Here is a 144,179-nt window from a genome sequence, read left to right on the forward strand (position 1 = left end):
GTTAACAATGAAATTACTATTTCCCCTTTCATGAATACAGCTGCAGTGATAACAGTGTAATGTAACCCAGTTGATGTCCAGGAAAAACAGTCTGGAAGAGAAATGAGATTTTCACTGGTCTCTCTCCCACTTCTCTGCTTGATTTTCAGTTGGTCTGCATGCTGATATAGCTTGCTGTGGTGTGGAAAATGAAGCAGAGGCCTTTTATTGAAGAGACGAAACAGGTTTGGTACTTACTGGTCTGGTACCTGAGAGCTTCTCTTCCTGCTTCACCCAAATGCCATTTTGTGTAGGTGTTGCAAGGCCAATGGCTGAATGGCAGTTGTGAGACTGGCTGAATTCTCCCCAGCCACCGACAGCCTGGTTTAGCGGGGCTGAATCGTGTCTTGGCTTGGATTCGTGCTGATGTCAGGACCACATCATCCACCTTCTGCTCAGCCCAGGTATCCTATGTGGAAGCAGGGAGAACGATACTGCAGTAACTCCGGGGGTGACAGGAAAACTGATTGCTTGTACAACTGTTCAGTGACAGCAAGGTGCTGCAAAGTGCAGTCTAGAGCACAAGGAGGATGATATGGCTGGGAGTCTCATCATCTGCATGAATCATGATAGTGATAATGATGATGAACAAGAGTCCCAGCAGTCTCCCAGGAGGCCATTTTCTCATTCAAGTTGTTGCTGTGTATATGAAATCCATACGGATGTCAGTCAGGCTTGTCAATTTTATCTATTAGGGATGACAACAAAAGGATAAACGGAGGAATACACTCAAATATAGCTGCCTGAACAGTGAGCTCCCCAGGCAAAGGAGAAGAGGTTTTGCAATATGGGTGGATAGAGAAGTCCTGCTTTTCTTTTTGTGGGGTACTGAGTCTAAAGTCTCAGAATCTCTCTTTTACGATTGTTCTTTTCCTGAAGGTATCACCTAGAGTACATCAGTGGGTTTGTACACTGGATAAGAACTTTTGGGCCTTTATGGTGATTCTTTCCAATGACACAAAAGATCTATTTCAATTATCCCTTATAAATAGTGTTATGGTACTCTAGGAGCAACTATGCCATGCCTATTTTCATAGAAGAGCTAGTCCTGACCCAGATTATTTCTAATCCAAATATAAAGGAGAATAATAGGTAGGAGAATGTATTATTCCTCTTTACCTAGCGTGAAGCAGAGTAACACAGAAATTCAGTGACTCAAGAACAAACAAGCCTGGAGGCCAAGTACAGTTTGAAGCAAGATGTCTCAAACGCCATTCCAGAGAGCTCACAACAACATCAGCCTTCTTCCATTCTTTTAAGGAAAGGAATCTGTATTAAGGAGGGTCAGCAAAAATCTGATGGGAGAGAAGTGCCCTCATTTATAATTGCTGTTTGGGCAAAGTGGTAGTGGCATTTTCAAATGATCTTTATAGCACATATCTGTCCTGCAGGAACCAGAGTTGTCATTATTGTATGAATATCCAGCATACTTCAGTTTAATGGAGACATAGTTCAAATATGACTAAGATGCGAGCAAGCTCATCTAGCATTATACAAACTCAGTTTGGTTTTATTTCTGAGTGCGATACGTGAAACCAATAGCACTTGACAGCATATCCCACAATGCCTCTTGTATACTCTAGTCCATCTGGAATAGGGAGGGAAATGTTGAGAACACAGAAGAAGAAAACTCGAGCTTATCAGCCTAAGTCAAGGTCCTTGGTGTTGCTTCGTACCTTCCCAGAACCCCTGGTCAATTGGCATCCACTTTGCATTAGTCTTTTCCTGTGCCAAGGCTTGCAACGTACCTGGAGGGTTCTTAAACCTATTTCTGACAATATTGATGGAATCATTCCGACATTAGTCAGATTATTCTTACAAGACAAGCAAAGATGTTAGCCACAGCGTGTCTTCTTTTCTCAGCATCATTCCCCCATGCACTGTCATGTGAGTAGCAAGTGTCTGTTTAGCCTGGAGAGAAGTTTGTTGGAAGCAGATACTGTAAAGTTAGAGCCATTCTAGAAGATGCGTGCACCGCTAGGGAAAACGATCCATCCACCGAAGCAGAAATGAGTCTTTCTGTGCAATCACAATGAAATAAAAGTCCCATGCCAGCTTTCTCTCTCTTTCTTGAATGATTGTGCTGTGCATAGGTCTGCTAGACTGCATCAATACCTTCTTGCAGCCAATAATTCGTTGCCATGCTTTTGGCTCAGTCCTGCTGCTCAGATATGCAGCTACATGCTTTTGCCCATTTGAAAAATCAGCTATTGCATATGCACACACCAGCACAGTAGTAGACTTTACAAGATATGTGAAATCTGCGTGCCAGCATATTTGTGGGCACTGAGCCCTTAAGCTTCAGAATATTTTTAGCGAATACAAAATACTGATAAAAATACAACAGTATGTTTATGTCGTGGTTCTAAGAAACATTTCTGACTATGTGCAAACAGTCTCATTGGGCTGGACTGCTTTTTTTTTTGCTGTTCTTAGCACATAGCACAAAGGGGACTGGGGCTGTCAGCATGCTGAGCTGCTCCTACGGTACTAATAATTGCAATTAAACAACAGTGCGAGGGAAGGATTTTGCAATCTCGGAAAGATGTAATAGAAGTATATTAATTTCTGCTGAATTGTTGGGAGAGAGAATACATCCCTTCGTATGTTCTAGAGAAGCCCCAAATGTTTCCCATCTCAGTATAATAGCTCTTTCCTTGCTGTCAGTCAGTTCCAAAGTGAGCAGAGCTGACAGATGTTGATTCTTTCATATTTTCCCTTTCGTAAGGTCCTTGGCAGCTTCATCTGCAGGAATAACAAAACTATTCCTTTTTTTTTTTTTTTTTTTCCTTACCTGTTTACTCCCACCGTAGCTGTCCTCTCTCTCACAAGGAGATGTAGATTCGGTTCGTATCATGCAACATCAATACTTTACTCTCACTTTGCTGAAAAGGATCCAAGGTACAATGCAATGTGCTACCTGTCCTTCTTTGTCTGCCATATGCTACGGTAACCGTCTTCCATGCTTCCATTTCAGAAGCAGTTAGGTATGACAGAAGAACTGTAGGATAGATACAGATATGTAACGATGTGCCACTCTAAAAGAATATCGTTAGGCAACTGCTACACATCTACAACACCTGCGATATTTGTATATCAGCAAAATAAAACAAAAACAAATGTTAAGAAAGGTTTTGCCATTTCAGTGGTAAATAGTTCAAATTGAAGGATCTGTGCCTGCATTCTTGTCGCTATGGCATTCGTTTAGAACAGAACAATAGTTGTATATCACGCTGTGTATGGACACAGTTAGTAATATGCAGCTTTTTGAAGTTGGATTGCACGTTCGGTCTGAATATAGGGAAAATATGGTATGTCTGGATAGTTCCAAAGGGTATGTGATTGGGAGCCAAATAGTTAAACCTCTTTGGTAATTTGATTTCGTACAGTGTATCTCCCATAAAATAACATTGAGTTGACTGTTACCTGCAGTCACTGAGGGCTAGTAATTCACTGCCATTCCCTTTCTACGTTCTGATTTCTGTGTGTGGGTAAGAATGCTATGGGTAAGCCTGTTTCTGTGTGACTGGTTTATGTATTTTAGTTTTGAATTGTGTGGCCCTAAAATCTGATCAGGACAAGCAAAGCCTATTAATTTTTTTCAGGAAAGTTCATTAGCCAAAAAGCTTCACTAGCTTAAACCTTGCCCTGGTTCTCAGAAGAACTCTTTATTTTTTTTAGTGCAGATAGATTGATAGATTTTAGCCCAAATGTGTGATAAACAGTTAGGAGCAGAGCTCTTCCTGTAAAAGACAGTCCTAAGGAAAACGTGGTTTAGTTTGCAGCCTATGATAATCTTAATGAGATAATTCATGGAGGGCCTGTCAGGAAAATCAGCTTACCATCTCTATGCCATTTTTAAACAACATGTATTGTCTATCTTTTTTTCCTTCTCTTTTGACAGAAACATGAAGCTTTCTCTACCCTTTCTAAAGGACGGCAAAAGAAATGGGGGAAAAAAAAGCAGTTTTCTTTTCAAACACAAACATTTTAAACGACTTGGGGAAAGTGATTGTTGCTGGGAAACTGATCCACCTCTCTGCAGCTCTCCTGGTGCTGATCTCCACCCAGCTGGGTGCTTTGCAACCTCCCTTGCACCCGTGCTGTGTGGCATCGCCGGCTTTTCCAGCTCGTGGAGCATCAGAAGAGCCCTGCACACAAAACATGGTGAATCAGGTACCTGCCCCTCTGGGGGGAGCACACAGTCCAATAGTGCCATCCAGTAACATAGTCTTCCTGGCTCATTTTCAGCAGTTAACCAAAAAGTCCATTGCAAACCCATCTATGTTAAAAAAAATCAAGAAAGTCAGGATTGGGAAGAGAACTGTTCACGATGAAAGGAAAAGGCTGCATTTGTTGGTTAGCGCTTTCACCAGCTGAACTGTCTGATTCCACCTGCTCTCACCACCGTTGTGCCTTTCCATGTCTATTTTCAAGCTCTCATTTTTTTAATATAGAATAAATGTTCTGTCTACCATTACATTTAAATTATTCTATGTGACTGTAACATTCTGCTTTTCTGTGTGAGCAGGCTCTGTTCCGTCTGAATGCCAAAATGGATAGAGGATCGCAATAGTTAGAGAAGGAAAAGCCGTATTAGACTGGAGTCCATCATGCTGTAGGGGTATGACATAATGCTGTGACAGAGGCCATATCAGATATTAAATGGATATCAGAGTTTTACACTATCTGAAATTATAAGGAGAGAGAGCAGCCCAGAAGTGGATTTCTTGTTGGTGCAATAGCTGGGTTACCCTAGGAGCAAGAGGTAATGCCCAGAATATTACAAGGAACAGACCACCGGGTTAGTTCATGCAGTTAAGCCCTCTCCAGCATCATCCCTGTGCGTTTGGGATTGCAAGGTTCCGAGCAACCCGCTCCTGCATCACCGGCAGCATGCTGTGATCCCATCGGCTCTCACTAGCCAAATGGGAAGGGGCTGATGCAGTCCTTAGCTCTTGAAACAAAATCTTTCAAAGCCGAGGGGAGTTTTGCCTGTGATTTCGGAGCAAACTGATGCCAGGGCTCTGCACAGCCCTGGAGGGAAGGACAGGGCTTGGTGCCGCGGTAGGTGGCACTCTGTCCCCAGTCAGCCTGGCCTCCGTCCCCGCACCCTTGCAGGAGGCACTGGGCAGCTGGAGGTGGTGTATTTTTGCTTAGCATCTAAAGGCAACTCTGAAGTCTTTCTGGGAGGATGAAAAATCCCATGGTATGTTTGCAGAGGGAGGAATATAAACCTTTTTGTATCCTGGCTGGACCCAAAATTAAATGGATCTGTTCTATCTAATTTCTCCTGCATTTTAATTGATGCAGCTGTAACTGATGCCTTGCTTCTCCCAAACTGAAGCAAGCTTTGAAACAGCCCTTTGAATATATATTCCCTTACTCCTCCCCCCAGATGTCAGGTAAAACAGCATTTAACGGTGCTTGTTAAATTTGTACTGCACAGTAACACAGTTGTAGAAACTGGCACTGTAGAAATATCCTCTTTCATAACTATTTTCTGTAGATTTTTTCATAAGACTATGAAACCATGGAATAGAAATGCTTTTACACTCTTCTGCTGCTGGAGATGTAATTGTGAGACAAGGAATGTCTTCAGTGCAGTGCTTTAAACTCTCACAACATTTTTTTCTCTCAAAATAACTTGTAACAAAAATACATTGCACCAGGTGCCCTGGTTTCATTTCTGCATGCTCTCTTCTCAAAGGTTTCACAGAGCTCAGAAATGGAAAGTCAAGCTACACAGCACGCATTTGCTGCTGATGGGCATATACACAGGGGTAGACTAATAAAAATACCACATTTCTTCTCAATAGTGTACATTTCCAGTGCTGAGTAAATACTAAACACAATGGCTGAAAGATCCTGTTACTAAGGCAACCAACTCCAATGTTATTGTTAAATATATATACGTACTCCCTATGCTACTCGAAATAAAAAGTTCTTTTTGAGATTTGATGAACTGAATTCTTGATGAGATCTGCCTTATAAAAGGCTAAATGTTGTGGGTGCCTCAGGCTGGAGTTTTGGATTGACAATAAAAGTAAGAAGAGAAGCTGATAGAAAGGCTAATGTTTTTCAAGTTGCAGAGTATTGTCCAACTTGTACAAAATAGGTGTTAGGACAAAACTGTTCTAAGGCCTATGTATGCCTTAAGTGCCTTCACAGAATTCATGTATGTAAATATTTCATAGCACCTCTTTCTGAGACAGCTCTTTTTGCTTGCCGTGTTAGGCGGACCAATATATTTCTCTAGTATGGTAATTCTTGTTACTAATGAGCCTAAGCAGAGGCATGGAGTATGATGGGTAGTCTCTACATCTTGCTGTTAGTATTTATTTCCATATACATATTTTCAATATTAGAACACGTCATATACTGTAGCAAGAAAGTGTGCATAACTCAGTGCTGCTCCAAAAGAGTGAAGAGTGTAGTTGAGGCACTACTTACACAGTAAGTTCCCATGCAGCTATCTCAGCCACAACTGACTGGGTTTTGCCATAAATGTGTATTTTGAGGACCAGTCAGCTATAATTCATACCCAATGAAGAAAGAAGAGTTCCCTCAGTGGGGATTTAGCGCTTGTGCTGATGCAGTGTCAGTTTAATTCGGGATTGAAAATTAACTTAGCAATGACACCCCAGCAGGGAGGGTGTCTGAAAGCCCAGAACTTCATGAGCTGACCTAAACCATCCTTGGAGGCATCTTTGGTCTCATGGCATGTGGCCTGGGGCGCACATATACTTGACTGGATCTTGGACTGGACAAGTTTGCAGCTTCTTGCAACTCACTGCGCTTTCCGCGCAGTACTACAGGTAACAGTAAGGTCTGTATTCAAGTTTTTAGGAGTTACTTTTTTAAAAAAAAGAATATTTAAATGACTCCAGCTTAGTGGCCTATGCCAGCAGCCTGGGACACTGAATGAAGTTACCTCTGAAGGTAGCCTCAGCCCCACACATTCAATGTTGGTGAGTGTCTCTGAAGAGCCCATTATCGGCACGTATAAAAGGGGTCACAGAATAAGCTTGAGAAACAGTGAAATGGTATTAGTTGAGACTTCCTCCTCCAAGTGAAGTCTCAACCCCGGTCCTTCTCTTACAGCCGTAAGTACTGAGGCAATTCGCAAATACTCTTTCCGTCTTCTCTGTTATGCCTAAAAATTTGTTGTCTGGAATTGGGGAAATTCGTGTGTGGGGCACAAAGATCTATAACTGCTTGCCTTTGTTTTTTTTTTTTTTTTAACCCTGAGAGAATTGTCTGTCACTTCTCTCGGCTCATGTAATAAGGCCAGGAGGTCCTTATCCATGTCCCTCAGTTAGGTTGCTCTCTCTCCATGGCTTGAGTCCAAGTACTTTCACCTCTTTTCGTCATCTCAGAAGTGACACCATCCTGTTCCCATTTTTAGAAAATACCAGTGATACACTGAGGCTGAGAAAAATCCTTGCTCCTAAATAAGATGTTCTGGAAGAAATTTTTTTTGTCTCATTTCTTTCCCAGTCTTTTCAGAGGTTTCCCTCGTGTGGTCGTAAAGGCGGTGCTTGTAATTAGGGAAGCTCTTCATTCCAAGCACAATTGATACAGTCCTTTTGCCAATTGTCCCCCAACAGGGATAATAGTATTTTATGATCCTTAAATCCAAAGGTTAAATGCGTTTTAACCAAAGTGCCCAAACCCAATGCTTAACTGCAATGTAAATGAGGTCTGTCCCATACAGTCGTTTTCCTGGCTCACCAGCAGATGCTTAAGGAACGCACCCTCCCCTTGGAGGCCTCCATCCATCTGGAGTTCACAAGCCCCCCTTAGGCTGCGCTTTTCCCTTTTCATCAACAATAAGCTCCTTGCTCTCAAAACCTTCAGGGAATGTGGATTACACACGCATGGAAATGGGATTTTTAGTAACAAGCGGCCAAATGTTCAGACGTCTCCTCTAAAGACATTTGTGCTTCTAGTGAAAAAAAAGAGTCTGATCCCAATAAGGAATCTATTTCTAAATTAATAATAATTTTAAAAACCCCTCCAGTCTGAGATACATTAAAATACAAGGTGACATTTGAATATGTACTGTGGGTCAGACTCTGATGCTGTAAGGCACTTTGAGTACTGTTTTACTTGCAAGTAGTTCCATTAATTTCAGTGACCCAGTTATGGAGTAAGACACCACTCAGCAAGCTGAAAGATGTTAAAAATCTGCGCACAGTATTTGATGATAATTTGACTTCTGTACTGCCTCCCAGACCCAGTCACCCCATTCTGCTTTCACCATGGTGCAGCATCTCTTTCATAGATGCTGACATCTCTAGACGGCTGTCAGCCTTTGTGATGAAGAATATTAGAATAACATTGTATCTGTGTCAATAAAACAGATATGCGTCCATTCATGAGGAGGGCATTTTTTCAGTGATTCTTGTAAAATTCCTTGGATTTTTTTCTTTTAAGTTTGATATTCAGGTTTCTGTGACTATGGTAACTTCTGTGCATTTGCATATTGTAGGCTGTGCAGCCACAAAACTGCGTTGGAGATAATTGATTTTCTCCCAGAAGTAATTTGGTGCTCTTCACTTCAGAGATCATCCTTTGGATTATCGATTCATTATTAGTCATTTGCAAAATTATTGCTATGGCTATGAGGTTCACAGCCCTGTCAGACTTTTGGCTTCTTTTCCTCAGGGTTTGCTTCCTGACCAGGAAGGTTTTAATCCACCTGTACTTGTGAAAGAAGAAAGAAAAAAAAAAAAAAACAACACACAAAAAAGCCAGCTAGCTCGGCTGGCACCTTCTCCCATAAGGCTGACATTTCAAATCAGTTCTGTATCAACACATGCTTCTTGCTTGCCTTTACGATAGCCTCAAAAATGTTACAAAGGGCTTGGTCAGCGATGATAACCTCTGCAGAGCACTGTCCTACAGCGAGGAGAGGAGTGTTTCCAGATGACTACAGTGTATTAGCAAATAAGTAGTTTGTGCTTGCACTGTCACCCTTTTCAGTGTTTCACAGTTGGACTAAAGCTTTGTTCATGATAGCTCCACCCCATTATTTTTTTCTGATTCAAATGAATTTATAACTTCAGCATAACCACCTCTCTGTAAGCTAAACGGTACATAAACTGTCTGCCTGCAATTAATTGTATTATTTAGTCCAAAACTTTCAATATTATCTGAATAGCCTTTGAAGATTCATAGTGGACTGAGTGTGTGCACCTTTTTGATTTGGGTTGGATGTTCTTTTAATGACAAAAGGTGAGATTCGTGTTTTAGAAAAATTTCACCAAATGTATTAAATCACCAAAGCTATTAAACTTCTAAAGCACGGTGGTTGCTTATGCTGATTTTCAAAGCATTTAGAACTTCACAGAAGTGGTAGTGATAATATAAATACAAGGAAATGTTTGAGTTTCAGATACTGCTGTTTCTCTGTTTGCGCTCTATTTTCATAGCAAGAAAGTAGCATTTATTAGGCTCTATAGTGCTCAAACACTGCAGATAGTAGTAGGAGTGGCTCGGTGCTTTCATTAGCATCTGTGGTTCCCTGCTTGCATCTTTGATGATTTCTGGCTTGCAGTTAAGGTAATCATTGAGTAGGAAGGACCTGTTTTTAGATGTGCAGTTGTATCTGAACTAGGCGTAGGGGTGAAAATGATGGAGCTGTCGCAGTAGTGTCCATGGCAGTAGTACATTAGCTTTACATTGTGTGTTCTTTTGGTTGTAAATCAAGCTTCGTGAGCTTCCTGACGAGTTCATCGTCCTGTGGGAAAAAGCATGCAGAATTGGGACCCAAAAATATATATACAGTTTTACTGATGTCCCAGTCATGGTTTCAGTCGTGCTGGAGAAAGACTGATGCAGAGGCGTGGCATTTTGGGACAAAACGTAGGCTAACAATAAAGGCTGTGACTACTGATAACACTTCTTTTGTTGTATAGCGTTAATTTCAGCAGTATTCACGTACATGCACGTGCATGCGCGTGTACACAAACCTCTCATTTTCCTCTGAACTGATAGCTTTCTGCTTATTAAGAGCCCTTGTCGTCTGCCCATGAGAGGCTTGGGACAACCCCCGTGCACTGGAGGAGGATTCTGAGTTTCATTAGTCTTAGTCTAGACCTGACAGACGAGTCTCTGATCTCAGCCACATATTTCTCTGGTAAGGCCACTTCCGCAGTCTTCTCTGTAAACTTGTTCCATTGCCTAACATTTCCAATAGTTATAACATTTGCCTAATATTAAACCTAAATTCCCCCTTGCTGCATCTTAAACCCATTACTTCTTGTTCTGTCCTTGTTCTCTAATGAGAATAATTGGTCTACATCCTCTCCATAACAGCCCTTTGCATATTTGTAGACAGTAATGCTTCCCCTCAGTCCTCTTTCCTCCAGACCGAGCAGGCCCTGCTCTCGTAACCTTTTCTCAGAGGTCTTATTTACTAACTCTTTAATCATTTTTGTTGCTCTCATCTGAACTCTCTCCAATTTCTCTGTCTGTTTTAAAATGCGGTGCCCCAAAATGAATGCCGTTCTCTGAACGAGGCCTTGCCGATGCTAAGTAGAGCAGAATAATTATCTTGCTTGTTTAACATGAGGTATTCCTCAGTGTGGCTCTCGCCTTTTCTGCCAGAGCTTGGTCCTCTGGCCTCTCCATCCATTTGTTATCCTTTATAACCCCGCAGAAAACAGAAGCTTTCTAATGCAACATTTTTAGGGCAAAGACAAATAAATTAAGTCCCAATGTCTTAATTATCCCCCTTTCCAAAGGAGAGACACTCCCCTGCCCATCTACTTACAGCATGGAAGAGCACCCAGCAGCTGAGCCGTCAGCTCTTGGGGAAGTCCAGGAGGCCCTGAGGTCTCTCACCCCACCCCACCCCACAGCTGCTCCTTGCCACACACCACCCACAGGGCTGGAGCAGCTCTGCTATGAGGACAGGCTGAGAGAGTCGGGGTTGTTCAGACCAGAGAAGAGAAGGCTCCAGGGAGACCTTATAGTGGCCTTTCAATACCTAAAGAAGCCTACAGGAAAGATGGGGAGGGACTCTTTATCAGGGAGTGGAGTGATAGGACAAGGGGTAATGGTTTTAAACTGAAGGAAGGTAGATTTAGATTAGATATCAGAAAGAAATTTTTCACTATGAGGGTGGTGAGACACTGCAACAGGTTGCCCCATGAAGTTGTAAGTGCCCCATCCCTGGAAGTGTTCAAGGCCAGGTTGGATGGGGCTTTGAGCAGCCTGGTCTAGTGGGAGGTGTCCCTGCCCATGGCAGGGGGATTGGAACTAGATGATCTCTAAGGTTCCTTCCAACCCAAACCATTCTATGATTCTGTGATCCCTTTCCCCACGCCTTCCCAGGGGCTGTCGCCGCCTGTGCCATCCCCTTGCCCGTGCCCCACGTGCTGCTCATGGCAGCTCCTATCACTGGGACACTTTCCCCGTGTGCGGTTAACAGAGACCAGGGCTGCCATGACCTGGAGTTATCAGAGCCCCCAGGAGTTTTGCTTGGTGAGGAGGTTTCAGCTTGGCTGTCCTTCTCATGCAGGCATGAGGCTGGCAGTTTCCCCACTGTCTCCCCACATCACCACACAGTTCGATGTTACTTCTCGGGCAAGGCCAAGCGCCAAGCCTAGGATGGCTGCTGCAAGCCCATGTCGCAGACCGGTCCCTGGGCAGCCCTGCCGACAGCCCACCTTCAGGTGAGATGCACCCCACCATTTTTAGTGAGGATTCACCACCGCCCTTTTGGCCTCTTGACTTGGCCATTGGGTTTCCCCAGTCTGCTGCAGCTCTGGAGACCTGCACAGAGAGCCTCACACGGGTGGGAAGGATGGGTCTGGGGAGGGTGGGATGGCTGCCACCGTCAGGCTGGTGACAGAAATAGCAGGGTCAGAGGAGGAAGAGGACATTAATTTTTTCAGTCATGCCCAGTGAGTGGAGGATGTATTTATCTTAACTCAGAAACAGTTATCAAGGCAAGGGGTTTTATTTTGTTTTCGTGCCCATACCGTGAATGGTTTGCTTGACCAGCATTCCCGATGCTTGTTTGGGCACTTGGTGCCGAAGATTTGAGGGGTGAGGCCGCTTCCCAAGGGCTGCCCCGGAGCACGGGAGCTGCTGGGTGGCCCCACAGCTGGTGTCTTGCTGCCCATGGCAGGCAGGCAGGCACTGTTTTGAAGCTCCCTTGCAGACGGCAGCTAAGAGGTTATTTCCAAGTTCTGTGCCAGCTCACACCAGCGAGAGCTGAGGTCTTCTACCCTTAGAGGTTCACTGCTCCGTGGAGAGCTTAGAGAAACACAGGATATCAGTCGTAATAGCAGCCACCACCATTATGCATAGGAGCCTTTAACAAAACTTGGGTCTCTTTATGTTACAATTTATGTCCATGATACAGGGACAGCAATATTTTCCAAGGAATGCCATGTGACATACTTAAAATGTCTGACAGGCTTTGGAGCTGAATCCAGAGCCCTCTCTTTCAAACATCCCCTTTGACTTTGCAGAGTTTGGAATCGGCCCTGGAGACCCTCTGATTGGAAGTGCTGCTGCAGATGATTACTTCTTTCAGAGAGCAAGACAATACCTGCTGACACACTGTTTTGCCTGCAAAAGAATTAAAAACTCAGCGAATGAATTCTGCATAAATGTTCCAGCCTCAGACTTCAAGGGAGAATGCAAGTGGTAAAAATACACCCGCAGCCCAGGCTCCATGTTCAGCAAAGGCGCTGGGCCAGGGCTTCAGCTTTGCTGAGTCCACGTTTGTTGAAGCAGAGTGAGGAACTGGTTATGGCTTCCTAACTCCTTGCCTGGCTGCCAGCCCACAGCCAGGCTGGGGCAGCTGGGGAGCTGCTCTGACATGTAGCATCTAGCAGCATCTCCAAGGCCTTAGTCACAATGAATACGGATGGACAGTGGTATAACCTGGGTGCATCCCTTGCGCCCTCCTTTCTCTTTCTCGTTGCTGCCTCCCCTGCTGACATGCCCCTTGGAGCAAAGGTGGCAAAGAAGCAGCTGCATGCTCTGAGGGAAGGTTTCGGTGCTGGCAATCAGTCATGCGTGCAGGTAGCACAGCTTCTCTCTTTTACCTCAGCACCTCTTAAGCGATGCAGAGAACGTGCCCACAATTTACGAGGCTCGTGCTGAATGCAGCCACCGTCATTGACTGCTACATTTTTCCAGATCGGCGCACCAGTATGCTGCTTAATAGACCTCTGGCATAATGTGCAACGGTACCGAGCTCTATACCTTAGAGCTAAAAATGAGGAGACAGGAAGAGATGAACAGCACAGTTGTTTTTCATGCTGTGCAAAGTGAAATTACACAGGAAGTAAGTCACCTCCTGAAGAGACTAGACACAGGAGGAGTTATCTTTCTCACTTAAATTAAAAAGAATGATTAAATGCCAGGTAGTTAGAACACATGTGGTGCATACTACACAAGCACTTTTCTTGCTAAGAAAGTGACCACGTAAGTTACCAACTGACTTTAAAACGACTGAGAAAATGCAGTTGTAAAAATCGCTACTGCTAATTTACCTTCTGGCAGGAGTGGGAGAAACCAGCTTTGTCTGCGTGTATTACTTCATACATTATTAAAATACTGTGGCTTGTAAAGAGCGCCTGAACATGTGAGGACATGGTGTCTGGGTTGCTCCGTGCTTGACTGATGAACTTGCATGGTCCTCGCAAAAGCTTCACATATTGAGCAAAGAACTGTGAAGCCCAAACCCAGCTGACTGCGTAGTCTGCTGTCTCTTTTGGCTTTGCAAAGGTATGGGACACTGGATTCAGATCAGCTGACTGAAGGTGGGGGACAGTGGAGCAAGGTCTCCTCAAGCTTCTTCTCAAATCCAGCATCTCTTTGGCATTTCTTGTTAGCCAGGGTCAATACGCTTGCCAGAGAAAATCCTTTTCCCGGTGAATTTCTCTTGCTGAACCAACACTAACCCCTTCTGCCTCAATCACAGTGGGTAAGCTAGACCAGAATGGTCCCTCCAAAGTGTTAGAGGATGTTCAGCACAGCCTACATAGCAAGTATCTCTAAATCAGATCTTGTACCCAAGGAAAGATTATTTTTTTGTTGACCTTTCTGATTTTATCCCTTTCACTTCTCACCAGCTAACACATTACTTGTATTTAAAGGAAAAGTACAATTCATTTTAAAGACCCTCCCACTATGTATCAAAACCTTTTCATTCATCTCAGCAAATATTGGTAAGTTGTAAACCTCACTGCTAAGGGACAGTCCTACAGGGAGAGGGACTCATCCCATCTCTAAGCTCTCTGATTCTGGAGTTTAGCAATTTTATCTTTGTGAATATTTGCCTCCTCCAAGAAATATGTGCATGAGTATTGTAATTGTTTGGGGAGCAACTGGAACCAACCTCCTGTACAAAACCTTCCCCCACAATCTGAGTTTCTTCATAAAGAGGAAAGAATTGCTGTATTACAGCAGAATAAAATGGTCTGCACAGAAACCGGGCACAATATTACTGCCCCACATGGACTATTTCATGCAATCAAGCCTTAAGTTAGGACCTAACATCTATGAGCCTTTCAGCTTCCCAGTCAGTGGGAAGTTTGGGGGAATTTCTTCGTAGGCTCTTTCAAACTCCCAAACAAATTCTCTGACTCAGTGGAATAGTAGTTAAAAATAGAGGACTGGGGTGTGAACTCATCTCTCTGGTGTCCTAGGCTGGAGAGAGAAGCAGAAAAACTTTGTTACTCAGATCAGCAGCATATAAACTCAGTTCTTCCCTGCTTTTCTTTGGTTACTTCTCCGATCGCTGTCTGAGGACAATAGGGAAAGGAGGACATCACAGCCTAACATTTTCAGTTCATATCAAAAGCTAACCAAGCCAATTTAGCTTCTTTCTCCCCCACCCTTATAAATGATAGTGATAAATTTTATAGGATAGGATAGGAAGGGATCAAACAGCTATTATTATACCTTGCTCCTTTGAAACATATACTTCCAGTTGCCCATATCTACTTTGCTACTCAGCTCCTAACAACATGATAGACTGTCTATAACCTTTTTTAAAAATAATCTTTAAAGTATGAGTGGGACAGGAACCCCCTATGTCTTTTAGAGACCAACCCTAAAAGCAGATTCCTTCTAAATCCAGCTATTCCAGTTAATAGGACTTGGCACAACCACTATGTCTACTATCCCAGACCTTAAAAGATAATTTATAACACAACTTTGAATGTTTCCTGGCTCAATGCATTTTTTAATATACTGGATCATTTGCATCAGTGTCTCTGTTCACCTTATATTTCATGAGTAAGTAAATTGTGGAAGGTTAACCTTTTCTATAAAAAAATAGGACTTTATGTGGAAGTCAATATTGGCACAGTCTGCAGAAGAACTGTGTCTCAGCTGTCTGGGTGAATGTTCTGTCTGGCCTTTGTTGCAATTCTTTTGGTTTTACTCTGTCTTTCTCTCTTTCTCTCCTTTCTTTCCTTCCTTCCTTCCTTCCTTCCTTCCTTGCTTCTCTCTTTCCCTCTTTCCCTCTTTCTCTCTCTCTCTCTTTTTTTTTTTCTTTCTTCCTAAAGCTAAAAAAGGAAATTTCATAAACCAACATTAGTATCTAATTCTTTAAATTGTCAAGTCATGCTCTGGCTAGCTTTTGCCCCTACGTAGTGCTTTGCACCATGGTGAACATTTATGCTTACGGCACATCCCTTCTTGAGTAATGTATAGCATTTAAAAGCTTAGATGATCTTGTGGGCTTCTTGGTTCCTTGGTGCTTAAGTGGACTCTTGGCTCTGTAGCAGCGATTCCAGATCTAGCAGGCAGCAGCATGTCACCACAGCGCTTGATTGCTACCATACTCATCCAAGGACATAACTAGCAGTATGAAAGATTTCTCCAAAGACTGATGCACGCAATTAACTGAATTACTTCAACAGGGTGTAGATAGGATAGATTTAAAGTGGAACCTGTTACTGTGCCAGTGGCTGGATGAGGATCCTGCTGTGCCAGTCGAGGGGGAAGAAAATCCTTCTCTGCCAGTTCTCTATGAAGAAGTTCTTGCTGTGACAGCAGATCTAGCTCGCATGCTTGATTTAATGCCCTCAATTACCATATCTTTGTAATTATCGTCCATGTCTGATAAGTCTTGTGGAAACTATCAGGTCTTGAGTAGAGGATCTAGGAGTCTTGTAAGAATATAATGTCTTAAATTGATCTTTCTCTTTAATGTTTCATCACTCTGCTACCGATTGATCATTCTTTGAATAAAATGATAGCATAGCTGTATGCCAACACTTGTGATTCATTTTCACTTAGCTAATCAAAATGTTGTTTCACAAGACCCTGATGATGTTCAGGATGCCTTTTAGGAGGTATTATCTTACTCCAAGCTGGCTGACTCAGATGGTCTATTTCTTATAACGTTACCAGACCAAACTCCACAATTTATGAGGCACGCTTTCCTCTAGCAAATAGTTCTTACAGGGTTACAGAACTGTTTCATTGCAAAGTTTGTCAACTGGTGAGAAATCATAGTAAATTATTTTTTTTTCAGTTGAAAGAACTGCAGCATCTCAGCGTATCCTGGATCAATAGCTGCACATTTTCTTTTTTTGCATGAAACTGAGGGATTAGCAGAAGATTTCTAGCCTGGTCTGTATAGATCAACCATTCACTGTTAGCTAGCCAAGCCTAGCATCCGTTTTCACTCTATTTCATACTGAAACCATAATGCTAAGATTCAGACACTGACTTGTTTTTAGGAGGCCTTCTTTTAACAATGGGAGCAAATTAAAAGAAAATTTTGCACTTCTTCTGTGGTTGGGAACAATGTTCAAGTTTGCAGCTGAATTTTGAAAGCACATACCCATCAGCAAGGGATGTGACTCTTACTTTTTTTTATGAATAGTAGTTGCTCTTTTTACTTGATGTAATCCTAATAAGTTAAAGAGTGTAATGGAGTTTGATGTTTGCTATAGCAATGAAGTGTTAAGTAAAGATCGCCATTAGGAAGACGTGAGCACTGAAGTAGGATGAAGCAGTGAGTCAGGATACTCTGATGTAGTTAAGAGACCGTAGTTCTCAGACTGCAATAGTAGGCAAGTGTTTCAAAGGTCTTAGGGACACAGGTGAATTTTACCCAGAAAACTAGGCATTGTCCTACAGTTTTATGTCTGGTGTAATTACGGTCTCAAGTTTTAGCTTTTTTTTTTTATATATTCCACGAGCCTCAGCAGCAGTAGCATTGGGAAAATTGCGCTGTAGCACTGAACACTGCCTGCCTACAGCAAAGATGAAGTTCATAAAGGACACAGAAAGCACAGAGCCCCTGTTAACCTTCTGTGAATGAAGGTTTGTTAGTACACTCCAAGAAAGCAATCTTTTTCCTCCTCGGTCTTTGTAGTCTTGTATGTTTTCTTTTCTAAAGAGAGAAGACACCACTATAGTAATTTTATAACTCTTGTCCGCTTCAAAAAGACTGTAGAAGCATCTGGTAGGGCCAGAATTGTGATTCATGTTGTCACCCACCACCTTTCCTGTTATTTTTTAAGTAGTGAGTTAAACAGCCTCTCAAACACCGACAGGTTGGCTATAAGCCTGACTCATTGGTTAGTGTGGTCAGTGGCTGGAATGGCCACTGGATGATGCCCTGCAAAGTGGTCAATAATCCATATTGGGGTTTGTTTTTTGTGTTTGGGGTTTTGTTGTTTGTTTTTAATTAGCACTGTAATATTTAACATCTGAGAAAACAAGCATTTCGCAAAGTCCAGTGATTCACCTGTATTTTCCTGATCATGATTATAAATATTCTTATTTAAAGTGTCATGCATATGCCTCTTTCACAGGCCAATATGTCAGACTTCTAACCACTTGCCGTTGCTTTCTACAACATTGATGGTCCTTTGAGTTAGTGATGCTTGTGCAATTCCAGATGAGAGCTCCCGGTGCTCACGTGGTACCATTTCTTCCTGATTAAGCAGAACAAGTGAGCACCTGATTGACTTTTACCATAAATGCTGACATTCTGCAGCCAAAGGGGAGAGGGGAAAAAAATCTTTGATAGTGTTTAAAGCACGCAGGCCATTTTCAGGAAGGATTTCCATTTCAAGAGATTTGTTAGTGTAGTCTTGGATTAGTGTATGCATCGAAAGCTTTACTTGGGAGGATTTTCATCCTTTGAGGCACACGCATACCAAAGCTCTTTGTTGCTCTGAACCCATGCTTATATGCTGAATAATGAATATTTTTAAAAGCCTTATGCAGCCACACTGTGGCACCTCACCAGCTTCAGCCAATCCCACTCTTTTTTTTTTTCTTTCTTCTTTTTTTTTTTTTGACATTTTGTAACATAAAACTTTGAGCAAAGACTTCTAGCAATTTAGAAGTTCTTCAGCGCCAGGCAACTGAATTGCTGAGATGCTGATTTAAAAAAAAAAAAAAAAGGTATTTTATGCTGATTTTGTTTTAGAACAAGCTGACTAACTGCAATTGAGGTTAATTGACCTTTATAATGGATACACAGGACAGTACTAAAGCTGTATACATAAACTGCAAGTTTATTTGAAAGCAAATTGTGTTAATTGACATTCATTGTGCATCTTTCTGTTGTTTATTGCTAGCTGCTCATGTGAATAGTTTGTTGATATTATAGATAGGACAAACATTTGTTTCAGATAAATAGGATTTTCAGTTGAATAGGTTTTAATTAAATGATCCCCTGTACTCAATTTTGAAACTGTGAAGTACTGTACAGTATGTAGCTAATCCTGTTATCTAGGATCTTATATTGTTGAATCGTGTCTCACACAAATTTGTTTATTTTGGGCAAATAACGTCTAAATTCTCTGCCAGTTGTGCATTTAGGTCTTTTTCCAGAGTAAAACATGAAATTATGGTGCTGCAGAGACTGAGTTTATGCAAGAATTATAGGTGCTTGGTCTGCCTCACAGGACAAACCAGTGTTATAGCAAACACACATTTACTGCCATGTTAAAAGTGTAAGTCAGAATAAATACAGCTTCTCTCATACACAGGTCCTGTTCTGCTGGACACTCAGCCATCGTCTTTCCTTTCGTAGACCTCACTAACCACCTGTAGGGCCTGTCCTATATAGTCGTATTCTTCCTGCTTTCCACAGCGTACAATATTTTTGATCCCTTAACTAAGTTTTACAGAAGTCCATAAATTCGGTCCAAATGAGTAAATTTTCCTATTTTTTTTTCTCTATTGAAGGGAAGCTATAGCTGACTGGTCACACAACCACTGGTTGTCACTGGTCACAGTCGCTGGTCACACAACCACTTCCACTAACAGTGGCTTTCCCTTCACTCTGAAAGCAAAATTAAAAAGCAACCCCTCCAAAGCCCCAAATGGAAGCCTTTCCTAGGTTACAAAGCACATTTTGCTTAACAAAGTTAAAAGGAGCAAAGATCGCAAATACACTTTTTCTAAAAATAAAGCAGAACTAAGAAGACAGGTAGATGTCCTGTAGGCATGTTCATAGCATTAATTGAGTAGTGCAGAGCTATCAGTTACGCTAATAATCTTTTAGCTCCTTCTGATACTTCATCACTGTCTTTAAATAGCCATGTAACTAGACGGAGAGGCAAGGAAGTTAAATAAGTATTTACTGTATATTTTTACCAGAAAAGGTATTTAAAAAGAAATAACTGTTCTTCCAGTAAGTTACATTTTATTTTAATATGCTGGTGTAAAGAATGGTGCTAGTCATTCACCTCTTATGTTAGAGATGAGAGCAAACTTAGCAGGCAAAGTTGTTAGGTAATATACAGAGAGATTTCTTTGAAATCATGCAAGTTCCTCAGTTTTGCTGTATTCATTTTTCTCTAAAGCGTATTTTCCCCACATGAGTGGCTTTCTCTTTCCATTCCTTTTTTATTTGCACTCTGTGAAGTGTAAGGTTATTGCCGATAATGTTTTAAGAAGTTCTTTCCCTGGAGGTTGTTTTTTTGATAGCCAGAACGGGACTGCTCTCAAATGTGATGGTGAACATTTTAGAGAGATTCGTGATACAATGTGTGTCACACGTACAACTCACAAGTGCCTTGGGTTTTTTTTCACAGAAAAGTGGCCAAACGGCTGGGGCCCGATTTTCAGCTCTGGCTGAGCTAACCAGCTCCAGGAGCAGTTGCTGAGACCTGCGCTGAGCACTGGGAGTCCAAGCAAAGCAGGTCAGTAGTGTCCAGATGAGGGTGCTTTGAAAACTGAGACAGTAGAAGCAGCAGAGTCTGTCTGTCGTGATGGCAGAGTATATACTACTGTATCCAAACTCGATTCCAAGTCACTGAGTAACTCATAACACTTGTATGTTAGTTTGCACTCGGGGTAGCTATGATTCACACAGCTTGTCTCCATCTGCAGGAGAGCTAAGGCTTGGGAATGATTCAGGTTGAAGTCCTCCCATGTCCTCCCTCAGCCATATGGACATGACTGGTAGCGAGAGTCAACCAGCTTGTCCACAGTCTGTCAAAACTACCTGATGGCCCTATATACTCTTTACCGGTCTCCGTGTCCCAGTGCTGAGTTGCACAACGTGTCTACACCTTTGATGCTCCACCCTAAAAACCCATGTATGGCACACAACAAGAGAGCCCTTCCATATGCGGAGAACACCTCTAGAAACCATGACTTTGGAGGGGAGACAGGTATTCTGGAAATCCTGGGTTGCACAGCTTCTATAATGGGAAAGTAATGGGACGGTAGTAAGGGTGCATCTAATCCTCACTCACTGTGAGCACAGAGGAGCCATGGAGAATCAAACTTCAAAATCTGACATCCCCGAACATGGATCATTTGGGAAAGCCTGGGGTTTGCCACAGCCCAATGTCAGAGCACCAGTGAGTAGGGGGGCGTTAATGTAGTTAGTTGACATGGGAATGGGCCTTAGGAGGTGAGGATATGTGGGCTGGGCTGAGGGAACACACACATTGTAGGACACTGGCCAGGTTTAAATTAAGCAGCCAAGGTATGCGAACTGCTAAGGAACACCACTTGCCCTCCAAACCCTCTTGTCCCGCATTTGTGCATGACTTCCTGGCACGGGCAGATTTTCTGTGCTCTTGCTGTCAGCAGACAGATCTCATGCCCAGCAGAGATTGCTAGGCATGTCAGACCAAATTCTGCCTAGTCACAAAAAATGAAATGACCATCTCAGATCTCCCTAGCCTATCAGGGACCTCCTCCCACCTGTTTCCTCCTTCTAGAGAATATGTATTTCCCAAGAAATTCAGGTTCGTTGCAGTGACTGCTGTTTATTATGCATACGTGATGTGTCTGTAGATTTGACAGCTGTGTTTCCCTGAATGCATTGCTATCCCCCAATCCCTTTTGCCATGTGCTTGTAGTGGCATTTCTTGGCCTTTCCTAGACAGGAGCAAATGGAAGATTTGACACTTCTTTTGCTGGTCTTCCAGTGAACAGATAAGCCCTTCTTCTAGGGCTAGGTAAAATATGGGGCTTGACAGAATCACTGGCTGGTTATCAGTCTGCAGCAAGGATGCTGGCTAGTGCCAGCCCTCTGGCCAGCCCTCAGGACTTCAGAGGCAGATAAGGAGCTGCAGGCTGATGGGCTCCTCAGGTAAGACAGAAACTATCTCATACAAACTGAATGCTCTACACAGCCATATTATAGCCTCTTCCACATTCCCCCCTGAGTTGTAGAGGAAAATCTGCTCATCAGCTACCAGGAACCAAATATCAGTGACGCAAGTGAACACCTCATGCAGGAACTCTTAGATCAAAAGAAGCTGTTTATACTATCCTATATAACATATTCTTGGAACTGACCAAAGAGCGTCATTGCACAAAGCAGCAGTACAACATACACAGCCAGCACACATCAGAGAGTGATGAAAATACCATCTTCAGTGGCTAATGTAACCCTAAACCTCATCTTTGAGCTGTGAAAAAGAGGCAGAGGGTTTGCCATGCTGTTACTAGACATGATGGAACTACTTGCCTCTGACATGAAAGAAGCCACCCATGATGACATGTGTCTCAGTTGCAAAACTGCCATCAAGGCTGCCTTAAGACAGACACCAAGCTGCTAATGTGACTCTGGGCACTGAAAGAGTCTATGGCATGTCTTCCTTTAACTGCTGACACCACAGATTTGGGTGTGTATGTGTACGTGTATCTGTGGCAGAGAAAAATGTACTGGCCTTGACTTGCTGGAACAGCTGATTTCCACGGAAGGGGCAGATTGTACTTAGCGCGTGTGAACCTAGTGACATCTAGAAACTGCCCTCTCTGGTTTGCAGTACCTGAGGTATCCTTTTTATTCTTTCAATATTGCCTTGTGCTCTCTGCACCAGCCTTTTTTTCCAATGGCTACACCAGTGTGATGCAGATCCTCTGACAATGACAGAAATTATTTTAATTAGAATCATAGAATCGTCTAGGTTGGAAGGGACTTTTAAGATCGTCGATCCAACCATCAACCTACCACTGCCAAAACCATCACTAAACCATATCCCTAAGCACCGCAGCTACCCTTCTTTTAAATACCTCCATGGATGGTGATTCCACTACTTCCCTGGGCAGCCTGTAACCCCTTTTGTATCATAGCTAGTGAGCTGTGGGTTTCCTCACGTCACAGGAGAGACTGGTCACTCAGTGGTAGGGTTGGTGAAGTATGAGATGGCTAACTGGGCGGTAAGGTGGATGGAAAATTGGCTGGACTGCTGGGCTCAGAGGGTTGTGTGAGCACTGCAAAGTCCAGCTGGCAGCCAGTAATTAGTTGAGTCCCTTGGAGGTCGGTGTCCTCCAGAATTTCCACAGATATGTGCACATTCTGCCTTATGCTTCATGTGCTCATTCGCACCTCAGCAAAATGAATGCAAAACCCTCCTTGCTGCTAGCCTCTATGCTGATCGCTGGACCAGGTTGCCCTGGGAAGTTGTGAATGCCCCATCCCTGGAGGTGTTCAAGGCCAGGCTGGATGAGGCTTTGAGCAGCCTGGTCTAGTGGGAGGTGTCCCTGCCCATGGCAGGTGGGGTTGGAACTAGATGATCTTAAAGGTCCCTTCCAACCTGAACAATTTTGTGATTCTTTGACTTTCAGAAGTTTTGTTGCAAACCCTGGAGAGCAGGATGCTGACTCCTGGGATCTGCAGGCTGGTTGGTGTGGATCACAGTGTTGTGGTCTGGCGCTCTGCTACCCTCTTTGACGTGGCAGAGCAGCCCTCCTTTAACGCGATGCCAGCTGTGAACGGCAGTCAAACGGGGCTGGGTGTGCGGAAACACTGCTAAAAGCAGCATTAACTTTGACCAGATGCGGTTCTTCACTGCGGATGAGTGTGCCCTCTGCCACCTGAATTTTTCTGTGGGTCCCCTAAGTCTTTCTGGGTTACCAGCTTTCTGCTGCGGGCCGGTGGCAGCACACATGCCAGCAGCCAGCCCAGTGCCGGCAGAGCCGGGGGGAAAGACGGCTGCACCTGCACCACGGCCCTCTGCGACAGGGGAAATCCCCACCGGCTAAAGGCTAGTGGGGCTAGACTCGTTAGCTTCGCGTCTATTGTTGCTGGCTGGTTTTGCATCTTTTTGTACGCTTTGTAACTGCAGGGAGCAGTGGACTCTCAGTTATCTCCAAATAAGAGATTTACAAACCTTGCAGTCCTCCTTAACTGTGGAGGAAGGTTAATAAAAAGGGACGTGACACCATTGAGCAAGTGACAGAGAGGAACAAAACCTCTGCTGCTTGCTTCTCTGCCCTGTCTCTGGGACATTTTAAAGATCCCTCAAAAGTAGCTCGGTTTTCCACCAGACATTCTCCAGCAGTTGCTGGAATTATCTTTTTTTCAGATTATCCAGCACTAAAGCCGGTCAGAGCACTGTTTGTTTGTGCTATTACAAACAGTTTAATCCATGATCAGCACGATTAATGAGACCACTGAGAGATGAAAGAAGGTTGGGTATGCTTCTTGTAGGAAACAAGCCATTTTTTTCTTTGTGGTACGAAATTTCCTCTTTCTTTTTCTCAGAATAGTTCGAGAGAACAGAAGTTTCTCAGTTTGAGATCTAATCTGCTCTGCCTTCGCAGGAAGTTACAAATGTCTTGAACAGCTTTCAGTTGACACATTTTTCTGAACAAGAAGCCCTTTGGACAAAGCCTTTCTAATTAGAGACAGGAATGGTTAACCACCGCTCAGGCCCATAGCTACCATCTAGTTAACCTTACCCCTTTATCCTCGTGCCATCAGCCCAAATTACGGAGGGTTTGATTCCTGTAAAATAACAGCAGCTGTTGGGTTTTGCTCTGTTGAAAACCTTCTCTGCCTCACTGTGACTAGTTAGGGAGGCCTTAAGGCCTCATTTCTCAGAGTACTTGTATCACGGTACATCTCTGGTCTCTGTGGTTGTTAGTCCTTGACCCAGCTAACTGAGCTGTTTCTTGACAGTCATAATCACATTTAAACTCACCTCAACATATTTTCACACATTCAGCAATTTCACAGATGTCTAGATAGAAGCAACCTGAAGACTAAGCGCCTCTGCCACAAAACTCAAAACATAAGCCCCTCTTAGAGGAATTCAAGCTGACTTTAGTCCTTCTACGAGGAGTTGATAGGAGCCAGTCGAACTACATTATTTCAGAAAAAGTTATTAAAGTCGTATTAAGTAAAGTCAGTACTGCTTGTCATGACACACTACTGGTTAGAAAAGCATTAAAGACCAAATAAAGCTGCTTGATAGAAGCTCTCACATGCTTCATCCCTTCAAGGGATTCTGCATGCCCACCATGCCTGGCAATACAGGATCATTGCTGCTGAATGATGGCAATTGTTGCCAGCGTAAAAAGTAAGTTAAAACCAGAAACAAATCTTAGTATCTCTCATTTTTGTTTATTTTTCTAAGCAGACTTTTTTTATTCCAAATCTTTGAAATCTAATTAATGTGATTTTCTAAAATTGGCCTATTTATACTATCACCTTTAAAGCAGGTCTGTGTATTAGGAGTCTGACAGCAGTCGCCACCTGAGCGATCATGAAAACTACAGAAAGCATTTCCATTGGAAAAAAAAAAAAAAAAAAGAAAGGGAAAAAAGCTTTCCATGTGTTTATAGCTTCTTCAGAAATACTCTTTTTGGGGTGGAACTTTCCGTGTTTCATCTCTTCTGAAGGTGATTTTCTTTTAAACTGTCAGCAATACGTGGAAACTTTTAAACATAAATGCAAAATGCCTTAAATTATGAAAATTGTGTGACTAATTGGTGAGCAAAAAGTTTCTCTATTGATTTGATACACAGATTATTATGCATGATAAAAATGCTCAGTGGAGTTGCCATTTACTGTGTTAGTCTTACAACAGAGCAGTCTTTGAAATGTAACGACCACATTAAAAATCAATTAGTTTTTAAAGGGCTCAAACACATGATTCCGTTTATTTTTGAAGGAATTACTCTAAAAGAAGACAGGCAGTTAAAATGTGTATTCCAGTGCAAAATATACTGGGAAATGACAGTAAAATCTCCTATGAAAGACAATAGTGCACAATAACCATATTATCTTCCGAGTTTCATATACAAACAAATACTCTATTAACAAACTTCACACCACGCACAAAAGGCAAGAGCTTCACAAAAAAAAAAGATCATAAAAGCATAGCACTGATACTGATTTTTTTTTGCTCCAAGCGTGAATTCTCTGTATAATGCTTGGGAAGGATGAGAACAGGTGTGAAAATAACAATAAAGAAATTGCCAGTGCAAAAGCCATTCAGATGGCTATGTTCTCTAAAAGATAATGAACACAAAGAGCTTGACTCAGGTTCACACTGCAGTTCTTTCGTACCTCCAGGATAAAGCGCAGGAGATGATAGCCTACTTGAGAGCCCGTTTTGAAGAAGAATGGTATGAAGGAGCTTTAATATTGATGAGAATTAGCTTGATACTTTTCAAAGTAGGATGGGAATGTATCCACCTTTTTATTGTGATGATATATCAGTGAAAATACATTCTATACAATTATCAGCAAAACACATCTGAAAATAGAGACAATGTCATTCATCCGTATCTTTTTAAAATAAATATGTACAATATTTACAGTTTGGACAATTCCAGAAATGATTATGATTATGTACCACTACCTAAAACAATTCTCCATTATTATAGAAAATGCATTTACTGTACAAATATTTATAAATAGAAATGTATAAACTTTTTCAGTGAAAGGTCTGTGGTTTCATTGAAAAGAAAAGCATGAGATACCTTATTATCAGCTAACATTTAGCTATCAAGAGTCCACATATTAAACAGTCTAGAGCATGGTGCATCAGACAGAAGTAGATTTTCGGTGTTGAGGATACTTTGTGTTCTGCTTCTGTGCAGTCATACTGGCAAATCTGATTGTCTTTTCTGAAAATCTGCAGAAAAGCAGCAGGACTGAATCAGTTTGACTCAGTGATTGTTACTGACTGCACCATGTCAGACAGACTTTCTGGGTCTACTTCTTCTTTACCATTATCTGAATTTTCTGATGAGATGTAACAGCCAGAATCTCTTGGGCAGTCATTTAACTGTGATTTGTCGAAACCGAGGTGAGGGCTTAAGCTCCGCGTCTCCTGACCAACCTCACTTTTCTGCTGTTGTTCAACTAGAAAGAACAGAAAAAGAAAGAAAACAATTGTCAAAATAAGTATCCTGGGAAAGAGTTTGAGATAGAAACATGACTGATCTTGAAGAACTGTAGAAACAGAGTTAGTATATACACATGACTAGATCGGTATCTTTTGCCTATCAGAAACAGAAACCTCAGCATCAAAGAACTAAAAATACGATTACATAAGTATAGCAACACCTCAGTTGATGTTGAGGTTGGCTTTGATCCTGCAGTATGTTGCTCAGAGATGAATGCTGGAGACTTCGGCCTCATCTTTTAGACTGAGGTCGTTTAGGCTGTCCACAGTTGCAACAGTCACCACGCGTGGTCACCATGCCCACAGTAAATGCAGCAGCTTTTCCCCTCCCACACTCGGGTATTTCAGAGCCTGCTCATGCAATTGATCATGTAGACTACTGTGCCGTGTTTGTAACACATTGCATTATAGATTTTCTGTCTTTTGAGTGTAACCCCCACCATTTTACCTACTCTGTGCACCGTGTGGTGAGATATAACGCAATGGTCTTCAGAAGTGCTCAGCAGACAGATGTGGTAATCAGGTTTTCTAAAGCACTGGACTTTTCAGTGGGAGTGGGTGGCTGATGGAAACTTCCTAAACTTAGCTTAATAGCCAAAAGGTTGTTTTCCAAAACACAAAGGCCTCAGAGAAAGCTAAGGTGCCTAACTCCTGCTGTATGGTTTTGGACACCGTTACAAAACTAAATAGAAGCAAATTATCTTGGAAATAGCTTTTCCTTGTTTAGCTGATGTACAACTAATCTATTCAAACTCAAAAATCTGCAACTCAGAGAGAGTATTGACAGACCTCTCAAAAAAAGCTCGGCAAGCTGGTACCATGCAGACAGGATATACCTGTATATCATGAATCTAATATATCTTGTGGTTAAAGTTCGTGTTTGTGTTTTCTGGCTGTGAAATACATGATGCTTACACAGAGTAAATTTCTTCTGAAAATAAGCTATAAAACATAAAATCTTCCCCTTTCATACTTTTCTTTTTCCTTATTGCCCTCCTGTAACTGTATTTTTAATTCAAACTGCGGCTTGACTTCAAACCAAAATATAAATTTCACAGGAAACAGATCGGTTTACCCCAGAATTAGCCCTTCAGAAAAATATTACCTTTTTTGCTTTTGCAAAGAAAGTTCCCTTATTTCACTTGACTTGATACTCAATGGTTAAATAGTTAGCTTTGAATCTTTAGTCAGATTTAAGCTGTCTCAATTCAAGTACAGGCAGACTTGAAGTCCTGGTTCATGAAGGATTTTATCCCTCGTCAAAATCTTAATCTAGTTTAGCTCCAGGGTAGAATCCCAGAATTATAAAATTTTGACAAGGAAAAATAATACTAATATTTGTTTCAGTTGTTGTTAATGATAAGCTTTGGCAACAAGGGAAAGATTTACAATTTGGATTATTTTTTAAATCTTGGGTTATACTGTGACAAAAAGAATAAGTCAGGAATTAAAAATTGAAATGTTTCACTCTGAAAATATTGAAATGAAACAGCAAGGGAGTCAAGACCTGTCTTCATTGGGTAAGATTGCAATGAGTAATTCATGAAGCATTTTGATATATTGAGAAATATTTCTAGGTCCTGGTGGAAGTCTTGTAGATTGTTTGGACTGGTCAATTTTGTCTAATATTTTTTAACTTTCAGTTGCCTAATTAAGTTAATAAACTAATCTGAATTTGAAGAAAAGAATCCAGCATCTCAACTAAGTGATTTTTGCATGAATAGGTTATAGGCATAAACCTATGTAAAAAAAAGAGACTTCTGATTAATTTAAATGCTCTCCAAGGTATAGAAGTCCCACCTTGTTCCCAAATAAATTTAATGGTTAATCTCACTTGCATGAAAGATTACATCATTCATCAGATTTAATTGATAGCTGTTACTGTTTGATCTCCTCCTCATCTTACAGAACACAGTTTGTCATGTCAAATCTTATCTCTCTTTGCAGGGAAAATATTTGATCATGTAGGGTCCAATTGATTTCTGAATTAAGTCAGGAAGGAACTGCAAAAGGCATTACACCAGTGAAGGTATTACTGCTGCTATTAGTAGCAACAGAAGTAGTTTAGCACAAATAACAGCAGATGCCCCAGTAAAGCCTTGTTTAAACTGTGTCATTAGCTCCTCGCACCCATCCCACCGGCGCCAGGACGACCCAGGTTGCGGTGGCTGTGGGCTGACAGGGCTCAGCCTGTGGCTGGGTGAAGTCCTCCTGGGCGGCTGCGGGCAGGGGCTCCCCTGCCCTCCCCTGTAATCCCCTCATCAGCCTAATGCTGCTTGCTGGTACCTTTATCAGCTTCTCTAGCATCATCTGTTGCCCTGGCAAGCAGTGACCTAGAAAGTGTTAATCCTGTTTACATTTTCAAGGTCAAAGAGGAACCTCCATCCACTTTGTTTGTTTTACAATGGAAAGAAGACCAAGGAACTAGTGGATTAAAAACGAAATACAGTTTCAGTCAGTATATTAGTGCCCTGTAACTAGTTGTAATAATCTGAGTAGTTCCTATGTGAAAAACAGATCCCAAATTCTTTTGGAGTGATGTCTTTCCCTTGTATGTTTCAGGGAAAAAGACACAGACAAGCCTGGAACTGAGTTTTTTTTTAAATCTAAATTTAGATCAGTTAGGAGAATAAGAAATTTCTATTTAGAAAACATAGAGAAATGTAAAACTCATGTCTCCTCCTATAACAGTAGAAGAATTTTTTTACATGAAAAACTAAAAAAACAGGTTTAATTGCTTGAGACAGTAAAAATATTATATTTCTGAGAAGAAAAAGTTGAAGAAAACTCCCCCATATTTAAGAAGAAAAGACTGAAAGCAAACTTTGGCACTTTTATTTTTTTCTCTTTAAAGCAGCCTTATATATTATGCAGTAAATACTAAACCACTTGCACAGGATACTGAGTATTATAAATATATGTAGCATACAATTTTAGAAGTTGCTTTGTGAGAAAAGAAACTATGCTTTTTTATTTTTTTTTTTAGCTTTTGACTCTTACATTCAGTTCTACTTAATTCCTTCCGCTAATACATACATGTTCAAGGTTCGCATTAGTAAAGGTTAAGTTTACTCTCATAATCTTTTAGACATCAGAAGAAAGATACAATGCACAAGAAACAGGAACTGATAAAATTAAACTGCCGTTAGATGTTGCAGAATCATCAGAAATAATTATCTTATCAACAAATGGAAGTCCTATCATTTTTCTACAGTAAAGCAGTTTCGTATAAGATAAATAGCTTTCAGTCACTGCTGTCTATGATATGGCCAGAAGAGTCCAAGATATACATCATTTTGACACATATATTCTAATACTACTTTAGACAGTAGGATTATATTCAGACTTCTGAAAAAAAAAAAAGTGAGGCCTTGACCCTCGGTAATAGATGTGCGATGCATACTTATCTTCCTTGCTATTTAGATTTTTGAAATTAATATTTGCTGTTCAATGACATAGGTGCGCATGACACACGCAGGGATAGATGTCTTTTTTTCCTTTACCAGCTTTTCCCCCCTTTTTTTAATGAGTTTAAAATCCTGATTAGGAAGGCACTTTAAGCTTAGGTTTAAGGCAATTCAGCTCAAGACTGTACTGAGGTCACACCGACTCCCGTGTGGTTATGTCAGTTTAAACCAGATGAGAGGCAGAAGGCTTGGATTTTGTCTTGGAAAAAAAAGGAAGGTCACCCAGCAGCAAGCCATACTTCATGAGCGTGCCATCTGAGAGTTTGCCTTCATGGGTTTTGCCCAGAAGGAGAACTGGGCTGGGAGCACGGTGCTTTAGGCTGAGTCACTTGTGTGCCTTCCTGGAAGCTGCAGCAGTGACAAACTGAGCAGCCCCATACAATAACTAAATAGAACAAAGTGTGTCTTTAAGGCTGGTGTTAGACCTCCTAGGTACATATGAAGGCCGTGTAGCAACCTGTAGTGCCTGTACCAGTTAGACCACCTAACTGTTAAAATGAAATGAAAACTCATCAAACTCACGAGAGGATCATTTTGAGCAGTAAATGGCAATTCTTCTTGAAAAAGAAGCAGAGAAACCTGAAATGGGTCTGCATACACATGCAATACTTTGGGGACTCAAAGGAATAAACCTTTTGGAGATATTTACGCACTGAAGTCAGCGGCATAGCTTTTCGGGGAGGGATACTGAACTGATGTGAGAGGAGAGTCTATAGTGAAAACAGAAATGAGAAGCTTCCTTGGTCTCTAAAATCTGGAAGCAAACAGATGTGCCTGAAAAAAGGTGAAAAATACTAATACGCATGCAAAGAGGAGCTTCCTTGGGAAATCTGGAAATACTATGTCCAGGTCAATGAGTTGTACCACAGCACAGAAGGGGAGATTGTCTTTGAGCATTATTTTACCTTGACATGATATTGTGTAATCCCATGTACTTAAAGGGACTGCCCAGCGGGTACTCTTGATGCTAGGTCCTCAGGTAAGGAATGCAACTGAGAACTGAAAGTCATGTCCTCAGCAGTCTACTATCTTGCTCAACAAGTTAAATAAAGAAGGAACAAACCTTATCTGGCACTGGCAGTGAGATTTTGAGTATGATCTGGTGCTTAAATGTGAAAAGTAAACTAAGGAAGAGTGTGTGGGGAGATGAGCGTAAAATATTATCCCCCAAATTGCATATATGCACCTTTCTTTTTTTTCCTATAAAATTAACTGTATGCACCTATCCAGTGAAGTCTAATTCTTCTTTAAGCCAGGATAGCTTCAGACTAACGTAACCCACTGGACCTCAGAAGTGAACCTCTTGACTTACATCATCTCAGTGAGAAGAGAATCAACGCTATTTTGCACACACAAAAATGTTTGTCCTGGGAAGCAGTCAAGAAAAAAGTTCCAAAATTCTTTTATTACTTTATTCATTAACCATCCAGCAACTGCTTCACTTTAAAAATAGCATCCTACAAACACACAGACATCCATCTCCTGTCTAGAAGCCATCTGGGAGAAGAATGGAAAGCTATTAAGAAATACTTGATGAAAAAGAGCTTTTTTTTCCTTCTCAGCCATGAATTCATGGAAACCAATCATTTTGTCCCAAATATATAGGTCTGGTCAACTTATAGAAAATCTAAAAAGAGATCTGGGGGGTGGGGAAGGTCATGAGCAGCTTACAAGACCTTGTAGTTCTAGGATAGCCTTGCTACCTGAAATACTTGAAGATGGTGAATTTGGGCCTGGACTTCCAGGAAAGGTAGAAAGAAGATAGTGCAGGACCAGGAAGCAAAATCTGCTTAAAATCCGCTGTGTGGGAGCATTTGCTAAATAAAACTTGCTTTTTAATTCCTGGTATGAGATGGCTGAAGATTTTATTTTCAAATTCATTCACGTCTGAATCAGATGTAAGATGAAAATATTCTCACTGCCAGAAATCCTACATTTTGGACACCTTTAAGGAGCATATAATGTGGAAACTATTGTTGCGGGTCTTTTGGTTAGAAAACTCAATAACTGTTTATTCTGCAACATGAATTATATAGTCACAAGTATGTGGCATGAAGAAATCACTTAGTATAACATACAATAAATGTCAAGAAAAAGCCAAGGAAAGGAAAAGAAATTAAGAGCCCTGTAAAAACATCTGGACGTTTCACAATATCAGGTATCACATTACAGAAATATTAAATCTTGTTTTATTACATTTGTAGTAGAATCTAGTAAAATGGGGCTGTGTTCCAGCATGCATGGCTGTTCTGAATCGTAGCAGAGTCACAAAACTCAGAAACCCTTGCATTTCAACTCTGGACCATACCTGAGACTCCATCCATTAATCAAACACATGCTTCATGGAAGCACAGATGTAATGCAAAGACATGGAAATCTTCCAAGCTCTATGAGAAAGATGGGCTTAGAACAGTAAATATAGTCTGGCCTTAGTGCATTTTTTCACAATATTTGTAAATAATGTGAGCTTTTACCTGGAAGAGCACTGAACTTAAATCTAGAATACTCTTGGCCAGTAAACAGATTACCTTGTAGCTGTGGGTAATTATGCTGCTCACTTCTAAGCAATGCAGAAAATCAATTTTAATTAAAAAATCATTTATGCTGGACTGAGTCATGCCCATTTAAGAAAAAAAAAAATATTGACCTAGGAAAGTTCAGTTTGGATGCAGAATTCACTTTCACAGTAGCACCCAATTTTCCAATCAGATTGACAGAAGGACAAAGAGGTCAAATGATTCAGATGAAGTCAGACTCATGCTGAGCTTATCCCCAAGATGATCTTGACTCCCTGTCTTTCGTTATAACGACTTAACAGATGGCTTCTATCAGTTTTAGTCTTCAGTATCTTCCTTTTCAGAGCAAGTTGTTAAATTCTGTTCTGTCACTACCAGCCACGTGACAGATTCTATGAACCTTTGGCAACTAGATAAGGCAAGGATTTGATTCAGTCCTCATTCAAGACCGTATCCCAAACCAGGAAAGTATTTATGCGTGGCTTACTTTAAAATATACGTGAGTCTTATGAAACTCAAATAGACTTAAATGAATGCTCATAGCTGGCATGGTATATAAAGATGTCTTGGTTCTGGTTCTTGTGAGTATTCATAAATTCTGGGAATATTATTTTATTGAATATGAATACTAGAAAGATTGGTTATACCTATCTAAAGCAGATGTGAAGGAAATATTCATCTCTTGATCTAAGCCTACAGTGTCACCACTGATTTTGAAGCATGGGCCACTTCGTAAGATTTAATGTTATTATTTCCAGAACCGTTAACAAGAATTAATTAATTTTTCATTCATGTTTTTTGTGTTAAATATTGATATAGAAAAACATACACAATAAAAGGTGCAGAAAGTGCAGCAAGGCTGGTTACCAAGAAGTACACACAAATATATGTATACTCAGTTTAAGGGCAAACCAGGAGGATGAACATATTTTCAGATTATTTCCAGATAGATCCAGTTCTTGGAAAAATGTAACCCTTTTTTTCCTGAATTGACTCTTTCAATCACTACTTCTACATAGGCAGCCCTTCAAAAGTCCTTTTGTAGCCCGTCATCTCACAAAGCTGTATACCAGAAAGAAGTACTGACCCTGGTGGGCAAAGAAAACCCTTTAAATGCCTCCCCAACACGTTTGCATGGATCTTACCTTTCCCTGGATGCTGACTAAGAAAAGGAAAGAAGGCATGTACAAATGGGGTCCCGAAAAAGCCCAAACAAATAGTCAAAAAAACAGCTCAGCAAAGGTACGAGGAGGGAGATTAGAGAACATCTGCAGGGAAAGGTGAATGGAGGAGGTAGCAAAAGGCATTCTTAAAAACCCAGAGAGATTTATGTATTGATGCACATAGGGTATAAGTGTACTTGCAGGTATGTGCATATGTATGTACATGTGCTGAGTGAGAAATGGAAAGTGACCTGTCTACTGAGGACAGAAAAAATGGACAGCTGACAAGAATTGATATTAAAATATCCCAGGAAGTCATTGCTTTTCAAGGTCTCCTTTTCTTTCTTTCAGATGCTTCTCAATTGCAAGTGCACATCTGACAAAATGACTGCTGAGGATCGGTGGTGAGGATGCACAAGTATTAATGAAGAGAAAAAAACATCTCCTATTTTGACTGAGTCTAATTAAGTAGATGCTTAGCTGAAGTTTCCAGGAACTTGACATAAATTATTTAAAATTAGAAGTCAGGCTGGAACTATCATGAAAGTATCACGAGAACAGTATTTTCTGTTCTGTATCCTAGTTTTCCACTCCCAGTGAAAAGAAGAAGTGAAGAAAACATAATGGTGATGAATACACATACATATACACACACTGTATGATCAGCTTTCAGAAGCTCACCGGAAGCTTGAGTCAGATTCATTTTGAGAAAAGAATGAAAACCAGCTATTAGATTTGTTGGTTGTTTTTTGGTGTTGGGGTTTTTTTTTACACAAAACCTTCCTACAAATGAAGCTGATTGGAATAAGGATTTAAGTGTGGAATGAAGTGAGGGAAGGAAAAACTGTATTCTTCTGCAGAACATTGTTTAAAAAAATAAAGAAAATTCTTTACTGTAGCAATTTGAAACAAGCTCTATTTTGGTTACAATACTACCGGAGAGTTTGGGAGGTTTTATTTTCTGCTCTTGCACTGACCTTGTGACTTTTAGGAAGTCACTTAACCTCTCTGGGGGTTGGTTCCCCCACCATAAACAGAGTTGTTCTGAAGCAATAGTTGCTACCAATCTCTAGTTTAGGACCTATAAATGAAAAATTTTAAATCGTTCATGTGTTACTACTATAGTAATCACGTACGCATCTAGAAGAAATGTACAGTTTGCTATCTGAACATATAAGAAAATCATCTGACTCCATGTTTCATATTTAAAGAAAAAGTCGTTTAACAAATCAATTTGAGAATCACTATTTCTTTAAATGTGTTTCTGCAATTAAAACTTGCACATGACTCTTAAAAAAGCTTAAACACTCACTGTCATAGTCCTGTAGATTTTCAATTGCTGATAACAATCTTGCCCTGTCTTCTGGGTTTGAAATATTTAATTCAATCAGGTGGCTCTCCTGTAGATCCTTTAAGTCCTCTAGAGTTTCGTAGCCATTTAGCAAGAGGGTTGAGGCATATTCCTGCAAAAAGAAACAAGGAAATCATCTCATGTGAACAAGCATTATGTTTAGCAGAGGAATAGGCACAGTTTCTCTTATACTTTTTTGTCAGCTTAAAATGGGCTCCATGCTCCAGTCTGATCAACCTGCCTTTGGCATCAAACCAGAGTTGGAGAGCAAGAGAGGACAGAGGTGGAGATGCCTAGGGGTCCTCTTGACTATCCCAGCATCTGTGGCTGAGTTGTCTAACAGAGTACAGCAGCAAATTGGACGAGGACAGAGCTTTGCCAGAAATGATTGAATCTGCGGAGCTTCTGGACTTTTGTGGGTCGGGTCACCCCATAGAGTACCTCCCATGCTGGGTCCAGGAGGGCTTCTGAGGTAGGGTGTGCTCTGCCTTTGCACCAGAAGGAGTCCTTCAATATAAGTGAGGGTGAGAAGCTGAGGGAGCCCTCATCTGTGCTGCGTCACACGTGGTCCCTCTTGAGCTGTGTGTTGATGCAGTATGAGACCCTGTGTGTACTCCAGGGAAAGGAGTGTTTGCATCAGCACAAAAGCAATAACCATTATTAAAAATGTTGCCTGTAAATCATGACCTAATTATGCTTTGACACTCAGTCGAGAACTAGGGTTGCAGAGAGGGAGAGAGGAACAACACAAGCATAGCGCAAGAAGACTGTTGCTCCCTAACTAAAGATCACGAGAATTAAAAACTGGAATTCTAAATGTTGTCACTGAAGTCAGACTGCAGTCCTGTCCCTGAGGTGTCCACAGGCACACAGTTGCAGTCAGGTTACGGTGGCTTGACAGCTCACCGCCATGCCTCTTTGCGTGGAGTCTCTTAACCTAACCAAATGATGTGGTAAAACGCAGTTCTATAAGCCACTCACATCAGATAAAAGACAGACATGAAGCTGCTTTGCTGACATCAACACTGCTGAAATCTGCCTTTCTACTTCCGCCTGTAAATGACATCCAAACACAGGCACACAGAAATTAAAAGTTTAAAAACAGCTGAGAAATGCGTTGGCTGACCTGCAGGTGGACACAATCCAAGAGCTCTTGCAGTGTTTTAGGCTTGGTCCTTTTGCTTCCTCTGTGTGGCTTTATCTTTCTGGGTGCAGCTTCCTCTTCCAAGATAATATCCACGTAAATGAACTTGAAGTTTCCTACTTTGTTGTTCAACATGCCTGTCCATATGCCCATGGGGGTTTTACAGATGATATCTATAATGTCTCCTTTCTAGAACAATAAAAAAAAGGACACCACTGCTTACACATCTGGTTTGTTATATATAGCTTTTCCTCTGTGGACCAAAACCAGCACAGAATCTTAACTAGTCTTAACTTACCTACATTTAGCTCCTTTGCTTTTATAACATCCCAGCCAAATAGGTACAGAAAATGGAGCTAATCTTTATCTCCAAGCCTTTGCAAAGAAGAGGTGAGCATAAGCAACACCTTTCATCTTTTTTGTGCTCCCCTTGGTCCCTGAAATGGGATAGGGTTGCATCAGCAATCAACTTTTGCCAGGAATAGGGAGCATAGCTTTGGCAAAAAAACCAAAGGAACACTGTCACGTTATTTTCCAAAGATGTGCTATTTGTACAATAATCTTATTATCCAGCGTCTCAAGGGTCTTCAAAATCTGATAGCTGAGCTGTGTGAAAGGTGGACTCTTACCCATTTTACGGTAAAAAACACTAGCTACATTTCTCAAAGGCAATAAAGAACATTTAACTCCATATCTTCCTGTCAGTCCTTCCCAAAGGACAGTCAAATTTTCCCACTATTATTAACACAATTGACTGAGAAAATAGTGGAAGATGCCTTAGCAGACAGATCTAAAGGCTTCGGCTCTCCACACTTGTGGATGCAATTGCAAATGTGAGTGCAAAAAAGAATGACAACACAGCAGCTTCAAAAGGGCTTTTTGGTAAAGGTATTCACAGCCATTCTGTGGGAACCAAGGTCTCAGCTCAGCAAAACAGCCACTCTGAGCAATTCTCATAGTCAAAAGGCTCCCTTGTAAGTCACACAACTTGCTCCCATGACCTCAAAATTGAGTCCTCTCTTCTGGGCAGGTACCACAGAACTTATAAAAATGTTGAAAGTCTTTAAAGAGCTGTCCAACAAATCCCCATGTACAGACTTCATTTGGCATTCTGTTACAAACTTAAAAATCAAACTCAGTTTGTTAAAATATCTGTTAACAAGTCCAAGACTTTCAAATCTTTTCTGGTCTGGTCAAGAAATTGCAAGTAAAGCAGTCACCCTAGTTTTGGTACAAACCCAAGTATGAAATTCACTGTGTTCCAGTGACCTGGTTTTGTTAGAATATGGAGCTCAGACCTATGAGCACGTTTGAAATGGAAACTAAACAAACATTTGTTTAAAGGTCTATAAGCACACATATTATTCTACACACTCATGGAGGCTCAGGAACTTCAGACACGGGTGCAGGTCAGGATTAGGCAGTGGCTCTAAGCCAAGATGCAGATGCACTTTGAATTCAGATTCCAGGTACTGAAATTTTATGAGATAAATTTAGGGGATTTCAACCTTAGGTGTTAGTTTATAATTCTAAAATACATCACCCCAGAGACTAAAAAAGGAACCTGTGTGAGACAGCAGACATTTGTCATTTCCTGACCAGCTAAACAGAAATAAATGCCCTAGGTATGGGTGGAAGTGGAGGGCAAGTGGTGAAGACTGCAAGTACTGGCAGTACTACTGTAGTATATACAGGCCAGAGAGAAGGAGGGGGAGGTTGCAGTGAGATACAGATGAGGATGTTGACTAGAAGAAGAAGCTGTGAAGAAGAAGAAAAGATGCTGAAGCGTGAATATAATCTGGATATGAAGGTGTTTACAAAGAAAGAAAAGAAAGGAGTCCAGATTACAGACAAGAGCAGTCTGGAGGATGGTGATATTGAATGTATCTGTGCATGGAAAGAGAAGAAAAGCGCTGGGCTTTTTTAGCAACGTTCAACTGGGCCCATGTCTGGAGCTCCTTTTTCTCACTCACACAGCCTGGACACCCCTGCCATGTTGTCAGGGCCAGAGAGTCATAGTTCAAAGGTATGCTTAAAGAAAAGCTTAATGGAAACGCAAACTGTTTTCATTAAAGACAATGGGTGCCACTGAGCTTATGGTACATCCTAGTTGTGACTGGAAAAGCTGGGGAGGCAACTTCACACCCTCATTGGACTCAAGTTTTTCTTACTCCAGATCTAGTATGTGGGAAGCAACATGTATTTTACTCTGAGAAAAGCTGTGGCATCCAGGTAGATACCACAATGAGATACCTATGTGGAGTTTATGCCTTAAAAACCCTTTAGCAGCAGTTGGCTTTGCAGCATTGTCTGAGCTTCTGAACTAAGTCCTTATAGAAGCATTGCACAATGCGATTGGTCTTGCTTTTAGAGTGTTGCGCATACTTAACAGTTAAAAATGCATCAGTAAACATATTCTTCACATTTAAGAAACGGCCCCCTGGTATTCTTACTGGAAAAGAGGAAATCCCCGTGGTTGTCTTACCTTAATTTTCAGAGAGTCAGTGTCATAAGGACTTGGTGTGAAGTCGGTGTGAACTTTGGCTCGACCACAGAAGGGCCCACTGTAAGGGACTTCGTCATCAAACCGGAGGCTGTCCCTGTTGCTCGTTCCATCTGAGCAGCTGGTCACCCCACCTTAAAGAGAGTCAAGTTGAGACATCTCCTGCACCAAATGCCCAAATGTGCAATTCTGCACAGCATCCAAGAGGAAAGTGTTCAAAAGCACAGAATTAGAGAAAAAGCATACTCTGTGTGGTTTTGGCACATTCCAGGAAAAATACATTCAATAAAAAGCATACTCTGAGAGACTGAAGAAAATAGGTAGGAGATCTTTCATTAACATCTACCCTACAGTAATCTTTTCCTGGTGATGATACTAATAGACTACACATTTTGCTTACAGACTTTTTGAAATATTACCTCTGCAGATTAATAAAATGTACTCTAAAAGTGCAATTTAGGGAATTAATTCTGCTGAACTTCTCCTGTTTATTCAGAGAAATGAAAACAAGTACTGTAGAAGTTATTTTATTTCATTACAGAGCTAGCTGAAACATCAAAGGAACCTGCATTGCAGAGGGAAATTTTAATCTTATCAACATTTCTGCCTGTCATTTTATCCAAGTTAAGCAATAAAATATCGGCAGAGTAATTCAAGCAAATTTGAGCAAGCTCTGCAATATCCCATCCAAATATGTTTTTAGATAAGAGCAGCAGTGTGTTGGAAGTAAACTCCCATATACAATTTTCACAAATCACATCACAGAAAATGATCATAAAAATAGTTTTGTTTGAGGTGATTGCTTAAGTGCATAGCTCCGTCTCAGGGCCAGATTAACTACTAAGTGCAAATGGTCTGGACTGCCGCTCGAGTCCCCACTTAGGGCTCACGTGGTGACCGCGGTGATGGCACAGCAAGCAACGTCATTATGGACAGCTGTGGTCTGCTGCGTAGCAAATGTCCACAGCAGAACAACAGATAGAGAGGTGGAGGCAGACTCCACTTCTCATCAGAGATTCATCTGCCCTCCGACTGAGGCTACCCTGTTGGGGGAGGGTTTTCAGTGGGTTTGGGGAGAAGCAGACTGTGTACCTCTGTGTCATGACCTGAAGCCGCCAGGTCAGGCCCCCATCACCCATCATCTCAGAGAGACCTCGTGCTTCGTCTGCCTCATATCTGCAGGGTGAAGGATGAACGCACAGCCACTACACCCAGAGAGGATGCTTGTGCGGCTGCACCCAGTGATTGCAACCCTATGATTGCCAGCACCATAGCAGTGATAACCCCCAAGAACATTTATGCCACAAATACCAGCAACATCCCCTATGATCCATGTTATTATTTTACTTCAGTTAATATTTCCACCCTTAAAAACACTCTTTATTTCTGGAGAGAGGTATATCTAACCTAGCTGCCGCACATTTAATCAAATTACACCTCTGCCTGCCAGACTGAAGAGCTCTCTGCTATCACATTTTTGATCACCAGCTCTGATACCTCAGACTTAAAGAAGAAGAATATTGATCCAGTGACTGAATAAGAAGTATGGATATCTGGTACTTACTAGATGAGCTCTGGCCACTGTTCAGACTATAGAGACTTTCCATAGAGTCACTGGTTTTTAGGGAGACTTTCTCAGTGTGTATTCCACCACCAGGATCACTGTCATCTTTTCCTTCTTCATTCTTTAACACAGAAATCAGATGTTAACCACCAAGAGATGTATTTTAGACAAACATTTTGTTTTTTTCTTTTAATTCATCATTGGAGATTAACTCAACATTACACTTTACTAAGAACCACTCTACGAGAGAAAGCATTTTAGAAGTTGATGCCTGGTACTAAGGATGCCCAGCACCACCCCCAGCACTTTATGATCTTGGATAAACCCCCTGTCTCCTCTCTGCCCCACTCACTTCGTTCCAGTCCTGCTCAAGCGGCTAAACTGATTCTCCGTCTCAGAAGACTGCAACATACCACAGCGGCCACAAAGGCTTGTAATGGGAAACTCACAGGGAGACAGGTAAGGTGTTTTTTCTGATTGTCTCAGAGGAGGAAATATAAAGTTTAATTCTGAAAGCACCTGGTGAAGTGCCAGCTGACACAGCTGTGTTTTGCATTGAACATCTGAAAATCGTGGGTGCTTGGTGGCAGGCTGGCACCCCAGACAGGACGTTCAGGAGACAGCTGGCACACATGTACGACATCGGTGTGTTCCTGCACCGTGCTCACCACATTGCCCAACCTACAGATTGGCATCAGAATCCAGTGCATTTCAGAATTAACAGATGCATGTTTCTCTCACAAAATCTAATGATGTGTGAAATTGGCCCCTTGAGTTTATAACATTAAATCACACCTCAGGAATCACAGCCTATTCAAAACAGTAAGTTCCATACTTCAGTCACAGGTAAGTTAGGGATGATGTAACAACTAAGTGAAATTACAATGAGCTTTCGGAGGAAGGAATTTCTTCAGCAGATTTCATCACGTTGCCAATGTGCGTGATATCTTGATGCAACTGAAACATCCTGAAATACTTAGGATGTTACGTTATATTTGGGGAAATACTAATTATTCATCAGTTGTCTGATGAAACCAAGCAAAGATGGCAGTGCGTGTATGCAGTAGAGACCCATACAGGTATATATAAGGCACGGCATTGAAATGAAAGACTATGTTGGTTTTCAACAAGGACAGTGCTTGTTACATCAGTCAGCAGCATAACCCGTAGATTAATCAGTGGGCCGGTATTGATTGTCATCTTCTCCTGCAGGAATGAAAATCATGCTACATGTGTGTCCAACCAGATAATTCATTGAATTTCTGTTATGTGAATTGTTGCTGTAAATGTGCAGAAGGTAAATGTTGAAATTCAGTTTTTTCTTTCTTATAATATAAAAATCATGGATTGCAACCTCTTGAATTTTAGCAAAAAATTCAAACTAAACTAATGAAATAGGAATCCTTGTCAATGACCTCCAAAAGCTGTCTATCCTGTGAAACACTATTTTCTACTTGTGAAGTTTCTTATTTATTTTCCCTACTTATTTGATATTGACACGTGTGTGAGATAGATAGGATGAAGACTAGCTAGATTTTTTAGGATGGTTAAGTATGACAAGTCCTTTTTCCTTATTTTTTTTTTAAATTTGGAACTCACTGACAGAACATATTGAGAAAACAGGTTTTGCAGTGTGTGAAACATTATATGTTTTTTATGTTTTATAAAGATAGGTTCACTAAGATTAGATAAGGTAAAAGCAGATAAGGCATATGAGTTGTCATGCTCTAGAATGCTGGCTGACCTCTACAAAACTGACTTCGGAAATAATTCTAGTATTGAAAGATAAATTCTTCTAATGAAGCATTTTGTACAGGTTGAGTATCAGACTACCAATGGGGTTCATCCAATACTCCACTGTGTCCACATCAGCAGATTTTTTTGGGGTGCTTATGCAAATGCTCTTTGATGAAAAAGCAAAATTAAATGGTGTAAAAATCCTATGTCTGTTTTGGGCACTTATCATGTGATGCTGTGAAAAAAGGTTACATATCAAAAGCTTCTTTAATTCAGTATGTGTTACCACGTTTTTATGGATTGTCATAACTGATGACGATTAAAACGTGAACAGGAAAACTGCACATAATATTTTACTTCACATGTATCATCACCAAACACAAGATTCTTAAGCTGTATTTACCATCTCCTCAGAGAGTGCCTTGATGTACTTTTTACCCATCTTTTTCTTCATGGTAAGGGAAATGGCTCTCATCTTCTTACCCAAACTTCCTCCATTATTTGCTGCTTTAGTTTGTACTGCTTCTCCGATGTCACTTATAGTCTCCAGCTCAGATATCTGATTTGAAATAAAAAAAAGTAAGTAACAACTCACCAGGAAAATGAGGTTCAGTACAGTGGAATAGGAATTACAGGAAAATATTAAGGACAACAATGCAGTTAGACTGACATTAGTCATAATGTCTAACTGAATGACTAACTGAAGTTAGTCATAGCCATTTTACTGGGGAATCGTGTACATAAACATGTTTGCAGCGCAGCACTGTTAGTGTCAATGACAGAAAGAAAATACATTTTATGCTAGAAAATGTTGTTTCCAATTGTTTATTGTCCTTAATCCAAATAAGAATTGAGGATTTTTTTTGCAGGAGTCTTGAAAACAAGAAATGACACATCTGTGGGTTGCATACACGTGATGGTTACTTTGGGCACACACCAACATGAAGTCCACTTCTGTCTTTTTGAAAAATTGTTTCTAATCTTCACATCAAAGTACCAAGGTTTAGGTGTCATTCTCTTGTTCATTTTGGCAAGGACCCAATTACCCAGGATCACACAGATCCAGGTACACAAGCAAAGTTCTCACCCGTGTAAAATTTACACAATAGTTTCCCAATGTTTTTGCATAACTGTCGTGGGAAAGTGAACAGAAGAAAGTAAAACTTTGTGTTATACAGACCTCAGCTGAATCATCTGTCTTTGATATCGAGTGATGCCTGAACCGGTCAAAGCTTCCAAAGCTGCTTGTGCGCTGTAAAAAAAAGAGAAGACAGACTTTGACTCACTGATGGTGTTTTGTTCTGTTATTAAGACTTAAATACAACTGTCAAGTCACCTGTTTGCGTTAAAAATTCCTCCCAGATCAGTGGACCATGAACCGCTACAGCCAGCTAGAAACAAACTAGGAGGTGACGATAGGCAAAAAAAATTGTGACTGTACAGCCTGAAGCAGAAAAATGACTAACAGAAACAATACTGCTTCAAATACTATGGATATGAGTTCTTCTACATCAGTTTCACATTACTTATACACAGATACCTACGAGTTACTTCTAGGTAAGATTGCTGCCTATGAGCTTAGAAAAAAAGGTGTTTCCGTAAATATTATAGCTATAGAGTCGGTTATGGTGGTGTAAACTGTGGCGATTTATACAGTTTACTTTCACAGCTGGGGATACTGTTTACGCTTCTCTACCAACAGGAATCAGCAAGGACCACCAAGGATTATGAATACACTTTGTCCAAAATGCAAACATTGTGGAGGAGTAAGTAACAGAATAATCAGGCAGGCCTCGTGTTTTTCTTCCCAATCCTCCAATTAAAAAAACTATTTTTAGGCATAAATAGGTAAAATCTTTCTCTGTGCCACAGCTTTGCTTAACATAAGAAAGGCTGCATCATGAGCAGAGATACATTAAGAGACCATGAATGGATTGCTTCTACTTCTAATTTTCACCCTTTCTGCATGTGGATAAGTGACATGGAAAGGAGGGAAGTGGCATAGCAGATTTTTGTGAGAGAGGTCACACAGAAATACCTGCCAGACATGCCCAAGCAGGGTTGTCTGACACTGCATTGCCCATGGTGGCAAACTGCATAAAATTGGCCTTGATGATGTCAGAAGTCCCTTTAAGTGTTGCCCTAATAACAGCCACAATTTGGACATTTATCTACTCTACAGTGTCTTTAAGAGCTTGTTTTTATATCTTCACCCATATTCAAAGCTAAACCCAGAATGACTCCTTTTTTAAAAGTGCTTCACTCTTCCATACTGAATGAAAGCCTTTTAATGCAGTATCAGAGTTCTTGAGCAGTGCTTACTGTTATATACTACGCAATATCTTCTTAGTATATTTCTGAGTATTCAAAATCCCCTCTGGAGGAAAAAAACACCAAACTGAACAGCAGACCACAAAAAAAAAAATATCCCGAATGATTTAATAAGTGATTTCAGACTACTTGGCTACAGGTTTTCCTGTATTTATTAACACATTTACCTCACCCATGTGATTTCAGCCAAACCAGTTCCTTGCTTCATTGCTTTCTTCCCCCACCCCCAGCCACACGAGCAACCTTTTCATCTCCCCACAGGTTTCTAAAGCACCCATCGTGCCCCCTGCCCCTGGCACCTCCAGCTACCTCTTTTCGCTCTCCATCCAGGAAGACCACAAGCCTCCAAAGGGCCCGCAGACTCCTGGCTCTGCTCTGCCATTACAGCTTTCCAATCTTCTCTAACAGGTAAGAGCTTTCAAGAGGTAGCCTCAGAGGCAACTGAGGTAGACCATCCTTCGGGCAACAGAAGAGGGGAAGAAAACGACTGGTTGACTTGCTTGTCCCATTGCCTGCTTTTGCATTGCAGATACACTTAATGCCAGCATGAGCCTGCTTTCAGAAAAGCTAAGGAGAAATCTCTCAGTGATGGTAAGAGGAACAGAACTGCCCAAACACCGAGCGCCCTTGCTGCGCCCATTCTCCAGTTCCCTACCCCAGTGGCAGGGTTAGTAATGCCGCAGGAGTGCCGTCCCCTGGAAAGCTGGAAAACCAAAGACCTGTTTGAGCTGAGACCCAAGTAATGATATCAGCTTCTGGCAAATTTCCGAGTGCTGGTACGTCCTCGTACCTGTTCTGCCCATAGATACCAAGCTGCTGTTTGCTGCTCTGTCTCCTCATGCTCTCCTCTCCTGGCAGAGTCAGTCCTCTGCAGGACTCGTCAGTATCAGTGTCAGGCTCCTGATGCCACACAGGGTGGCGAGGTGGCATTCAGGATTCACCACTGCAATCTTAAGGAAGGAGTTCATCAAAATGACACCAGCTACGCAGAGCACACACATACCTCCCCCGGGTGTTTCCACCCAGGAAGGACCCCATCTTGGTCTCTCCGTGCTCATAAATCACAGGGTTACTATCCATATTAGCTCCTTTATCTCTTACACCCAGTCACTTTTAAACTAAAAAGAGTTTGCAGAGGGGAAAAAAAATATGACAAAGAAAACCATGTGAAAATAGTTTGTCGTAAAGTCTCTGTTTGAGAAGAATAAAATCAGCATCCCTTGGAACACAACTGAAAATAAAAGCTTGCTGTTTCATTTCCCCGTTTTCCCATACTTATTTATTAATCAGCTCCCACCCTCAAAAAAAAATAAAAAAATATGGACATAGCAGTGGAGATGCCTGAGCACAGCCAGGTGTCAGAGGAAAGCGTACCCACATTTTGGGTCCATGTTCTAAGCACTGCAGCTTAAGAGAAAAAGAAATAACATAATTTTTTTTCAGTACATTTCTGGGCACATCTAACCTGAAAAATACTTCCAGCCAAAGGTTATTTGAAGAAGCTGACCCAGATTTGTGAATATTTTTGGACATGTAAAATGACATTTACTATTCACTGCGGGGGAAAGAAAAAAGAAAGAAAAAATCACACGGCTCTCCTCTTAATTGATTGTAATCTCTCAGAAAATCTCTGTTGGCTAAACATCGTGGTTTATTTGTTTGTTTTTACCCTGTGAAATGGAAAAGGACAATGTGGATTGTACACTTTAATTTTATCTAAAATTCCCATAAAGAACTTTGCTATTAAGTAGATGAACAATATCCTGTGACAAGGGGTTAGCTGAATAGTATGATATAAAAACACAGCCCCAAGGATTATGGTTCTATTAGACAGGATTAACACCTTTCACTGGCTTGTCAACCCAGCCAAATGTGCCCTGCAGCATGGAGCGGGAGGGATAGAAAGAGGGAGGCTGGGATTCACAGCAATATTGGGAAAGTATAAAATAGTCTCACACAGCGATCTCTAAACATACACTGACCTTTCTGTTGCATTCAATCACTTCAAGATGTCTAGTAGGAATAGCTGTATAGTAAAGTGCAGATGTGCTGCAAATACTTTAAAAGGAACAAGAGGAAAAACATTGTTTATAGTTGGTCTTGCCTACCAACAGCTTGAGCACAGGGAAATCAGTTATTCTTTTTTGACCCTTGAAACAATCTTATATCCTACATGTGCAGAAGCCTTGGGCTATTTTGTAGTGTACTTCAATGTTGCTTCATCCCTATTAAATATTAATAAGGGTTACAGGATGATTTCCACTATTCTAGATAATGGTCTTGTTGCACTGGAGAGCACTAAATAGGGCTGCTTCAGCAATTCTCTATACTAACTTTTTCCATTAAGTAATCAATAGCTACCACCTTTTAAAAATGTATTCAACCCCATTATACTGATAACGAAAAGCAGATTTAGGAGCTCTGGGCTGCAAAAGGAACAGGACTATTACTTTCAGCAGTGTCCGTCACTGCATTAGTGTCAGGGAACACCTACTTTGTGAAGATACGGACAGGCCTTATTTCCAGGTGAAGGGAAGCTTTTAAAGTAAATGCAAAGCCACTAGGAGAAAATATGCTATTGACTTTTGATACCAGGATTCAGCATCCTATAAAGTTAGGTGATTTTTCTGTCTGGATTCATGCAAGAACTACGAATGGATACGTTAAACAAATATGAATTTGCTCGGTAAAATCTAATGGAGGCAAGGACAGGGAAGAAACACTTGGTTTTTTCCCACACAAGGACCAATCAAATAATTTCTACAAATCAATGCATTTACTTTCATCCCTTCCCTTTCGCTATACCAAATTAGCATGATAGAAAATATCAAGGATATTTTTCAGTATTTTGAATCCTTCTCCCATCTTTTCCTATATCTTCAATTCCCTTAAATCTAGGAACTTCAAATAATCATTTTAAAGGGGTAAGTGCTATGTAATTGCTGTTTATTTTAATTTTGACAGTCTGCAGTTGGTGGTCTGGTTTGTCTGTAAATAGCCTATCATTTTCCCCAGAAAATGGTATGGTATACAAATGGAAAAACAACAAGTTCTGCAATCTGCAGTTCTGCAATCTGTATCTTTCTGTTATAAAACGTCCTTCCCTTGTAGGGCATATCATAGGAGAAGTCAGTCAGTTCTTATGATAAACTAGTCAGAGCTTCTTCGTGTCTAAAGACAACCTTTGAGCCAAAACTGACAGCAGTTATCTTGCTAAATAATCATTATGTGTGATATTCATCTCACATTTTCCTTTGGACAACTCACACTGCTCAGAAATCCGGTTCCCTGCTGTGAGAAATTCTGGCCCATTATGTTTTGCTTCAAGTCCTATTCAAAATAGCTTTCAAGTCCAGTGTGCTGCAATGGCTTTGCACTGACCCTCTCGCACAAGTACCTCTCTTCAAATTCCTCCATGCATTTTCATTTTTAGCTTCCATTCATCCTTAGACTACCCAGACCACGTAAGCTGTATAGGGGCAAATGCATTCAGCGAGAGTAACAAAAAAGGAGCTCAGCATGTTGCCCAATTTCCTCGCCTGCCACAGGCACTTGTATTCTTCCCTCTCTGCTTGGAAGAAGCCACAGCAGCTCCCAAGAGGACAGTCTGTGCTTGCTACTTTGATCAATGGAGATAAGCGGAGCCCAGGATTTGATTCATTTCTTCTGTTCTCTAATACTCCTAGTCCTTTCAGAAGGAGAGTACTCTGAGAAGGAAATTAAGAGTTACCAAAGTAGGGACGAATATTGCCACTCTGCTAGCTTATCTTCTCGCATAGAAGAAATGGTCTCCTACTTTCCCAGAAGAAAAGATAGCAATTTTTATCTTTTGGGATGTTCTGTGGAAAAAAAAAAAACCCTAACAAACCAACAACAAAAAAACCCCTCACTTCTGTATAAAGAATGAGAATTTGCATACAAGAGTCAGTAACTCACCAAAGAGTAATACAGAAGTAAAGAAAAAAAAGAAGACATCGTGACCTCCCTATCTCAGGGATTTTCTCCTGTTTACACATTAGTTACATATATAGAACTTCTGACCGCTAACCAAGCTATTAATATAACTTTATAGCCCACACGAAACATGGCCTAAACCTTGTACTTTGCCAGTCAAAAGCAATAAAAAAGATACAGCTTGTTCTTGCTAACTCAAGTAGGGCAATCTACTGAAATGGCATTTTTAACTGGCTTAAAAATGACTCTATAAAAGACTGGTTGTTATCGTGGTCTGGTATTCAGTAACTGCATGGAGGTGGGGAGAGAGGGGAGCAAAGTCGTCTTTAACAAAAGTGCTACCATGAAGAATCAGAGCAAACACCCTGATTTTAATGAAGGAAAATGACTGGAAAAGAAGAGCTGTAAAAAATAATGAGTTAATCATACTTAACACTCCTCCAGGTCAACAAACTTCGGTCTCCAAAGTAAACACTAAGTGGCTGTTTTATCAGTACTGCTATCAGGTACCAGCCTCGGTCTCCCAAGCCTGAACCGATGCTGATACAAAGCACATAGTTCCTGATAACCCAGCCCGCACGTCAGAGTTTCCACTAGAAACTTGGTTCTCGAGTGCTTTCAAAGGGCACCTCACGCAGGGCAGGCACCGAGGCAGCTGAGAGCACGGGGGAAGCTACCGCTCATGAAGTTAAACGAGGGCGAGATGGTTTGCAAGGTCTGCAAGTCTTCCTCAGGAAGAGGCAAGCCGCGCAGGAAGTCTGAGCAAAAAGGCAATTTCTTCTGGCAAAAAAAATATGCTGCGTTGATTAAACAGGTTTGTGAGGAAGTAAATAAGGGAAACAATTTAAGAAACGTCTATCTGGGCACTAAGAAAGTTTTTTACAACTGAGTGTCGAAAAATGTGCAAGGGGGGAGGGATCTGACTCCTTTCCCTTTCAATGCACGTTGACCCTGAATTTTGAGCACCATCGTTCCTGCCCAATTGCTGCAGAGCACTCTGAGCTCCCGGTGAGAAAAGTCACTCCAAGTGCTCTTCGAGCAGTCTGTCCAATTCTGGGAGTGTGCACACAGGTATTTGCAATAATTATGTAATTAAGACTTTATTATTTATATGACATTTAATTAAAAGTGACTTTCAGTGGCACACAAACCCATGAAAAGAAAATGACTTTAAAAGAAGGTTAAGGATGTGTGACAAACTCAGAGGAGCTATGAAAGTGACAGTTAAGGACTTGGCGTGATGTGCACTTCTACCTCCCTGCTATCCTTTTTTACCCTTCATTTACACATGGGCAGGAACATCGAGGGACAAGCCTGGAAATCCACCCTGCACAGAACCGTGACTGCAGTAAAGGGGAGCGCTGTCTGAGGAGAGACTGGTTAAACACTACGTAGGCATTGCAGGCTTTGATCTTTAATCCCTTAAATACCAACATCTTTCCTCTCCTGAAACTTTCTCCTCTCCGCACCACATGAATTCACAGACAAATTGTCATATTTTAAAAAATGAATCGACTTGCTTCAATTAAAGTCCTATCCCTGCTTACTTACACAGCCCGATTTTATTAATGCTGTGTGTTATCTAGGTCCTGACCTTGCAGGGTTCAGCTGGATTCCTCGTGCGAGAGAAATTACTCACATACATGTTTGCAGAACGGGCTTTAAGTGAAGGCGAAAAATATTATATGCCTAAAGATGAGCCAAGAAGCACGCAGCCCCCGAGGGCTCAGTTTTTAAGGGAGCCCTGTGCCTGTCCCACACAGACGGAGAGGGGCAGCCGGCGTGCTCCCCCAGCGGAGGTGGGGATGTCCCTCGTGCGACTGCCACGAATGCTCCCATGCCGCAGCAGAGGCGGCCATAATGACCCTACTGCCTCGTCGCGCTATACATAGAGCTCACACAGAATAGCGCGGGGAGACACAGCATGTCCAAGGGCTTTGCTGTTCCTTTCGGCAAGCCTGAGAAGCGGCCACAGCTGCCGACTGCAGCACGCTGGCCTGCCAGCCCCGCAGTGGAGCAGCAGGGGATAGGCAGAAAATAGTCCTGCCTGGCGTGACAGCGTTTTGGTCAGAGCCCCTCTGACTCAACCGTTGTACCACAGCCGTACAAGATCCTTCACAGGGGATATTTCAATGGCAGCGAGAGCCTCCTTGCATATCTTACAGTGCGTTCATGCATGACGTGGGAGCTGGTCCTGCTCCCAGGGAGTCACCGGGGATGAAAGGCAGCTTCTGCATTCCTTGCTAGGGAGAGGCACGTTTTCAGTGGAAGGTGTTCCTTCAAATAACCTTCCAGAGGGAAACAAGATTAAAAAATAACCTCTAAGTCACGGTTAAATCTGACCGTCCCCAAAGGTCGTTTGGCTTTTTGAAGAGTAAGCAAACTTCAGAAAACCCTTATACAAGTTTTACTGCCGTCCTGCAGTCTTACCCTTGACAACAGGTAATGACCAACAATAAGCTAATTCTAAGAAACTTGGGGGAGGGGGGAGAAAGAGAGTTAGTTTTTATTACTTTTAAATGAGTATTTGATACATCATGTTGGTTCCCCTGATTAATGTTCACAGCAAACTCAGCCATTGGAGTTGTAATGTTTCTGCAAGCTTCCCTACAGCAAAGCTTAGCCATTAATTCAGTGGCATATGTCAGCTCAGCAGAGCAAGGTCACTCTTCTCTTTCAAGGGGAACCTTTTTAGAAATAATAAAACTGACAGAAAGTTCTTTTTTGCATGCTTTATGTCACCTGAGGTTGAGTGCTGCAGTTAATATCACAGAGCTTATAAACATTCCCATCTTCAGCAGTCTCCAACCCCACTGGGCTCTTGGAACCTCCACTTTTCTTTTTTTTTTTTTTTTTAAAGTAATATAGTGACAGCTCTATGTGGTGCAGATATACAGTATGCAATCCTAAATGAGTAAAAAATGAGTAAAAAATGAGTAAAAAATGAGTAAAAAATGAGTAAAAAATGAACAAACCTTTTCTTAGGCTTTTTAGAGGAGAAATTTTGGAAGGCACTAAGAGACTGCTGATACTGCAGTATGCATTTAGGATGCTAGTGCTTAAAGAAAAAGATGTAGGATAAGGGACTTTGTCTCCGTGGATGCTTGCACCTTTGGCTAAAAGGGAGGAATTTTAAAATGTTACTGGTCCAGCTTGTTTCCATTTCACTGTTAGCTGATACTACAGGCTGGATGTCTGTATAGGCATGCAATGTAAATAGAACACAAAGTTAATTGATCTATTTATGGAATAATTTTGAACTTGTAAGTAAATAAGGATGCATTAGTCATCTGTTATGATAACTAATTGCGACTGGAACTTATTTATCGGGATACAAATATTACAGAACATGATAAACAAACTAAGTAGCTGAAGAATAAGATCCAAACAATAGGCCAGGTTTTTTTCCCTCTCATTATCTCCCTTCAGACATCCTGACTACACTTGATTAATGAATCCATAGTGAGATTAGCTGAAATTGCCTTAATGGAGATGCACTACAGTAGGGAAGCAAAATTCAGTGCAGTATCTATCATCAGTCACTGTGAATTTTAGTGTTTCATCAAATCTATATGTCCATTTATTTACATTGTTTTTATCTTAGAAAAAAAAAAACAAACAAAAAACCAACGACCCAAAGACTATATTACAGTGGGTTAACTTTTGACTCCTTTAAAATTATGACCAGTGGCACAGGTTTTTTCCCCTTCATGTATCCTCCCTCATCAGAAGGCTGAGTTCCAGTGTTGGCTTATTGCCATCAGTGACCCAAAGTTATCTTTATTGTTCAGTTGAAGAAAGCACATGTGGCGCTTTCATTGCAGCCTTGCAGGCTTCAAAAACTGGACATGCTTGTACAACGTATGCCTGGGAAATCTGAACTCATAAAATACATTCAATAAACTTTTGGTTTTGGACCAATATGGAAGCTCAAAGAAAGTTTACAGCTCAGGGTTTCCTAGTGAGTTGGCACTGCGCAAGAATACTTCTTAGTGCAGAAGTTATGATGTGTCAAATTCTAGGTTTTCTTTGTATTATAAGTAAGTTCTACAGCTGCAATCTAGGAAAAAAATCTAGTCATCTGAAGACAAGATAGCATCCTGATTCTCTTCAGGTCACTCTTAAACCAGACGGGAATAAGTACAATCAACAGCTCACTGCGAGTACTGGGTACAGCAAATGGCACTACTCTGGCATGGGCACACCAATTCCCCTCTCTTCATTCGGTTATCTCTGTGGCATGGGGTTACTGCTATCGCAGCTCAGTGGAAAACTACAGTTTCACCTCATAAAAAACAAGCGTACCGGATGTTTGAAGTGTGTTTTCATTCTGACTCACAACAAAATTGAGACTAAGCATTTCACCTCTCCACTGCTCCCACAACCTCCATGAAAACCACATGTAGTTGAGAGACTCACCAATGAGATGATGCTACCGAGACACAGACAGCAGTGAGGGCTTTGAGGTGTTATGTGAAGGCCAAATTCAAGGCCGTACTCCAAATCCTACCCAAATCTGGCCTTTCTTTGCAAAGGACGTTGTGCCACCTACAAGGTTTTAAGCTTTCATGAACAGGTGGGAACATACCTGCTCTTCCCATTCCCTCAGATACTAACCAAAATCCCAAACACATAATTTTCAAACTTTTTACCCATATAGGCACAACTACCAAGAGACTAATCAAATGAATATAAGCTCCATTATAGAGGCAGGAAGAAAATCATGGAAACACCCCAGAAGACAATATCAGCAGAGCCTTGCCATGTACTTGTGACTAGAGCTGACTGCCTGCTCTACCATCATCAGTCATTTCATGCACCCTCTACACAGGCTCTAAGCTGCGCATCCATCAGTGAACCACATCCCTTTTGCAACTCTGCAAAGCAGTTTTTGAACTTAACAGCTGACCTTAAAAAGGAGGCAGACAGACAGAAGTATAGGAGAAAAACAGCGCAGCTGCAGTGAGTGAAAGCAATTCATAAGTGGTAAAGCTCAGCATCCTCTTTGCACAGGTGAAGGCAGCAGAGAGTCAAATTGCGTGAGCTCATTCAGCTGTCTTGGCCCCTTTGTCATCTCATCTTCACACATTTGCTTTTGGCTGTGCTGCTGCTAAGCGAAGCCGATGTCTTTATCTCACAGCTGCAGGCTGTCAGTGACAAAGCTCCATCTCTATCTCAAACATAATGGTGGAGGGAAGACATGGAACTGCACCGTAGCTTTTCCATGCTTTCTGGTTGAACAGCACTCATATACTGCTTCTCATCTCCTTGAAGAGAAACCCTACAGAAAAACCTAAAGCCAAGTATTCAAGTATTCCAGTAGCCCCATATCTACCTTGCCTTTCAACATACCTGAAGGAACAGCAAACCTACCACACCTTCCGAATGAGGTCAACATGACCAAGTAGAGGAACTTGCAACTTCCTACGGTTCCCAAGGAAGTAACTATTCAGCATCCCATGGAAATCAAGGACAGGAATGTGAGGTTACTTGGTTGTTCTTGTGAAGATTATAAAAGAGATAAAGACATAAAAGGGTAGGAAAGGGACTAGAAGTCCACCCAGAAGACATAATGGTGTAAGACATTAGGTGACTCAAAAGATTCACCTGTGAAAAATCACAAAGAAAGCTTCTTGTCATCCTCAATGCTGGGTAATGGTTAGAGATGACAGACCATTTACTGTTGGCTTACCAGAAAGATACCAGTAGATGTTACGACTGGCAATTAAGCAGCCTGAAGTCTGTGTACAGGTAAAGTCATTATCCAGCTTTCTGTGTATCCATGGAACAAACCAAAGAGGTGTGGGGAAAAAAAAACAATTAAGTAACTCTGCTGTCTCTGTTGCAAGCTTTCAGAAGATAAAGGTTAAGGGATATTGTGATTATAGAGGGCAAGAAAACTTTTTGTTTTCCTTCTCTGCGGTGAGTATTGCTAGGGTTTTCTGACCACATATTGAGGGGTTGAGTCTTCTTGCTAAAGTGTTTGTAGCAACCCACAAAATGCCTATACTAGCTGGCCAGTGAGGGCTTTATAATGACTTCAGTCTGGATTTATGCTATGACTAGATTACTAGAAGAGTGTTGAAACCTACAGAAAACGGTAGGCCACATCCTCTGCCTGTCCTGCCCATACACAGTTACTGCTTTTTTCAGCAATGACAGGTATCCTGACCAATGTTTAATTTGGGGTATTTTGGATTTCCTAGAAACACTGTATTGAAGTAAGTCAACTGCTCTATAAAGCTAATTAAAGAATTAGAAGGAAACATGCTGATTTATGTCACCTTGGTAGCTATGCTAAAGTATTTATCAGAGAGTACAGTTATAGCTGATGTAGTTGATTGATAGTGTGGTATCTAAAAATGGCCAGAGAAGGTGGTTCAGACATCTTGAAATGCTCTTGCCTGCTTAGGAAAACAAACAAAGAGCCAAACTGGGTTTGTTACTCTAAGCAAAATTAATATTAATGTGAAAATATTCCCTTTAGGAAATTTGCTCTCACTTGTTTTAAAATATTCTGCTATTAAGGACTTAAGCCTGGCTAGTGAAGGAAAACCAAGACAGAGAAGAAATAAGAAATGACCTGAATTTTGCGTAAAGTTGGTCAAAATTTAAAAGGTGCTGTAACCAAGCAAACACACGGAAGAGGCCAGGACCGGACCAGGCCACGGATGTCATTTTTCCCTTTGGCACATGAGTTAGGCTAGAGTTGTGTGAGCCCTCAATGAGCCCGTGTGTTGATCTGAGCATTGAAATGTGGAGTCTGGACACCATAATCATCATCCTGGCAAGGGGCAGGAGAGAGACGGATGTCCTTTCCCCACAAAGACACTGGGCTCTTACTTTCTGGTGAGAAAACAAAATTCCTCAAATATCCTCAAATAGAAGAGATATGCTAACATATACGTTAAGACACAAACAACTTTCTGAAACTGATGTTGAAAAAAAATAAAAATTGGCTGATCATCAAAAGCAAGATGATAATATAAATGAAGAAAAAGTAGCAGAGGTAAGAGGAGCAGTAATGATTGTAAAGCCTTCCACTCACACAAGAAAAATAACCCAAGGTTAACTCTAACCTTGTTCTAGTTTTTTATGAAGCCTGAGGGAGACAGGAAACACCTTCTGAAGTGTCACCTGCGATCCCTTTTTTCCCATCTACACACACACGGTTATTACGAGTATCATTTTTTCTTTCTATAAACCTTCCCTGATAAAGGCCCACAGGTATTTCCACTATAAACCAGGTTCTTAAAACTACTTCCCAGATGTTGTCATCTGTTTCTGCTTATTTAACAGAGTTCAAATGGATTTTGACAAACAGTCTTTCTTCAAGAGGCGATGCAGTAAAAGACCTTTAATGACAGAACTATGTGTCATCTTTGCCTATAAGCATAAATTTGCACAGCGGGCAGTACGGTTAAAACAGCTTATCATCAACTCATCACCTCTCATCATTGTTAGAATGAAATGCAAATGGAAACGAACATCACTTCAGTCACGGTTGTGAAAATTAGCAGCTGTGACATTAGCAGTGGCTCATTTATTATGCACTCAAAATTTCAGGGGGAAAGAAAAGAATATAAAACTTGCTATTTTCAGAAATCTACCAGTCTTTACCTTTGAAATAAAATTAAAACCCTCAGCTTTCCCCACTCAGGGATAAATCCTAGTTAATATTCATTAACACTGAGCAATCTCTTCACTGCAGATCTTGTCCTACAGAAGATCTAATTACATCTTGAATTATTTTTGGTGTTTAGGTTTGCTGTACCTATCTTCTATTTTATTTTATTTAACAAGTATTCCCCATTGGAGAGTCACAAGCCACTGTCTAAGAAAAAAAGCAGCACCAAAAAACTTGCTTACAGCATTTGTCTGCACTACAGGCTCCAAACACTTAGGCAAGCAATAAACTTTACTCAGATGACAAATCCCATTGCAATCAATGGTATCTCTGCTAATTTATTCATGTAAGTGTTTTCAGAATCAGGATCAGGCCTTCTGTGAAGAATATATAAGAAGGGGAAATCATGGCCTCAAGTCTATGGCAAAAATGTGCATTGATTTCCGTGGAGGCAGGGTTTCATTTAAAGCTTATAAAAAGGAAAATTATTGGTATGAAATAGTGCTAGGGAACAAAGTTTCACATTAAAATATTTTCTCCCATTGGATTTGCCACTATTTTCTCATAGCCCTGATAATAAATAATAGTTTATCACCTAAGTAAGTGAATATTGATTTAATTAGAATCTTGGATGTATTTTTGCCTAAACTAAATGCACAGGCATTGACCCTGAATTGTCTTACACACCAGAAGTAGTCTGAGTTTCAAGGACCAAGTGCATTTGGAAGCAGAATAAGGAAACAAAAACGTCTCAAACCTTTAGCATAAACATAGATCAACTGTCATGTAAAATAATGACACAAGACTTTCTTCAGTCAAGCCAGAAAAAAATGGCACAAAGTCATCTTTGCCTCAGTTTGAAGTAAAGCCAAGAATCATCAGGCAGTTCTCAAGTTTGCTCTTATGTCCGTAGGAATTTGAAAGAAAGGGAGAAAGAAATAGGCTCTATCCAGCACATTGCATCCCGTGAAGTGGGAAAAACAAAGCAGGGATGTTTTACAGATTATTTGCACCTTCCATTGTCATTTGCACCTGGTCAAATGTGTAAAACAGTGCAAAGTGGACTGCAGAATAGCTGTAAAATGCTTTAATGGTTTTTTAGTTGTGTGGTGCCAGGATATGCTGTTGCCTGAAGCATATGGAAAAGAGACTAGATCCTGCATTCCTGTATAATTTCTTAGAATTTTTTTTTACCATCTTTCTAAATTTGCTTCATGACACTCCACAGGTATGCTGGCACCTGTAATGTCGTAAGGGGCCAAAGAGGCTAAAATACAAGTGATTTTAGGGATCTTTGTTTCATCACCTTAAGTCAACCGCTGTCCTCCTGTCCAGCTCTCTAAGGCGTGGTGGGACAGACTGCACAAACTCATAGCTGAAACACATCTGGTAAAAGCATCCCTCCCCCCACTTGCTATAGTACTTTCCTGCTCAGCAGCTAAAACTCGGGAACTGCAGGAAGGAGGCACATGCTCTCCCTGCAGTGAGCTGCCGGAGCCGGGCTGACTCCGGCCATCGGCATGACCCCAAAGCTCAGGGCTAGGTGAAAGATCTTGGTTTTTTGACCTCACCTGCCCACAAATAATGCTGCAGCTCAGGACAGCTACACCATATAAACCAAGCCACGTCTCGTCTGACAGGAAAGAAAGGGGGGCAGGTGAGGACTGAAAGGAAGCGCTGAGAGAGAGCTGCAGCAATCTTGGTGGATGCCCTGACGGGAGGTGCACACAATCTGTTGTGATAGAAAGTCATTTAAGGTCCAGGATAGACAGGTTAGATCAGACAGGCTTGAAATAGAGAGCTTAGCCCTTCAATTGGTTGAATTTCTTCAATATTAAGCAGGGTATTTTAAAGGCTTAGGACTTTTCCTTTATGCTTCTACTACCTGGGTCCTCAGCTGATGTACAAGGTATAACTGTACAGTTCCATGGCAGTACGTGTAGCTACAATGATAAACATTGGCAAAGGATTGGAATCCTTCCAGTATGTCTTTTGAAAACATTTCTCTTGCATTTCTCTCCCTATTTTCTGTGGGATGACCCCAAGTATAAATTATTTTTTTTTTTTGCCTAGCAATAAATGTTTATTTATTTAGTTTACATACAAAGCATACAGCAGTTGTATGCATATCCATGCATATGCAAAAGCTGCCAGATATGCAAAGAAGTTATTAGCGTGACTGCAGCACTACACAAATCCTGCGGTATAACAAAACAAACTGCAACACTACTATTTCATGGCAACGGACAAGTATCAACCCTTTCTTAGCAGACACTAAGAATTTTAAGATGCTACTTCTTGTCTATGTAGCACCTAATGCATTTGTAGAAGTCCCTTAAGCACCACAGTAATCACATCAGTGGCCAGGCCGGCCCAAACCATGACATCAATAAAGTGAAGTAATGCATTGCACACAGAGAACTGGCAGTTAGATACTGAAAATCTGTTTAGTTCTGCACTGGTCACTGGCTTGCCCACCACGAGTAGAGGCTTTATGCAGGGACAGCGAATTGCCTCGAGAAGGGTTTTAACACCAGCCTTGCATGGTATTCCTTCATCTTTAGCAGAAGGCACAGCTGGATGCCTATATTCTTCATATGAGAGAGTAATAAAAGCAAAAGGATTAAAAAGAAAATCCTGGTGAAACACTTGAATTAGTACACAAAATTTCATCCAACTGTGATAAAGACAGCTGGTCACTACGGGTAAGATTCAGTTACCCAAAAAGATCTTTTGAGTGCCCTCTCTGCGGGCCTAAGGTAGCAAACCTGATTTCCACTTAAGACTCCAGGCCCCATGGCCCTCCCATAGGTCTTTTTTTACCCCCCTATGAATGTACTGGAGACAGTGGAACATCTAAGCCACTTAAAGGGAAGGTAGCCCAAGACCCCCACAGCGACAATGTCATCCTGCCCGGCGAGTATGAGGAGGTACCAAACATCGCCTGCGCAGGGCAGGGGCAGCCAGGAAATGATCTGGGGAAGTCACTTGTGAAATCCTGTAACTTCTGTCGAGAGGTAAGGACCCGCGTCCCACGTTACACAATTCTGTATTAAGCAACTCCAGTATTTGCGTTGCTTCCGCGGGGCATGTTTCGAAACATGCTACAAAAAGCTAAGATTTCTATTCCATGCGACGCAGGACTGTCCCCTCCCGTGCCCTTTTTGTGAATAGCGCGTTCAGCAAAAACTTTCTCATCGTGGAACGTTTACACAATTCTGTGCAAAAGAGGGACTACCGCAGGCGGAGTGTTTCAAAGTACGCTACTGAGGCAGAAAGACACCCTGAGCCACTTTACCAAGACCTTTCCATTTTTGTAAACATTCACAATAAGACAAAGTCAGCACAGCAAATTCAGCAGGTTTGACACTCAGTCAAATGATTGGACTCTTTTTATCCCTGCTTTACGCATACAGTGAATCACACCTATGACCATGATATATATGTATACTTTTTGAGAAGCCAGAATGCCAGGGGGGAAAAAAAATAATATCAGACTGTTTTTAAGGAATGACTTATTCTATAAGAAGAGAGTGACCAAAACTGGCTTTTCAGAATATTTAACAGACAGGAAAACAAAGCCCATCCACAGTCCCTTGTGGTCATTTCTTGCTTAACCTATAGTGTAATTAGATATTAATTATACTTCTTCCCTGCCTTTAAAAAACAGCATGATGATTGAACAGAAGAAAACACATACCAACCAGTGATATGCTTAAAAAACCATTAAAGTCTCAGGGAAAATGGATTCAAAATTGTTCCAAATCCATGTAAAAACCCATTAATTTTAATTGTTAATGAGTCATAGTCCAAACCTGCAAGTGCAATACACAAAAGCCAATGCCACGTAAAAACAAATGACATTCCTGCTGGAACAGTGTCTGCAATAATCTTTTAGGACACAGAAGTCACAAAATTAGGTGTATTCCCAAACAATGAGAAGATGGGTCTGTAAACTAGGAGACACTGAGTTACTGAGAGCAGAGATATGCTGAAAGGCTTTTCTAATCTCTTAGTTAAATTTTCAGCACTGGCAAATTGAAATAGAAATGGATACTGAAGCGCTCAGGTCTAGCAGTATCCATTTCTCTTCAGACTTACGATGCACTCACAAAGATCATTTTGCACCCAGCCCAGGGACTGAAAATAAATTTCTAGCATAGGACACATCCTTACACATCTTGCAAAACTCTCACTTCCTTTCTTGCAATTCCAGATTGTAGAAAGTGTCCAGTGTAGCATACTATCAATTTATTCAGAGTATTTCTTTCAGGCTGAAAGCGTAATCGTTCCCAGAAAAATGAAGATGACAAACACAGATTGCCAAGTACCCTCTCCTCCTTTGGTTATGATGATGCAAAAGCAGATTTATTAAAATAAGGAACAAATTCAATAGCTTTTCCAATTTTTCACTGGTTCTCACACTCTTTTGTGGGACATCATCAGTTTATCCTATATGAAAGGAAGAGTGGGGATTTTTGTGAGCCCCTCTGTTAGAAGGCTGATGCAGAGCATATAACAACAAAGTCCCGTACCAGGACTCTTTAGTACAGCTATAGCAGCTTCACAGTGATGTTTTCTTGAATTGGATCATTACTTATATAAAGTATATACAAATAGATTCCTGCGATTACAGCACTTAGACGCTTGCTAGCACATCAGGAAATCCTGAAGCTAGGATTTAAAAGGAAAACCTCTTTTTAAAAATTGTTAAGAATTGCCGTTATTATTCATTGACAATAAAAATTAAACATTCTTACCTTTGGCTTTTGACTTTTCTCCTTATCAGACACGTTAGATGGTTTTCTCTTCAACATTTTTAATTCACGTTTATTCAACTGACGTGCAACTGCTACTAGCTTGTAACCAAACTAAGTTCAACAAAGTCTAATACACAGGCATACATCAGTTATGCAGTTCCTTATTCTCTCAGGATGTGACTTCACGCGGCTGCTTTGTGGCATGGGTGAGTGAGCTGAAATCTTCATTTGGGGAGGGAGGGAGGAAGGAAGTGACGGGGAAAAGAATGAGAGAGGTGTACTAAGGAGATGAGTTGAAAATGAGGACAGGGTTCGGAGTCAGAAATGCTTTAGAATTTATCTCCTTCTGTGCCACCACCAGGCCTCAGTAAGACTTTGGAAAACGTCAAGAAAATCGTCCTCTTTTCCTCTTTCATTTTTCCCCATTGTGGAACTAACTGTACCCTTCATATCAACTTCTGCTGGGACTCAGTATGAAGAAGGTGTGCTGCTGTTCAGAGGAGCAAGGGATGTTATTGCCCAGGAGATTTGCACCGCACTGTGGTACGTGGTCTAGCTGGTCCCTAACACCTCACTTTCTCTCCTGGCTCTACAGTAATGCAATAAAAGCAAAGAGATTAAAAGTCACTGTTTGGTAGAGAAGGGAAGTTTTCTAAAGCCATCTTCTTCTTTTGCATGGCGGAATAATTCTTTGCTATTCATCACAGAATTTGGACGCCCTGAAATAGCACTTTTCAGATCTCTGTTGTCCTTGATTTGGTGACAAAGTCACAATGAGAAGAAGCAAGTCTAACAGAAGGCTTACAACAAAGAGACAGGGGAGAATGACAAAAGTCCTTTATAGTACCTTTAAAAACAGCCCAGAGGCTAAATGAAAGTGGAGGTATTAAGATAGCTTTGAATTTTTCCTTCATTTTGCCTGATATTATTTGCCAGCGTCAAACAAACAGAAGTCTTGAGTATCCTAAATAAAATTTATTTGTTGTGGATCATAGGCCACAAAACCTGAAACCATGAAAAATTCCCAACTTTTTGCTGGAAGATGGAGACAAATTCTCAATTTCAATCCCCAAACTTTTGGGCTACCCACAGAGCTTCAATTAAATCTTAATTTCAAATTACTACAAACAAAAAAAAAATGTATTTCTAAGTTGCAAGAAAACGGTTCAAGAGGAATTGCCAAAAAAACCGATTGGTAAATTTATTTTTTTTTTTTTCAAAACTTTGATAACATTTTTTCAAAGTTTTTTTTTTCAATCAAATCTATTCTAAGCAACTTTTATTCATAAGTTTTGCATAGATAAAAGCTCTTTTAAAAGCAAGTCACTGTGGAGGTCTCTTGCACCAAATAAAAATTCGGAAGTCCTTGTGAATCCAAATACTCAGTGCACATCCCTTTCTTTTTCTATGTCATACTTTTAATATTAGATTTGGTTGAATTCTAATTTCAAGCAAAGTTAAACAAGAAACCATCCAAACTGAAAAAGGAAAGAACTGATGGCTGAAAGCCAATGAGAAATGCACAAGGTCTTATTTCTAAGAATTCCCTCTCCCAGTCCCATAAACACTTCTAACTTTTTGAAGCATGCATGAGGAAATAGGCAGGTGGTCTCTTGGCTGAATTGCTGTCTTCTTCCTCCACCATGTGAATACTCCAGGGAGAGATAAGACACTGCTCATCAGATGAATTCCCATTTCAGTTTGCTATTTGGATTTCTATGTAAACGTCTAGGAAAAGTTTTGGAGGCCTTCTTGGATTGTGATGAGTGGGCAACTGAATGGACTGAGACTGACTGGTGCAACAGTAATTATTATATGCTAGTGGTATACTGAGGTTTTCCTTTCCAGACCTTCTAAGAACTGGGTGGGTAAGAAGGGGAGGAGGAACTGGAGTTAACATGCTGAAATTCTGCCAAATATAATGCAAGATTGTTCTCTAGGTTATTGGATTGAAGTGGAGCATGTGTTGAACCTCAACCCATTAACCAAGATGTTTCATTTCACATTTTAATCTGAACTACACTAATTCAGAACAGATTTGAATTTATTATTGTTATTATTAATGACATATCCATCACCATTCAGAAGAATTGTTATTATTAATAATCATTAATTAATAAATGATATTGTCAAACTCTGAGAGAGATGTTTCCTTCCTATATTTGATAATAACACCTGAAAAGTCTATTTAAGTTTCTAACCATAAGGAGGTTTTACCATGGATATTTAATCAACCTTAGTAATTCAGTAGGGCCATATGTTGTTATAAAAGCTTTATGTATGTTCTATGGTAATTAAACCTGATTATTTATCTACATATAAGTACATTGCAGTATATTGTTTTTCTTTTTAATCTGATCCAAATGTGAGTATTAAATCAGACTCTGCTGATCATTAGACTGTGATTTCCTGTCTCGGGCTACTGTTAAAATCTTCATGATTAATAAAATGGGACCTCATCTGAAGAGTGATATATGAGCTTCCTTTCTGTAGAATATTTATTGTTAAACAGGAAGAAAGAGGCCATTTCAAGAGATATAGTACCCACCTATATCTATTTCCTTTTCTCATCCACATATCAGAAAAATTATAGCAGCTTGAAAGCTGACCTGATTATGTTCTTGCCCTTGGAAAGTTGACCCACACTGGTTTTAAAAAGTAACAAAGTGAAGAAAATCAAACACATGTAACATTAAGTTCGTTTAATTTAGTTAATCAATACATTTCAAAGGGGCCACTTCTCAATTAAAAATGAATAATAAGCTTGGCGCTTATATCCTCTGTATTTGAAGATGATTTTTCAAGGGGGGATGAATATCTATGTAAAATTAAAATAAAAATTCTCATATTTAGTTTTCTATCGGACATGACTGCTGATAACTTATTCCATTTCCTTGCTGGTCTTTGAACTTGATCCAAACCCCAGTGAAATCAATAGAAGTTTTTAAGGTGAATTTTATGGGGCTTGGATTAGAAATACCCAGGCAATGTCACTCTTCTCTCTGGAAATTCCTGTGGGGAAAAAAAGGCTATCCACTTAAAAATAATTAAGACAACCCCATGAGAATGATTTGCACTGTCATTGTATTTATAAAAGGCAATATACATTATAGCTTATTATTATCATTGTTCAGTTCTAATGAATGGACCATGATGAAAGTTCCTGCATATTCAAGTGCTTTATGTGCCTCCCTCCCACATGATAGCAGGTGCCGCAGCAGTGCCATATCCCCTCAGTGGCTCCATCCAGTTACCATGCCCTGAAAGGAGAGATTACTTCCAGTCTAAACTGCAAGCATAAACTTATCCTTTCAATGCTTGATTATTCTGATAATACCAACAAGTAGCGTGCAAAGTAGATGGAATGGTTTAGCACACTGGCCACCTGTCAAAAAACAAATGAAATGAGACTTTTTTCATGTTAGCAACTTGTTTTTCATTGTCTGTCAGACAAATCTGCTTCGAGTTTAACCGGAAACTCAGAGATACCCTGGGGCTGTACATTGCTTTCCCTAATGCTAAACAATCCCAGAGTGTGTTAGTCTGTTTATTTTAATTAAAATAAGACTTGTACTTTGTACAAGAAAGGAATCATGCCTTCAGCCTCTGCTTTTATGGCCATGCCTCTCCCTTTATGATCTAGCTCCCTTAGATATCGCAGAAATCTCAGAATAGCAAGTGGAGCTGAGTGAATAATTTGCAGTGAATAATTTACTTAACAAATTTAATCTTTATTTCCTCAAGGAATGTTCATGAGCAGGGCACAATTTCCTCATATGTATTAATAATGGGCCAGAACATAGCTAGATACTTCCCTCTCCTGGTCTAATCTGAGCAAGGGCCAGCCACAGTTACGGTCACTGCTGCTCCTCAGCCGAGCTCTCTCCATAAACTACCATGGCAAACGCTCTATGGAAACTAAAAGGAGCCAAGTGAAAAAGTGAAGTTAAGCCCTCCCTCCCCTGCCAGCAACCCATAAAAGAAGCCAGACGTTGCAGTCTGGGCTGTCTTTATAACTATTTTAACTAAACACTCGCTTTTAATTTTAACTCCAAAGATTGAGGCTGTGATTTTCCATTGGGATGCTGGGGAATTGATCTGAGTGTTTAAGGTCCCATCTTTGAAACTCCCGCACTCACTGCAAACTTGTCACTGCGAGCATCCAGAACTTAGTACTGAAAATTGGTCCAAAATGCTTGGGGGCTTCATGCAACAAGGGTGTGTAATGTCGTACCGAATAGGCTCCTATGTGCTTTTCACCAGGAATGAAAAACAAAGAAGCTACAGAAACTCGAAGTCTTTGAGAGACAAGGTGGGATTAAAGAATATTTTAAGCTTACACCGTTGATTTGTCAGGGAGTTAACACTATATCAAGAAGACTCCTATCCTGTACAAAGTGTAATTCTTATGAAGCCTGCCGAAACTGGCTATTCAGCAAAGCTAGTAACTAACATCTGAAGTTAGCTTCAAAGCCTTGATCTTTGCTAAATAATTTACATTGGAGAGATTTTTAATGCCATACACACAGTGAAACAGCATGACGGAACAATAACCGAGTGGAGTCTAGGCTTGTTTAAGCAACTTTCAGGGTGCAGAGCAGTAGGTATACCTTCATCGTGCCATCCCAGGAATTGTGAATTCGGCCTCTCTCAGACTATTGGGCTTCCTTCTTTTCCTGAAAAAATATTTTTGTGATTCTTCCTTCTCTTATGCTAATCCTTTGCCACTAAGGTCAATGGAGTCACAAAGAAATATGGCAGGGACAGGCTATAGAGCATTACTACCAAAGCTTCTACTCAATTTAAAGATATGTCTGGTACAAAAAGTGGTTGCTACTCCATGAGTAAGAAAAAGTGTCTCATTGCTGAGCCCTCAGACTGCGTCCTTGGCGTGCTCCCAACACCACTTGGCCTAAAGGGAAAATGAAGTACCAAGAACTTATCTCAGACTTTGATCCCAACACATTCTCTTGCATTAGCAGTAGATGAACAGATCAGTCATACCTACACTATGTCAGGTTAGCACTAACGCTAATAAAAATCTATACTATTGTGACAGAAGGATCCTCAAGGAGATTGGCTTTCACCTATTGAACAAATCCCTTTCTTATTACCTTGAAGGCTAAGAGCCAAAGTTGTGTCTATGTCTTCTAGGTATTCCTGTTGGGAAAATTCAAAGTCAGCAAGGTTGGTGTCTTGTAAAACACAGTCACAGGCTTATCCAGCATCGGTGTAATAATTTCCAACAGAAATATGTGCGTCACTGGTGGTTTTCCTGTACAATTTATTGTAAGCAGAATACACTTTACTGTCTGTGATGAATAACAGAAAGTAACTGTCAGGACGATGCTGCTGTGGGTTCAGGCATGCCAGTGAACAGCACGCTGTTTCTCGGAGCGAATGTTAAAATGTAGCTCAAAGCTGCATCGCAATGCTCGTGCCTAGAACATCTCAACGGATTCTGTTAGTGAACACTGCAATTACTAATCAGCTACAAGGGCATTTTATCCTACATGATTTGCAGGTTTATATGACTGTTGTTTTATAGTTACCCAGCTGAAGCTCAGCCTCCCAGAAATGCATTTACAGATAGAGAGTGACAGTTGCCTTGCACATCTATTCAGAAAAAACGAATATGAGATTTTCGATAAAGGGAACTTATATAAAAATAAATTTAGGCTCTGTGTTTTTAATCTCATACACAAAACATGACATGCTTCATTCGGCATTTAGAAGACCAGCTTAATGCACAAGCACTGGCAGTGCAGCAGGGGATTTTTTCAAGGTATGTACATGATGTCTGCCTGCCTATCTCTGATTAGAATCAAGATCAACAAAAGTAAATTCTGATTAACTCTAATGCGCAGCCTGCTGTCAGGAAACTCTTTGTAGTTGAGCCATCTTTTACCAGTAAACATCTCCTGCTGAATTTCTTCACTGATGTCAGAGTGTCAACTTGCCGTGCCATCACAGCGTTAGAACTGCTGTGCAAATGCTAACATGAAAAGGAATAAAGTGCCATACGCTGCATATTCACTTGCAGGGCTTCGATTTCATTTTGATTCTAGAGAAAAACGCTATTCTGCCTTCCTCTTTGAACATGGTTTCAAGCGGGTAAAAATCAAAATTTGGAAGGGACAGAGGGGGACAAGCTGGCTTTATTTCTAATTGTTTTTAAAACTTTCTTTCCACCCATCTAACTGATATGGTACCTGATTGATAGCCAGCAGAAACACAAAAATGTTTCATCAAGAATAGGTGATTAGTTTCAATCTTACGTTTGATTTTCCTTTCTTAAAGCACTCTGTACCAGAGCTGTGGGCTTATCTGTTGCAACGCTTGATTCAGGCGCTAACAGTAATGGCAATACCTTCAAAATCAAGGAGGATGCGGGTCAGGCTAGCTCCGTCAGCAGACCTGCCAAATCCCACATACCGGGAATGAGACTTGAGTGGTTGATTTGCTCTCATGCTCACTTCCAGGCCTGAACCTCACTGCAGGGAGGTCTGGCACCTGCTCTGTAGGGTGTCTGGCAGGCATAGGTGGTTACCCCAGTCCATCAGCCATTTGCTCCAGTGCAGGGGTGAGGGAGGGTGGGCAAGCCGCAGCCACGCTGAGCTCCCCCCCCCCCCCAGTAAAGAAGAGGAGGCACTTTTCCTGCTGGATTTTGGCACCAAGTCCCTCACTGGGGATGACTGGCCAGGTGATTGCTGCACTCTGTGCCGGTCACGCTTAATGCCCTGCTTGCCTCACTTGAGGCTCCCTGGGATGCTTTGGGCCGGGGCTGAAAGGTCACAATTGAGTAAGTTGCCACCGGTCAGCTGGGCCTCACTAACAGCGTGGGAACATGCTCTTAGCCCATGACCAAGATGAAGTGAAGCACAGTCACATGAATTTATTTCATTAAGGATTTAAGATAACGTGTTTTATCTCAGGCTGTGGGAGAAAAGCACTCACAGGGACAGTCGGGGTACTCAGTAGGTATAAGGTAATTACTTACACGCCAGTAACTTGTCTTTGGGGAGATAATGGAAAGGGCAGGCTGTCTCCAAAACTGTGATCTGTGGAAAAGGAGATGGATGCTTTGCCTCTTCACAAACACCCCACTTTTCTTCAGGATTCTCTCCACCAATTTTGATCTTTTTTCATTGTAACATCAAACTCCTTCCCCTCTCACTTCCCACAAAGTATATGAGCTTTAGACTCACTCGAGTCTTTTTTTATCTCTTACTCTTACCTATCTGATCCTTTTTATTTCGTTCACATATATTATCTCGTGTGTTTTCTATCTCTTTTGCCTTGCTGCTGCCACAGAAAAAAGAGGTTGATGAAAAGGCAAGAAAACTTTTCCCTCCAACAGCTCCATGATCTGCTTAAAGTTCTACTGAGCTACAGACAGCAAACTGGAGAGGAGTCTCACTCCAGCAGCAGCAAAACTCTGGAAGCTAGATATAGGCCCATTAGATTACATCAAGTAATTTTATAGTATATGTAAAAAATGGTGAAAAGAAATGTTAATATTATGCTCCTCTAGTTTGGGAGGTGAAAGCTGACAAAAATCTTTGAAATATCTTCGGGTTCAAACACCCCTACAAACCTAAGTAATAATACCTAAAACCCTAAAAAATAGCCCCCTCACATACCATAGACAAACTCATTCGATTAGGAAAACAAAGTTTTAAAGCCAAGGAAAGGGAGAATTAATGCTATCTGTGATACCTGAATCGCACCCCTACACATGTATGTTTTATGATGCAGTTTTAATGAAGTAGCTTTAATATTTGGCACATTTTCTTTACTGAATGTCTTTCTTTTTCAGCGCAAAGGATGAATCAGAAGGGAGGTGTCAGACCCTGCAAATAAGCTGTTTGAACTCCTGCCCTTCTGGTGCACAAGTTGGTATATTTTGCTCATGCAACAACTGACTGATGTGTATAATAACATACTCTCCCCATTTTGCAAGTGAAACTTGAGGCAGACAAATTCAGTGACTTGTCTAATATCACACAGGAGGTCCATAGAAGTGTAGGGAATTCAATCTGCATTATCTACATCCTTAATCACTTGGTCATGACTCACAGAGTCGACGAAGCTATGCTGCTATGAAGGACTGGAATAAGGATTTATTTTGTCATCATAGTTCAGTGAGATGCTAAGATATTATGTTAAAACTTAATTACTTTGCAGTTGATCATTGGCTGTGTGTAATCCTCAGTTTTTTACTCCAGTTAGATGTGCAGAAAAATTGAACAAATATAGCTGCAAGTGAAGTTTTGGGAGTTTGACTTCAAGGCTTTCAGACTAAAAAATCTGAATAATACCCTGCCTATCTTAAAATGGCGACCAGAATTAACCAGTTTTTCCCTTTTACACCTGTACACATCTTGCTGTAGGATGTGAGTTTGTTATCTGTATTTATCCGAGTAAAGTATGGCAGCTAACACACTAGTCCCCTGTTGTAACTGAGGCCACACGTATTGCTCTATTGCCATGATGATTAATTTTTAGAGGAGTTATGTGGAAGCGAGGATGATCTGTGAGGAAGGAAATCTAGGTATTAAAACACCTACACAATCCAGAACTAAATATAGAAATCCTCAAAATATCTGCAAAAGTTCCTATCTCATGATCTTAAACTATCTGAACTCTTGATTTTCCCACTTCCCACACACTGTTTGTCGTCATTTCTTGTGGTATGCTCTCTAACGTTAAGTTGTAAGTAGAAATGAATGAGAAGTTTCATGTCATTTAACCTAATGAACCTGGTCCTTTCACAAAAAGTATTCAGCCAGATTTCTTCAAATGGATCAGAGTGTAAGCACGTCCAGTAAGAAATATTATGTTCAAGTTTCCAATTTGTTTTGCTTATGTATTAGGGAAGGTTGAACTTCTTCAATCAATGAAATGTCTGCAGAAAGTCAGTCCAGAAATTTCATTACCATAGGTGAATTCCGTTCAAAATAAAAGAGAATACTGAGATACAAATAATTTTCCAGTTCTTTATGAAAAGCCCCGGTCTCTGTCTTCTAATGATCTGTTCATATAACTGAGAGCATTTAAATAGCAGAATTAGAGGTGTGTCCACTGTGTGTCCATTGTTTCACTTCCAGTCTTATTTTGCAGGCCCTATGCTTGTTCATTTTACCCGCATTTTTTTTTCAATGCTGGATGAAAACCCAGTATTCAAATTATATTTTCAGTTTCTAAAAACAAGTTTGAAATTACGCGAGACATACATACCCTGCTTTTGGAGGGTACTTCTTTAACTGGGCTTTGAAAACCATGCAGTATAACAATGCTGCAGCCCTGGAAAACTTACCGCCTTTCTGGCACCGAAAATCCTCACTCTTCCATTTATGCTGTTGCTGAGCACTGATATCGTGTGACTTTTCCCACATTTCTATGTGAGGCAGATGAAAACAGAACTAATTTCTTCTGATTTATGAAAGGCTTATTTCACAAATAGGCTTTACAGGAACACTTTAAAGCATACAAAAATGAGAGAGCACACCAAAGAGAATAACTAGCTCAATCTACACTCAGAAAACAAGCAAGCAAACTTAATCAGCTCCTGAGGCAGATCAGAATCTCCAGAAAGTGAATGTTCCCTAAAAAAGTCATTTGATTTAGCTAGGGAAGAAGACAAAGAATATCAGGCATTGTTGTATGCACTGCTACCTGCCACCTACATATTTTTGTAACTTAAGGTCTGTAAGGATCCTTGAGTCATCTTAGGTTGTGGCTTCCTTACCGATGCCTTAGCCTCAAAATCCTTACCCAATTAGTCACGTGGGTAGCACTTTAATTTCAGCTTCATCAGGGCTGCTGAAGAAACATGAAGCTGAGCTTGCTTTTTCTCCTGAATAAAGATGAGCACACATAAAAGGTATACTGAGCTAATGCAAGCACAGTGAAGATTAAACATTTTGACTACAAACGGGAAGCTTGTCACCAATTCAACACGCACAAGATCAGGCCAAAGTTTAGGTTTCAAAAGTGAATCCATGCAGAAGTAAAACTGCATTACTTTGTGTAAGGAGATAAATTGCACTTATAAAGTTGCAGATCCCAAGACATCTGATGGCTTCATTGGTCAAAACCTTCCTGCCAGCACCAGGAGCTAATGCATTAGCACAACACAGGATCAAAATACAGCCTATATTAGCTGATTCATTTGGCAGGAGCACTGCTTAAGAGGAGTAATGTATGCTTTCTTTTTTTTGCTTTGTATGGTGTATGGGAAGAAACGATAGCTTTTATAATTTATTTTTTTTTAATATAGAAAAACAAGAAGAAAAATGTCAATTGTAAAGTACTGGACTGAAAGCAGTTCCACAGAAGGATAACATTATCACAGTGTCAGTATATAAAGCAGCAGACAGACAACACAATCTATTTTTTTCATTATGCAAAAGTGCATTATTTTGGCAATTCTAAAGGATGCTAACAGGAAGTCAGGAAGTCAGACTTTCATCAGACACTTTGTTATCAACAACTGCACTTAGTTTAATTATATTTTGACTCTTAATTGTGCTTCATGAAGCAGGTAGCATTCCTTTTTTCCTATTAAGAATTCATATGTCATTTACAAAGAATAAGTATATGAAATGCACAATTTTCTCTGTACTTTCAACACTTATATTCCCCTTCATACTACATACATGACAGTAATTCAAAATAACCTTTCATTTTTCTCTCTAGCTGTAGCTCTGCAGCACCTAACAGCTGTGTCAGAAGCAAACCCACGAAATCTGCTGCTGTGAATTGAAATGTTCTTCTGGAGTTATCTGTAACCATATTAAAAATATTGTGGTATTTTAAAATATCTCTTACTGCAAATAAATTCGCTTAATTATCATTCTGACTTATATATACCAGCAAATACTAGTAATCCAACTTTACAGAACAGTCCAGCAATGTTTGGACAGAAATGTTTGGAATTGTTAAGCTTTTTAGTAGAGTTAGGTATACATACATCTAAGATTAATGGAAAATGTGATGTAATTCTCTCTATAGCTATGAAAATTCCAGTAAGGTATTAAAAATATAAAATAGGACAAGAGTTACCACAGTGAAGAGCAGTAGCATCAGATTTTTCATGTTTTTTTAAAACCTGCTTTGAGACTGCATCGTCAAAGTCACCACAGATGAAGACACTAAATTTCTAATTTTTTCACATTAGTATTCAGGAAGTAGCACAAATCACTGTAGGATGCAGAATCGCAGTGGCGGGTATTTGCTATCAGCACAGTGCAACGGTGCAGCTATAGTGGGGCTGGACACCCTCCCCGGCTCCTCTCTTCCAAGAACAAAGCTTGAGAAATGAAGCCTTGTGCTTTAAGAGGTGTTTTTCTCTCAGTTTTTGTATTTAACTGAGGCAAGCTATACAGTATTTACCAACTTTCTGATGTAATAGTTTCTTAAATACAGCTCCCTGTGACAGGAGACAAAGTAAGACCCTACAGACACTGAAGCATAAGGAAAATGAATGCTCTTAAGTTCACTAGCATTTGTATCTTTTTGTCTGTGTCCATATTTCACTTGGTATTTTCAGGAAAAGCAAACACTGAAAATTCAGTCATTCAGTCTCCAGTTTTAAAATCAAAGCCATTCAAATTTCACTAGCATTTGTCTATAACAGACACGTATAGATAGATGCAACCCCCACCCCCTCAGATGGCTTAAATTTCAAAACAAGCTCTCACAAGGTTCCCAGACTGGGTTCAAACTGGGAAATGTTTAGTGCCTTTGAATTGAACCATGTGCTAGATTTAGCTGTAGCAGTGCTCCTTTTTGTCTATCAGTTTGTGTATCTTCAAAGACTCTGCAGTCTTGGGAGCATGGGGCAGTGTTTCTAACTATCTCTTCACCCTGTGCTGAGTGCACAGGGTGGAGGGCTGAGCTGGTGACTGGTGGGGGGAGCAGGGTAACAGGTGAAATTAGCTAAAATGTTATAAAAAGCAACAGGAAACCTGTTGGAGGTCTTGTAAATGAAGTTACGATAAGACAAAAAGAGAAGCAGCTGGGGACAGTTTCATATCTTAGAAAAAAAATCCTGTTTTCACATCTCAACCACAGCTTATCACCTGAACACCTATCGTCATGGTCTTGACTGCTTTGTTTACTGCCACCCTTTCCGTTGCTCTTCATGTCTTCCCTGAGCAAAGACTTTGGGCCTCAGCATGCGTACAGCTGAGCAGGGCTTCCTAACACAAGTAGAAAATAGATTTATACTTGGTGAGGACCTGGTTTACTCTCTTGTCACTGAAAGAAGAAGAAGTAAGAGCTGCAGCTTTTAAGAGGACCACTTATTACTGACACTGAAGCAGCCAGAGTGACTGGAGAAGTTGAAAATTGGTGTCTCAGAAAAGCAATTTGGCGATTTACAGGCTTTCTTTTTAGAGCAGTATTTGTGCCAAATGACGATTCAAAATGTAATTGAGAAAGCTCTTCTAAGGCATGTTCAGGTGTTTCTCAACAGAAAGACTTTCGCTGAAGAAAGAAAAAAATGCAGAAAACAGTCAAATTGCTTAAGAAAACTGAGCAGCCAGAAAGTCCATTAAAGCCCACAACACTCTAGTGCGCAAGAGAAACTGCTGGCTGAAATGAAGTAGAAATCTTCACGCAGCCATTCCCTGGCTTGTGCAGATGGTCAAATACAGCTTTCAGCTTTGAAGCACATTTTGCTAGAGAAGAGCACTGTCTGTTCTGTTTGTTCATTAGTGGCTGTCTATACTCTTCCTCCCTACTCCACTAACCTAGAGAGCAATGATTAGTCACTGGTATCGCAAGAAATCCAATAACCTGTGTAAACCTCAAGGCAACATACAGCATCTCGTTGAGAACCAAGATGATCAGGAGCAGCAGAGGGAGTACAGAGTGAAGGGTAAGAGCAGTCATGGCAAACATGCAGGGCTGTTATGGGGCAACCAGGAACGAGAACCTGTTAAATATAATATGTCCAGAAAAGTTAGGACAAGAAAATGTCCAAAACTAGAGCTTCAAAGAGTGTTTCTTCAACAAACCAATGAGTGTGAAGCTAGACATGTCTACTAAGGGTCAAAGGGATATGCTGAGAAATGGCTTGACTGGCAAGAAAGCAAGTCAGACCAGGAGGAAAGCAAAAAGCCACAAGGTCACTGAAACGGTGGAGAACCATGGCAATAATAGCAGGGCTAATGTAAAGACAATAAGACCATAACACCTGGAGAGAAGGAACACAGACGTTGGTATAAAGTCCCTTGCAGTTTTCCCAAATTTACTGTTCATTCCACCACAATGTAATGCATTCATATTGGATAGAAACCAATCTTTTGAAGCTTTCTACTCTCATTTTAACTTGAAAATAGGAGAGAAAAAGTATCTTGCTTTGCAGCACACCTAGATTTTTTCTTTTTCCTCACTAAAATCTCAGGTCTTCTTTAGTCTTGGGAAATGACTCTCATCCATTCTCACTGAATACCAAACACAGGTTGCAACAGATAAATATTCTTATAGTACCAATGACTAAGCCTTTCTTCTGTTAAACCTAACCATGCTTCTGAGATACTGCAAGAAGAGAAACCCACTTCAGGTAGCTCTCTGCTGACTTATCTCCAATAGGAGATGTTGTCTCCTCTTCCTTTCCTCTGAAGGGTGCCTGTGTCATCCTACAAACACAGCTTTCATGTTGCACAGTTATTGGGAGAGTGGATGCATCAGCTGATGAAGTAGCACGTTAAAGTATTGAGGAAGAGGAAAAAGGGACTCATCAGCTTTTCTCCGTCTGTCTCATGGTGTCCAAGACAGTCTGGGAGCTCTTTTGTGAAGAGGACCCCTCAGTTCTGACCCCACTCTGTGCTCCACTCTGTGCCTGTTTCAGGGCCAGTCAAGCCTATCAAGGTCCTGTACTTTCCAAGGTTTTGACTTCAGATTTTCCACGCCTTACATGAGGTTGCGAAAGTCTTATGCAATTGCACAGATTGAGAAAAGCAACGGAAGGCTGAAGTGCCTTGTATAAAAGTCATATGGACATGTCATTTCTAAGCATACTACTTCATTCAGGTAGTGAAGTTCTTAGCATATGAATAGCAGAAGGGCAGCTTCTAGTAACCACAGTTTAAAGGAAAAATAAAGAAAGAAAGAGAAAATAAGTTTGAGACAGACAGCTGAACTGTTTTTTGCAGGGCTAAGCCTGAGGAATAAAAAGAAGTATAAAAGCCAATAACCTTTCACATTAAGGTCAAGTGGTTGTTAAAGTGGTGTCTGGACAATCTTTTCTTCCATCGTCTGCCTGATTTTAAGCTGATTCGTAACATTACAAACACTGGCCTGGATCACTCATTTCTCTCCCCGATATACTTTACGGTAATATAAAAATATGCAGCATAGTAGTTTCTTTACCCAGGCATATTTTTTTCCTTTTTGCTGAAGTATTCAGTATTTTCTTAAATATATTCTTCTACTTTCTAAGGAAGAACTATTTACAAATTACATCTCCTTAGGAAGACTATCAGTAACAATAATTTCACATGGCAATCTTGACACACCAAAAAAAGCAATGCTCTACATTGCCCCTAGCAAAATTTTGACCAACCACTAATTATATTGTAAACAGCTGAACAATGCAGAAAATAATGACATATGTCTGAGCTAACTTTGCACAAAGTTGCTAACGGTGGCACCGTGGCTATAAAATGGTAACGCAGCACACTCAGTTCTGTATTTAATTAAAGGACAGAAATACAGACTGCTAAAATGTTTTCATAAAACGTGAAGGTGGGCAGGATGGGTGAGATTTGGGTTGTCTCCGATGTCCCTGTGCTGGAGGCAGTCAGCTAACACAGGTGTTTATTGTGCGCTTAACTGGGGGAAGCTGAAGGAAGAGAACTGGAGGACTTTGTTGAGCCTGTCATAGCTGAAGGTGGATGTGACTTTTGCAGTCTGTTCTCACAGTTCTTGTTTAGGTGACCATCTTGGATGATCTATGTCAGCCTTTTTATTGTTTTAGGCAAAACAAACAATGGCAAGATGAAGCACCATAAGGGAAGCTGGGTAAAGTGCTGAGGAGTGTGCTGGTTTTGGCTGGGATAGAGTTCCTTTTCTTCATAGAAGCTAGTATGGGGCTATGTTTTGGATTTGTGCTGAAAAGAGTGTTGATCATGTGGGGATATTTTAGTTACTGCTGAGCAGTCAAGGCCTTTTCTGCTTCTCGTACCACCCCGCCAGCAAGCAGGCTGGGGCTGCACAAGAAGCTGGGAGAGGACACAACTGGGACAGCTGACCCCAGCTGACCAAAAGGATATTCCATGTGTGGCTGTATGATGCTTGATTGTTGGCTGGGGTTAAACTACAACAGGAGGAAGAAAGGAAGAGGAAGAAAGGAGTCAAGGGAAGAAACTGGAGGATGGGAATTAAGATCACTCATATTTTGTTTCTCTATAGAGCAGTCTATCATGAAGAGATCCAGGTCTTTTTCCTTATACTTTACCCATAGAATCAGAAAGACTATTATAGAATATATTTGGTTTACTCTAAGTAGTAAATCAACATCAGAAAGAACACCTGCATCATCCCCAATGTCTGATCCCCTCATAGCAAAACCACCAGTGTCGGCTTGTTTGATTCTTAAAAAGCAAAACTGAAAATCCAGTCTTTGTAATCTTCAATTGCACCAGTTGGTAGAATGCAAATGCAAAGAATGAGATGTCTTGCCATCGCCTGTAATCTAAATCTAAAGACACTAAGCCCACAGAGATACATTAAAGTCAGGAAGCCCGTCAGGAAAGCAGATGGCAAAATAAACAACAATGCAGGAAAAAAAGCACTAAACCTCTTGCTGGCACTTAATAGTAACATGGGTAGGACAAATCTCACCAGGGTAGAGAACGTTAACAGCCTGTTTGTGACAAAATGAAATAAAATTATTTGAATTGACACTTATGCTCTCATAAATCTGACCGATACATCTATTATTACTGTTTTGCCCTGGGACTTCAGCCTTAGCTTGCAATACTGAAAGTTGCTTTCATTAGCAGGCATACGATGGCGCCCGGCATCCCTGACACAATTCGGTTTCTACAGACTGTCTTATTTACTGGTAGACATGAGGAGCCACCCGACAGAGCCCAGTCTTTGTTGACAGTTCCCACCCTATTTCTGCCAATGCTCTGGCCCGAAGTTCTGTCTCCAGGGGCTCCTCCTGGGAGTTTGCAGTGCTGAGACTGGCCAGGGTTTCACTACTGCACCTTTCTCAGCTTTTTTTAGGGGTAGTTTGCTTCCCTCTCTTTTAATTATAGTTCCATCAACCAAAGCTTTACCCTTTCTGTTTTCTATGTCAAATCCCAGGAAAATCTTCTGGGCTACATTCAGCTAGATAAATCCTATGTTTCAGTTATTGCCTGTTGTTATGTCAGCTACTGTGTCATTGAAAATAAACTGAATTACTACCTCTATGTATTCAGAAATATGGTTGCTATATTGACTCACACATCTATGCGTGTGTACCTTTCCTAATGATATAGGAGCGCACGTTAGAGAAAATGCTGTTTTCAGCAGGAGACTCTCTGATCTAAGGTTATGGTTGCTCAGGTCTCCATTTGAACACTCAGCTGGCAGGTTTCAGCCAGTATCCTGCCTCCTGTGGTTTAGATGCACTCTCCTGGGAGCTAGCCTTATTGCACAGTGAGAACCAGCTCTCTCCCTGGAGCACTGTAGGGGGAATGGGCATAAAGGCATATCTTCCGTGCTATATTTCGGTCAACCAGTAACCCTCCATGTGCTTACCAATATGTGCAGTGCCAGAGGACTTGCTGTGCCCAGGGAGGAGAGGGAGAAAAGCCTCATTGGAGTGTCCATATTTTGTGTATCTATCTCAATAACTAAAGTTTTTCTTGGTTTTGTTTTTCTAGTTCTAAATAACCCTTTTAAAAAAAGCCAGCAATTAAAATAGAAAAGCCTCCTCCAGACAGCTATCCAGAAAAATAATTTCAGATCAAGATTAAACTCTGCTCCTTTGTGTCTGGCCCTAAAAACTTCTTGCTACCACAAAGGTAATTACAACAATAGGCTCCACCAGCTGAGCTGATCCAAGAAGGCAGAAACGTCAATACCTCTTCAACCCCTGACATTTGTCTAAATAACTCCAGTGTCCTTTACCAGTATTGCAGTGACCTCTAGGGGCCTGATCCAAGCCCACTGGCTTCATTGGCCCTACCTGACTTACCCCAGACTTCCAGAAAGTTTTCTAAGCCCGGAAGGATGAGAGTTTAATGTACAAATGAAAAAATCAGTGTGTCTGATGAGAAACAGAATAGCCTAAAGCCTTCCATCTCAATGCTGCTGATGTCTGCACGGTTAAAAATGAACTACCTAGGGCTATATGAACCCCTGGTGTTAGCCTGAACAATGCATTCACATCCATTTACCTGAAATCTAAATTTGGTTTATTTCATTTCATAACCACATGGAAGATGACAGCATCTCTTTAATGCTGAATCAGAGTAAAAAGTTTCCACTTTTTATGCATATCAGCACAAAAGAAACCCAATAGAAACCACTTCCACTTACCCAGGAGTACTGCAGATCCATATCAGTTAGGGAATATGTAAGATGTGGCTGATGAGAAGAGCAAGTACAGTTTTCCCATTCTTCTATTTTTGAAATCAAAAAGTCACAAGGACAGAGCTGGTTATCAGGAAATGGCTTCCAGTCACTCCACAAGTGAAATTCGGTTTCTGAATGGATTGAAATAGTTCCTAAATTATTAAGTCTGGAAGTGTATGAGCGGCCCAGAGATGCAGAAATAAAATCTGCCCTAGTCTCAGTCTCTTCTTTTCTCCTCACATTGTCTTTCCAGGTCTTCTTTTCCTGAGGTTTTGTCAGTTTCATGCAAGAAGTTAGTGCTTCTTCATCCTCTTCAGAGAGGTAAGCATCTTCTAATGTATCTTTAAAAATGCAAATAATTCTGTTATAGTATGTTGCAATTCATATACAAAATAGCACACTTTTTTCTTTAAGGCTGTCTGTTACATTCTATACAATGAAAAAGCCAAGGACTCCATAAAAAAAACCAAATAATAACGGTAATTAGTGAGATGGAAAGGATTTTGTACTGGGTCAGACATCTGAGTCAAAAGCAAGATTTATTCTCCACTTGGTAAATTTATCTTGTTCCCTTGGAAGCCTGGAAAATTGCATTGGTTCTGCACTCAACATGAAAATTTGCTAATTAAATGTCTCATTGCTGCATAGTTGCAGAGAGCATGAGTTTAGCTTAAATACTGGAAAAGTTTGGAAAGCTTTTCTGGATAATTACTCTCCCGCCCCTTCCCAGTATGTATGTTGTAGTTACAAAGTGGTTACTGAAATCTAAATTTCCTCATGTGTTTCAGCCCAAGAAGTGATTTGGCTGGAGCAGTAGTTCATCAGATGTTTTAAATTCATTTTGCTAGTATTGGTTTAAAAATAACCATGTACGCAAACGCATTGTACAACAAAGGCACGCACTGTTAAATTAACGTTGGCGAAACGAGTTCAGATGAAGAACTGCTGCACAGTCAGATCAGTGATCTATAGGAGACTTGAGAAAATAACCTGAGCTCAGCATCAGTTTACAATTCCTGTGTCCTATGGCCCTAGGCAATCAGGTATGATGAGAGGCTTATCATACCGCAGACCTTCTCGCGCTCCCAGCTGCTACTGACTCATGGATTAACATTGAAAAGTTATCTTTGCATTTGTGAGTTTTGCCTTTCTGATCTGAAATGTGATACAAAACTAGGAACTACTCTAAAAACAAATTGTCCCCAGCACGGAGGCCCCACTGTTATACAATTCTATTTAGCTAAAATCCCCACTTGCAAGATATACTGTTACAAAACTCAAGCTAGTGTGACAGGAAACAGGTTTTCACACTATGGGGAAGTCAGCACTGAAGTGGTATCACAGTAACATATCAGTTGGGGTTTGAAAACCGTGGGTGGTGAATGACAGACCAGGACAGGATTGTTTACAGTTATGTTCAATACAGTGTCATTTGACAAATGTTGGAAAGAATGCTGATATGATGCTGTACTTACTGAGGGGGAGCAAAACATGTTTGACATCCTCCAAGCTTTGTGTACTCGTTTTTTTGGTTCGGACCAATTTCTGCAATCGTTTTAATGTTCCCATGGACTCTGTTTTATCATCTGATTCTGTACCCTGGCAAACAAACAAAGAAGATAAAAGTATTCAAGTCCTACAAATAAAAGCTGAGGGTAACGGGGTGCTTATTTTGGGAATGACAAAGTCTCAGGTTCAAAGAATTAATCATCTACACAATGCTTTAAAAGTTATGCAGTTCCTTGCTTGGGATCAATAGATAGGAAAAAGGAAAAAGGCAAGTCACAAGAGGCATCAAACTTAGATCAGTGTTCATATTGCTGTTTACATATTACTTTTCTTTAACACCCCAGTATTACTTAATTCCAGATTAGTTCCAGAAAACATTCTAATATATGCATCCACTACATTACCCAGAAGCATTTTAGATATGCTTTATTTAGATTTAGAAATACCAGATATGGCAAGCTACTGCATTTAAATGTGTATGGGAGTGTGTTCTGAAATATTGATGTTTTCCTTTATTCAAAGCCTCATTTCCTTACCTAGATTAAATGATAATAACGTAAATGACAATTCAAATCTGTTATTGTACATTCCTACAACACCCTACTGGAGAAACTCAAGGTTTGGGTACTACAGGCTCCTAAAGCAGGAACTCTGTGAATGTGCAGCCATCTCACACACTTTCACTTATATTAAACCAGCTGCTATCTTGAAAATCAATCCAGAAACACTTGAGTTCACTTCCAGTCTGGCTGTGAACTTCTCTGTGAGCTTCAGAGAGGAATTTCATACTGTGACAGCAAATAACCTCTCTTCCGTAGTCATATGCTGTGTTTCACATAAGATATCCGCTTTTCATTAGAAACCAAAAAAAGTAAATATATCAGAAATGAGTAAAAGCGTAATTCACTGGTGGCTACTTTTTGGAACAATACTGTCTGGCTTCTATGGATGTTCACCTGTTTACACCAATAATGAATTTGACCTATTGTGGCAATGCATATTTGGTGATATTACAAGTGATTAAGGGCTAGTGCTGAAGTTATCAGATGGTAGCAATGCAGAGACCTTTATTGCTCTCTCCCCAACAATTAGGTCACAGATCATAGATCCTTTCTGCCTCCTCATGTGCATAATCCTTTGAGACAAAGTCATCAGGGAGTTTGCAAATACAGTCTAATGTATAGCAGGCAGACTGCTTAGGGATGGGTCTCAAGAGATTGTGAACTCCTCAGCTTTCATTTCAGTTAAAGGCTTTTTGCAAAGTCTTGGCATGAGGCACGTCTGAAGCCCCAGCATTCACATATTACAAGTTACATCCATCCCCCGCAGCAATGGTAAGGGAGAGGGTGTATGTTAATTCAGTTTAAAAAAAAAGACCACTGTTCACTTGACAGATAACTGCATATAAAAATGGCTGTGCTTCAAGTGCCAAAGTTCAGAAGTTTTTCTACGAAGACATGAGATTCTGTAAGCAGAAATAGAAGTCCAAGACTTCTATGCCGAGGCAAAGGACATTTTTATCTGTATTTAGTTAGTTTTGTGTCACTAGACAATTGTGTTGAATTTATAACAAGATTAAGCAGAGAGTTAGTGAAAGCTAAGTGAGAATAGGTGAGATGTTCCCCCGTATATTCAGATGTTCGATTTCAAACCTTGAAAAGGTTTGTACCTAATGATTTGCACCACCGGTTCTTTTTGGTCCACTTGAAAATTGGCATGGGGTTTTAATAGCCTACAGAATCTGGTATACCCTCCTCGTGTAAGACCAATGGACTAACAGAATATTAGAAAATGTCTTCAACCAAGCATGTCTTAGTGAAATAAACATACACTCACGTGTAAAAGTAAACACAAAAAAATCTGAAACTATTTTATTCTTTCAGGCACTGTTCTGATGAAGTGTTCTTATCTATGTAAAACCGTATTTTTATTATTAGTCTGCCTCTAGATACACCTTTAATGGCTTCCTTTGTGGCTGATGTAAATTAGCATGATTCCATTCATGCTGGTGGAGCTATGCTGACTTCTTTCCTTAAGGACAGGAGCTTAGGGTCTTCCTCTTGCTAAACACAGTGAGTAATACAAACCTTATGAGGAACGACTGAGGGAGCTGGGGTTGTTTAGCCTGGAGAAGAGGAGGCTGAGGGGAGACCTTATCACCCTCTACAACTACCTGAAAGGAGGTTGTAGAGAGATGGGGGCTGACCTCTTCTCCCTGGTGACAAGTGATAGGACGAGGGGAAACGGGTTCAAGTTACGTCAGGGGAGGTTTAGATTAGATATTAGGAGACATTTTTTCACTGAAAGGGTTATTAAACATTGGAATAGGCTGCCCAGGGAGGTGGTGGATTCACCATCTCTGGAGGTGTTTAAAAAAAGGGTAGATGGGGCACTGGGGGACATGGTTTAGAAGTGGCTTTTGTCAGGGTAGGCTAAAGGTTGGACTTGATGATCTTAAAGGTCCCTTCCAACCTCAACAATTCTATGATTCTATGATTCTATGCAGAAGCCCCCATGGTGGACAGCACTTGGCTTTAGACTTCCTTCTTCTCAGTAGCATGTTACATTCCTTGAAGACTGTAGACTGTCCTGAGAACTGGGACTTAACCACTGGAACGTAATGGGAAGCCACAGAGTTGAATGTAAACACCTTTTCATGTCTCCAGTGTCTTTTGTAAGTTACGGCTACATTAGTATTTTAGTTTTGATCAGGGGCATAGATTTGAAGTGAATTTCACAGCTATCCCTGTAAGCTGCATTTTGGTCTCAAAGTGCCACAAACTGAATTCATAGCAGACAAAATTAAGATGAAAGATGCTTTCCAGAAGTTCAGTTGATGAACTCCAGCTACTATTGGGTGTCCAACAGAGAGGATGTGGACACAGATAGATTCCCCCTAATGCATATATTGTGGACACCAGCTCGTCAGCACCAACTGTTCTGCTGTGCTGATACTCACATATTACTCTGTGCTAGTTACTAATACAGACAAAACCTAGGTGCTTTGAATTTCTGCCATTTGAAGAATTAATTATTGTATTTTGTAGACTAATAAAACCTAGTGGTTTTGAGTTTAAAACCCTTTATATCTTCTTGAGGATCTTCACTGTAGGATAAGTTCTCAGCAGAACCACCTTAGATTAGGGCCCTTTTACAGCTTGTATCTGAGTATTCATCAACCACTGTGGGCCAAATTCAAGCCTCCTTAGATTAGTCATGTTCCGATTTGCTTTTCAAGCCTCCTTTCTACTCTTCCAAATTCAAGTTAGTACTACTGCAATTTTAGCTTAGCTAAAGAGAGAAATTGAGGTGTACTTTTTCAGTGTCTCATTGTGAGATGTCTTTGCAAAATAAATCACAGTGGGTTTAAAATGCTAATATTGCTCTAATATAAGGTCTCTTGTAGTAATAATCATTTGTTCACTTGTAAGTAACGATACAAAAGCAATATGATGACTTTGAGTTATTATCTGGGATTTCCATCATGGAGATATCAAGATAAATGGAATATAATCTATTCAGATGATTATATTAATGGCAAACTGTAATCATCTTTACCTTAAAAGCACTCATTTGGTAGAGTCTATTGTTAGTGAAATGTCATGATTAAATAATAAATACCGTAACCCCCTTTTATGGAGAAAAAAGTTCATGCAGTATCAGTTAGTGATGAGACAGCTTTTAAATTTCCAGTATTTTATTTTGGTTAACCTAAGCGTTCAAATCCAGAATCATAGAATCATAGAATCACAGAATCATAGAATCATAGAATCTTCATGGTTGGAAAGGACCTTTGAGATCATCGAGTCCAACCATACACACACGCAAAAAACCCCTACAATCTCTGTCACTAGAGCATGCCCTGAAGTGCCAAATCTACACGTTTCTCTAGGGATGAGACTCTAGGGGATCCTCTAGGGATGGTGACTCAACCACCTCCCTGGGCAGGCTGTTCCAGTGCCTGACCACTCTTTCAGTAAAGTAATTCTCCCTAATATCTAAACTAAACCTCCCCTGCCGCAACTTCAGACCATTTCCTCTGGTCCTGTCATTATTCACCTGGGAGAAGAGGCCAACACCCACCTCTCTCCAACCTCCTTTCAGGTAGTTGTAGAGGGCAATGAGGTCTCCCCTCAGCCTCCTCTTCTCCAAGCGGAACATGCCCAGCTCCCTCAGCCTCTCCTCATATGACCTGGTCTCCAGACCCCTCACCAGCCTGGTAGCTCTCCTCTGGACATGCTCCAGCACTTCAATGTCCCTCTTGTACAGAGGGGCCCAGAACTGAACACAGTACTCGCGGTGAGGCCTCACCAGTGCCGAGTACAGAGACACGATCACTTCCCTGCTCCTGCTGGCCACGCTATTCCTGATACAAGCCAGAATGTTGTTGGCCTTCTGGGCCACCTGGGCCCACTGCTGGCTCATGTTAAGCTGGCCGTCCACCAGCACCCCCAGGTCCTTTTCTGCTGGGCAGCTTTCCAGCCACTCTTCCCCAAGCCTGTAGCGTTGCTTGGGATTGTTGTGACCGAAATGCAGGACCCGACACTTGGCCTTATTAAACCTCATCCCATTGGCCTTGGCCCATCGATCCAGCCTGACCAGGTTCCTCTGCAGAGCCTTCCTACCCTCAAACAGATCAACACTCCCACCTAGTTTGGTGTCATCTGCAAACTTACTGAGGGTGCACGCAATCCCCTCATCCAGATCGTTGATAAAGACATTAAACAAAACTGGCCCCAAAACTGAGCCCTGAGGGACACCACTGGTGACCGGCCGCCAAGAGGATTTCACCTCATTAATCACAACTCCCTGGGCACGGCCATCCAGCCAGTTTTTTACCCAGTGAAGAGTACACTTGTCTATGCCATGATTCGCCAGCTTCTCCACAAGAATGCTGTGGGGGACGGTGTCAAAGGCCTTACCAAAGTCCAGATAGACAATGTCCACGGCCTTCCCCGCGAAGTTTAGCTGCCTATCCAAACAGAGGTAATATATTCTTTGATGTAGAAACCAGGCAGACTATCAGGTGAACTGACAATCCTGGTGTCACAGTTTTGGTGTATTGACCTGGCAACCCTCAGACACAGCTTAGTGAAAGCATGCATAAAAGTGAGAAAACACCGTTAAATGTTATGCTCTCATTTTAGGCAATTTTCTTCTTGCTATTTGTGTTATCCGGAATCTGGTATCTCTGGTTGCCACTGTCCAGGATATGAGAGAAGGAAGTGCAGTGATAGAATGTGCAGTGCTACTGGTTGGACCAGTAACGTACACTAATTTGGAGTATGCTACTTCCAGTACCTTCCTTATCTGTGGAAGGGTAAGAATGTTCCAAAAGGAACTATGGGGCAATATTGAAGACCAGTGCACAGAGCAGGACATCTCCACTCATAAAAAGCTGTTAATTTAAAACACATTTAAAGACTTTTAAATTTCCCCCACCCCACTATATTCTAGGATCAGAGCCTTTGCTCACTTGAATATTGTAGCTGTGCTTGTGTTTTGCCCAATCTATAAGCAAAGCTGTCTTTAAGGAAAGAACTCCCATCATGAACAAGAGTATTCTTTATTTCCCTGCTTAACAGGTTTTAGTCATGCAAAATCATGTCACACCACAAATAAATATGAATTGTGTAAAAAATAAATCACAGGCTGCCCTTTAGTTGCAAATAATTTGTATGAAGTGTGCATGAATACTTATGGACAAAAAATACACATTTTAAAAATGGACTTATAAAAACATATTACAGAAAAAAAGACCTAAATTGTGTCTGATAAACTGTTTCCAGTTTATCCTAAAATATTCTAAATACCTTAGAAATCTTTGCTCACTGAGATGTTATGGGGATTAACCTGGTGACAGAAATACAGCAATTTGGAAGCTAAGTGTAAACCACTATTGGTCAGATTCCAGGAATCTCAGTCCTGTTGAGCATTCTCTTTCCTGGGTGTAACTGCATTAATTTCAATAAAAGTACTTGCACAGCATGTCACTTCTCAGCATAAAGAACTTAGTCATGGCAGAGTCTAATCTCTGTGATTTTCACTCAATGATTTGCCTTCTCCCAAAGAACTGCAAAGATTTCATCATAATTACCTATGCACTTAAATTCAGAGTGCAGTGTAATAGTGAGAAGACAAAAATTACTGTATGTTTACTGTGTCAATGGTGCTATCATTATGTATCATAGAAATTTTTTGAAAGTTTCAGTAATACCCTTGCTGCACACAGTGAATATTAAAATAGTACATGATGATAGAGAACTTTCTGCTCTGTTTATACAAAGAGTTAGTTCTGCAAAATGCACTGAATTTGGATAAATTTTATGTTAAAAATGTCAGTAAAGCCACAGTCAACCAATCTAGAGACATGCACTGCGCAAACTTCTTCCGTGTGCTCCTGCCCATACATATCCAACCTTTAAATATTCCCATTATTTTAGTTTGGTACTCCAGCTACTCAAAAATGACTGCAGATTCAAACTAAGCAAGCTAGGATTATGGGCAAATTTTCTCCTGGGGATCACAGAGCAATAATAAAATATTCTATAAAAGACAAAGAAATATCATGATTAATAACAGAGCAATAATAAGGTATTCTATAGAAGATAAAGAGATATCACAATTAGTACCACGAATATGGATAAAGATCTTCCAACTTTTGGGGAAGCAACATACAGTAGAGGAAATCCTACTAAACCAGCATGTTCTTCCAGGCTGCTAGCTGCTGATGAAAAAAAAAAAACATTTTCATGGCAACTCACCATTTCACTATTACCAGCCACACTTGGATTGTGAACTCGTGGTGGAATCCACTGCTCATAGTTTATCACCTAGATGGTAAGAAAAGTAACATAAATAAAAAATCCAACGTAAGTAAGATGAAAAAGGTAATTAGTATCGTGTCATTGAATACAGATTGAGAGCTCAGCAGTCTTTCAACTGTGTGCATATAAAAGCAATGGCTGACATACACCCGCTGACACCCATTGAAATCAGTTTGATATTAAGCTGTCTTAATTTCCTAAGTTATCTGGGACGCAATAACGTCTTGGAGACATCATAACCTATGTGGTACAATGGCAGAGCCGCGCATTATCTCATGGGATGCTTGGGTCTCATCCTAGATCTTGGTTCTCCTTTCTCAATGAGCAGGAAAACCACAGAAGACTTTCCTCAGCAGCAACCCCCCAGCTGAAGAGCAAGTGTCACTGATGCGTTTCTGAAAAGGGTCTTTTTCAGTTCGTCTCATTTTGCCAGCGATGTTGAGTCCCAAGGGTGTGAGTTTGAATTGGATTAACAATGCAGAGAAAATGGGAGGATCCTCACAACTAAGCAAAGACAAGACTATATATACTTTCATCATCTGCCTATAATCCATTTCTTGGTCACAATGTCCTCATGATAGGAACACCATGAGAATACACTTTCCCTGGGGCACTGATGCAGTCCCTAGTGGGCAAGCCTGACAGTGCTTATAGCTTATCAGTGAAAGTAATGAACACTAGCCTTTTTTCTTCATGAATATGAATGACACTTTGAAGGCTGAATGCAACCTAAGAATTTACGTGAGAAATGAGGCATGAAACATTTTTGAAAATGTATTAGCCCAAAGACTGTATTACTTCATATTTTATGTCCTTCACAATATGCTACAAAGGGTTTGGGCCATCAAGGGAGCCCTGCTAGACATGAACAAACAAGAGCAAAGATATGAAAAATAAATGCATAAAGTAAAGCTATTTTTTATGTTAAGGTACAATTATTACGGTGTTGTTCATGCTGTGTTCCTCAACTGATACTTCTGTTCCAAGTCCCTGTTTTCCAGCACTTACAGAATGAATGGAATGAAATGAGCATCTATTTAGGAAATGGAGAGGGATTAAACTTTTTGTGAAGCACTCAGGGAAGCTTATTTTCTTTCTTTTTTTTTCTTTTTTCTTTCTTTTTTTTTTTTTTAGGGAAAAAACCCTAAAATGTTCAATCTATTCTGTTGATTCTTGCTTGTAAATTTGGCTCTTCCATGTCTCATAGAATCACAGACTCACACAGACTAGCTGAGGAAGGAAGGCATCTCTGGGGATTGTCTAGCCTAACTCCCTGCTCAGAGCAGGTCCACCAGAGCAAGTTGCACAGGTCCATGTCGTGACAGGTTTTGAGTGTCTCCAAAGATGGACTTAGACAGCCTCTCTGGGAAGAGTTTTTGAGTGTTTGACATCCCCTCACAATAGAAAAGTGCTTTCTTTATGTTAAATGACATTTTCTGTATTTCAGTTTGTGCCTCTCATCCTGTCCTGGGGCACCACTGAGAAGAGTCTGGCTCTGTCTTCTTTACTCCCAGCCTGAGATGTTTGTACACATATACCAGATCCCCCTGAGCCTTCTTTGCCCCAGGCTCCTCATGAGACAGATACTCCAGTCCCTTAATGATCCTTATGGCCCTTCATTGGATTTATTCCATTATTTTCCCTGTTTGTTTTGTACTGGAGAGCCAATAACTGAACCCAGCACGCATATGTGGTGGGTCATCTCGCCACTGCTGAGCAGAGGGGAAGGGTGACATCCCTTGTCCTGCTGGAAATGCTCTGCCTAATGCAGCCTAAAAGGATGTTGGCCTTCTTTGCTCCAAGGGCACATTGCTGGCTCATGGTCAACTTTGTTTCCACCAGGATCACTAGGACATTTTCTGCAAAGATGCTTTCCAGCCAATTGGTCCCCAGCCTGCATTAGGGGAAGAGGTTATTCCTCCCCAGGTTCAGGACTTTGCACTTCCCTTTATTGAACTTCATGAGGTTTCTGTTTGCCCACTTCTCCAATCTGCTGGAGGCCTTCTGATGGCCAAGCACTACTTGGTGCATCAGGCACTCCTCCCAATTTTACACTGAGTGCAAATTTGCTAAAGGTGCACTCTGTCCCATTTCCCAGGTGATTAATGAAGATGATAAACAGTACCGGATCCAGGATCGACCCCTGGGGTAGACCACTAGGGACTGATGTCCAGCAGGACATTAAGCCATTAATCACATTCCTTTGAGCCCAGCAGTTCAATCTGTTTTCAGTCCATCTCACTGTCCACTTTTCTAGTCCCTATTTAATTAGTTTGTTCATGACGATGTTATGGGGGACAGTGTTGAAAGCCTTAGTAATGTCAAGATAAACAACATCCACTGTTTTCCCCTCTTCCACAAAGCTAGTCACTTCATTGTAGAAGGCCCCCAGCCTGGTCAGGTATGATTTCTATTTCATAAATTCATAAATTCATGCTGACTGCCCCCAAACACCTTATTTTCCTTCATATGTTTGAGAACAGTTTTCAGGAGGATTTGCACCATCTCATTCCTAGGGATTGAGATAAGACTGACTGGCCTGCAGTTCCCCGGATCTTCTTTCTGGCCCTCTTGAAGATAGGAGTGACATCCATGGCAGCTTACACTCCAGTTTTGTGAGCTATCCCACCACATTTCTGTAATCCTAATGAGACTGCAGCCTTGCAACTGCATGCAGCCCTCCAGTTCCTCCTGTTTGTTCCCCATGCTGTGTGCATCAGCATACAGGCACTTCATAAGGGCACTCATTTGTGCCAATTTTGCAGAAAAAGTGTGAGAGCTTCCCCCATAATGCTGTTTTCTCAGCACTTCCTTATTTGTATGCATGCTGCAGTACAGCAAATGAAAACAGACATCATCATGCTATTTTGGAAGCTTAGAAGGGCATTATATCAATGTTATCTTGATGATAATGAAGGCCAGGGGTAATAATCACTAAAACTAAAAATAATGTCATAAAAATGAACTCTTTAAAAAGCAAGTTCAATAAGTCTTAAATTGGTATCAAAGCTTGGAGGTATCCAAGTCTCTACAACTCATTAGTCACGTGTCCCAAAAAGCGTCTTCAAAAAATTATAGAAGTCAAAAATAGCACTTTGCTTTTAAAATGGGGCAAATGATTCATGGGGAGATGATTCAAGGGATTTTAAGGAAACTTATACTTTAAAGCAAACATAGGCCTTATTGACTGTTATTTCTTTTTTCCCCTTTTCCTTCTATATTCTATCATGTCTGGGGAATGGCCTCTAGTATCTTAACACGAGACAGCTCAGAGGCTAGCATGACAGGATAGGGGCAGAGCCAGAGATCCCTCACACCAAGAGAAGAACTGCTGTGGGAAGTCAAAGAATAATCTGTCTTCCTAATAGTTAGAAGGTGAGAAGAAGAGAACAGACAAACAGAATGAGAGATACAAAAGAGAAAACTTCTTCCCAACCTATGTTTTGGCAGCGGGGAGAGGAGGTTATCATGGGAACAAACTAACAGTACAGAGACACATAAAACCCTGAGGGAAAGCAGGAGAAACCTGGAACATACTGGCTTTAAAGTCACCAAGACGGTCGTCTGTCCCCCGATACACAGATCATTTGACTCGTCTCCTTTCTAAGCCAGATCATGTCTCTGGCCTACACTGGAGCTGAGCACTGCCTGAAGTCTAGGTATTCACAGCTCTCTGTCTTATCTCAGATGCCTTCAGGGTGATGCATGTACAGCTTTTTCTTTCTTTTAACCTAAACATCCAAAAGGACTCCTGACTTTGTACAGAAACAGCAGAGGAAACTCAACTTGGAGCCTTTTATAAAATTTAATACTCACCTTGAATGCAACATTCTTCGGTAAAGGAAAATTTACCAGATTTTCAGCTTTTAAATAATTTATTGTATTAATTCCTTATTTAGACACACACACACATATACATATATAAGTGTGTGTTAGACACTTTTAGTCAGATTCCCAAACTGCGTAAACTGTTGTGTCATGTGAAACCAGCAGAGCTAAGCTGATTTGCAACAGATACGAATTGGCCCTTTAAGTAACATTATTGTCAGGGCAAACATTGGACTGCAAGTGAAATAGCAAGCAAATGACAGTTGTTATAATTCCAGAGCTGCAAGTCCTTCTTTCTATCCCTCTGCTGCTCACCAGCTGATGGATTGTTACCTACTTTTATGTTATTACTATCCTGCAAACCCAAGGGTCAGAATTCCTTAATTGCTCGTACTAGTGGGATAACTTATGCAGTATTATGAAGAGGAGATAGGGTATATGTTTATAGAAATTCAGCAAGCATAAGGATACATATGCCAATATGGATCATGCAAGACTGATCTAAACACTTCGTATAGATCGTGCTAGACACAACTGCAGCACATCGATTGAGCAGAAACATATTAGCTCAGGGAAAGAAAAAAGTTTTCTGAGTATTAAAACCCATATGGTCTGCATAATGATAATGGTGCAACACTGAGGTAGTCACCAAAGTTTTCTTTTAAACTCAGCTTCTAAAATACACAGGCATACTGAGTATGAAGTTTAGGCTAGGCAAATACTGAATGAAAGCAAGAAATACACATTTTATTTGAATGAAATTTTAGATTCTTAAAAGCAGAGTAGTTCCTTCACCTGACATGTGGTTTCTTCTATCTTCTTTCCTTGCAGAAAATGTATCCCATCACCAATAATATTATCTTCTGTGAATTATGACCAAAAGAAAAAAAAAAAAGAAAACATGCTTTAAATGTCCTGGTTTAAGTTGTTCTGAGGAATACCATGTGAATTGCACTTGATGTTTTAAACTGACATTTTGACTCTCTGAAGTTAATCTTATATCATTTAAGCATGCATTTTATCTCAAACTGCTTTGAAGTAAAACTACAGAACAAATTGGCAAACTGACTCACATAAAGAAAACTCATTCATGCTTATTTCTTCATCTGTACTTAGTCCTCAGAGTTTAGTAACCCAGAATCCCACCAAGTGCTTCCTCTTGCCCTGCTAATCTATAGCAGAAGAGTGTAGACCATTCATATAAAAAAAAAGCAGTCCTGGGCAAAAAGGATCTTTGTAATTTAGATCTGTTTAGTTTAGATTAGATTAGGAATAGCTTTCAAAGGATGAACATTCTCCCATTTCTTTCAAGAAATTAATGGAAACATTGGAAAACATTGGAAACATTGGAAAATTATTTACCTTCATTACAACAATAAGCAATAATACGTCAAACAACTCTTTGAAAAGTTTACTTTTAGTAAGTCTACTTTGAAAGATTTACTCTTAAGGCAAAACATACACCATTATACTGTTCTAGAAAGGCCCTAGTGATCATTCCATCATGATTCCATCAACACAGATATCAGAGGCACTCAATTATTTTGCAGAAAAAAAAAAAAAAAGCAACAGAAAAACTATCTGCTAACCACAGCCCAAAGTTCTATCCTATTTTTCCAAAGTTACTAGAAACCAGTAGGAATGTGTTGCTTTTTTTTTTTTTCATGAATCCTAATTTGGCCTCCTTATTGCTGCTGAGGAATAGCTTACAGCATCAGTAATTCTCCTGTTTGCGAAAGGACAGCTAATTTAACATACAGATTCACAAAGGCTAACTGTAGGCAGGTGAGACTGATTACTTTGTTTTGTCTACAATCAACAGAAAAAGCAAGATTAATTCAGTGGATAATTCCAAGTGAATGAGATTCTTCAGCTATCAAATGAAAAAAAGTGTTTGAACATGACCATGAAAATTTATGTTCAATTTACGTAAGATCTCAGTCCTCAAAACGTCTGTACCTATGTTGGAATTAAATGAGACCACAATGTGTGTAAAGCTAGCCTAAACACTCTAAACTCATGTGAGTGAAACAATTTTAGGGCTGCAAGTTACTGCATAAATTTCCATATATTATTTTTAAAGCAAATTCTGAATCAAGAGACTTTTGTTTTTCCGAAAAGAAAATCCTCTGCAGACAAAAATTGTAACACAGTAACAAACAATATTCCTTACAATTTTGCAACTTGAATGTTGTTTAAACTCAGAAATTATGATGTGGGCATTGTGCAAAAAAGAGCAGCATTCTTTTAATATACTTGTTCTGCCTTGAAACCGTAGGTGAGCTGCATAGAAAACAGCATCAAAGAGTTTCCTTTATTTGCCATGTGCGTCAACAGGAAGAGGAAAAATGAGTCACAGAAAATTTTATTGCATGAGTTTGCCTTTGGAGGCTTCTGTAAGAGCCTCTATGATTATAGGACAGTGTCTTTCTCCTACAGGCTTGATGGTTACAATAAAAACAAAAGCTTTTCCAAAAAGTATGTTACATTCCAAAATCTAACATTACTGAACAGACTTTAAGGTGTCTCAAGCACCTGCAAATCTCCTTGAAGTCACTGACGGCCAGGTGTCTGATGATCCAGTTGTTTATTAAATATAGAGCTAGCTGGTCTTCTAGAAGCAGCATAACTGAAGTCAAACAGTGCTTATGCAACGCCAGTTTAACATAACTGGGTTGTTTCTGGTCCTTGGGCTAATTTGTTTTCATCCCCTGCAGGCATCTCCGCACACCATGCCCCTCTGCTCTGTAAGTGTACTCTAAAACTTAAGTCTCGTGTCCACAAGTCCCCTTACGGTTTCATCCAAAATAGTATTACTTGGTAGACGTTTGCAGCTGAATCACAGATAACCGTGGGGCAATATATAATAACTACTTCCAGTGACACTGTTTTAATGTAATTTTGGTCAAAACCAAATAAACAACAGCAAGTTATTAAAGCAAACCTTAGTGATCCTCCCCCACCCCACAACCATGATCCCTTTTGCTAGCCGTAATAACATCTATCCACAGTACTCACTTAAATCACTGAAGGATGGAATAGGGTATATGGGTAAAAAAAAAAAAAAAAAAAAAAGAAGATAATAAGTAAGCTGCAATGTTCTTTTCTTCCTAGTGTGGCGATGGGCACCAGTCACTGTACTGTGGAGTACTACTATTACTATTAGGAGCAGTGAAGAATTATGTACGCTGACTCTGAGAGGTGTCTTTTCTTTTCTGTTTTTCTCTGTAATGATCTTTCACAGAAGCCTGATGACTGTGACTTGCATATTCTGCTTTTTCAACAGTGGTACATTTGGGCTGGAAAATCTGGTGCTGATGATTTGGATTTGGGCTTGGGAGCAAAAACAGGTATTCCCACTATTGTGTCTCTGGGATATATACGTTTTTACTGCCTTATCAGTCTGGAAAACTGATTTTTGTAGAGGTTACACACACAGAAGCACTAAGGACCAAAGCTCTATATTTAAATAAACAACTGTATTGTCAGACACCTGGCCCTCACTGACTTCAAGGAGATTTGCAGGTGCTTGAGACATCTTAAAATCTGGTCAGTTATGTTAGATTTTTGGAATGTAACATACTTTTTGGAAAAGCTTTTAGTTTTATTGTAACCATCAAGTCTGTAGAAGAAAGTCACTGTCCTGTAATCATAGAAGTGTTTCCATTGACTTCAGTGAGATTTGGATCAGGTCTGTGAATACAGCTCTGAAGTAAGCAGAGAAGTCTATGCTGGCCACCACACATGGCTTGTTATATCTAACAGAAATTCATATTATGCAATAGACTTGGAGACCTTGAAGGATTATCTCTGTTAAGAGAAATGTTTGATCAATAGTGACAAATTATCTCGGTCAATAGCGATACACTGTAAATCTCCTTGCAATGGTTTTCACCACTGTGTGAAGGGGACTTCCCTTCAAATCATTTTACTGCAGTAAGGGAAAGGGAGATTTTTATTTAGCTGCCAGCTTTGTTTCCCGTTCCCTCTGGGCCCCTGCCCTTCAATTACAACACTTGTCAGCTTTTAAAATGTGCACTGCTTCTTTTGCATGCTTTGGATATTTAAAAGGGTAAAAAAAAGTCTTGAGTAGAAAAGACTCTGGAGCAAGGTCAAAAACTTCTGTTTTCTTATTCGGCCTTCTTCCACCTCCAAACTGACAACCTCTGGAGTAGTTAAAGGAATCATTCCAAAATGGTTTTGGTTAAAATTAAGACTTGTCTGGAGAGAAATGACTCATTATTCTTTCACCTATCATTACAACCTTCTCCCTTGCAAGCCAATGAGACTCACTGAAGGTCCCTTTTCCCCTCATGAGTTCATCACAAGAGCAGAGTTCCTCTAAATTTTCCTGACAGCTCTTCTTTCTGGTTCTTGTTCCAAGAAACCCAATTTGCCATACACGGCTAAACACAATAGGTATTGCAATTCAGATCTATTTACCAAGCATTTAAGAGTTTACTTCAAGCGGTGAAGTGAATGAAATCCAGAGGTGCCCTCTCCTGTGCTTTCTTTGGCATATCCAGGTAACAGTGGAATCTCCTAACAGTGGATGATATCTAGACCGTTTGTAGAGTAGATATTAAAAGTTAAGACAATGGCCATCTTCCCACTTTGATGGCCTAAGTAGTAAACAAAACACACATCCCCTTAAAATCTCACATATCTTGGTTTCTGTTTCTGCTGAATCTTGTCTGGTTTGGTCTGATCAGGCAACTACAATGTATCTACCTTGACTTTGAAATGTACAAATACAAATACATTCCTGGAAGCAACATTAAGCAGATTTTCAAAGCATTTTGATTGTTAAAAGTCCAGCTTATGTTTAAATAGACAAAGTGACTGCTTACTTGTTATTTCTCGTAGTTATTTTAATGAATTTATACCGATCAACTCTTAAACAATGTCACTAGCAATTTGCCATATATTAGCTGTAAGGTTGCTTCAACAAAGTTGGTCAAAACAGTTTTAGAAAGAGAATTGGACAAAATGGTTGCCTACAAAATTTTGCCAACTCTCTGTTGCATGCGTCACAAGTTTTTTTCTGGGAAAAGTTACTGTTTCCCTGTTGGATACCTGGAGCAGTGTAAAGTATACAGGGAACATGAATTCCTACTGTAGGCTCATATTACAGTTAGCAAGCTCTATACAGCGAGACTATGGCAATTTACTGTAGTGGAAGTCTTCTTTGGTCTGTGAACTACAGACTTCATTGCTCACAGAGTGTATTCTTAGCTTCCCAGTTTTAAGGCAAGCTTTATTTTAACTACTTCCCCTCCCCCGCCTTAGGGACAAGAAAAATCTCAAAAGGACTTGACAAATTATTTAGCTAGATTATTGGTGAAAAATGAAAAATTTTCCTGGGTGCCCTTTAAAATACTTTGTGGAAAATGCAAAATCAGCTGAAATATGTTTAGCAATTACCTTCAAGCTGACAGTGCCTTCTGATGTACGAATCATTCTGCGACTTCCTGGAACCCTGCCAAAGTGTGCCATTCACATTTTTCCTGTCTAAAGTAAAAGGACAGAGAGCAGTCACCTGAATTCATAGCAAACCTGTGAAATAACAGGAAAGTCTATAAAAATAGCATCAGAATGCAAATCAAACAAGCTTGCAGAACACTGTAGTGTCTGCTTGAACACAGAAATAAATTGATGATTTCACAATATATGAAATTTGATGGACGGATGGTATTTGTTGTGGGCAGACTTCAAGTTTTATCATCTTTTGCTGCTGTCTAAGATCTCATTTAACACTGTTAAAACATGATCAGAATTTTTGTTATCTTAGCCCTGCTTTTAGGACCTAGGAGCCCACAGAACATCTGTGCCTTTATTTTGCTTCCAGGAATTGTATAAATATTATTTAATTTTACAGTTAACAAGCTAGCGTGTTAGCAAGAAGTAGCATCAAAGATGCCCACATCTATGTCACGCGTGCTCCGAGGCAAATACTGTCTCAGCTTGAATGGGAGAAACTAGGTTGGCTTTGAGTACAAGATGGCTATTCTTCTGTTCTCTCAGTGAACTTCAAAGCCCTCATGCTTCACAGCATGTTGATAACCATGAAGTTTTTGTGCTTTCTGGTTTCATTTTTTTTTTGTTTGTTTGGTTGATTGGGTTTTTTTTAATGTTAGGTTTCACTCTATGTCAGAAAATTTTCTTTATGAAAGCACATGTTGATTCTGTCAAATGATGGGAATTCATTACAGCCTGGATGCTGCAGACCAAGTGATACTGTCCTGCATGAAAGTCTTCCCAGTGTGGGGCTACAGAATGAAGTCTTAAAATAGGGGAACTTTCATCTATCTGAGAGGCCTTGTTATGAAATATTGCTGCATTGTTACAGGCAGATATAATAACCACTTTACTCAGTAAGGGCTAGATGCAACAACTAAACCCAAGCTCCAGAGAATAAATAATAGAATGTTAACAGGAAGCACTCACTGAAAAAAAGCCCAGTAATTTTAACTTTTTAAGAAACTGATGATTATTTCCCACAAAGGATTTACAAAACAGAACCCACTGAAACACAAGTTTGGATAATAATACACAGTGTCAGGACAGGTTTAAAAAAAAAAACCTGAATTTTTTCTTTGGTGAGCTTGTTTGTGAAAACTGAAGCAAAGAAGTTTGATATAGGAATGGGCAGGGACCTGAATTTGGTTAGATCAGAGATACTTGAATTTTTTATTGAAATGATTACAAGAAACACTGCTGAGTATTTCTCATGCCGTCCCATAAAACGTTCTTTAAATGTTTAACTAATTTTTTTCTGTATCTACCTACAAATGTATTTGTGAAGGTGTGGGGGGAATATATTGATAGCTTAACTGTATTTTTTCCTTTCCTTTGCATTTGCTGCAACAGCTGTAAAGCAAATCAGACCCTTAATTAAAGTTGGTTCTGTGAAAGCATATAGTAAATGATTTAAGCAGTTACTAACCAAATGCTTCATTTTCAGACATGGACTTCTGGATGGATCTAAAAGAATTAAAAGAATTTACCGTTAGCTGAAAGTCAGAATGAAAAACGAAAGCACATTTAATCAAATATGGATATTTTCAACCTAATTCTTCAAAGCAGGGCACAGGGATTTAGCTGTACAATTCCCACTGGCTTTAATTGGAGTTACTTGGCTTTTCTCATTCACCCAATCATCTACTCCCACATGCCACACAAAGCTCCGAAGGCTTCTGAGTTTTTCTGGAAAAACATGTTATTCAAGATTCTTTTTGGAATGAAGAATTCATGACTGAATCAGGGAGCCGATCAGGAAGAAAATAAGAGATACTTTTCTTTAGATATTATCTGAAATGTCCTACAACTTTTAGAAATTTGTGTCTGAAGTTTGGTCACATAATAATGGATTGAACCAAAAAGCTACATATGAACATGCCATCCCCATGACCTTGAGTGACATTTTATTGCCCAAATAAACCTTGAGCTTTTTGAACATGTACGTGAAGAAATAGTCCCAATTCATTCTTCCATCTGTGGTCAGTGGTTTATAAACGATGACTTAAAGAATATACTAACTTAATTGAAGAAAAAGAAATCTTTGAATTAACACAGATTTACGCTGTGAATTAATTTGTTTCACTTTATTCATAAAAAACCCAATGGATAGTAATTTATGAGCTAGAGGATGAAGCCAGAAGGTTATACTAGATGCAACCAGGGACTCTTTAATCTGTGCCGACGATCAGCAAAAGGGAAAGAGCTCAAAAATTGGGATCCTTCTCCCAGCTTCAGGCATGTAGGTGCTAAAGGGTTTCCTGAGCAAGCGGGTGCAACTGAACTATTGGGTTTTTAAGGTTTGTAAGCACTAGTTCCTCTTGAAACCACTTGGATTTTTTTTGCTTCCAGAGTTCCACAATTTAATTCTTCCTGCCTAAATAAGGCACACTTCTGTTTGCTTTGTTTCTGCTACTGTATTTCATTTGCTGCTTCTGTGTTGCCTGGTAGTAAGAAAAAGAGAATGGTAATTCCTCGTTCACTTTCTCCATATCTACAGAAAAGTCCAAGGTGAAAATTTGTGCATTATCAGTGGGGTTGTCATGTAGTGATGGCTGGACACTCAAAACGAAACAATTTTCATTGCAAAATCTTTTCATGTTGAGTGAAATTATCTTCATCCAGCTTACTCATTTTTTATATTTAGTCAAATGATCTAGACAACCCTTCTAAATTCTGATAATTCATTTAGAATAGGATTAGTTTTAGAACAGAATAGTTTTATTTGCATTGTAAGTTTTGACACTGCAGCTATAGACTGCTATTTGTATTCTAAGCAAGAGACGCTTAGGCAGCCAGGTGATTGCATCATTTGGTAGCACTTGGTAGGATAAATCTCGGGTAAGACCTACCTTTGGCTTCCTTAAAAGTGTTAAAGAACAATGAGAAAACCATGAATAATAAAGTTATGTCCATACTTTAGTTAATGCAATTTTGGGAGCATTTTCACAGGGCCCTGGCTGGTCACAGATAACTGAGATCTCACAGCTCTGAGTGTATACATCTCTGTGTTTTCAGTTGATAAGTTACTAGCGTTTTTATCAGATGACCGAAATAGATTAAAACTGTTATTTAAGACAAAAGAGCTCTTAATTTTCTTTGAATTCTTTATCTAATTTGACATTTCTCAGCAACAGACATAGATAACATTGATCTTCTGATTTTAGTGGAACCCCACCTAAAAATGAAAAATAAAATAAAATAAATAAAAGTGTCCAGGGATTTTCATGTCTGTCACAGCCAGACAGATTAGGATCTGTCTTTATCATTCCATTAGGCAGGATTTCAGATTTCATCTGAAGGGGACTACTTCAGTAATGCAATAGCCTTCAACCTGAAGCCAAAAAAGAAATTTTATAATAAATTCCTCTGCTTACTAATATATATTAATCATTAGCCCACTTTAGCATTGTGTCTTAATGAGTGGATACAAAGCATGCTGCTGTCACAAATATACTTGATGAAATACAGTCTGACCTGCTTTATCTGAATCATTTTGCAAACTGATTTTTTTACTTGGATTAAAAACACAAACAAAAAACTCCTCAGGAGATTATAAGGTCAATGGTACAAACATGCTACAAAATAGGTTACCACTTCAATCTTTCAGAAAAGCAGACATATGGTTAAACAAAGCTCAGATTAACTGCGTTTGATTTTAGCTGCCCTGGTTCTGATATTTTGGAAGAAATCTTTATGTATATGAAAAAATCATGGCAAAAGAGCTTTAGTAATGCATTACAAGCTTGTTACTTGCTTTCCAGCTGCAACATTAATACATGTACACTATGAGAATTAAATCAACATTGACAAACATTAATAAAACAACAAGGAGGAAAGGTACAGACAAACATAGTGACACTGTGTAGACCTCAAACAGGTCTCAACTTACTTTCTTTTTTTGGTCACTGTGTTCTCAAAGTCAGGAAATTCCTTTTAAAAAGATAGAGAAAAAAAGTCTATGAAAATCAAAAAAATGTTTAATCCAAACATAACATTTTCCTCACTGGAAAGACAATGAATGATGTACTTTGGATACATGTTTTGGATGTCCACTAAAATTTCCAGTCTTTTTCCAACAGCTGAAGCTGTGGAGGACACAGTGCAGCAGAGAATATATGTAGTTATGTGTCCTGATTTTAGGAGGCTTCAATATCCATGGTTCCCAAGAAGCTGACGACTGTAATACCCCAGAAAAAACAGAACAAGACTATCACCCCAAAGATGAATATCATATTTCTTCTATAGTATGATTCTTTCAAATTTTATGAGGATAAAATACACACACGTTACAATGAGGTGTGGCTTTCTGGGGGATGCAGAAGAATGCAGACTCTGTGACCCCATTACCCGCAGAGGAATGTGGAAGAGAGCAGGAAACTCTGCAAGTAAAATTGAAAATTGTACAAGTTGGCCTGGCAAGGCTCTGAGGGGCACCGAATCAGACTACAGCGCTGTCCTGGAGGCAAGATCATACAGCCCCCAGGGCCCAGATGACATGTACCCTGACAAGATGTGGGAAGGAAGAGAAGAGTTATGTGGGTGTTGAAAGAGTGAAGAAAAGGGTGCCTCACTCTGCAAGTGATGCCAAAACATCTCACTGCATTTTTGCTGTCACAGTTACCCTGGGACTTGAAGTTAATTTTATCTTTAAGAAAACCTGAGGATGTCAAGCTAGGACAGAACAGATCTCTGATCCCTATACTATTTTGATATCTCCTGAGACAGAATATCAAAGCACTGTATCACTTTCATATCTATTTCTTCCAGCCTGGAAAGCAGAAACGAAACTGGAATAAAAATGTCCATGATGAATGCCACTTCAATCTGCTGTGCAACAAGAGACATTAAAAAAATATATAACCATTCATTATTTTACAAATATGAAAACTTCAGTGTATGGACCTATTTCTCATATTCTTATGTTTAATTTATTTCCTTCGTGTAGCACTGTCTACATCTGCATGTCTCTGACCACAGTAATTTAAAAATGTCATCCAGGTTGCATGATGAAAAGCCAAAACATGTACTACATAAAACGATGTAAGTGCATAATTGAGCATTTTATATTTTTCCCCTCCTCTCAGTGAAACCCATTATAGATTTTTTTTAAGCTGCTTCAGGAAAGCGCATTAAGGAAAGGCTGGTTTACTGCACTGAGGTTATTTTAGCTGAGCGTAGGAGGTCCTGTTAGCGCCTGGACATTTGTGAATGCTAATAATTGTATCCAGTTTCCACAGAATTTTTTTTTTGCGTGTATAGATCTGTTCACAGATGCTGTGCACAGATCAAAAGAGTAAACAGAATTTATCATCGACTTTGAAATACTGCAAGCAATGTAAGATAAATTTCTTGCTGAGAAAAAATTTAGCATTTTAATCCTGGGACAAATCTTTTCAGTAGCTCTGAAGAAATGACTAGAGGAGGTGCACAGGCACACAGAGAAGTTGAAAAATGATCGTTTTGATTTGATGTGATTTTAAGGCCCTTCTAAAAGGGTAGTGTCAACACCTCATTAAAAAATTCAAATACTTGATTTCAAAGAGGTTTGTTAAAGGAAGCATTATGCATAGAGGTCAGAGACCAGAGGATATTGTAAGTCAGAATCTGTATATGCTACAGGGGAAAAAATGGACACAGGGCCCTCAGTGTGGCCATATACCCGGAAAGACTATTAATTCACATCTTCACATGCCAAACACCTGGTGTGGAACATGAACCATAGAATCGTAGGTTGAATCTTTTGCTCCATGATTTGAAACCAACGCTTCAGCATCGATTTCTTAAAATCCAGCAAAACATACATGTATGGCATTACATCATACATGGAGGTGATACTGATGTGAGTTCACTGGATATCACGGGACGCGGTACCACAATGAAATATGACAGTGGGTTTAAAATGCCATTTAAAAATGGCACCTTTTATTTGACACCCCTCTTCCTGCTATGTCTGAATCAGATGGCTAAATTGGGCTACAAGAATAAATTACTCGTTTGTATTTTTTTTTAAGTCTTTTTTTTTTTTTAAGTATCTTTTCAGTATTTGACTGCACTTAAAATCCTACGTAACTTTAATCTGAAACTAGGAGTGAAGAAGTTCTAAAAACGTGTTTTATCTTAGAATGTAAATTAAGTTTAATCTACACTCTACCTTCCAGATTCTCTGAAGAGCACAATTACCTTGTTTATGGGAACAATTCTTTCCTTCCTTATCCCAAATATGAACGATCTGTTTCCTAAAAACAAACCGCACACGTGGAAATTCAACATTATGAAATTCTTAATAAAGTACTTTCCTCCCTGCTTTTATCGAATAACTCTAAATTAAAGAATTGAATGAGTCCCTCTGGTGTTTACAAGCTGGCTGAGAAAGCTAGAGCTCCTGCACCTGTTAAGACTGGCAAAGAGGGAAATGATCGTTTCAGACAACGAGCTCTCTACTTTCCCTCACCGGAATCAAATGCCAGTTATAACACTGCAGATTAAAGCAGGTATCATGACTGATTATAATTTTCCTGGCAATGACTTAGAAAGACTGATAAATTATTTGGCACTTTTCTGATATACAGGGTAGTTGATCATATCACGGTCAGCAGTTGAAAAATATGTGGATCTCATGACATTTCGTGATTGCAATCTGACAGGAAATATATGAAAATAGTTGTAATACTGAAGACTTTTTCTTGAGAAGCTTAAGACAGCTCATGAGGTAGAAGACTGCAACACCAAGCTACAAAAGGTAGAAATTCAGTTTCCCAGTTAATAGCATAGTTAAGGCCAAGAGCACCCTTATAATTCAAACTGTTTCTGAGGAAGATCCGATTCAACTTTGCTATGTATAAGCTTCAAAATCAACTCCAAAAATCTATTTTTGCTCTTTCTGTCTGAGAATATTACTGAAGCTGAGCAATAGCCAAAATAACCAAAAAGTTAACAGGCCAATTCCTTGAGTGGATTAAAATCAAAAGGTGAGTGTGTATAACAGGCACATGACAGCACCATAGAAACCCAGAGTGGGAACATCCCAGGCAAAACATTTTGTTTACTAAACAGGTCTTCTAAGTTACGTGAAGGAGAAGAACAGTGTACATGGAAGAAAGATTATTATTCATCCGGGAAGTGTTGTTTGGGCAGATGTTTGTCCAGGAGCAAAAATAATCATGGTTCAAAAAGGTGCTCAAAGAGTATGTTCACTGAATTATGCTCTACACAGCTTCAGTGACCACAGTACCCTGTATTTCCCACGTCTCCAGAAGAGTGTCACAGCCCAACTATGATTAGGACAAATCACAACAGACAAGATAACTGCAAGAAAATAACTACCTTGCTGCGGTATAAGGACAAATTTCCTCTAGCACTAGCCTCCATTTAAGTTGAGGGGAGCAGACCTTGAACGCCTGCCCTGTTGATCTGTGAAGTTGTATAGAAAAAAGGAAGGGGCAAAGCCTCCTAAAAAGTAAATGTGCTGTGCCGAGCTGCTCCGACTTGAGGAGATTTAACAGCTCTGCGGAATCTGCACGGCCATGGTTCAACCAACCATTTAAACATACAGTCAAGCCCATACCTACTTAGCAGTGCACTTAAGTATGTGCATTACTGAATAATGATAGATGGCTGAATCAGGGCCTGAGGGAGCCAATAATGTCCTGAATCTATCATGCTGTGGGGGCCTCCCCGCAGCCTGGAACCAAGTGACGGAATTAAAAATGGGAGAGAAGTACAAATGGGCTCAGTTAATAAGCTTAACGGCTTCATCCAAGGTGTAGGTCTAATAACTCACATGCTAGAAATAGCAGATAAGACTACACATAGTCCTTTGGCCTTAGCGGCATTTTTCCATAGGTCTTACTGCTGACACGTCATCACTAATCTTGTTTTCCATTTCTAGAGAGTATTTTATAAATAATCACGTTGATTCTACAGCCAGCACAGTGACACAGCATCCAGCCGTTATTTTTAGTTAAGTGCTGAGCTGAATATTATCTCAAAACAGAACAAAATAAAACCCACAGCCAGTCTTAGGAAGCTTCTTGTTAATATCTAGTGAGCCAAGAGTTTGCTTACCCATTTACCATTACTTTTATTGACAATGAAATTTAAATTAGTGATGAATAAATGTGCCATCACTAAAATATCCTCTTTAGGAAGACAGAAATGTACGATAACAGTCAGCAGAAACCAAAGTGCTAGATTTTTCTCTTCATTGTTGTACATGTATCTTCATGGACTACCAAGTGCCATGCACTAAGCAGTGAGAAAAGCATTTTGCTACAATGGGTTCAAATTAACTTCCAAGGGTTTCTAATCTTACACTAGTAGCAAACCTGCTCCTCTAGGCTGTCTCAATGAAAATAAAGTTCTGTATTGAATAGGTTGATTACTTTTGTTCCGCTGAAAAATTTATGAAACCTAACTCTATACTAATATGATGAAGATTCTGAAGTAATGCTGTCAAATCAGAAAACAGAACAAAACAAGAAAAAGCAAGAAACAAAAAGCCTGATGTAAACTATCACTGCACTTTTAATTCTTAGTCTTACACATTGAAAACCTGGTGCAGAGCACAGTGCTAGGGATGTGTCTCTACCATACCTTGAGAAGATAAAGGATAATTTTTGGTAGCTATCTGTTGCAAAGTATATTAGGAGGTCATATGCGGCATGCTGGGCACAAACCAGAAAACAAACCTGCTTTCATTTTTTTGTTTTACTTTGTCTAAATTCTGTTCCTAGTAGATAAATGTCTATTGGACAAAGAAATACTAGTGTAGTTGTCATTAACTATTAAGTTGGTTTGTAGTCACAGCAAAGGGGAAAATGACTGGAGAGATGTAGGAGCTGAACTATAATGTCCACCTTTGTCAGTAGAATGGCATGTTTCAACATAGTTGTGTAACACAGCCCTAGTCAAATAGCTAGAGCTTCACACAACTGAAATACTGCAAGCATGCTAGCATCAGGTTACAGCCATATTTCACAACCATGATTAAACACGCTTAGCTGGAACAGAGTAGAGCTGGCTCCTTTTTATAGTAACAAGGTCACAACCTGATAAGGGGGAGAAACCTTTCCCACAGGAGAGCATCTCCCACCTACTACAGTAAAATTATAATGCAGGCACATTTCAGAGCCCACACTCATAGATCTGCACTGATGCTATGAGGAATCATCTTGAGATCTCTGCACTGCTATGCTCTCAAAACCAGGACCATTATGTAAATCACCAAGGTGATTATCTGGAAGAGAGAGACATGGGCGGAGTAGAGATGGTTGCAGCAGAAGGGTCTGAGAAGAATAAGTTATTTCCGTTCCTCTAGGAATTCAATAGATGCTTGCCACAATTCCCAGCCTTTCTCCTATCCCACTCTATCCAGCACTCCCTTCACGCAAATCCTGTGTGCAAATCCGCTTTGTGATATTGCAACACCTTAGGCCCAGCAGTCTCATAGGTACATGATACCTAACCCAGAGTGCGTATGGGTAAAGCCTGGCATAATTTCTGAAGGGAGGACAATCTGTCGTCTTTGAATAATAAACATCCCGTTTTCTCTTTATTCCTTCGCCAGACTGCATCATATGTTGCTATAGATAGAGATAGTAATTATAAATGAAGGAGCATTGTAAAGAAGAGAACAGAGATTAAGAAATGAAAAAAGATTATGAAATTTAGTATATTACGTTAAAGTATTTGTCAAAGCCCCAATGATATATTATACCAATAACATACCAATAATAAAGGATTAAGTAGAGTAACATTATGTAGGAAGAAAAAAAAAAAAATCAGAAGACAAGCCCCTTCACATGTTTACCCAATGAAGTCTTGTAAAATGTAAAGGTTATTCCAGATGCTGTCAGTAGTTACAAAATTAATACAACTCACACTTTAGAAATGCCTTTTTTTGATAATAAAAAGGACAACAAAAGACACCAATAGTATATTCTGTAGAGACAAACTCTACTAATATGTGTACGCAGCATTTTCATATGCTATTACTTACAAAGAGAAATTCCCTCGTACAGTGAAGCTGCACTAATCTCACTTTGCTGCTAGCTGTATAGAAACTCATGACCTGTTTTTCAAGTGTGCTTGTTAAGACTGGACAGAAATCAGGTCATTGGCTACAGGGATGAGATTTGAACAGTGGCTACAAAGAGCCTAAGTAGCTCCAACTGGCAGTTAAGCCAGCTGAACACATGTGTGCCTGCATAAAAAAAACCAATAGTTTTTTTTCAAAATAAATTGCATACTTTGCAAATAGATTTTACTTACCAAAGACATAGACCTATCAGGTGGTCCACAGTTTACATGCACGGTCACTGGACTGCTAGCCCGGCTTTCAGTAGTAGTTGTATCCTTGGGTTCTTGATGTTCTGGGACAGGTTCATACAAGCTGTCCATTGAGCCCTCCTAAAATATATTTAAACAGATTTTCAAAGATGAACACTTGTAAAAAAATTACAATAATAGTAATTAAAAAAGCAAACAGTTTCTGTGGTTTACAAAATAGAAAGAGTGATTTTCCTTCCCTGTCTTTTGAAATCCTGTACTTAATTCTTTCCTAATGCTGGAGTTCACAGCATCATGGCTTAAATTACACAGATAGGCAGGGGTAAAGCTGAAGGTGCAGCAAAAATGAATATTAACTGCTCAGAATGGGTAAAATCAGGTGTATATCTCCATCTGAATACTACATGAAAATTCCTGTGAAAATGATGAAAACTATCAACCATGCCAATTTCTATATACACTATTAAAAACTTCTACAATTAGCACTTCTTCTTCATGGGAAAAAGTTGATTTGATGCAGAAGGTAACCCTATTCCTCAAAAATAAATGGCAAAAATGCTGCCAGCTCCCAGAATTTCAGAGTCATGATTTAGGCTCCCAAGATAATGAGAATGGCCATAATTAAAAATACATTCCATTTGCATTCAAATTTTTGAATTCTAAGTTATAGTGCACATGTAAATGTTCTTTTTTTCCAACGAGCAAGAATATAAGCATTTTAACAGAAACTAAGATTTTCACATTTATCCCACAGCTCCAAAAGACAGGACTACATCTACACCCCACCATTCCATAATTCAAGAGTTAAAAGAAAGCAGATGGCAAAACTAAAGACACTCTAACTAATAATCCTAGATTTTAGATGTTGCCACTTTGATCTGCAATGAATATTTTCCCAATGAATTTTGATTACTGATTTTAACTGCATTAATTAAGGAATAAATCAAATTTACAGCAGTGAGACTTACAGCAGAGCAACACCATTGAAATTAACACGGTATATTATTATTTAAAAGCGTTTGCTCCTCTAATACAGAAGATAAACACAGATGTATATTTGCAGTTATATTGTTAATATGTGAAGTTTTACAGGCAATATTATTGATTGGTGAAACAGCAGTTCAAAGATGTGACTCGTTTTTGTAACCACAAAGTTTATCTATGGATCTTTATTTGCTTCAGTCTACTAGATTCTTGATAAGCCAAGATAAATGTTGTGGGAGAAATATTGCAAGTTGAACCTCTTGAAAATACTCGAGTTATATACTGGAATTTATTCTAGGAACTAATGAGTTAATGCTTCCTGAGAAAGTGGCACATGGCTTATGAAGGACATTACACAGGGCTTGTGCTCCTAACAGCCATCTGAGCCTGGGTTTTCACAGCAACTGCATTTATTCATAAGAATATTATTTTTTCTTACTGTAACTATGTTGCCATGTAGCAATGGTGTTTCAGACTCCAGATCTGAAGTTGTGGATCAAACATTTCTAGACAAAAATGGTGAGTTTAAAACCTCGTTACAGACTTCCGGGGTTCTATAATGTAAAATGTAACCATATACTTCTCCCTCAATAAGGAATAATACTTTGGCGAAAAGAGTATTTAATTAAGAAATGGAAGCATAAAAGAGAGCTTGTGTGAAAGAGAGAGCATGAGAGAGAGAAAAACATGGGGAAAAGAGTGGGAGAAGTAGAGAGAGGGAGAGAGGAGAAGAAGAGGGTAAGAAAAGAGAAAAAGAAGGCAGAAAGAGAGAAAGAAAAATAAGTAAAGGAGAGAAGGGAGGAAAAGAGCAAGAATAAGAGAAGGAAAAGAGATAGGGAGACAGAAGAATCACAGAATCACAGAATCTTAGCGGTTGGAAGGGACCTCTGAGATCATCGAGTCCAACCACATAAAAAAAAAAAAAAAAACAAACAAACACACACACACAAAAAAAGAAAAAGCACCCACCTACTAAACTCCACACCCACAACCCCACCCACAACACCCCACCACAAACCAATAATCTTGGGCACTAGAGCATGCCCTGAAGAGCCATGTCTACACGTTTCTTAAATACCTCCAGGGATGGTGACTCCACCACCTCCCTGGGCAGGCTGTTCCAGTGCCTGACCACTCTTTCAGTAAAGTAATTCTTCCTAATATCTAATCTAAATCTCCCTTCCTGCAGCTTCATACCATTTCCTCTGGTCCTGTCGTTATTCCCTTGGGAGAAGAGGCCAACCCCTGCCTCTCTACAGTTTCCTTTCAGGTAGTTGTAGAGGGCAATGAGGTCTCCCCTCAGCCTCCTCTTCTCCAAACTAAACATGCCCAGTTCCCTCAGCCTCTCCTCATAGGACTTGTTCTCCAGACCCCTCACCAGCTTGGTGGCTCTCCTCTGGACACGCTCCAGCACTTCAATGTCTTTCCTGTAGTGAGGGGCCCAAAACTGAACACAGCACTCGAGGTGAGGCCTCACCAGTGCCGAGTACAGAGGCACCATCACTTCCCTGCTCCTGCTGGCCACGCTATTCCTGATACAAGCCAGAATGCTGTTGGCCTTCTTGGTCACCTGGGCACACTGCTGACTCATGTTAAGCCAGCTGTCCACTAACACTCCCAGGTCCTTTTCTGCTGGGCAGCTTTCCAGCCACTCAGCCCCAAGCCTGTAGCGTTGCTTGGGGTTGCTGTGACCAAAATGCAGGACCTGGCACTTGGCCTTATTAAACCTCATCCCACTGGCCTTGGCCCATTGATCCAACCTGTCTAGATCCCTCTGTAAAGCCTTCTGACCCTCAAGCAGATCAACACCCCCACCTAGTTTGGTGTCATCCGCAAACTTACTGAGGGTGCATTCAATCCCCTTATCTAGATCATCAATAAAGATATTGAACAAGACTGGCCCCAAAACTGAGCCCTGAGGGACACCACTGATGACCGGCCGCCAACCAGATTTTGCTCCATTAATCACAACTCGCTGGGCACGGCCATCCAGCCAGTTTTTTATCCAGCGGAGGGTACACTTGTCTATGCCATGATTCTCCAGTTTCTCCAGGAGAATGCCATGGGGGACAGTGTCGAAGGCCTTACCAAAGTCCAGGTAGACAACATCCACAGCCTTCCCCTCATCAAGAAAGCGGGTCACGTGGTCATAGAAAGAGATCAAGTTGGTCAGGCAGGACCTCCCTTTCATAAACCCATGCTGGCTGGCCCTGATCCCTTGGCTGCCCTGCACTTGCCTTGAGAGCTCACTCAGGATGATCCTCTCCATGATCTTTCCCGGTACCGAGGTCAGGCTGACACGCCTGTAGTTTCCGGGATCCTCCTTCCGGCCCTTCTTGTAGATGGGCGTCACATTGGCCACCCTCCAGTCATCCGGCACCTCTCCTGTTGACCAGGATTGTTGATAGATAATGGAGAGGGGCTTGGTGAGCTCTCCTGCCAGCTCCCTGAGAACCTTTGGGTGAATCCCGTCCGGCCCCACAGACTTATGCGTGTCCAGGTGCATAAGCAAATCATTAACTACTTCCTCCTGGATTACAGGGGAGTTGTCCTGTTCTCCATTCTTATCTTCCAGCCCAAGAAGCTGAACACCCTGGGGGTAGCTGGTCTGACTATTAAAGACAGAGGCAAAGAAGGCATTAAGTATCTCAGCCTTCTCCTCGTCCTTGGTTGCAAGGTTTCCCCCCGCATCCAGTAAGGGATGGACATTCTCTGTCACTCTCTTTTTGTTGATGTATTTATAGAAACTTTTTTTGTTGTCCCTTATATTAATTGCCAGGTTGAGTTCCAGCTGGGCTTTTGCCTTCCTGATTTTTTCTCTGTATGACCTAACACGATCTCTGTACTCCTCCTGAGTTGCCTGTCCCCTCTTCCAAAGGTGGTAAACCTTCCTTTTTTCCTTAAGTCCCATCGATAGCTCTTTGTTCATCCAGGCCGGCCATTTTCCCCGCCCTTTAATTTTGCGCCTCATGGGGACAGCCTGCTCCTGGGCCTTTGGGATTTCCCTCTTGAAGAGCGTCCAGCCTTCCTGGGCTTCTTTGTCTCTCAGGACTACCTCCCATGGGACTCTCCCAACCAGGGTTTTGAACAGGCTAAAGTCTGCCCACCGGAAGTCCAAGATGGAGGTTTTGTTAACCCCCTTCCTTACCTCACTATGGATGGAAAACTTAACCATTTCATGGTCCCTAAGCCCAAGACAGCCTCCGACCTCCACGTCCCCCACTAGCCCTTCTCCTGGTAGGCTCACCTACCATTTGTGTCAGGAAGTTATCCTCCATACACTTGAGGAACCTCCTAGCCTGCCTGCTCTCTGCTGTGTTATATTTCCAGCAGATGTCTGGTAAGTTGAAGTCCCCAACTAGAACAAGGGCTGGCGTTTGCGAGACTGCAGCCAGACGCTTATAGAATACCTCATCAATCTGCTCATCCTGGTTGGGTGGTCTATAGCAGACTCCCAGCACAAAATCACCTTTGTTAGCCTTCCCTTTCACCCTTACCCATAAACACTCAACTTCTTCATCACTGGAGTCTATCCCTATAGAGTCAAACAACTCCCTAATGTACAGAGCCACACACCGCCCCCTCCTTCCTTGCCTATTCCTTCTGAAGAGCTTATAGCCACTCATTGCAGCATTCCAGTCATGACCATCATCCCACCACGTTTCCGTGATGGCGACTATGTCGTAGTTGTCCTGCCGCACAATGGCTTCTAGCTCATCCTGTTTGTTGCCCATGCTACGTGCATTAGCGTAGATGCACTTGACCTGGGCTACTGATTTCGCCCCCATCTTTGGCCCTTGACACTCAGGTTCATTACCAGCAGGCCTGGTTTTATCCCCTTCCCCCTTAACTTTCGGCTTAAAGCTCTGTCCATGAGCTTTGTTAACTCTTAGGCTAGTACCCTTTTCCCCTTCTAGGAAAGGGTTTTCCCATTGTTCTCTAGCAGTAATTTCTAAACGTCTATCACCTTTCTCTGATGAAATGTCAGAGTGGGAGTCCTCACTAATGTGGTCTCCTTCAAACCGTGGCATGCTTTCCTCAGGTTTAATCTTGACAGGCCCAGTTATCTCCCCTTCCCCCCTCATATCTAGTTTAAAGACTGGTCAATGAGCCCTGCTAACCCCTGCACCAAAATTCTTTTCCCCCTCTGGGACAGCTGTGTCCCGCCTGACAATGGCATGCCAGGTGTCTCATATAGCCACCTATGTTCGAAAAACCCAAAGCCCTGCCTGTAACACCAGTCCCAGAGCCACAAATTGGTCTGTTGCCTCTTCCTATCAATTTCTTTATTCACAGTTGCCACTGGTGGGATAGAAGAGAAGACAACTTGTGTTCCTGACCCCTTGAGCTGCTGCCCTAAGGCTCTAAAATCTCTTTTAATTGATTTCGGCCTCCTCCTACCCATTTCATCACTACCCACCTGAAATACTAACAGGGGGTAATAAGCAGTGGGGTTTACTAGGTCTGGGAGTTTGTTCGTCACATCCCTGACCCGTGCCCCAGGGAGGCAACAGACTTCCCTGTGTAGTGGGTCAGGGCGGCATATTGGTCCCTCTGCCCCCCTCAGCAGAGAGTCACCCACAACTATGACCTTTAAGAAGAGGGAAGAAACAATGAGAGAGAAAGAGAGAACATAAGGGGGAGCATGTGAGAATGAGTGCTCAAGAAAGGGAGAGAAGGACATCATGAGAAAGCTCAAATGAGAGAAAGTTCATGTGAGAAAGATGAAGCACCGGGGTGCAAGAAATGTCAGGTGTGTAAGAAAAAGCAAGTATGTGGAAAAAGAGCAGGTGCACATTAGAAAGCGGGGGCATGAGGAATAGGAAGCACAAGAAAAAGAGTGAGGGCAAGAGAAAGGATGAATGCAAGAAGTGGAGCACATGAGAAAGCACAAGTGCACATGAGAAATAACACAAGAAAAAGCAAGTGCACAAGGATGAGCATGCACACAGAAGAGAGAGCAGGTGAAGAAGAGAAAGAAAGAGACAAGATAGGAAGGGAGAAAGAATGAATGCATGACAGTGAGAGAAACAATGAGAGAGAGTGAATGAGGGTGGGAGAGGGCAAGGAAGAACGCATGAGAAAGCTATCAAATGAGAAAGAGAAAACTCACCTCAGGAGGAGTGAGCATAAAGGCATAGGAAAAGGGTGAGTGCATGAGGAAGCATATGAGCATGTGGGATAGAGAGTAAGTGCTTGGGAAATAGAAAGTGCATGTGAGGAAGAGGCAAGGAATGAGAAAGAATGAGGGCACAAGAAAGAAAGAGGGCACCAAAAAGAGCGAGGGCACGGAAAAGAACAAGGGTGAGAGAAAGGGAAGGCACTCAAGAAAGGGGATGCACAGAAAGAGTGTGAACATGGACAAGAAAGTGAGCAAGAGAGCAAACGCATGAGAAAGAGGGAGTGCATGCACGCAAGAAAGAAGGAAATAGTGCATAAGAAAGAGAATGTGTGGAAAGGTGCAAGAAAGAGAGGGAGGGAGGAAGACAGTGAGCATGAGGCTATGGGAAAGAGTGAGTGCACAGCTGCAAGAAAGGCCACGACATCGCAAGGAAGAGTGCAAAGTTGTGAGAAAGAAAGTGAAGCTGTGACACAGAGAGACCAGGCATGAGAGAGAGAGCACAAGAAAAGGAGAGGACATGACAGAGAGTGTGCCAATGTCCAGAAAGAGCAAGTGTGCAAGGAAAAGTCAGCATGAATGAGAAAAGAGTGTGAGCATGACAGAAAAAAGGGAAAGAGAAGGTGAGAAAGAAGGAGCAAGAAAGCAAGATAGAGCAAAACCTAAATAAAGCAAGAAAGAGGGAAAGAGAAAGAGGGAAGGTGAGATCAAGAGAGAGAAAGAGTGCTAAAGAACAGGGGAGAGAAAGAGTGCATGAGAAAGATCAAATGAGAAAGAAAGCCCAAGTACCCAACAGTGAGTGTGAGGGCATAAGAAGGGGTGGACAAAGGAAAGAAAGGCACAAGGGTGGGATAAATCACATAAGCATGCGAGAGCATGGTTGCATAAGAAACAGCAAGCATGTACTAGGAAGAATGAGGGTGTGAGAAAGAGGGAGGGCACAAAAGAAGGAAGGCCACAAGAAAGGACGCACTGCAGAAAGGGAATGCACAAGAAATAAAGAGGGAGACAGCACAAGAAGGAGAGAGAAAGGGCGTGGGACGGGGTGCAGGGGGATGGAGTGAGAAAGCAAGCATGAGGATGTGAAAAGGATCGATCACAAGGTTATGAGAAAGGGGGTGAGAGCACAAAAAAGTGAGAGTGTGAAAAAAATCAAGGGCATGAGAAAAGGAGAGGGCATGAGAAAGTCTGCATGCAAGAAAGAATGAGCATGTGAGAAAGAAAAAGAAAGTGCACATGAGAGAGAGAATGGGAAAGCAAATACAAGTGAAAGAGAGAGCGACTACGCATGAGAGGGACTGCTCACAAAAGCCACTCATGAGAAAGAGCAAGCATGAGAGTACAGGAAAGGGTGGGAGCAAGAAAGGGCAGGGCTGAGGGCAATAGAGCATGAGAGCACAAGAAAGCAAGCACACAGAGAAGTGCAAGAGTGCAAGAAAGGCAAGAGCATGAGAAAGGGCAAGTGCTTGAGAAAGGAAGTGTGCAAATAAAGTGCAAGCATGTGTTAGCAAGGGTGTAAGAAAGTGCACATGTGAGAGAAAGATCAGAAAGATAAGAAAGGGTGTGCAAGAAAGAAGGAGGAAGAGAGAGAATGTGGGAAAGAGAGAATGTGCTGGGCTTGTGGAAGAAAAAGCAGGCATGACGAAACAAGCATAAGGGCATGAGAAAACTGGAATGCGACGGTGCAAGACCGTGGGATGTTACAAGAAAGGGCACGATGGTGTTTCAAAGGAAGCACTGGCACAAGAAAAATTGTGATGGCCTGAGAAAAGGAGCAGGCACAAGAAAGTAAGTGTGGATGGGAAATAGAGTGCCCATGAAAGAAAAGTAGGGGAAACAGAGAGTGCAAGAGTGAGAGACAGGGAGAAGGAAAGAGTGGGAGAGATCATGAGGCAGTTTAGAAAGGGGGAGAGAGATATGTGAATCGTGCAGAGAGGGTGCTTGTGAGAAAGACATGACACGTGAAAGAGATTGTGCAGGAAAGATAAAGTGTGTGCAAGGAAGTGAGTGTGCGGGCATAAGAAGCAGTGAGAGTGAGGTTGTGAGAAAGAGGATGAGATCATGAGAATGGGGGACACAGTGCAAGAGCAGGTGCAAGGCCACAAGACAGAGAGGGTGTGAGAAAGGGGGCAAGCATGAGAAAGAGCAGGGCAACTTGTGAGAAAGAGTGTGCATGTGAGAACTGGTGAGTGTGTGCAAGGTAGAAAGAGAACTCTTGTGAGAAAGACAGCTCTCAAGAGAGGGAGAAATAGTGCAAGGAAGTGAGCCCAAGTGCATGAGAATGAGTGACTGTGAAATCTCAAGAAAGGGAGCAAGGGCATGAGAAAGGGCATGAGAGAGCAACAAAGAGATTGAGGTAATGAGAAGAGAAGCAAGTGGGTGAAAGAGCAGGACCACCTGCAAGAAAGACCAGGCACAATAAGAGGTGGATGTGAGGATACAGGGAAGAGACCTAATATGTGAGAAAGAGCAAGTGCGCAAGAAAGATTTTGAGTGTGTGAGAGATGGCAATAAGGAGATAGTGTCTGAAAGAGAGCAAGAATGAGGAAGAACAAGGGGGAAGAGGAATAAAGAGGGAGAGACAGAAGGCAGTGGGGGAAGATAAAGCTCAAAAAGAGACTGAGAGAGGGACCGCACCAGAAACCAAAAGACAGAGTATGGCAGAAGGAGAGAAAGCATGCATAAGAAAATGAGTGTGAGAGCATGAGAAAGAACAAGGATGAAATTGAAAGGGTGTGAAGTCACAAGAAAGGGGGTGAGGTCATGGGGGTTATCAGAAAGGGCGTAAAGACACGATAAAGAGAAGAGGTTGAGAGAAAGGACTCAAGCTCAAGAAAGAGCATTATCATAGAATCATAAAATTGCCTAGGTTGGAAGGGACCTTTCAGATCATCAAGTCCAACCATCAACCTAACATTGACAAAAACCATCACTAAACCATATTGATAAGTGCTACGTCTACCCATCTTTTCAACTGAAAGAGCAAGTGCATCTAACTGTTCTAGAATTCTGTGATTCTATGCGAGAGAAAGAGAGCTAGATAGAGGGGGAGAGAGACAGAGAGAGAGATAAAGGGCCACCAAGAAACAAACCTCTCAAGAAAGAGGGAGATAAAGTTTGCAAGAGAAAAAGTGGGCATGAGAAAAATGTGTACGAGATTGTTAGGGTGCAAGATTGTGAGGAAGGACATGAGATTGCAAGAAAAGTTAGAGTGCTGTAAGAAAGGGCATGAGGCTGCAAGAAAGGGTGTGAAGATGTGAGAAAAGGAGTGGACATGAGAGGGTATGCATAAGAGAGAGAAAGGGAAAGAGAGAGGGAAAGCAAGAGATAAAGAGTGAGTGAGGAAGTAAGTGTTCAAGAAAGGGAGCAAGAGAGCATATGAATAGAGTGTGCTGGAAAAAGATAGCATGAGGAGAAAGGTGGCATGAGAAATTGCATGCAATGGCATGAGAAGGGAAAAGATCAAGATCACAAGAAAGGGCACGAGGTTGCAAGAAACGGGGTGGCGGCATGAGAAAGGGCCTAAGAAAGGGACTAAAGTTGTGAAAAAGGGAGCAGGTGCAAGAAAGAGTGACTGAGAAAGAGCAAGCACATGAAAGTGATTGTGTGTGGAGAACAAGAGCAAGAAAAAAAAGAGCTAGACAGAGAAAGAGCAAAGGTAGGGAGAGAGAGCTTTAAAGAAAGAAAGTGTTCAAGAAGGGGGGAGAGTGAGATTGTGTGTGTGAAAAAGATAGAGAAGGCACAAAAGAAGCAAGAGAGCACAAGAAAAAGCTTGTGCAAGAATCCAAGCAGAAGAAAGGGCTTGAAGTTGTGACGACAGCAAGGGCATAAGACACGGAGCAGGTGGACCAGCATGTGAGAAAGAGTGAGCATGTGCATGAGAGAAAGGACAATTGAAAGAGGGATAGAAGGAGGGAAAAAAGGATGAAAGAGGGAAAGGGAGAAGAAGGAAGGGGAAGAGAGAGGAAAAGAGAAAGAGAAAGGGAAAGGGAGCATGTGAATAAGAGTGTGCAGCAAAGAAATAAATAGTAGGAGAAAAAGAAAGCATGTGCAATAAAGTGAGGGTGAGAAAGAGTGAGAACAAAGTCACAAGAAAGGGTGCAAAGTAACAAAAAAGAGGTGTGAGAAAGCACATACAGGCATGAGAAAGGTGCAAGAAGGGGACTGAGAAACCAAGCGAGGTCATGAGAAGGAGGAGTGGGCATTAGGAATATTGTGACTGTGTACAAGCAAAAGCAAGCATGGGAGAAAGAGCAAGTTCATGTGAGAGAATAGGAATAAGATAGAGGGTAAGTGAGAAAGAGTGGGCAGGGAGACAGGGATAAAGCATGTGAGAAAGTGAGTGTGAAGGTGCAAGAAACGTTGGGCAGGAGAAAGGGCGTGGGCACATGAAGGCATGAGCATGTGCAAGAGAGCACGTGTGTGCAACAAAGTATGTAGGAGCTCAAGCATGAGAAAGGCAGAGTGTGCGTGAGAATGGGAGAGAAAGAAAGAGTGACAGAAAGTGAGAGTGCAAGAGAAAGAGAGATACTGACAAGGGTCGTGATAAACAACATGTGAGAAAGACAGAGTGTGAGAGAAATAGAGCGCCAACAAAAAGCATGAGAATGAGACAGCCTGAGCAATACAAAGAGCGAGCACAAGGGCACAAGAAAGGGTGGTCTCAAGGAAGGAAAAAGGTGTGGGAAAGAGAGAGGGAACCAGAAAGAGTGAGGGTGCGTGAGACAACGGGCTTAAGTGAGAGCAGGCACAAGAACGAGTGAGAACACACGAGAGAGAGGGGGTGCAAGAGAGGGCGTCCAAGAAAGCAAGTGCAAGAAAGGAAGCATGCTCAAGAAAGCACAAAAGAGTGAGAAAGAGAGCACCCAACAAAGAGAATGCGCGCCTTCAGTTTACAAAGAGTTTTCTTTGCTGACTGGTTTTATACTTTGTAGGAGCATGTTTCCCTTGGAAGTGGGAAATATTGAAAGAAATAACTTTCTTTCAGGGCAACTCAAGGTATTTAACTGAAATTGAAATTTTCTTGCTTCCTTTTTTAAATTTCTTTTTAAGTTAGGTCTACTTTTATACCAAAAGATGCAATGTCAGTAAAGTTTTCCATTTCACACGTCAACTCTTTAAGTAGTCCTGAGCGCACTATATATCACAGAGCAATATGAGCAGAAGAAAACATTAATGTAATTCTGGAGTAGTTAGTACATTTCCTTTCTCCTACATGGGATGAGAAAGCCTGTTGAAGCCCTTTGCATAAGGATTTTTATGGAGGAAAAGATCCTAGTTCAGATCTATAAGTAAACAATTGTCTGTAACTCTTTTCTTTGCATGATATTATTGTCATGGCATGCAGAGACTAGATCGATCATAAGGCAGGGAGACGAGCATTTAGTAATGCAGTCAGATCATTCTCCAGCCCAGCATTTAAATGTGAGCTCCTGTGTATGATAGCAACCCAGCTAAAATGAACAAGAAGTATATGAAGATGATTACATGGAAGAACTCCAAAGCTCAACCACTCAGATCTTTTCTACTCACACTACACTTCCGAGGATGGTCTTTCCACATTCAGGTAATCCCTCTTTGTAAAAACACATATTTTTAAGTCAAATCCATTTCTAAGTAACATCATATCCCAATAGCCATAGCAGCATTAGCATCTTTCTATTTACTCTATGGTTTCTTTAACATATGGAGGCTCCATCTAGTTAATAATGTATCTTTTACACCACTTTTATTAATACTTATTTTGTCTGCATCTTGCACCATAGAAACATGTGCCAAGGGCGGTTTCAGTTTATAACATTAGATGTAATATATTTTACACGCTGCTCTCAGCACATCTTTAAACCCACTATTGAAATAAAATATATACTAGTTCAATGTTACTGACAATCACTAAGAGGATTAGACTTTCGCTCAATACTTAACTTTATGTTTTACTGGAAAAAGTGGTGGTTAGCAAGCCACCATATGGAAGAGAAATAGACAAATGAAAGGGATCTTGTTTGGCTTAAACCCTAAGATCAGCGCCCAACTTGAATAAGTGATCTGAGCAACCCTGTGATTAGGAGTGTTGTATCCTTTCTCTACTGCCCTTCTCACACAGGTTTCTGATATACAAGATGTCAGCACCTCTTAAGTGTCTGAAATTCTTCCCTATCTTCATTAGTTCCATTACTAATGCCACTGCTTACTGCCAAAGACAGTAGGATCTAATCTTTAAGTATTGCCTTGTGTAAGGAAGCCTTTCATGCCCCTTACATCCACTTTCTTACAGAAACTTTACTGAAATTCAGTTTTTCTTTGTTTTGGGCACCTCTCTGTATATTGTCCATAATATAAATAGTATCGTTCTAATTTAATTGTCTGACATGCGAAGCACCATAAGATGGAAAAGACACTGCAAATTCAGGGTCTAAGGTTGACCTTTTAACATGATGTGTTTACAAAAGAAGCAACATTTATGCTTCTGATCATTTTGTAAATGAAAAAGGGACACAAGGTTTTGAAAGCAAATCTAATTTGTCTGCAAATCCCTTGAGACCAAGGCAATAAGTCTGATGCAAAATTAATCTCAGCTGAAAAACCAAATAATTCTGAAGTCAACTCAGGACACAAAGTACTGCTGGGGAAACACCCCATGCTGGAGCACTCATACTAGGAGATCAAAGTGTTCCCAGGTAGCAACAGATTGGAATAATTTCTGTCTGCCTCCTGGGAAGGGAGAGTCCAGTCCAGGCTCCAAAGCCCTTGCAATCATCCAGTGACTCTTGAACGTCTTCAGCCTCCATGTCACCACTTGCTAGACTGGCCCATAACACTGTGTCTCTCATGCTAAAACCATGTCTCAATTTTATGAATAGGTATAAAAGCAAACCCACAGAGAGTCAAATCTGACAGCATAAACCGATGTTCCTTTAACTACCGTAGTAGTTGCACCACTTTGGATCAGCCAGAAGTCTGGTTCTACTCTGTTTTTAAACAGAATATTCTTGTCATTCCTTCAGGTTGTTGCTTACTTCAACCACTATACTCTGTAGGGTAGAAAATTATTGTCTGAGCTATAAAACCATGTATTTTTAAAAAAGATGCGTATATGCACACACACATACACACAGGCACACACTCGTTGTAGCCTGAAGTCTTGTCGGTCAGTCTATGTGAGGAAAATACTTCCATGCGAATACTATTTTTTTGGAATGCTCCTTTTGTTCTGTCTGCCAACAGTCTAAACTTCCATTAAATGGTTTCAGGTTTAGCAGTTACTCCAGATGTTCATGTGCTGTAAATCAGCAGTCATTTCTATTCATCAGTGGCTAGTTGCATCTACCAAGGAACTGGCTCCTCTAGTGTCTTTAAAAGATGTCTTTAAAGCCTAATTATTTTGTTGCTGTGCATTATTTCTGACTTGCTCCTCTTCAGGAGAAAACTGCCCTCATATTGATACTTCAACCACTTTATTGCCAGCCTTTCACAGTCACAAGCTGACAGACAAAAGTAGCTAGTGTACATACTTGGGTCACCGTCTCATTTGCAAGCTAGACAGTCTGATTACAGAAAGCAACTGCACTGTGTCGCACGCATAGGGAGGGCTGTAAAGGACTCTTAGGTTTATGAAATACATTAGTGACCTATGAATTATCTTTAGATCTTCATAGCTTGTGCGATGTTTTGCGGTGCTCAAAAGATTACCACAGTGTCTCCCATAGAAAGCTTGTAAAGAATGGAGGTTATCTTCTTAGCAGCAATCTTTAAACAGAACTAATTATTTCATTACAGAAACTATCATGGCACTAGCTTTCACTTGTCTGAACCATCCATTATTACTGCAGTCATTATCTCTCTCACAGAAGCTCCAGTTGCTGCGTACCCGGTTTAAGAGAGAAACTGCAACCTGACCTATGCTCACCTACACAGTTCTCCCTGCATTTTGTCTAAATGCCAATTTCTCAACTGATACTAGGCTCAACACCTTTTTAAAAAGTGAACTACATAGAAAGTCAGAAGCTGCCCCAATGGAACAATAAAATATTGATACAACAGTTCTGTCCCAAAGAATTGCAGAAATGAGTATTTTCAAGCTGTTACGGATTGTACCACAAAGCCATTGCTAACTTTGAACAAATACACAGGTATTCACATTAAACTATGATCAAAAGTGTCCTTGAATTCCCAGGGAACTCTTTTTTATGAGTGACTCATCACAGAACCCTAGAATACCACTGCATTTCACTTTAAGTACTCCAAACCAGCTTTTAATCCTTACGATCTGCAGAACACCAGTACACTGCACTAAGACAGCATTAGCAATGGGGAACAACAGTTTACACAAAGCAGCTCCCCTATTTGAATTTGTGTCAGTGCAGTTTGAATATTGATTTTTATTGTTCTTTCTAAGCATATGGGGAAGATATACTAAACATCTGGACAAAAGATGAAAAATGGGCAAACAGATCTACTGTGCAGTGTAAATACAGAAAATAAACTCATCTAATTACCACTACTAATACTGAGCATTGGTATTGACAGATGGTTAAGCTTTGAAAACAGAAACAGTTTCTGTGGATTTCCTATCCTGATTTACCTGTTCTTTCTGACCAGTTGTCTTGGGGCAAGGAAAGAGAGGGGCGGAAAAAAAAAAGAGAAAGTGGAAAAAAAAAAAGAAGAGGATCTTGCATCAACTGCTCAGTCTGTGAGTAAATATTGCCATATGACTGGATTAGCCCTGAGGACTATGAATTCATGCTTGGCTAATAGAAAACTGATGCTTTAAAAGTTCTTGCAGTTCTCCCGAACTACTTAAAAAGGAAAAAAGATACTACTATCTCAAAAAACTAACGTAAAGCCAATTATAACATACATATATTTAGTAATTTTAACATACATATGAGACATTTTACTGTGTTGGGGTCGAATGCCTCAGGTTTAAATCTGCATTTTTTTTAAATAGTCACAGCTAGTGCACAGTACATTTATTATACGCTTTTTGTTTCATCTTATTTTTACTGAATCATATTTTGCCATGTATAATTTCTCATACATAAACTTTAATCTCTGCTAGAGACTCACTTTCATTACACAACCCTTGCACAGTTTGTGATATAACACCTCGGTTTTTTTCCATCCAAACACACCCACCAGTTCAGTTTATCAACTCAGAAACCCTCTAAATAAAAACATGTGTGTGTACACTTACCAGAGAAAAACAGAAAAGATTCATGTTGGTATTGAGATCCACTCCAGCACCCCAAAATTCTGCTCCACAAACTCCTGCCGCACAATGCAGCTCCTCGCTGCTCTCCCAGCTGTTTGTACATTTCTCCCTGGAGATTACTGCAAGATAAAATCCCTGCAATAATCCACTGGATTCAGAGCCCATTATCAAATGAGACAGGCTTCCCCGGGCCAGTACAAACTGTTTTCTGAATTAAAGAACAATGTTTACCAACAAAACAAAAGCATGGTCTGAATGATTATGATGGACTCGGGAAATGCTCTCTTGCAGGCTGTTGTTTCCATTTAGTTTATTATCTAATAGGAATAAAACTCTTTCTGTCTAAAACCATTCGAACACACAGCTAACTCCAAGGCAAATCTTCTCAGCGTGCTCAGATTACCAAAAGACACACAGAAATTCTTGGAAAACACTGATTTTCTATACAGATTAATTAATTTTAAAAATTCAGGAGTTATTGTTGACTACATTTTGAATGGAAGCATCTTACTTAGGGACCTTGGAAAAAAATTAATCTGTGTGCCACAATCGTGTGCCACGATCAAATTATTTAAAAAAACCCAACAACAACAACAACAACAACAAAAAAAAAAAACAAAAAAAATATGAAAACCTCACACTCTGGGCCTGTATACTAAAGAATAATTACCAAACCAGTGTCTGACACGTTGACTGCGTGATGATGCAGATTAGGACTGAACCAATTTTGCTATAAGAAAATATGGCAAATCTGGAAATTAAAAAATTGGGAGTATTCAAAGATGATCCATTGGTTATAATGACAGGTATTATAGTCTATATGGGCAGGCAGATGAAGGATATGCAATTGTAAAGAAAAAGAGTAGCCTATGTCACTAAATAATATAAATCAACAAAATACCATCATCCGTAGTGGAGCAGAACTACAGTCTGAGGAAGAAATAATGATGAAATGACTGTGCATCTCAAGTTGTTTCAGGTTATGAAATACCTGAAGTTAGACTGGTTTTGGCATAATGTTGCCTTACAACTCACAATTAATTTCCCATAGCTCTTATGTGAATGCTATATTTGGTTACATGAAGAAGCAGCAGTTGGTACTACAGAGATAAGCTGAAATTCACCACAAATGGAAAGGCAGTGTCATTTTGTGACCAAGATCTTGTTTTCCTTTCTTTGGGCCCAGAGCTTCATATTAGTAAATGTCAAGCATTTCTTTCATTGCGCGTTCTTCTGACTACGGTTTATTATATTCATTTTGCAGTTTGATCCTGCATCCCGGTGAATTTGAAGCCTCCATATTTTGGCAAGGTATATTTTAACGTAAGTTAGTTTCTACCCTGAACAAAACCCAAACGAGGCTCACACAAAGGCATGCTGACAAACACCAGAGGAGATATAAGATTGAAGATTTTAAGAGGAAAAGATCTTTAGTTTACACTTTTTCCATTTACTGTGTAGAATATAAAAGTCTTTTTTAAAGGCTTTTCCCAGGCCTCCTTTTCAGTTATCATTTCCTGTTGGTTCCACATATTAGAAAAGTAGGGTTGGCTATGAAGAGCTTCATGAAAAATGCTATAGATAAGAAGCCAGTTAGTGAGAGGCTTCTCATTTACTCCTCCTACAAACTTGAGGAACACTAACAGATTTTGTCAATTACCACCTAGTGACACTTTCCTAATGTGATTATACAAAAATAGGCATCTGAGAGGCCTAGCTTGCCACAGATGGGTTTGCATTTGCTTTGTGGCTCACTTGCTAGTTTCCTTGTGAGGGGGCAAGTTCTTATCCTTCTTGTGCCTCAGGTTCTCCAGCTGGAAAAACTGAAATAACAGCACAAACCTCATGCGCGAAGTACTATGAAAGCAATGATCAGAAGTGCCCTGTCCCAGCTATGGAGAATTACTTTTTTTCTTTCTTTCTTTTTTAACACCTATTTACAGTAATAGCTATCTGGAAAACTCCAGAAAGACTGAGGAGCTAGTAAAATGACAAGATACAATAAAGAACTGACACCTAAGAAACTCACGGGGGATGTGTTTTTCATTCAGACTGATTTAATCTCTTGATTTCAGATTGTGCCTTTTGAGGGGGTTTTGCCATGCATATTTTCTTAGAAAACTTTAGGAGGAAGTTTCTTAATTTTATACATGTCATGGTTTAACCCGTTCCCCCCTTCCTTCTTCTTCCCACACCTTTACATTCTGAGCGTGATGTCATATGGCATGGAATATTCCTTTGGTTGGTCGGAGTCAGCTGTCCCAACTGTGTCTCCTCCCAGCTTCTTCACTCTCAGCCTACTTGCTGGTGGGGCGGTACGAGGAGCAGAAAAGGTCTCAGCTGCCTAGCAACAACCGAAAACATTAGTGCACTATCAACATGGCTTTCATCCCAAATCCAAAACATAGCACTATACCAGCTGCTAGTAAGAATGTCAACTCTATCTCAACTGAAACCATGAGAACAGCACAGATCCTCATGGTAAGAGCAGCTAAGAAAGCATACATCTTGCTCTAAGTTATTCAGTTTTCATTTTGCTTATATTAGTAGACAGACAGAACAGAGGATAATTTAAGAAAAAAAAAATTAAAAGATAAAAAGCAGCCTGTATCTACACTTACAGACATACACATATACAGCAAGCAACTATGTAGGAAGGCAAAAATGCAGAGCTGTACAAGACAACCTTTTGTGAAGTGACCTAAAGGCTTGTCTGGAAACTTCCTAGGGCATTGGGCCAACTCTTGTTTCAGTTGTTCTTGCTTCACCATTTGGACAGGTGCAATTCATCACATCAGGCTTGAAATCTCATGAGCTAAGCACTATTCCATTGAAGTGAAATCTGAAAACCAGGGGCAGGCTTTTCACAAATACAGAGCTGAAGAATGAAATTGGGAGTCATACCAGTTTAGATTCTGTGGACATGCCTCCTGAGTGCATGCCCCAGATGCCTTGTCTGACCTCCTTCATTCTCCAAAAGGCAGAACTCCAATGTTCAATTGCTCTCATTTCATATCCTGGTGCATTCATCCTTCTGTTTCCAGCTGTGTCAGCTCTCGGCATATATCTATACTGAAGGCATTATGGTGACAGTATTGGGTGAAAGTTATTCAAGTCAGGTTTAAAATATTCAGTTCAAATGTCCCGCTTGAGAAACAGAGAAATTTAACCCACTCTGATTTCTATTCTGCTGGGCTAATAGCTTTACAAAAAATAGTCTTCAGTGAAGACTTCAAGTGGGAAGCCCTGCTGCAAATATCTAGATGCAAGCCACTAAGACCCTAAGACTAAAGATTGAAAATTTTTTATTATGTTTTTGAGTCCTTACAGTGTAAAGGCTCCTTTTATGACAAGGTAACATTTTAGGCCTCTAGTAATTCACTGATACAGCCATCTGTAAGGGTCAAGCTTTTTGGTAGGCTTAAACCCATCAGGTTCCAGTCCTAGACTAATAGATAAATTACCAAGTGCAAGGAAACACCTACTATAATAATTAAAGCAAGATGCAACAGCTTGTGATTGGTTGAATAATATAAATAAAATATTCAGCAAGGGTTTCTTAATGTCACTTGATATCACAGCTGTCTGTGTAAAGACTTTGAGCTTTGAAAATAATTAAAAAAACAGTAACTAAGTAGAACAAATTTGAAGGTAACATCAGTGTTGTGACATTTATATACATTTTCTCTGGTACAAATAGAGCATTTTGCAGCAGCAGCAGCAGCAGCATACCAGAACAGCAAACCTACAGTATAATGAGAGTACAGAAATCAGTTTTACCAAACAGGAAACACTTGAACCTTCACTTCCTAGCTCTAATCTTGCATTACTCTTAGCTTTTAATTCTCTTTTTTCACTGCTACATGATTTCTACATCCTTGCAAGTAGTTGTAACGCATTAAAAAAAGAAAAAATGCCCACAAATTGAGGCTTTCATATATTGAGGTTTCTACTCCTGCACAATGAAAAGACTTCATAACTGAGATCTCTAGGCATCCTTGGCCTTTTCAGGAGGCTGGATTTCAGTTGTGTATTCACAGTAAGTGGCAACCCATTATCTAGCCTGGCATACAAGCAATTAAGGTCGAGCCATGGTTCAGGTACTCACAATTCTGCCTTGGCTCCAAGCTCCCAGTCCTATGCTAGCCATTCTACCTCTGCAGCTTCATCTGTCACTGGAAGAACTCACCATCAGAGCAGCTGTGCAACTCACAGATCTCTCTGGTTTGCTGGAAAAAGGAAAAATAAGGTATTACTACTTATTAACCTGGACACATTTCGGTAAATCTGGAACTAATATTTACCCTTTTTTTCTTCTCCCTTCCTTTTTTCCTCCCATAGCATAGCTATTCTATGCATCTATGAAAATATGCATCTATTTCTGCTCTGATCATCATCTATTTGTCATCTGAGTATCTTCATACAGATTTAAAATTAAGAGCAACAATGCTACTGCCTGATATAGTATGAGTGTTAAATATATAACTGAACATATGCTAAGTGGTCACAATTCTCTATTCACTCCACATAAAAGGCTGAATTACTACTTTGTCATGAACTCAAGGTAAACATAGTGCATCGCTACTGTGCTCCACAGGCTGTCCTGGTGGAAATTGTGAGATTCAGAAATTAAGTCAGAGGCTTCCTCTGGGCTCTCCCATTTCTTTGGAAAGAGACTGTGTGTCTACTTTCTGCAAGTGTCAATTCAACACACCATGTATTCTCTAACATACGAAGGCAACCACATAGGTGGCACACTGGATAAACCCCCTGCCTCATTTCACCTCCTTCTGTTCACTTGAAATAAGTAGATGAATCATAGAGTCATTATGGTTGGAAGACACCTTTAAGATCATCAAGTCCAACCGTTAACCTAGCACTGCCAAGTTACGACTAAACCATGTCCCTCAGCACTACATCTACATGTCTTTTAAATACCTCCAGGGATGGTGACTCAACCACTTCCCTGGACAGCCTGTTCCAATGCTTGATAACCCTTTTGGTGAAGATTTTTTTTCCTAATATCCAATTTAAACATCCCCTGGCACAACTTGAGGCCATTTCCTCTTGTCCTATCACATGTTATTTAGGAGAAGAGGCCAGCCCCCACCTCACGACAACTTCCTTTCAGGTAGTTGTAGAGAGCGGTAAGGTCTCCCTTCAGCCTCCTTTTCTCCAGGCTAAACAACCCCAGCTCCCTCAGCTGCTCCTCATAAGACTTTGCTCTAGATCCCTCACCAGCTTCGTTGCTCTTCTCTGGACACGCTCCAGCACCTCAACACCTTTCTTGTAGTGAGGGGCCCAAAACTCTGACACAGTATTCAATGTGCTGCCCCACCAGTGCTGAGTACAGGGGGACAATCACTTCCCTAGTCCTGCTGGCCACACTATTTCTGATACAGGCCAGGGTGCTATTGGTCTTCTTGACCACCTGGGCCACTGCTGGCTCACATCCAACTATCTGTCAACTGGCTGTCAACCCCCAGGTCCTTTTCTGCCAGGTAGCTCTCTAGGCACTCTTCCCCAAGCCTGTAGCACTCCATGGGGTTGTTGTGACCCAAGTGCAGGATCGGGCACTTGGCCTTATTAAACCTCATACCATTGGCCTCAAACCATTGATCCAGCCTGTCCAGATCCCTCTGTAGAGCCTTCCTACCCTCAAGCAGACCAACACTCCTGACCAACTTGGCGTCGTCTGCAAACTTACTGAGGGTGCACTCAATTTCTTCTTCCAGATCATTGATAAAGATATTAAAGAGAACAGGCTCCAATACCGAGCCCTGGGGAATGCCACTTGTGACCAGCCACCAGCTGGATTTAACTCTATTCACCACAACTCTTTGGACCCGGCCACCCAGCCAGTTTTTTACCCAATGAAGAATACACCCGTCGAAGCCATGGGCAGCCTGTTTCTGTGGAGAATGCTGTGGGAAATGGTGTCAAAGGCTTTACTAAAGTCTAGGTAGACAACCTCCACAGCCTTTCCCTCATCCACTAAGTCACCCTGTCCTAGAAAGAGATCAGGTTAATCAAGCAGGACCTGCCTTTCATAAGCCCTTGGCAAAGCAATTCCGTGCAGAACATTTTCCTTGTTGACCCACAACCCATGACCAAGTCCTCTATGAGAAGCCACTATTTGAACCTAGGAAACTGCTATTAAAAAAAAAATTTAGCATTTACTGTCATGAACACACCCTGAAGATACTTCAAATGGTAGAAAGCTCCATTTCAGACCACAAACACAATAGTGTCTTTAAGACAGAGCTGCTAATGTTTGATATTCCTGAATCAAATGTTCCAATCACTGGCTCTAAATTACATTTACTTAATAGTTTGGAAAGGACCCGTGAAGTACTAACTAAAAATCTGATTCTTTAAACGTTATTGATTTTTTTTTTTCTTTTAGAATCTCCTTCAATTTAGAGACAGCTTCTTCATTTCCTCCTTTTACATTCAGTAGCTAATTAAGAATTGGTAAGGAAAAAGCTTCACAACCCCCCTCGTCCCTGCCAAATTGCAGTATTCCCCTCCCCCTTTGAAAAGACAGTTTTACAGATGCAATGACCAATTCAACACCGCAGCTTTTACACCTTTGCAACAAGGATTTGCAACAGAGGTTAGCTCAGTTAAAGATTATTTTAAGATCACTCAGCATAAATAGCCATAACATTTACTTCAGCCCAGAAAATCAAGCAAATAAAGACACGAAGAGCCAATAGTCTATAACTCAAAATCAAATAGGCAAGTAAAATGCTTTCACAATTTCCAGAATTCCAGGGAAAGTCTGTACCTATTAAAATCAATGGCAAAATTCCCATCAAATTCAGTGCAATCAGAATTTCATGCACCGTCTCCTGTTAACTGAACATATTTAATCACAACATCATAAAAGCACATGGTGTTTCCCATACAATTCTTTGTAGCATTCAGCCATGCCTTGAAGCTACCATTCTTGCTAGGATAAATAACCACATTTTTCTTTCCCTTGTCCCAGAAGATATTCTTTTTTTCAGAGCAGTTATATTTTAAACAAAGGAAAACCTGCATCTCTGTTCTAGAGAGGAAATGTGTATTTCCTAAACGGGAAGGCCAAATCCTCTGCTCTATAATTTTACTGAAACTCAATGAATCTGGCACACACATTCTTTATTGCTATCTAGAACTATTCTGCAATTTAGAGTGAAAACTGCTAACTTCTATCGTCAGGCCAATTTATGTATTATCAGACAAAACTGATGTCTACAGTGAATTATGGGTATAGGAGTCATTATCTTCCAGGAGCACCTTGAAAATGAGATGTCTAATCTCAATAATGTAAGTTTCTTGGTTAAATAAATCCCCTGTGCTTAGTAATTCTATGCATTTATAGAAGAGATGTCGCCCCCACACACCTCCTTAGACTTTAAAAAACATTTTACAGCCTCAAGGGGATTTGAATCCTCACTAAACAGAATTGATTTCTGTACTTACTACTTAGTATTCTTAATCACACAGTTCATGCATTTTTGTTATGTAATGGATTGGGGAATTCAAAGAACCAGCCTGTTTTGCAAACATTTGGCTTCCCATCACCCTACTTGCCTTTTACTTTGATGGCTTTTTTTTAATATCAAGATGACAGTCTTATTAAGCACACCCTGCTTGAAACAGCTCCAAACAATCAACACTGCCCTCTAAGTTTGCAGCCACTCAGGCCTTGCGTGAGCATTTAAGAACAGAACTTCGAAAGGCCAGCAGAGGTTTTCCAATCCACTCTGCAAGAAAGATTGCTTCTCCACGTTTGCCTATAAGAATTCAGGTTAAGGACTTTAGTCATCTGTTTCTTCCTTGAGAGCGTGATCCAAAGATAAATGAAGCCAAAAAGAATCCATCTATCGATCTGGGCACTTCTGGCAACTTAATTCAGAGTTCCTCTACCAATTTACACACTAAGTCGGATACAGCCTGAGGACAGTCTCTCTAACCTAGCTTGCACCCACTCCCTGTGTCCATAAGCACCCACTCCTGATCCCACGCACCACCTTACCTCCAGGAGATATCCACAGATGGCTGCTGACAGCCCCAAACTCCAAGTGAAACAGAAAGAGACAGCTGGCTCACACAGCCCACGGCACCCAAACGAGTAGCCTCTGAGCAGAATGTACTATTGTGTTCGTACCACCATCTTATCTGCAGTTTTCTGGGCTGGAGCTGGTTCCCAGCCAGGCAATTCAGACTTGCATCTGCCTATATTTGTAGACACAATACCAGATAAAAAATATTCTTTTGACCTTCAGGAGTCTATACTGAGACTCTTGGGTCCTATCTTTGCTCTCACTCTTATACAAAGTAATTCACTGGAAGACAGTGAAGCAAGAGCAGCATCTAGAAGAGAAAAACTGAAGCCTAACAATTTAATTGGTGAGTTCCTGGCTTATGCTTTAATTTTCTTCTCAGGTTTGTGCGTTTCTCACCTTTTTGGAAATCAAGATTAGGGACTCAGATATTCCCCACTCAGTTTTCGTACATTTCATGGATCTTTAGCTGTTTTAGATATGTACTTGCTGCCAGTATCTTGTTCTTTTACAAATTATTCCAAATAAATTCTCTACAAGCACCATATTTTGACCACACTAATTCTAAGTTAGACTCAGTAGCTTTTTAAAACCACCATCCTGATAAAAAAAGCAATTCATTATACAACCAGGGAAGACGATCAATCCATATCAGTTATACACTAAAAGCTATACAGTTGCTGTTGTGTCAAATAAAGCTTTTCTCTAAAACTCTGGAACTTAGGTTTCAATCCATACTTAGTAAAATACAGTGATAAAACCCAATATGCTAGACCAGTTCTGAAGTGTGAGTACCAACACATCCAGGAAGTACAAAATTTACTTAAAATACGAAGGTCTAAATATGTTAGGACTGCAAATATAGCTGTGAGCTGGAATCAACCACATAAAATAGATCATGTCACAGCAAGAAATACATGCTGCTGCACAGAGCACTTCTTCCCACCTTACTATTTTCCATAGTTTAACAGATCCACGCTGTTTGAACAGACCTTTTATTTTCGTTGGAAGTAATTTTGGATAGACCCTTTGCTGTTAGATATTAGCAAAGCTTCATATTTTTCATCTGAGTTCTGCCACCTCATCCAGTGTCACAAAACAGTTACAGCCGTGTGGCTAATTTTTGCGACAGTGCTATTTTTTCAGAGGCAAGGATACATCAACTAACGCAGTGGCAATTTGAGCTGTTTACATCCTTGTGCATGCGATTTGCAGAGCCTCCAGCTTGGAGTGTCCTCGTTTTTGACTATCCATGACCCTGCTATACTGTTTTACTGCCTCTCCTTGTGTTATAGCACTTCCCTTCACTTCTACAAACATACCATGCCATGTGAGAGACGAACCGTATTTGCCTCTTAGGGCCCCTTTAAAAAACGTGGCAGTCCTCATGCCCTGTGGCGGCTCACGCCTTTATGTACCTGCAAAATATGCCCTGTCTTTACCCACTATTGCAGTAATTACTGGCTTTTCTTAAGGTAATCAAATATACAGAAGAGGCTGATGTTAAGGGGAAGAAGTCCATACACTGCTGTCAGGACATGTTGTAGGAACAACACGTAGGATATCAGTGTGTTCCGAAATATTTGGGGAAAACAAAATTTAAATTTGATTATCTCATGCCAGTAAAAAATTGCATCAGCTACACACTGTCTGCACCAAGCACATTAAACCCAGGCTTATACAGTGAGAACTGTAGATGCCATCTGCAGCCCTAGAATAACCTTGGCAGGATACCCAGCGCATATTCATTTCTGTCGAGAGCAGCCTTGCTTGCTGTAGCTGAGTCCTCATGGTACTTCAGACTGCCAAATTGTCTCAGACCTAGTAAATGGATATTATCACTCATTTAAATCCATCCTAGTTAAACAAGATGCTTGGAGTTGGCAGTTCCTGAAACTTTATTAAAGGTTGAGTAGGTAACCTTTGCTGCCTACCCCTGCCCCGATTTAGCAGAAGATGGTTACCTCGGGCAACTCAGCAAAAGTCTATGATGGGTAACTTGAAAACTGGAATGTACATGAAGAAAACAATAGAGAAAAAAGCCTGAAAACCTGTTGAGGAAATTTTGGTGTTGTTCTGCTTTAGGTAGAATGCGGTCTTTCAACAGGAGAATTAGTATCATCTTAAGGAATTACAGACAGATTGAGAGGGGAGACGGAGAGGAAACTGCACAGCACTATTTCTGTGTTTGCACAGGAACTTCTATCTGGATAGCTTAACTTTTTTTAACTTATGAGAAAAAGGAACAATCAAGACAGTTCTTGAAGACAACTGGCATCCAGAGATCTGCAGAAAGGGTACAGACCACAGATACAGTTACAGATCAAAGACTTGTACATCAAAGTGACCCATCCTCCTGTGACTCCCCCTGCTCTTATTTCACTCAGAGTCTTCAAAGTAGGATTCAATGGAATAGATGACTTTTTTATCCTGGATAACCATGGAACAGCCAAGATTTACTCTAACTCTATTGAATCCAGATGGGGTTCAACAACCTGTTACCTTAATAATGCACAAAAGAAAACACTGCTGGATGCAGAAGGTAATATCCACAAATAAGCTCCAAATGTCCATCAGGAATAGTTTAGTGAATCACACATGTATTGGTCTAGTGCAATGAACTGCTAGAAGCAATTTTACCCATAGAGTGTATAAGTAGGACTTCAAAGATGGCTCTGCTAGGCATACATTCCTACCTTCACTGTAGGCACTTACATAGTACCATTATTACCACATCTAAAATTTAAGAGTCTTTAGCACAGCTATCCTTTGAACATCCCTATGACAGGGAATGTGATATTATTCCCATATATTCATACAGTTAAGCCTATTGTTTATATCACTAAAAAGCATAACCATATACATGTCATCCAGTGGTCACTGATGATGAAGTCTGAATCCAAAACACTGATTTTTAAATCTTTAGTTGCTTCCTCACTCTTACGGTGCTTAAAGACACTTAGAAATGTAAAGTCTGGCTGTGAAGAAATCCAGATACTGTAGAATTCTTGACAATACTGAGCAGCTAGACAGCTACCCTACATTTAAGTTAAATCAGGATCTATAATGTACGCATTCATGTTCCTATGTTACCTCTGTGATTAATCTGATTGTTTTCCTCAGAGCAAACTTACCCAAAGAAGCTTTGTAGAGACTAAGGGTAAAGGAGTGGATAGGACTTGCCCCTCCTGCTGCCTCTGACCTGGCAGCTCACCAATCGCAGCCCAGCCGTAGGTGACACATCCTTTCTCACTGTGAGGCTTAGGGTTCAAATTTTATTCTTGGTTTCTGTTCTCCTCTTCTATGTGATTTCTCCAACCAAGTGAGAGATTTTCTTCTTTTCCAGAACCTTGAATTAGCTGTTCTATGTTACACAGACTAATTATATACCAGTTGAGCTAAGGAGAGTGGGGGGTGTGTGTGTGCATATGTTTGCACATGAATCTGGTCTGGTTGCCAGCGCAGTCACTTGAGAGGGGATACAATGGGTTCCCCAGTCCCAGCTCCAATAAACATTAAATATTAATTTAGTTCACTGGAGCAGAAATGGAAATTGTTGCAGCAAGTGAAATAAAGTATTTTGAAGGACTGGTTGTAGATGCTCAGCCAAGAAGTCTGCAGAAAACAGAAATGTGAACCACACTCCAGAGTTGTAGATTTGTGTCCTGAGAACCCAGCGAAGGTACTTGCTTGTCCTCAGAATGCAACTGGAAACAGTTTAATTCTCCAGTTAGTTTGTAAGCTGTGCAGTATATGTAGTACAATCGCCAGTCTCTAATTTTCTTTAACATCTCTAATGCGTGACCTCTGGAAGGACAAAGGATGGCATGAATCTTCTTACTCTGTCAGCTGCCTCTGCTCATGGCTTACCTCCTTCCTCCAGTCTCTGGGATCTTGCAGGAGAGAAACTGTCAGGGTGAGGAAGGAGCCGTTTCATAAAGGCAGTGGGAAAGCCAAACGCAATGAGCTGTGGTGCAGCATTAACCACAGGGAAGTCAGACCATTTTGTCAACGGCACATTGCTGTAATAACCCAGTTGGATTGAGTGAATACGGGGAATCCTATCTAGGAGAAAATTATGATACTATGTGAAAATTGAATAGGAGAGGGTAAATGTATATGCATATGTCCTAGCCCAGAACTGGAACCTCTTGCTGCTACTACAAGTGGTGTTAGCCAGAGCCATAGCTTTGCTGGGTGTCAGTTTACACTTATTTTAAAAAGACATACTATACAACTCGTATACAGCAACTGAGGCATAACATATTATTAAGGGATTAGATAGTCAAAAAGAAAAAACACAATATGAGGGCTGGAATTATTTTTCTGAATATGACTAATAACAAGTTCAGTCACTCTTGGAGATGGGATACTCATCCATTCTTGTCTAAACATGTCAGTATACTGAACAGTATGTCTGCTCATGTGGTCTTAAGTACTCCAGAGATTTTTTTCCCATTTTCAAAAGGTATTCTAGACTTGCATGTTACCTGTTGATTTTATATTAATCCTAGTAGCAGAAGATAAGCTAGGGTCCAGCCTACAAAAAAGCCAGTGGGAGCAAAGATTAATAGAACAAAAGATAGGAGATGAGAAACTGATCTGTAGCAAACATTTGCAGTGAAAACTGAGACAAAAAACCCACATAACAGAAAGATGCAGCGCAGTTGTCTATGAGAGGTCCAGGCTTTCACGCAGAAGTCCTACTGAACTTGACAGAGAAATCTTACGGAAAATTTTTAAATCAACTTACCACTTTCAGGATGAAATGTATACTCTTGAGGCAGAGAAGTATATGCATATGTGTGAATACTGGATTCCATAAACTGGTTTAAAATTATGTCTAGAAAACCTGCAAGTGTAGATCTGCTGCTCTCTTCCTTATTAAAATCCATGTTATAGTAATGGGCTTATTTACAAACTGAACAACTCTGTGATGTCATCTGTTTTACAGGAAATCACAGTAAATTTGCCACTTGAGCATTATAACTTTGGATTTGTTGAAACTCAGAAATCGTTGAAAAACTAATGCAGTCATAAAGCTCTGCTAAATCTAAGTGCACAGATTAAACAGAAGTGTCTAGAAAAAATACCAAAGCACACAAGTGAAAACAAACATGGGGAGGGTATAATTACAAGGGATAATGAGACTTTGGTTGTAATCTCTTGCATGTATTGGTATTATCAGCTGAATCTTTGAATAGGCCTGATGCAAAGTCTGCTAAATGTTAATGAGGGTATTTCTTCTGATTTTAATACGTTCTGAACTTAATCCTAAAACGTTTTGGTTTTGTGATGTGAAGCACGGTGTATGAACACAACCCTTGTATGACAGGAAGTATCACAAACAGTGTCTCATTATTCTTTATTTGTAACGTAGCAAAAATAGCCTTTTTAGAAATAAAGACTTGGGAAAATAAATTTTTCAGCAGTGCATTTCTTGAGTCCATGCACTTAGATTTTGGCTTAGATGTACTATGATCAATATTTCCAGGTGAAGCAATTAATTTTCTCTGTTTGGCATGTGAATAAAACTCTTGCAATGCAACTTTGACTTTCATTTTAGTTGCAGTCTGTTATTGCTAATGAAAAAAAATACTTCCTAGCTTTTCTAATGTATCAGCTAGATAAATTGTTAACACTTAAGAACTCCCCAGGCAGTAATGAATGACACAGTTTTCTGTGTTATCCCTGATAAAGTTTAGGATATGGAAAGCAGTTTAATCCTCTTTCTATACTCTCCCATCTGTGCTTTAGAGCTGCCATAGTAAATTACTACATACTGAAGCACTGCTTCAGATGCAATTTCATATTTTCAAAGCTGAGATAATTTTACTCCGCAATGTATTTTTTAATCTTTGTAAAAAAAGTAAAATGTTTAAGAAAGCCGGCTCAGATAAAACTGTTGAATTTAAGAGATGGATGGTAGTTTTCAGTGAAGTAGACCTTTCATAAAGGTTGCTTGCAATACAGAGTTAAGCCAAACTAATCACTTTGTTTACAGAAAATCTGCAATGCAAAGTAAGTGTTAAGCTTTAACTCAATTGTAATCTTTTGTTAATTATAAGACGCTCTTTATGGAGGAATAGTTGCTGACAAATATGGCTTGAAGCACTCTTTTTATTGTACCTTAAATATGCTATTGCCTACACCTAATGTCTTTGATTCTGCTTTCATATTGCAGAATGAACTTACTTGGTAGTTTTGCCGTTAACCTGTTCAATCACAGTTAGGGCTCATTTCTTTCTCTGGGAGGGAAGCTTAAGTTTTGAGTCGGATTTCTTCACATTTTATCAGATGTGCATTTTGCTGCTGCCTAATCATTATGGATAAAGGGACTGATTTAGTATCTATGGGAGTAAATTGACTGACTCAGTTCAGAGGCTGAGCGTAAGCAGCTGCTCCAAGAGTAGAAGTGAATACAGAGAGAGAGAGAGACTGATTTAATAAACTTCTCTCTCTTGCATTTTTCTGCATCCACATAAAAACCTACATTCAATAACACCACAGAAATCCCGTCAGTACAGTGTCTTGCTCAGGTCACCATCTGGTCGTGGAACAGCTGGTTAATGTTAAACCTTCACAAAATTGAGATTATACTTACAGGAAGCAGCAGGTACTTTGAAGAATCTGCAGCCACAGTGCGACATCTGAGACAGACAGCCACAAATCATCAAAACACTCTGACAGAGAAAGAGTTCCTCTGGAACCCTTTGTTACTTTGAATTTCAAAACGGCGTCTTACCACCTATCTCTCCAGGGACTAACCTGGAGAACAGAGTTCATCCCACCTGTTGACCTAAACCCAGCTAAACAAACTTCTGTCACCTCACAACTAGATTACAGCAAGCCAAGCACTTTCTCTGAGACCTGACAATTGCTTCTAAGACTACCGAATTGTCAGACCTAAGTTGAATCTCCTGAATTCAAGGTGGAGAAAAAGGGTCTGTGAAACTTTCTGTGGGGGCAGGTAACCCAGCTCTGCAGAGGATAGCCTGCTGACAGTGAAACAGAGCTGCTTCACACTGTGTATGCCCATAAGAAACTCCTCCTGTTCATTTTATTGTCTCTAGGTCTTCTTGCTGCTGAATGAGGCAATGCACCCACTGCTGGGATTGCTGGAAGAGGCTCCCATCTTCACCGTCCTACCCACACACATCTGCTCCTCTGGTGTGGTGTGGGATGGGCAGTGAGCAAAGAGCACTTCAGCGGGCAAACCTGTATTTGTGCTCACCAGCGGGAGAAGTGACCCATGGAGTTTGAGACAGCTTGGAAGCGATGGAAAACTATCCATTGTCATTAAATTATAGCTGCATACTGTTGAAAGAATAGTGAAGAGGCACAGCTATGCTACTGCAAAGATGGAAGTTTCAGCAAGCTCTTGAAAAAATAGAAATACCTGAATATAGGGCATTCACATGGTCTTAAGTTTGCCCCTTTGGGTACCTAGTGAGATGTTATCAATATTGACAGTAATCCAAGGGATCATGTAGGAGAAGCAGGGAGGGGCTCTAAACCCTGCCTCCGGGAGGGAAGGAAAGCTCACTTCAAAGCTGATGCCTCAAGAGGCAAGAGAATGAGTTACCTTGAGCCTGAGAAGGTCAGAGAATAGGGGGAACTGCTGGCCACAGCCTGCTTCTCCCCTGCTGCAGTCCTCACCCCTGTGCCAACCCCTCCCCGGGATTCCCAATGGCAGCCCGTGAGGCTCTGCCTCCCGCACAGGCTCGCTCCCCAGAGACACCCCTGGGGACTCTGAAGAACAGGAGGGCGAAACAAAAAATAGAGGAGGAGGAGGACCTGGATACTCTTCTGCAGTTTAACCTGAACATCATTTCATAAAATTAAACAACAGATGCTTCTCAAGGGCCTCCTCTACACATTGTAGAGGCCTCCTTGAAGTAGGGGAACTGCTAAAGCCTTCCACCTAAGGTTGACAGATTTTCTCATAACAGAAAATGAAGCAGTCTAAAAATATGCTCTTCCAGCTACCCCTACGATCAGTTACAGGTAGATCATAGCATGTTTCATAAATGCCAAAGCAAGCTGTCCTGACATCATTAGTCCTTTATTTAAGACACTGAGAGAAAAAGATGAGCTAATTATTTACAAATATTCAAAGTGCTATTAGGACAAACAAAGCATGTAAGCAGATTGATATGAACAGTCTTAATAACCTGATCCGAAGATAATTCATAGTTTTCAGTCCTGGCTATATTTTTTTTACTTTTTTGTGGCTGATACTTCTTGACTGTGTGCTGTTTATTGTATTGCTGTATGCAATAATGATTTAGATGTATACAAACAGAAAGCAAGCAGGTTTTGAAAAGGCTAGGTAAAAATTAGCTAGTTTTTATAACTTGTTGGTAAAAGAATAGAAATACTGTACTTGGTATAGTAGAAATCAAGATTAGACCTTGGATACAAATGTAGAGCAAGACACATATTCTTAATGGAATAAGAAAATTAGTTACCCTTTTAGTGAATTTGTGTGTTAGGTTGGAAATCTTTGTAAACAAGGTAACAGGTATTTTGGAACTGAGCATTCATATAAACTGCTAATGAAGTAATCCTGGGATTTCTGAGACATGCAAAGTTACTGCTCGAATAACACTATGACTCTGCAAACACCATAATATAAGAGAGATGTAAATAAAATACTAAGTATATCCAAAATATTAAGTATTCAAAGTATATTGTGGAGCATCAAGCCAGTGGAAGTAAACTGCGTGATTTAGGCATATAAGCATCAGGAGGTCCAGTCACAGGAAGATCTGTTTCTATAAGACATCTTTGAAAAGTCTCATGAAGCCACAGCAAGATGTAGTGGTCTTCTTAATAATAAAGAACATTAATAATAAACAGTGTTAAACTTAAATGTTGCTACGTCTACCCTGCAAGTATACCGTATTTCCTACTAATATTTAAATAACATTCATGGAACTGTTTAGAAGGCATTCAATAGCCATCAGAGAGACTTACCTGGCCTACCATTATCTGACAATCAACATCTCTTCACTGGAGTTTGGGATACAGACAACCAGAGTCTCATTGTGAAACCAGAATGTATGACATGACAAGCTGGGAGAATGTTTAACAATAGAGTAAAATTACAGGTAAGAAGGTTTTGATAAAACTATGAAAATAATTCTTTTTTCTTTTTTTAAAGGAAAATTTCTGCTTCCTCTCAAAATGCTTTCCAGGAAATACTTATTTCCTAATCACTTCTAATCATAAGTTATTATGAAGGTCACTACTCATTTTTTCTCCCTCTGACAAGAAAAAAAAGAGCAATTAAATGACACAGATGTCACTTGCTCTCATGAGTATGTCCAACTGTGCCAAAACAGTATTACCCATAAAAGACAGTGAGCAACATTTGAAAATATTAGTGTAACCAGCCAGGGACAGATTACATTCGGGGTCATAAAGAGCAAGAGCAAGAAGAAGAGGTGGGTGGGAGTGTTAGAAGAAGCAGGAGCAAAGGAGGATATAAGAGAGCTCCATTCATTCCCTGCCTTGAGTTCACTTGCAGGCACAAGACCCAGTCTATTGTTTGCAGCTTTGTAGAAATGTCAAGAGTGTTGAAAGCAGCATCCATCATTTCACCAAAGGGGACAGGGATTTTGACCCTATTCACTCATGCATTGGCCCACAGAGCTGGTTGCGTATGTACACTGTGTATGTATATGCACTCTATTAAGAAGATTGTGGCAGAGGCTACCAGAGGGCCCTCAGGAGAACTGTGTAATATTCTCTGAGTGACTCCCTCTGTTCTTTGGAGATGAGGTGTCAAAGGAGTAGCTAGCCCAGAGAGGCCCAAGAACCCTTGCACACCTTCATCTTGGTTAATGCTGTGCTTTCCACATAGCATGTATAGCCAGTCTATACACTGAGTTAAATAATTGTGGCTAATCAGTGGCAGCTTTAATTAAACTTTTGCCAAGCAAATTTAGTTAATCGCTCAAAACACATTTGTGAGATTCTGCAAAATGAGCAGCTTACCCTCCACCTTTGTGAAATTACTGTTAATGATTCACTAATGTCTGCATCATCCTATTTAAACCTTCCCCCTGTGGTTTTAGGCTTCTTTCTGCTTGCTAATCCACCACAGGGGAGTGATATGTAAACATGCAAATACATTTTTATAGGCTTTGCCTATTTGTGGTGGTAGGTTCTATCAAGCCATATTTATAGCCTCACCAAGAATTATTTATAATTCATTCGTCTCACATTCAATTGAATTAATTTAAAGGTATAATTCAATTTAACAAACATGCGGCTCAGCGTACTGAGCAGTGAGACATACTGCAGTTGTTTCAGGCATGCTGCACTTCACCCCTTCTTTCTGTTTTCAGACAGCCTCCTGGCTCAGTGGTATTCTTACATATCAAACCAAGTACCACACCAGAACAACAATGGACAAGACAACAGCAGCTTTTAAACCTCCAAGCTGTGTAACTATTACATAGCTGTCCCAAATTTCTCTAAATTTTCCTTTTCCATCAACAGTACATCCTTTACTGTGCAGCTCTCTATTATAAAATCCTGTTGATATGAACTACTGCACTCTTGCTCCTGACTTTGCTGAAGTCCATTATAGACAACCCTTTCCTGTGATTTACGCCTCATTATAAAAATCAAATTTCTTGGTTGTCAAAAGTAAATTGACTGCAGCAAGCTGAAGGAACTAACTCCCTGACATACAGAGCCATCACACCAGTCTAAGGGTGTAACTTCAAATGTGATGGAAGGATATCCTATAAATACAAAGCTCCTGTAGAAAGGAAAATGAAAAACCGATTATCAGGTTCAGTGAAAAAGTGCAAACTGTCTCTCTGCTAACCTTAACCTTAACCACCAGGATGGGCTGAGACTTGGCCCACACTCAGAAGCCATCCCCCAGATAAAAATGCTGTCAGAAGAGAAATTGTTCTGCAGGATACCACTCCTCTTGCCAGCCCTTTTGCAGCCCCACTGCAGCTGGAGATCTAGACACTGTCTCTCTCCTAACGCTAAACCTAATCTTCACTGTACTTTTAACCATAAGCCTAAACTGTGTTGTGTTCTGAGCCATAGCCTGGGGCTCCAAGCCATGGCTGAGATGAAAAAGTTATTACAGAAGAAATCTTTTTGTAGCCTACCCCTTCCTTTGGCAGCCTTCATGCAGCCTCACTCCACCCAAAGCCCCAAGATTTGTCTCTCTCCTAACCCTTTGCCTAGTTATAATGCTAATCCTAATGATGCACATGGACTAAGCTTCATGTAGGGATGAAGAGCAGTGGCCCAGAAAAGAAACATTTTGGTAACCTATCACTTCCCTTAGCAACTTCTCTGCAGCCATACTGCAATGGGGGCTTTTTGCAGCCTACCTCACTCACTGATATAGCTATTGCACATCCACTCCAATGAGTGCTCTAGGTTTTGTCTCTAAACCCAAACCCAACCTTAAACCCAACCCTAATCTCAACCTTATTGCTTAGCCTTTGATGAAGGTTAGTTAAGGACTTCCTGTTGCATGACTAGATAAAAAAAGTCAAGAGATTAATACTCTTCTAGCCCACCACACTCTTTTTCAGCTACTTTGCAGTTTGACTAGGCTTTGTTGCTATCTTAACTATAACCCTAACCCTAACCCTAAGGGCTGGCCTTCGCTTAGCACTGGCCTGGCAACCTTGGTAATGGACGGAACTAAAAAGTCAGGGGAGTAAGGTTTTTGTAGCCCGCCACATTACTTGGCAGCTACTTTGCAACCCCACTTGCCTTTGTCTCTCTCCCAGCACCAAATGCAAAAAATTTTAGGAAGTTCAGGCCTGCAACATGGCCCCTGGGCAAAGCCCAAATTTTAAAAAAATTAAGTAGACTAATATTTTTCTAATCCACCACTTCTTTTGGCAGAGCTTGGCCTTACCCAAGGACCCTCAGGCATGGTCCAGATGAAAAAGTTGTCAGATGAGTAATATTTTTGTAGCCTACATCTTCCCTTGACAGTCCCTTTCCATCCAACTCCAACAAGAGCTCTGTACTTTATCTTTCATAAGCCTAACCCAAGAAAGTTTGGTGTTACACCAGGATTCCCCGGCATGGCCCAGATGATAAAGTTGTCAGGGTAATAATAATCTTTTCATAATCTACCACTTCCCTTGGAAACACCCTTGCAGACACAGTCCAAAAGGAAATCTAGGCTTTGTATCGCTCCTAACTCTAAAATTACCTCTAACACTAAGAGTGATCTGAGTCTTACCCCTTGACCTCCAGGAACAGCCCTAATGAAAAACGTACAGGGAAGAAATCTTTTTGTAGCCTGACACTTTCCTTGCCAGGCTCTTTTGAGTCCCATTCCTACAGGAGTTCTAGTCTTTCTCTGCTTCCTAACTCTCACCCTATCTATCCCCAACCCTACATCTTGACCTTGGCTGAACGTCAGGGTAGGGAACCCCAGGGGGGACCTAGATGAAAAAGTTCTCAGGAAATTAATCTTTTTTGCAGCCTGCTACTTCTTTGGTAGTTCTTTGCTGCTCCACTCCAAAAGTAGCTCTAGATTTTGGCTCTCTTGTAACCCTAATGCTCACCATCATAGAGGGCTCAGCCTTAGACCAGAACTGCCAGGCACGATCCATATGAAAGTGCAGTCAGAGAAGCCTTTCTGTAGCCCCCACTTCCTTTGCGAACTCTTTCCCCACCCTGTTCCAACAGGAGCTCTTGGGTTTCTCACCTAACTGTGGCTTCAACATAAGGGGTGGGATGAGCCTTACTCAAGGATCCTCAGCCATAGTTCAGCTGACAAATTCTTCCGTAGGATAATAATTCTGTAGCCCACCACTTTCCTTGGCATCCCCTTTGCAGCCAGCACTGGACTTTGTCTTTCTCCTAACCTCTCTCCTAAGCTTAGGTTTCGGCTGAGCCTTACTCCAGGACCTTGTTTTCTGTCTCTTACTCTACATGATCCCATCTAGAGCGTCTCTGTGAAAAACAAAGGAAATTTTGTGTAACTATTGTAATTGCCAATATGATTACATTTTTGTTTTACATGTAAATCAATGATTTTTATAGCTAATTATTTGCTGAATTAAAATAAGGAGCGCAGTACATGTTCAACAGACCCTTCATTATATCTTTTTTCATTGATCTAATCAACCATTCCTCATCAGCGCTGAAACCCAACTTATATTCCAAACTTCTTTCCAACCATTGGTAATTCTAGCAAAAGAACACATTTTACATTGACAAGGATAAATCATATGGGCCATACACTTAAAATAAAACAAAGGATCCAGGTTTATGTTTTTCCTTAAAAAATATAGATGTAATAGTAAATTTGTTTTATAGGAAATTTTCCATTAAAATTAATGACACTAACTGCATAAAGATATGTAGTCTTTCTTACACACATACATAAATATTACAGACTCTATCCCCCAGCACATTTCTTCGTATTTTCTTAATTTTCCTCAGCTATTTTGCAACGTCCTTTAAATTTTTTATTTTATTTTATTATTTTCTGTGTATTACCAGCTTTAAAACATAATTTTCTTCTTTTATTTACTTTGAGGGCATGTAAGTTAACTGTTTGAATGCACCAATACTATTAGAGGTCCATAGGCTGCCCCATATATCCTGGACCCTTTGTTTCCAGAGGATTAAAGTTACACCGGCTTCTCCAGCAAATAGCACTGAAGGTATCACATAGGTGAGTTGTGTTTCTGATTGACTTTGACTTTCCCTTGGAAATGACCAAGAAGCGATTGTCAGTAAGGTTAGCAATAGACAGCTTTGGGGCTGAATCAGGAACAAGGTATGAACTCACACATCTAGCTCTGCAAAGAAACACCTTATCTATCTCATCAAAAGGTCAGAGTTAAATTAACTTTGCTTAATATTTTAAATGGTATATCCTTGTGATGCATGTATTAAATGGTAGTAGATGACATGTAGAAGTTTAGAAATTAAATTTTTTCTACTATCTATCTTTCTGTATGTAGGAAATCTTAATATATTTACATTATCTGCACCATTTTCCTTTATCCTGTACTTCCTTTCTCTCTTTTCATGCACATACATGCCCTTACTAGTTTTAGCTTCATTCTTTTTTGTTAATCTTTGTTACCAATCTACCTTAAAACTTGGAAAAAAGCATGTCCTACAGTTACTGCTCTGTGTGTCCCATACCAACAGAGCAAACTACATCATCAAAACAAAAAAGCTGAATATGTATGTCAAGCACATTGCATGAACAAACTGAAAAAGAAGAAAGCAATTTCTCCACATTTCTCTGTTTCGATACTTTTAGACTTATTTTTTACAATAAGAGGGACCATATTTTAACCCTGATAGGTGATCCTTGAGTTGACATGCCCCTTCAAGCTTTAAAGACAACCATCCTCTTAGCACAGATTCTGACTTTAGTAAAACGTGCAATTAACAACTATACCAGGCTTTGGACCAAAAGCGTTTATTAGTGGTCCATCCCCCACCCCCATCATATCTGA

At 40.5% G+C, this 144,179-nt stretch overlaps 1 protein-coding gene across 3 annotated transcripts; it reads right to left on the reverse strand.

Moving 5' to 3' along the window:
- Positions 1-25,382: 25,382 nt before the first annotated feature.
- On the reverse strand, positions 25,383-106,405 carry SAMSN1 (SAM domain, SH3 domain and nuclear localization signals 1). 3 transcript variants are annotated; one of them, XM_074599576.1, is made up of 15 exons: positions 106,308-106,405; positions 99,928-99,968; positions 97,465-97,502; positions 95,943-96,029; positions 91,314-91,381; positions 86,628-86,696; positions 79,830-79,953; positions 78,319-78,665; positions 43,280-43,351; positions 42,503-42,658; positions 40,363-40,483; positions 38,781-38,932; positions 36,278-36,484; positions 35,113-35,263; positions 25,383-26,611 (listed from the first exon to the last, which is right to left on the reverse strand). In XM_074599576.1, exons 1-15 carry the CDS (start codon positions 106,314-106,316, stop codon positions 26,406-26,408), a joined length of 1,848 nt encoding a protein of 615 aa, XP_074455677.1. In that variant the 5' UTR covers positions 106,317-106,405; the 3' UTR covers positions 25,383-26,405. The 3 variants fall into 3 exon arrangements, with proteins under 3 accessions (XP_074455677.1, XP_074455686.1, XP_074455697.1); XM_074599585.1 differs by lacking the exons at positions 78,319-78,665; positions 79,830-79,953; positions 86,628-86,696; ... (3 more) ...; positions 99,928-99,968; positions 106,308-106,405 and adding an exon at positions 60,772-60,963; XM_074599596.1 differs by lacking the exons at positions 78,319-78,665; positions 79,830-79,953; positions 86,628-86,696; ... (3 more) ...; positions 99,928-99,968; positions 106,308-106,405 and adding an exon at positions 45,221-45,344.
- Positions 106,406-144,179: the final 37,774 nt, after the last annotated feature.

The sequence above is a fragment of the Larus michahellis genome, chromosome 1 (assembly GCF_964199755.1).
Source record: "Larus michahellis chromosome 1, bLarMic1.1, whole genome shotgun sequence".
In the NCBI taxonomy this organism is placed as follows: domain Eukaryota; kingdom Metazoa; phylum Chordata; class Aves; order Charadriiformes; family Laridae; genus Larus; species Larus michahellis.

What these genes read in the sequence shown, in the direction of transcription:
- SAMSN1 (XM_074599576.1), bottom strand. An exon ending in GTCTGAAAATGAAGCATTTG is followed by an intron (nt 96,030 to 97,464) that starts GTTAGTAACTGC and finishes CTTTTACTTTAG; the next exon opens with ACAGGAAAAATGTGAATGGC. An exon ending in AGACAGATGATTCAGCTGAG is followed by an intron (nt 42,659 to 43,279) that starts GTCTGTATAACA and finishes ATTTCAAATCAG; the next exon opens with ATATCTGAGCTGGAGACTAT.